Source organism: Mytilus galloprovincialis, chromosome 5 (assembly GCF_965363235.1).
Source record: "Mytilus galloprovincialis chromosome 5, xbMytGall1.hap1.1, whole genome shotgun sequence".
NCBI lineage: Eukaryota > Metazoa > Mollusca > Bivalvia > Mytilida > Mytilidae > Mytilus > Mytilus galloprovincialis.
This window is the reverse complement of record NC_134842.1, coordinates 90,633,789-90,741,392: the sequence shown is the minus strand read 5'-3', so window position 1 is coordinate 90,741,392 and position 107,604 is coordinate 90,633,789. Positions and strand designations below refer to the sequence as shown.

At 32.7% G+C, this 107,604-nt stretch overlaps 2 protein-coding genes across 2 annotated transcripts; both read right to left on the bottom strand.

The window, feature by feature from the left end:
- Positions 1-6,498: 6,498 nt before the first annotated feature.
- Positions 6,499-25,730, bottom strand: LOC143076690 (uncharacterized). The gene is made up of 7 exons (XM_076252530.1): positions 25,486-25,730; positions 22,221-22,315; positions 18,434-18,580; positions 15,342-15,511; positions 14,178-14,371; positions 12,286-12,493; positions 6,499-9,865 (listed from the first exon to the last, which is right to left on the bottom strand). Exons 2-7 carry the CDS (start codon positions 22,289-22,291, stop codon positions 7,824-7,826), a joined length of 2,832 nt encoding a protein of 943 aa, XP_076108645.1. The 5' UTR covers positions 22,292-22,315; positions 25,486-25,730; the 3' UTR covers positions 6,499-7,823.
- Positions 25,731-26,576: 846 nt separating this feature from the next.
- On the bottom strand, positions 26,577-106,458 carry LOC143074197 (uncharacterized). The gene is made up of 27 exons (XM_076249746.1): positions 106,355-106,458; positions 98,571-98,681; positions 97,158-97,287; positions 95,601-95,727; positions 93,280-93,408; positions 86,175-86,313; positions 84,958-85,065; positions 81,661-83,085; positions 80,517-80,609; positions 78,597-79,886; positions 77,344-77,442; positions 74,623-75,946; positions 73,188-73,261; positions 72,768-72,869; positions 70,770-71,714; positions 69,084-69,296; positions 68,463-68,601; positions 64,061-64,227; positions 62,055-62,377; positions 60,941-61,156; positions 59,534-59,841; positions 54,271-54,391; positions 53,613-53,798; positions 52,627-53,338; positions 48,012-48,229; positions 41,168-41,335; positions 26,577-26,828 (listed from the first exon to the last, which is right to left on the bottom strand). Exons 1-27 carry the CDS (start codon positions 106,434-106,436, stop codon positions 26,577-26,579), a joined length of 9,201 nt encoding a protein of 3,066 aa, XP_076105861.1. The 5' UTR covers positions 106,437-106,458.
- Positions 106,459-107,604: the final 1,146 nt, after the last annotated feature.

The window sequence follows — 107,604 nt, the reverse complement described above, 5'->3', positions numbered from 1 at the left end:
TTAGTCATTAAAAATGATCTGATTCAAGCTTAAATATGAAAAATCTATCAAATATGCCAAAAAACGTCACTTTTCAGATGGTTTTTGTCCAAAATGAAAGTGGCCGCATCCGTGTTCATCCTCAACCTTTTATATGTTTTGTATTATCATCAGATACAACTAATATTTCAATATTATGAATGGACACGAATGCGGCCACTTTCATTTTAGACGGAAACCGTCTAAAAATTAACCAAAATGCTAAAGTTTTGAAGATTTCAGTAGTTTAGCATGACTTAATGATGATAGTACCCGATAATTGTGCATTGTATTGTCAAAAACAGTTCATATTTATGTAGCAGAAGCATTTTACTTTCAAAAACATAGCTTAAAGATTACATTTTCACAATTTTGTAAAACTGCTATAGTTTAAGGCCAAAAAGGGGTCTTACTGAACCTACTCCTTTGCATTGCGATACGGAATGTCCTCTTTATATCACGCTTTTGAAATTTTAATCATTTTAATCTTTGATTGATGCTGACGTTATATAATACCGTTGGAAGAATATATGAAGTCATGTTTAGTGAGAATGCAGATGTTTCAAATCAAACATTTCTCCCAAAAAATTGACGTGGCGTGAACAAATATGATATACTAAATGTAAGAAGATGTGGTATGAGTGCCAATGAGAAAACCCTTCACCCAAGTCAAAATTTATAAAAAGTAAACTATTATAGGTCAAAGTACGGCCTTCAACACGGAGCATTGGCTCACACCGAACAGCAAGCTATATAAGGCTGCTTGTGATAATAAACGTTTACTAATAAAATGTGACTTTAATCAAAATGATAGAGCGCCAGTTTATTTCCCTGCTCGTTTTCCCGCATCATGCTTTCATGATAAATGTGTCTTTCCAACGACCGACTGTTTCCGTTTTCTCTGCTTTTGGCGTGTTGGCAGCGGTCAAAAGCTAATTCACAGCTCAAATAGTACAGCTCTTGGCATTCTTCGTAAAAATATAAACGGAGAACTTGTCATCTCACGAACATGCATCGTGATACCCCGTTTTAGATATGGTCAATTTTTTAAGAGAAAATTAATTAAGATATGAGGTGACAGTAGTTTACTAATGTGGAAATCTCGTAAATCGATTTAGAAGTGAAAAAATCAAGGCAACACACAAACACTGCGGGAATTGCATGTGTTCTAAAAAGAGCGAGACCTGGAGTGCGTAAACAGAGTAAGCGTCTAGAACACGCATACATCACCCGCCATGCGAATCCACACTAGAGCAAAATGTCACAATTTGGAAAATTACAGAATAGACTACTTTATTGGTATCTAAAGATCTCACGCAGTGAAAATATGTCGTTAGTGAGTCGAGACACTGACACGTCGTATCGATCAACCAATGCATGAGGTTTCCGTAAAACTTATGTAGTGTCTATTTCAATCGTCAATCTTTTAGATTAAGTTTTTGGGTACGTAGCGCATACTGGTTGATGAATTCCGTATGATATGAACATTCACTATAGTAATTTATAAACTGAGGAATGAGCAGAGGATGTGTTACTAATGAGAATTGGTAAGATGACAATTTGAAAGTTGTTATCCTCATGTTTGTCATAGAGTCTAGCATGAAGTCATCCGTCTGTGTCATCAATTAGGAAAAATTAAGATATGAAGCTGATCTTCTACTTTCGGTAATTTTTTTAATCTCATAATTACTGGGTTATATGAAATGTAATCACTCATTAAAATACGGGCTTTTGGGTGACATCATCAATATAGCTCAAAGTGGAATTAAAGAACTTTGCAAGAAGCTTTTTAGTTTAGTTTTTGAGAAGATTCTGTAACATATAAATACAAAAACAAGTCGTTCAGTAGTGATGAACTATTAGTATCCAATGGAATACCAAATTGCAGCTGAAGTATTAAACAACCATACTGAACATATATATTGTCATTTAAAGTCCACCATATAAATGATATCATCGTGGATGTATTTGTTGCGGAAATTGTGAAAATATTCACAAAGCAAGATCATTCTTGACCTAAACACAAAGCACGTGTATCTAGTAAAGTAACTTAAGACAGAGTTCAGATAAAATTAATGAAATATGTTTATTCGAGAATATATCGTTCTTTATTTGGATGTAAATGATGTTAAGGTATCCAGTATTAAAAAGTGTATTTCAATCGTTCTTTTTTAAGTAAATACCAAATGAGAGAAGGACTGATTTGTGATATTCTATTTTTGGAAGTTTAGAAATACACTATTTCTAATGAAGGCATACATCAGTTTAATATATGAGCACACAATGAATACGCTTGTAGACGATCAAATCATTTATGCATGTATAGATTTTAAAACAGTAATCCTGGATGTCATAATGGTCAAAAGTCTAAAAGAGGGACGAAAGATACATGAAGGACAGTCAAACTCATAGATATAAAATAAACTGACAACGCCATGGCTAAAAAAAACAGACAAATAATAGTACAGAAGACGCAACATAGAAAAGTAAACACTAAGCAACACGAACCCCACCAAAAACTGGGGGTGATCTCACATGCTCCGGAAGGGTAAGCAGATCCTGCTCCACATGTGACACCCGTCGTGCTGCTTATAATCTAATGGATATGTAGTGATGTTGACCTTACAATTTGGTTTATATAATTGTTTGGCCTTTAGATATCAACTGTTAGTAGATACATTGATTTATTCCAGTCTTATTTATCTCGGCCTACACGTGTTCATTGTTTCCCGTTTCCCATTTCAATTATTAAAATGTATATCAATATAAAGACATACATTCATTGTAAATTATTATAAAGAGGGTTTTCCGCCTTTACAATACACACAAGGACGTTCGTATCAAGTTTCGGTATTTCAACATGTTGTATGATACATCATACAGATTTAACGTTAAACTTTGATAACACTCATATGACTCAGTATTATTCATATATTCTTTTTATTGCAATTAATATTAAATATATTCGTATATTCATTCCTGTCAAAATGTAACTTTGTTCTTGTATAAATTCTGTAATCTTTAATCTTTTTTATGTGTTTTTTCAATTACTACAAATAAGTTTACTAAATAATATAGGTTCTATTAACATCATAAAATATAAGACTGAAAATATGCATCTACCTGCATAAAAGAGTTATTGGTTTAATATAATGTTTATACAATTCTCGAAGCAATGCATATATATATATCATAAACTTAGTCTTCTGTACAAAATTTTATCATATTTTATTCAAACATATCGTATATTCGTCATTTTTTTTTCTCTCTGTCTGTTATGATGTGAAAATATGGCAGGCAATTAATTGTCGTGTTTTGAAGCCGTGGTTTACCGAATCCATGCGTATTGCGATTACGGATTTTTACGAGGAGGGGCACGCTAAGGTCGCTTGCATACGGAAAATATGTCGATTGCTTGCTTCCAGGAAGCAAGCAATTAAAAAAAAAGTAAACGTCTTCGAAATGTGGACAAATTACAAAAAAAGAATTTTCATCAGTATAAAGAATATGTACATAAGTTTTATAATGAAAACTATCCATTTAGTTATAAAATATATATGCATTATTTTTTTTAATTTGAGGTTACATATGACTTTAAAAAATCTATTTGACATACCCCTAAATTGCGTATACTGGTTGTGCAAATGTTTACGGAAGCCAGATTTTTTATTTGTATTATCTTGATATGATATTTCATCTATAAGTTGGATCTAGATTATGTATGTAATGGCTACACACAGCTAATAATGCAGGTCTTAAGGTGCCAACGTATATCACCAGATCTCACAAAATAAATCACAAAACACGATATATTTTCTAAAATTTTAAAACTTCCGACAATTTTTTATTGAAAAGATGGAATCTGATTACTTTCCACATCAGCAAAAAGAGATACTAAAGCAGTATTCAAAGTCATCAGTCGAAAACGAGCTAGCAATGGCAGGGAACATCAAACGAAAAACCATCAAAAGAAAATAAATAACCTTTTTTGTTCAATTCTGTTATTTAAGGGGTGATAGAGGGATGGTTTGAGGTAATTTTTCATAAATTCTTTCAGGCAAAAAGATTCTTCAATTGTCCGGATATAAAATGAGACTTCCGGATATAAAATGAGACTTCAGGATATAAAATGAGACTTCAGGATATAAAATGAGACTTCAGTAGCTAAAGGGAAGTAACATATACTGAACACAAAATGTAAGGACCAATTTGTTGCAGTGGACATCTTTGATTGATGCTGATCATGGATATTATTTTGTTGGAATAGTATGACATCGACCCTGTGTTCCCTTTTTTTTAGTGAGAAGGCAGATATTATAAACTAAATAAGTTGTCCCAAAACTATCGTGAAACAACCTGGATTAAGGCTGATTGTGATGATAAAAGGTGAATAGTAAAAGGTGACTTCAATCGAAATCTGACAGCGCTAGTTTATTACCCTGCTCGTGCTTTGTTGATAATTGTGCTTTTCAAACAATTAACTGTGTTTCCGTTCTATCTGCTTAATGGCAAAAGGATTGGTTTTATGTTTTTGAAAAAATGATTACATGTTGCTACATATGTACAGTTATGTACACCTATAATTCCGCATTCTGTAGATACAGTTTACTTATATTTTGGCATTGCACAAGATAATGCGTTTCTCATGCTGTTTATGATGACTTTACACTAAATCGTTTGGATGTGTAATAGTTGAAACTTTAGTCTAGGACAACATTTTTCATTCATAAGTTATAACTGACTATGAACTAGCTGCCAGTAACAAAGAGTACTCTTTTTTTCGGTCCTTTGTGTTTTTAGTTTTAATGCCTTTTGCCGATTTTTTGGTTGTGAATTGCAACTACATTTTACAGTTTGATCTTGTTGTGCAGTTCCACATTTGTTCGAAGTTAAGGGAGGGTTGAGCACTCACAAACATATCATACCCTGCTACATTCTTGATGTGCTTGTCTTAAGTCTGAAACCTGTAGTAGGGTGGTTGTTATTGGTTCAGGTCTGTCATGTCATACATGTATTTGTTTTCGAAAATTGTTTGTTATCAATTACTGTAAGTTTTCTCGTTTGAGTTGTTTAACATTTTACATGTCGGCCCTTTTACAGCTGACTATACAGTCTGGGTATTTTTCGTTGTTGAGGGCTGTACGGTGAACTATAATTTCATACTACCACATAATTTTAACTCTTTTAAAGGTCGTACAGTGGCCTATTTGATACATGTAGCTGTCTCATTGATAGTATACTACATCTTCTTGTAGTTATATATATCCAAATAAAGTTTTCTGAAGTCACAAACAACTTCTTTCACTTTAATGTCTAGATCCACTACTAATCCAATAGTTTATTGAACAATGATAATATAATTATAAATAGAAATTGTATGCCTGTATTTTGGTTATAAAGAATGAAAGTATGGAGAAATTCCTTTTAGGGGGTGAGGGGGAATTTAAGTGTCTTTAGAAGAGGGTTCTTGAATTTATTTTCCTTCCTCATAGTGGAGACATGAGGAAAATCAGAAAAATTCCATTGTTTCTTCCAATCGCCTCCCTCCCCTCTCCCCTTCACCCAACCCACTCCCCTAATGAAAGAAGATGACCAGTCACCAAGTTCTTAAATCTTTTAATAGGTTTTGGATTTTAATATATTTTGGCCTCGAGCATCACTGAATAGACATTTCTTGCAGAAATGCGCATCTGTTGTAGAAAAAACGGTACCGTTAATGTTATTTATGACGATTTTTAACATTTGTTTTGGGGGGGGGGGGTATCTTAAATCTTTAAACCTATATTAGCTAGATAGAAAATTTAAAATTTTCTTTGGTTACATCTTCTGACATCAGACTCGGACTTCTCTTGAACTGAATTTTAATGTGCGTATTGTTATGCGTTTACTTTTCTACATTGGCTAGAGGTATAGGGGGAGGGTTGAGATCTCACAAACATGTTTAACCCCGCCGCATTTTTTGCGCCTGTCCCAAGTCAGGAGCCTCTGGCCTTTGTTAGTCTTGTATTATTTTAATTTTAGTTTCTTGTGTACAATTTACAAATTAGTATGGCGTTCATTATCACTGAACTAGTATATATTTGTTTAGGGGCCAGCTGAAGAACGCCTCTGGGTGCAGGAATTTCTCGCTACATTGAAGACCTGTTGGTGACCTTCTGCTGTTGTTTTTGCAATGGTCGGGTTGTTGTCTCTTTGGCACATTCCCCATTTCCATTCTCAATTTTAAACATGATAAGCTAGACAAGATCTGCAAATAAATTAACGTGACCGAAATTATAAGTCGTCTCCTTATTGAAGTTATTCCCTTTCAATAGCGTTTTTTTTTCCATTTCTTACTGATGGTTATTACTAAACAGTGGCCCTTGTTGAAGATGTAGGTTAGCGATATAAGCTCTTTAGAGTCTCTAGTTTCTACATGTTTTAAATATCTTAAATTATTTCAAAGGCAAAATGAATAACTTGTTGTCCATATTAATTTTTATTTAAATGCAGCTACTGTTAAACTTACACCATTTAATATTTTTATAAATCATAAAACCACATTTCAGATAGACAAAAAAAAAATAGCAATTGTTAAAAGTTTCAATTAAGCAATGCATATAAATGGTTAGCATATTAAAAAAAACAAAGCACATGATAACTTAAATGTACACATATGTATCACACAACAGTTTAAAAGTAACTAAAATTATTAATATTTATTTATAAAAAGACAAGCGATACCAACGAGACTTTCAAATTCATAAGTTGAAAATATATTGGAAACGTCATGGATAAAAAGACAGACAGACAAATAACAATATACAAAACACAAAACACAACATAGCAAACTAAAGATTAAGCAACACCCACCCAACAAAAAAAAAACATGTAACAGAATGACTTTTATATTTGCATCACAAAACTGTATAAAAGTTATTTAAAAAAAAATTTAATAAAACATTTTAATATCTGTTAAATACAAAAAATCAACCACAAGTTCCTATTCTCTTCAATAGCATGTACAATTCACTTTTTTGTATTTTGTGCAAAACGATCGTTACAAAATTGCCCAGTGATAATTTGTTACTATTTATGAAAATAAGGTAGATTGCCAATGAGAAAACTTTCCGCCAAAGTTCAAGTGAAGTGGATGTAAGCAATTATCCTAGTTCGTTCATTTGGACTTCTGAACGGTCTCTAGGTGTAATATATGGGGACCGACAGTCAATACGAAATGAAAAATTCACAACTAAATCGTAGTAGAGATATCGAATTCTGTTTACAAAATATATCGGAAATAAACTTTATCAGTACATTCGCTATTAAATTTTTAAAAATACAGGCAACTCAAACGTTTAAAATAATGGTAAACTTGGCTTTGAAACTTTTTCTGCAGATTTAATTATAGAAAAAAAAAGTTGACACGATGTTTTGAAATAGAAATTGCAAAACGTTATTTCGATAATTGTCAGCGTAATGTTTTAGTAGATTAATCATGAATAATATAAAATATACCATTACGGTAGGTACAGCAAAAAAAAAGAGATAATTTTTGACCCTACATTTTTGTTCCACGGAACTCCTGTAACTATCTTTTCTTTTGAGACAATAAAATAGGAACATATGATATTATAAATAACGTCTTACTCTTGCCGCATCTAAATCTTCCTATAGGTCCAATCGATTATTTCAATAAATTACCTATATTCCAAAATGTACAATTAGTGTGATCCTAAATATGACGTTCTGATATATATGATTTACTTTGAATTTGACCATCTAAAGCTTGTGATTAAAAAAATTATTTTTTTTAAATTATCCCACTAGTCAATCAATTTCAGACTAAGTATCAAAACGTTTGAACCGATTAGAAATAGGATATGTGAAGTTTGTTTTACTGCAGACGATGTCCCCAGTGTCGTTCCAAATGCAGTTGTCGATGAATGTGGAATACTTGTTTTACGAAACGAAGATTTTGATGTCATCTCTACTGCATTATTCAAAGTAAATCGATCTACTGTTGTTGAAGATTTGGTTGTTGCATCAACTTTCCCGGAGGAAATAGCAGGCTCTGTTTTTCTATCACTTGATGATAGTGTTGACGAGTCCACTACAATTGCGGAGGTATCAGGTTCCGGGATATTAGTTCCAGGTGAACCGGATATCGCATCAACTGAGTATGTAGAGGTATCTTGTTCTGTTGTTTTGCCAAATGATGATTTGGATGTCGTATCCACTACAACTTTAGAAGTATCATGATATGTTGTTTCATCACTTAATGAATTGGTTGTCGCATAAACCACACCTGTAGAAGTATCTTGTTCTGTCGTTTTATAATTCGACAATTTGGTGGTCATATCGAGTGCACCACTGGAACTAGTAGGCATTGTTGTTTTATCACTCACTGAGTTGTTTGGTTTGGATGTCACTGAAATAGGGGCTGAAGTTTCTGAATACGTTATTAAAGTGGTTGTAATTTTTTCACCAGATATCACATGAATATTCACGTGAACAACACCTGATAGCGATGGGATACCGTCATCTCTGCATATTATCTGAAGCTCAAACACTCCAACTGCTAATGGAATATTCAATAAAGTAACAACTCCATTATGGGGGTCTACATCAAATGAACCCTGGCTCAAACCAACAAGGTCATACGTGATTTCATTTTTATCGACATCATACGCGTGAACAGTTAGAATAGGCTTTCCTTTCGGAGTTTCTGGGGATATTGTGATCGAGTAAGACGTTTTGTTGAATTTTGGAGGATGTGTATTTTTTGGACCAAACGTTAAAAAATATTTCATTTTTGTATTTTCCGCCACACTATCATTGTTTTTTATATAGTCAAACAAATGAATAAGAAACGAGTCTAAAATGTGAGTGGTAGTCCATATGTTTTTATCAACTACTATACTGCGATTATCATCTGACCTAACATCAAGCAGAGTTTGATCAGGACTGGTGACATTATTTTTTATCCTTGCATAAAACCAATTAGACGTTTTAGTGAGTACCTCCATACAAACTAAAGTATATGTTTTCATATTAGACTTAACGAACGTGCTTGAAGATAATCCAAGTACAGTTGCAGTCATAACATTATATACATCAGATCCGTTTGCACTGTTGTAGACCTTTTCTGGTATCCCTTTATTATCAACAAAGTCATTCACCAAGAAATCGTCGAAGCCATCAGCCTGTTCGTCTCTGAAGAGTCTTACCAAATGAATAAGTTCATGGTACCATATATTTTCAAAAAGTGAAAGTTGTGGATCTCCTAATGGATTTATATTTTCAAATGTTGCACTGAAATTATAGAAAGTTCCTTGCAATGTTGACGTCAACATCCATCTAGCTGTTTTTGTTTCAAAAGATTGTATATCCCCAAAGTCCACAATAAGAGAAGGTGAAATTGGTTCGTTCCCCAAGAAACCGCCAACTATTCTAAAAGTGATCAGTAATCCTTTTTCATTTTCTATAATTTGTGGTTGCGCAGATGATATTTTTAGAGCTCGGGCAAGCCCATAGCCTGAATTCATTACCATAACTGCTAAAGTAAATGGAATTACTGGCTCTTTTTCCTCTGTCAAAGGATCATCGCCTCGTACATATTTTTCATGAAAATAATGTAGCACCAGGCTTGGGTTAGGCTTTACTGTTATTGTATCCGGTAGCAATGGAACAGAAAAGTTTGATCCCCCTACCCGATAGGACAATCTTCCACCAACATTAAACAATACATCACCATTTGGTGCTGCAATGGAGTACGGAATAATCAACCATTCTGCTGACCCCGATAAATCAACTCCTAGTCGACCGTCACCGTCTACCCCTGTCAGTCCTAATAAATCTGGGTCTCCTGAAAAGAAGATGGCTTACATAAATAACGTAGAATTCATTCATCTCCGACATTTCTGCGTAAACTAGTATTATGTTGTTATGCAAATATAGTAGATGATTTGTTCCATTGATTATTGCTTTCAGATTCGAAACACATATAGGAAGCGGCATTCAACGAATGAAAAATTAGAACTACAAAAAAGGAAAATCTGACCCTAATAATATATTGAACACACACATACAGAGTATTTAGTTATCACAGTACTATATTTAGTATTGTAAGCAGTTTGGTATTTTTATAAAACGTGTATGCGTTTTCACTGATCTCCTTCGCATCATTTTTAAGTCTTCATATCTGCTTCATTTTGAATATCAAAAGGATTTTTTATTCTTCCATGAAAGGCTTCTAGTTCTGTTTTGTTTGTTGTGATTTCAATCAAATTGTGCAATTTGCAGTTATTTTTCGAATGGTTGAAGGCAGTACAGTGACATACACCAGTTTATATCCTGGTCTGTTGGTCTTAAGTGAATTATTGTTTAATTGGTAATTGTATCACTACTGACTTTGGTTTGTATTGTTCTGTCTTTTGTTTTGTATGTTATGTGTTGTGTATTTTGGCTTTTAGCGTCAAGATGAAGGTAAGTCGAGAAAAAGCTCAGGACATGTTTTCAGCCCTATTTAAAGAAGTGTTAGCCGAACAAATACCAATAAATATTTTGTGGTCGGTGCAGATATAAGGAGTTGATATCAAGCAAAAAATGTTTAAACCCGCCGTATTTTTTTGCCTGTCCCAAGTCAGGAGCCTCTGGCCTTTTTTTAGTCTTGTATAATTTGTTTTAATTCAAGTTTACCTAGTATATGTACGAAGTTGAACAGCATGGAGGACCAAATTTCTTAAAAGTTTTGCCAAATACAGCTAACTTAAAATAATATATTTCTGAGGTAGAAAAGCCTTAGTATTTCAAAAAGTAAATAGTTTATTTGTAATTATGAACATATCAATGATAACTGGACTAAAGTTTTTTTTTTTGTGTTTTCTTTTTTGGTATTTATGAGTTTTTGAATGTTCATGTTAACATTTTTAATAAACATAGTAGCGGCGTTGTCGTGTAAATTTGCAATTTAATATTGAGCTTTTGTATTCTGCATACTTTAATAGTGATCTTCTTCCTTTTAAACGGTTTTTCAAAGGTATACATTAGCATTATCATTATAATAGTTAATGTTAATCTAATCATTCAGTCACAGTATTTAAAATATTTCAATTCTTTATGGGTGGATTTATCAGACATAAATAAAATTCAAAAATTAGAAAGCAATGAATAAGGTTGATTTATTTGATATATGACTTTTTGTGTTTCTTGTGAAATATTTGTTTGTTTTTATTGTGATTAATATTATAACACACTGTTGACTGCTATGCCCCTTTTTTTTTTTAAATTTTACCTCTTTTTTTAAATTTTACCTATTATGTCTGTTTGTTTTGTTCATGCATCGTTGTCATTATAAAGGAATTTGACACGACTGCCATACAAGTGAGAGGTTTAGCTAACTACTAAACCAGGTTCAATTCACAATTTGATACATAAGAAAATACATGTACCAAGTCAGAAATATAACAGTTGTTATCCATTCGTTTGAAGTGTTTCAGCTTTGAGAACTTACATCTAGAAATTGATAATGAAGGTTGATTGAAAACAAAATTTTACGACAAAAGAGATGATTCAGCTTCCCAATTGTCACCTTTCAACAATTTTTAAACCACGAGTTCCAAATAGTGAAGTTGAAATTATTACTTCGTAAATTTTACGGACGCAATCACGAGTTGGTTGACCGTTATGGAATATCCGTTTCACAGATAATATCGGATATGTTCCTTATGTCGTAACTACAATCCGATTCCCTTTTCACAAATGTGACCTACCGAATTCGAATATTTACCGGCTGTGTATCAATATGAACAACACGACCTGTGCCACATGTAGAGCTGGATCTGAGTATCCTTCCGGAGCACCAAAGATAATCCCCATTTGTTTTGGGTTCGTGTTGCTGTTGTATCCCTATTTGTGAAATTTTTACCTATTGTGTCTGTTTGTTTTGTTCACACATCGTTGTCAATATAATGGAATTTGATGCGACTGTCATACAAGTGAGAGGTTAAGCTAGCTTTTAAACCAGGGTTTGATCCACCATTTTCTAGAGAAGAAGATGCCTGTACAAAGTCAGGAATATGACAATTGATATCCATTGGTTTGATGTGTTTCAGCTTTATTTTTACAATTTGATTAGGATTTGTCCGTTTTGAATCTTACTCGGAGTTCAGTATATTTATGATATTACTTTTTTCATAGACTGACGTACAGGAGACTAGTATTATGGATTGAAGTTCTTTCAATACAGAATGAAAGTTGTTTCAAGAAAATATCGTTTCCTCTTACCAATAGAAAATAAACCATTAACAATTTCTCCTGATCCAGTGTTGTGCTTGATTTCAATTTCAACATGGATACTTTCAAGAGCTGAGTTTTCGCCGTTTTCGATTTCAAAACGGGCATTAAAGGCATCTCTGGTTAGTACAAGATCCTGAACAATTCTTACACGGACCTTGGCACATATTGCACCGTCCTTTTTATTGCTCCCTTCTTGCTATAAAAAATAAACACTATAAATTGTGTGTATGTAAAGCTATTTTATTGACTGACCTTCACAAGGATCTTAAAGATAACGATAGCTAGCAATGTATAAATGAGTACACCGTATTCACTATTTGACAAAAAGGGATATATTTATGATTGTGCATGAATGAAGGTCATATTAAAACGGAAGTGTGGTACTCAAAAATATATGTTTTTTAAGTTTCTATATATTTATGTTACTCAGGCCTCAGACAAGGTATATACTGTGACATTCTCGGCTTAGAGATTTATCTATATAAGTCCTAAGCCGGGAAGGTCACAGTATATACCCTATCTGAGACCTGACTTACACATATATTACGGATAACCCCCGCCTTAATGTTTTTTTCCAGTGCAGGTATGCCTATTTGTTAAACATTCCTGATGCAGCATGTATATATTATTACATGTTTATTGTTTCTATATATTTCGAATAATTCGTTTAAATGCACCTATTATATCTTGTCATTTTTTTTTCCGTTAAGAAAATGATTTCAATAATGTTATTTGGATTTCATATTTTGTGTTTGAATGTGTGTGTGGTTTTGTGTTTTAAAACACACATATTGAAAAACCCAACCTGATATGTTTGGCATAGATGAAGGATTTTGTAATTTGCTGTGAAAATAACTTTATCGTGTATGCAATAATTTTAGTAATACTTTTCGATTATATTTAAGTATTTAACGTTTGAAATGCGTGATTTTGTATTAAACATATATATATTCAACTGTTGTCTGCTCTATGGTCGGGTTGTTGTCTCTTTGACACATTCCCCATTTTCACTCTCAATTTTATTATCGACTGATACACGTAAAAAAATGTAATTATTTTCCCTCTGCGAGCCTTGAAATTCCTTTGTGTTCTGTATAGCTTTCGACTTAGTCACAAAGTAACTTGTGTTATGGTGACGGTTTTGAGGTTCCGATTCCGGATAAAAATGTCGTATATACCCCGGCAGTTTCCTGAATATATACTGAAATCTCTATGTTGTTACCCAATCACAAACTTCGACCCATTTGTGATAACTAAAATATATATATGCATGGATCACATGCAACTTAGTTTAAAAGATATCATTCATAAGAACAGCGCAACTATTGTAAAAGAAATAAAAAAAATGTGTTTATAAGAATATTGGTTTTATTCCGTTTCTTTTACTTTCTTACTGTAATTGATTTCACTTCCCTGCATATAAAGTCTTTGTATTAAACTGTAGCAATACCGGTTGCGTTGGCAGAATAATGATCTCATGCAATATGTGCATCATCCATCATGCACATTTATACTTACTATATCTATTTAAAAGTGTCCATGGCAGTATAAATTAAAGTAATACTAGTAGTATGATTACTATTCATCCATATGCATAGCTGTTTTTCTATATGTAATTTGTTTATTTGGCCTTTTTAACTCTCTTGGATTCAAACGTCCCTGATGAGTCAATTGTAGACGTCTGACGTAAATACAATATTCAATCCTGTTATCTATGATGAGTTTATTTGTAGGTGTTGTGCTACTCAATCTCAGGACTAGTATTTTTTTTCGCCATTTGTGCCCATCTTTGTAAAATCATTTCTAATATTTCTTTTGAATTATCTTATTTTTATTACAAAATGTACGTAAGATTTAAAATTAATTATAATTGTACAAACTTGTGTTTCCTTTTCAGCCAAAACATATGCATTCAAAGCATGATCAAAATCACTGAATATTGAATCGAAACCCCTGTAGGAAGCTGTTTTGGTGTCTTTGATATACTGCTGCGTCATCATACTAAGTTTAGAAAGGTTTATAACGCCTCCAATTTTGATTTCGTGGTTTAAAGTCCCATTGTACCATGCTGAAACTATAAATAGAAATGAGAAAAATAGTTTCAAAGTTTAGATAAGTTGATCCTCCACTAGAGGAGCAACATTTGATTATCCTTCAGAATCACTTGTGCACATCCGCGGAACATGTTGTTGAATAAAAAATAATTCACACCAATTTCTCTTTGGGGTCAATTTTTGCAAAAGCAGTGATGAACTAATAGTGAAAATAGTTAGAAAATAAACATTTCTATTTTTTTAATGTGTATAACCCAAATTTTTAGAGATAAACTTAAGTCATAAAAATGCTCTATTAAAGTGTATACGTTATTTTAAACATGTATGCTAAATACATTGTCGGAACACGCTCTATAAAAAGTGTATACGTTGTTTTAAACATGTCCGCTAAATACATTGTCATAGCACAGTAACACAGTAAGCTTCAACTGGTTTGTAAAGGGATTCGGATTGAAACAATGATCAGTAGGTCGATGCATTTTTAAAATAGTATTGTCTTTGGAACATCTAACAAACAATCTGCCTTAAGCTGATTCAGTATCAAGTCATTTTCTTCATATTGGATTGTTAACTGATAAACAGCCAATAATTACCTTGTCTAGATAAATATGGTAAGGAATATGACAATTATACATGCACATTCTAGTGTAAAGGCGAATAATTTCAAATAAAAAATGAATAAAAAAGAGGTTTTTCTTTATTTATTCTATCAACGCGAAATCATTGTATGGATAAAGTCGAAGCAAATATTACTAAAAATTATATGAATTTTGTTCTTCTGCGGACACGTCGGCGTAAATTCGGTAGATGAACCATTTAATGTTCGGTCATCGAAGAAAAACAGTAAAGGTCAATGTCACTTAAACAATATCTATAACAATATATAAAAAGCAAGACACCATATTACATTCATTGGTACTTTAATTCAATTTCATAAAAAGGTCTGCACATTTTTTTAAAGCAAAAAAAAAGGTACAAAAAAAAACGCACCTGTATTGTTCCATCTTTCTAAAAATCTGTCCAAGATTGGTTTTGAGATATCACTTGTTAAAGTGTTCAACACAAATGACTTTTCATCTTTTGAAAGATTAGAACCATTTTCGCTGTCATCAGAAGTAACTGTTTTAAACGCAGGATACCACTCTTTTTTTACACTAAACCTATAATATATTTAAAGAGACTATAAAATGTGTCTTTCCTAAGTCAGGAGCCTGTAATTCAGTGATTGTTTATTTTTTACGTGTTCCTGTTATCCGTTCATTATTTGGTATAAAATTAGGCCGTTAGTTTTTCTCGCTTTAATTGCTTAAAATTTGCCATCTAGCAAGGAGCGCCTGTTTGTAACAGACTATGCGGTATCGGATGTTGTAATTATTGATGGCCGTACGGTGTGTCCTTCAGTTGATAATTTCTTTGTTCTTTGGTTAGTAGTAGTGCGTTGTCGCAGTGACAATAATACCACATATTCTTATATATACATATATTTCTTTTATTCTTACACGGTTTATTCTTTTTTCTGATCATTTTGGTCGTTTGATCTCAATTCTTTATTGGTCAAAATTCGACTATGACGTCAAATTTTCTTGCTTTCCTCTGAATTTCCTACTATTACGACATGAAAAAAGACGACCAAATCTTATAGCGTCACTAATAATGAACATTTTGATTTGTAAATCATTTGAAAGAAAACAAGTTGAAAAAAATCTGGACAGTCAAATTTTAAATATTTAAAACGCTCGGCGAGCCTCGCGTTTGAAACATACAAATGTATCTGTAGAGAGGGGATACATGTCGTATCACACTCGATGCAGTGAGAGAATCTATATATATATATGAATATAAATATGTATCTTGTATAATGAAAAGTATAGGTATATATCTCCCTATTGATACGATATTCCTGTGCTTGCATTTCCTATCATGATTTTCTTGATAGAGGGTTGCTGCTCACAGGGAAGATATTAAAACAAGAGTTCCAAATGGTGAAGTTGAAATCATCCCTTCGTAAATTTTACGGACGCCATCACGAGTTGGTTGACCGTTATGGAATAACCGTTTCACAAATGATATCGGATATGTCCCTTACGTCGTAACTTCAATCCCCTTTCCTTTCATGAATGTGACTTATCACATAAGCAATACGACGGGTGCCGCATGTGGAGTAGGATCTGCTTACCCTTCCGGAGCACCTGAGATCATCCCTAGTTTTTAGTGGGGTTCGTGTTGCTTATTCTTTAGTCCTCTATGTTGTGTCATCTGTACTATTGTTTGTATGCTTGTCTTTTTCATTTATAGCCATGGCGTTGTCAGTTTATTTTAGATTTACGAGTTAGACTGTCCCTTTGGTATCTTTCGTCTCTCTTTTATAAAATGTATCCACGCTGTTCATAAAGTATGATTTACACAAGGCTAAAATTGCACTTAATATTTATATCTTATATGAATATTCACATTTTCTATCAAATGTATTTATACATCAAATTGCTCAACCATTTTCTCAATAGTTTCATATCGGTTTCACTGTTTCACAGATGTTCGATAAGACAATTAAATGCCAAAAAACAGTCATTAGAACAGCTGCTTGATATTACTGGCATTCAACAAGTAAGAAAACATATATTAATCTCGAATACTAAAGAAACCCAACCGATACGGTCCATGACTAACGCAATAAACAAATAAAACTTTAAAAGTTATTAATAACCAATTCTTCAGAGAACAATTGAAGGTCTTTCCACCTCGATAATAAGAATGAAATTTAAAAAAACGATGTTAGAAAATGTCACCCCGTGCTGATGTAATGTGGTAAATCAAACTGATATAAAAAAAAATAAGATTGATAGGTTTATACAGAAGACTTAATTGTTTTATAATGAACCAGAAAGAATTTTTAGCAGAGGTCAATATCTAGAACGTCAAATTGACCTTTGACCTTGACCTCAATTTAGAGTTCATAGGTCAGTGATCTCATATCAAAAAACCCCAGGTCAATCACTTTTATGGTTGTGGAGAAATACTGATTTCAAATACATAAGGGGAGAAAACTACTATAAGGGTTAACCAAAACACTTCGACTGAAATAGGTTGAAGTTGCGCCTTATTGTGAACAGTAATTTGGCAAACACATCATATCATTAACTGTAACAGTTTCTTTTGAATAACGATAACAAGCAAAATTCAAAATTTATAACATGACCTTGTTCTTCGACCTTGACGTCAATATGAAGGTCATAGGTCAGTGAACTCAAATCGGAAGGCCCAAGGTCAATCACTTGTATGGTTGTGGAGATATAATGATTTCAAATGCATAAGGGGAGAAAACTCCTATAAGGGTTAACCAAAACACTTCGACAGAAATAGGTGGAAGTTGCGCCTTATTGTAAACAGTAATTTGGCAAACACATCATATCATTAACTGTAACAGTTTCTTTTGAATAACGATAACAAGCAAAATTCAAAATTTAAAACATGACCTTGACCTTTGACCTTGACCTCAATTTCCTTCAAATGGACCAAGGACTGCATATGAAAGACTGTTGACCTCTACGACTTAAACGTATCAATTTATCCAACAAATCGCCTATCTTAAATTTTCAAAGGGAAATAACTCCCATAAGATGTCTTCCGATTACAAAGTCAAAATTAACCAAATCATTCTTAAGATTAAACGAACAATTTGGTGACAACAGTTTGCTAAAATCTTTTACGGTTTTAGAGATATAGCGATAACAAGAAAAAGAGGATGCGGGGAGATAGCTCCTATAAGAACAAGTGTTCGGTCACACAGGATGAGTTTTGAAACATCATTGGCCAAAAATCCATTCGATATGTTGTTAGACAAAAAAGCATTTCAGACGGCAGAAGAAAAAAAAATAATCAGAAGAAAAACAAAAGGTCTTTCCACGAAAAGTGTAAAGACCTAATAAACGACCAAATGTTATTAAAGACAAAAAAAAGATTGCTGAAATAAACTCTTTTTGATTTTTAGTTAAGGTTTGAAATAATGCAGTTGTTTGAAAAATATCTTTAAAGTTATTAACAATACATATTTACAGTTACTTGACCTTAACTGTAGAGCTTACATTTGCTCGTGTCCAAATATCTCATCCATCATTAATCTGAAATTGTTCATTGGTTTAGATGTGACAATGAAGTTGTTGACTACGTCTGAACTCACATCACGTCTTTTTCTTTTGTTACCACATTCCTTTTCCAATTCTTGTAGGCATCTGAGACAAAAAACATAATAGATATTATACTATTAGTAATTCAGAAATTAATGCGAGGTTTTTAATATTGCGAAAATGGCGACAGAGATGTAAACGCAATAATTTAAACTCGCATTTTGAAATATTTTATTTGAATTAAACAGGATTTTTCTTAAAATCTTAAAAATTAAAATCGCATTTAAGTCTAAACTGACAAAATCGCAATAAATAATGCACGCGATAATTTCTGAATTTACAGTATTGACTTTTGATGTGGTTGATGCGTTTATTTATCACCCTCAGATATAAGATATTCAGCGCAGGCAAAGGGTGAAAGTTAAATGTAATATCTAGCGTTAATAAATCATTATATCAACTGAAATCAAAGTCAACAATTGTTGTATCCTTCTCCAATTTTCAAGTATTTGCTTGAGATACTTTTAAAGCTGTTACCTGTTTTAATACTAAATATATCATCTGATTTTGCATTTGCTAATTTTCGTATTGTGAAATATTCTATAAAGTTTACTAAAAAAACAAATACACCAAAAAGAAGAAGAAAATAAAAAATACACAAAAAAAAAACAAAAAGAAAAGAAAAAATTCACAAAAAAAGCAAGAAGAATATGACCATCGATTTGAGCCGCGGTAATTATAACGTTTATTCAAAGAGGATCTTATATGCTTTTAGCCAATATGAAAACAGAAGAAATATAGTATATAATAATACAATCAAGATAGATAGACATATAGTTTAACATGTATACAAATAAACATAAAGTCAATTAGGTAGCATATTTACCTGATGATATCGGAACATCGATATTAAGTCGGATTTTAACATTGACCTGTGATTTGTTACAAACCGGTATTTTTAAAAATAAACAAACAAATGTCGAAATGTTCAGGACTTAATTAAATCTGTATTAGGGTAAGATGATGCAATCATACGATTTTTATTGCGTCTTACACTTTGAGAAGCAAATAATCTTTTACTTCTTTATTAAAAATAGAACACATCCGCGATATCGCGGGTCCGTGACTGAATTAAAGTATAGAACTATGCGTATTATCTGATAAAGTCATGCCGATTATAATTGATGCACAGTTTTCTCTGCTTTTAAAAAGCTTTCTGTTTGAACCCGTCGACCTTGAACTTATCAATTATTGGTAATATTAATTATTTGGAAAACAAAAGTGCCTGAAATGGAGTATTTTCTAATCAACAGCATTGTCCTATATTAGTTATTTGATCTTTGATTCGCTGTTTTACCATGTTTACGTCATGCCGGCTAACAAATTGAAAACTATACCTATACGCCTTAATTTAAGTCCAAATTTTTAGTATTCGTATTGTCATCTTAGAAAGTCATACTGATTAAAATACTACAATACGGAACAATGTGACAATGGTTGAATTTAGTAGTGTCAACCCTGTGGTTATGACCCATGTATATAGCAAAATCCTAAATACACCGTATGGTGGTGCGCCTGTTAGATGCGGACCGTATAGATAAGGTAATAGGTAACCGGTGAATATACTATTGGTATCGGTATCGGATTCGACCCGAAACTTGTTAATTATTGGCAATATTAATTATGTGGACTGCAAAAGGGTCTTGAGTGGTGTAATTTTTAATCAACACCAATGTCCTATATTAGCTATATATAAAGTTGAATTCTTTGATTTGCCGTTTTTACCTGATGACGGCTGACAAATTGGACCTCGTCATTTTAGTATTATAGATATTGTGTAAAAATGTTCATTATGAGCTATGAAAGTCAAGTAGCTCGAGCATTTTTCTGAGGAAGTTTTAAAAAAATTTCAAAGAAATATTTTTACAGTGGGTTAGCTTTCATAAATTAGTCTTCACTATCCTAAAAATTAACAACTTTTGGTTATATTTATAATTTAGAATCTTCATTGAAGATGGAACAAGAATGCACAGTTAATTAATTATATTGATGTGCCATTTGTATGCAAGAGTGACATTCCTTTGTATTATGTGTCGATTCGAGAAAAACATTATGCTAGTATTGTCTCCCTTTGAAATGTTCATTATTTTATAATTACGTTTGGGTTTCTGATATAATTTTGAATAATTACAAAATGTATCAATTCAATATATTTCAGTTTTTGTTATTGGTGTATCAAAAACATTGATGTACGAATATAATTTCATAAATTTGAAACGTTTAAAATGATTACATACCAATATAAAGAACCGTTCATTATTTTTGAAAAAGACTATAAATAAAAGCCGAATTATTTCTTTCCCTTTCCTGATTGAATGATTGGAAAATTAACCACAGAGAGGGAATCGCAAGCAATTATTAATTGTAGCTGAGTTAACGTTAAAACAATTTTCAACTATAAACGAATGTTACTTTATACAAATATAAGGACTTTGGTAGCTAAATCTACAAATTTTATTAGATATTATGAATTTTTATTACAATAGATTACCGTACATTGGGTTATTTTGGTTGTAGTTTTATTTTGGTCTATTTGGTGCCTCAAATAAAAGTGCCAAAATTAAACTCACGAAAATAAATCAAACACTTAATACTGAAACGCCAAAATACAGAACCTGTCGACGATATCGTAATGTTAGTAGTTTGGGGGAAAATCTTATGTTATCATATCTTCCGTATATTTCCTATAATTCTATACATAGTCAAATCTGAAAATAAATTCCGACAATATAAAATTTTTATTTAATTGTCAATTTTATGAAATTGTTAAGAAAACAAAATATGAATTTGTATTCACATATGTCATAAATATGCCAGGCTTCTGCTGACAACGTGGCTGATTAGACACCGTTGTTGGTAATTAGAATATAAAAACTCCTTGTTATCCGTTATCTTCTTTTAATTAACATGTCCTGCCAGAGGAAAAAGGATTAAAATTTAAATCCTTGATTGATAATCATTAACATGTAGTTGCAATAGAGATAATGATTAAAATTTATTTCATATGATTTTTGTAAAAGATAGGGTTTTTAAAATTACTTTCTTTAATTCAATCCTAAGAAACGGAATTATTTGCAATTTCATTCGTATCCGAATCCTTCACTTAGTTAATTTTGTCGTGTTTCTAGTTTATGGAGGTCATTTGATCAACGGGTAAATAAGGGCAAATATGAAAGAGCTTGTACACTTCTTTTGTTCCAAAAAAAACACATCGATTGGGCGAGGCACAAAAATTACACACACCAAAATAAGAATCATGCCTTTTGAGTTTAAACCGCCAAAATATCCCGACGCCAAAATTTCCCAATTTACGGTCATATGCTATATTAGGGACATGTTCTTGATTAGTAGGCGTAAAACTTGATCATGGAAGCATGATTACATTTACTTGTAAAATTATTTGTAAAAATATATTTTTGAACACTTTATAAGTTCGTGGTTCATTTTAATCCATCATTTTAATATCATTCTATATTTTGAATGTTGTACTGCTATGTTTATCAAACATATTTTATGAATCATGTATATTATTTGTAGAAACCATGTGGTAAATCATGATGTAATACTATTAGAGAACTTTTGGATAATATTTTTAAAAAATGTGATTGCAGTAGTAATGTCATATAAGCTGATATATCACTAAGCTTATTTTTTTACGAATGTGAATAATTAAATAAAAGTTTACCTTAATGCATTGTATAAGATACCACAAACACTACAGAATGGACTAACACCACAAGACATTGCCATGTCCATAATTGCGACATTTAAATCTGGTCCCTACAATTCGAGGACACACATTGCAAAACATAGAAAACATACAAGTTATTTACCAAAAAATAGTCTTTAATCCGATAAACAGATCAGCTAAAAGAATTTTTTGGCACAACATATCATTGTTTTACCACGTTTTAAATCTAACAACAGAGCTAACAGTATTTGGTATTAAAAAAATCTATTAGACGATGAATCAGTGTTTCAATGCGTAAGCTCAGATGTTGAACATATCAATAGAAGAAGGATACCAATGATATAACTAAAATCCAATTGCTCAGAGAACAATTGAAGGTCTTGCCACTCATAAAGATCTTTTTTGATATAGAACTATAAAAAGATTTAGAATATCATATTCAGCAATGATAGCTTATTGTACACTGATTCCAATAATATATGGTTTCTATACATTTTTTTATCTAGATAGCGGAGATAAATTGTTGGTAAAAAAGGCACTTCCGGTTTTATTTGATAGTTTATTTGATACTGATTCCAAAACAATATATTGTTCATTATCCTTTTATATTAAATAAGTACTTTGCCTTTACCTTATATGTATACATGATAAAGCCATGGGACCTTTTGCATTACGTTGCAAGCCACTTGACCATAGAAAGGTCAACTAGAAGTGATCTGATGTAAACCGGAAGTAGCTATTTTTGTATTCTTTAAAGTTCAGGAATATTGAACAATATGTTTTTGGAATCAGTAACAAGTAAACTATCAAATAAAATCGGAAATGACATATTTCAAACTTGAAGTAACAACTTATCTCCTTTATTTTGAAAAATGTATAGAAACCAGGCATGGGGTAATGAATGGTAATGAATTATATTTTCCAGGTAATTGCTTGTAATGTGTAATGCAGCAACTTTTTCTCTACATGTAATTGTAAATTTATACATTTTTTAGCAAAACGTTGTGTAATTTTATGCATTACATTGCACAACATTGCATTACATGCATTCCTTTTTTCAAATACTAAACATGATATTTGAAAATTCTACTGTAAAAGTGTTCCATTGTTTTCAAAAGATCAATGTTTACCTTGTTTTGATTAGATATCAGATAATTGAACATTGTCATAAAACACTAATTTGTCTGTTTTACAATTATTCTTTTCACCATTTTGACACTTGGTCTTAGATTAAGCTCTATGTTTATTATATAATTAGGAAAGAAATTCTTAGTAAACATTTTATTGAAATAATAAAAAAAAAAAAAAAAATGTATAGACGGGTTATGTTCTGCTCATATATTTTATGATGGTATGATACTAAACCCCTAACTGGAGGGATTGTGATTAACTATGATGAAGACATAATCTTTCAATCAGTTTTATTGAGGTCTTGAGCTGGCATGTCAGTAACTGATAGAAAACTTTTGTTAATTTATGTATCATTGTCATTTTGCTTAGTTTCTTTTATTTAATTGTAGTATTAAACCATTTTTTTTTTTTAGACGTTTCGGCCTTTGGCCTTTGGTTTCTTCATTTTTCTTCTGAATTTCATGGCAGACAATTGTCTTTTGTTACCTGTTCTGACATCGGACTTGGACTTCTTTAAAACTGAGATTTACTGTGCGTATTGCTGTGTGTTTCTTTATTCTACATTGGCTAGAGGCATAGGGGAGGGTTTAGATCTCACAAAACATGTTTTACCCCGCCGCGTTTTTGCGTCTGTCCCGAGCCAGGAGCCGCTGGCTTTTGTTAGTCTTGTATGTTTGTTTTTTTTATTCTAGTTCATTCATATGATTTGGAGCTTAGTACGACTTCCATTTTCCCTGAACTTGTACACATTTTTTTAGGGACCAGCTAAGGCCCACCTCCGGGTGCAGGATTTTCTCGCTGCTTTGAAGACCAATTGGTGGCCTTCGGCTGTTATCGGCACTTTGGTCGGGTTGTTGTCTCTTTGACATATTTCCATGTCCATTTTCAATTTTATTATAAAAGTAAAGTTAACATTAAGTTAGAATAAATATCAAACTTCATCTCTGTAATTTTCTTTTAGAGAAAACGCAGAGATGTATATCTTAAAACATTAAAACCAACGATAGAAGAACAATCAATTTTGATAGGTTTTCGTGAAACAGTCGGGTAGTCAGAAATGTCATTTGAAAGTTCAGGCCTGAAGGAATAAGTTACCTTTCGAAACCCTTAACGTGGAATCTTTGGAAACCATTATAATGTAAAATGTAATAGTCGTATTAAATAGACTTTTTACATGTCTACCAAAATTCAATACAGTTACTTAATATGCTCGAATCTTTTGTGACTTCATGTTGTTTTTCAAAATGTTTTATTTTTCTTTCCACTCGGTAAAATTATTTACAAAATGTAATGTGGAATTCAATGCATTTACTGTGCAAAAGTAATTGTAATTTAATGCATTACTTCGATAAATGCATGTAATTGTAATTGTTATTAAATACATTGTCAAAGTAATTGTAATATAATGCATTACATTGCAATGTAATTCGCTCCTGGTAGAAACCATATTATTTGGAATCAGTGTACAATAAGCTATCATTTGACGCTGGATATGATATTTCAAACTGATTTTTTATATTCTATATCAAAAGTGATCTTTATGGGTTGAAAGACCTTAATTTTTAGTGCATTTCGTTTATTTAATGTTTGTACCACCAACAGTCTTGTATATCCTGTGCCATAAAACAGTTTTTCAATTTAGAAATTTCACATTCGGTCAAGTTTTAAGAGTAGAATATTCAATAATCTGTTGATGTCTTAAGGTGAGAAGTGAGTCAATTATTAATCCGCTATTACGTGATAACATATTTTACACAAGAATATTAGATTTTAGCCTAATGTGGCACAAAACTTACCAATTCGGAACACCTGTGACCACCCCTGATTTAAGTTGGATTCATGTTGGTTATACTTTTTTTATGTTTTTTGTTGTATACTTTTGTTGTATCTTTAGTGTTGTTTGCCAAGGCGTTGTAAGTTTATTAAGCTTGTGAGTTTGTATGCCCGTTTGGCATTTTTCGCTTCTCTCTTTCCAATCGTCATCAGTCATTTAAGCATATATATATATATATCAAATTACAGATTTTCGAAGAAAAGTATTTTGACAGTATGCTAAAAATACAGGCATATGTATTGAATATGTATTAAAAGTGTTCAGAAACTATAAACTATAAACTATAATCCTTACCGTTGAGTTTGATAACTTGATAAGCTTTTCAACTTTAACAAAACAGCCTATTGCTGGGAAAATATCCTGAAGTGCACAACTCACAATCGTCGACGCTGCTAAGTTTCCTTCTGATGCGACACATCCCACTATTGGAATATGAACTAAAATGCACTTCTTCAAGAGAGCAGCAAGGCAATCACATGGTACTGGAGTGGTAGGACGATAAAAAATCAGCACCCCGGACCCGCTTCCTGATGAATCACCTACATTTTGTACATCTGTGAGCAAAAAGACACATAATAATTTATCAATAGAATTAAAGAGATAAAATATAGCACAAGACATATAATAATGGATCAATACAATTACATAAATAAAATGTAGCACAATCAACTTAGTATGTGCACTTTAGATGCAACAATAGTTTGCTGATGTTCTTATATTATGAATCCATTTAGATACGACAACCAAGTATATTTATGCATCGGAAACCCAATTTTGTGTTACAAAAAGAAGACTACACCATAGAATTTAAAGATACGATATGAGAAGATACAATGTATTTCTAATAGTTTGATTTAAGATGAGAAAACCAAACAATGAACTCGCTTTCTTCATGTTCTTGCTAGACATTACACTTAGTAAATTCACAATACATTCTAACATAATTAGAATTACCTTTTCTGATGTATCCCTCTATTTATCTGAGTTACCTTCCCTTCTCTCTTATTGCAAAGTTGCAAAAACAATTTGAGATTTGTAACCTTGTGGTACAATTTCAGAGAGATCCCTACACTTATATACAAGTTTGTTTTTTTTTTTGCCCCTTTTTGGCACTTTATTCCTTAAAACTGTTGGTACCTAAACCCCCAAAATAATCCCAACCTTCCATTTGTTGTATTGGACCTTCTTGTTAAATGTCATAGCGATTCATTTACTTAAAATAAAGTTCGAAACTTGCTGCATTTATACAAAAACACATATATAGATGAAATGATATTTAATTAGCGAACCGATAAAGTCCCGCTCATTCATTTAGGAACTTAAAGTAAATATGATAACCATGGCATATCCTGACAATAAAAACATGATTACCAAAAGGACCACTTTCACCAAATAAAATATATATTTTCAAAATGACTGAAATATTCAAAGGAGCTCTTACAACCAGTATTTCCTCCTCCACAACTTCCTGTAAGAATGACACTTGCGCTATTAGAACGTGTTCCTCCGCAATCATAGTCATATACTATCAGCAATATACTGCAACTACCATGTCGTGTGTTCCTTGATTTAAGAGTAATCTTGACTGGTATAATAATAGATGAGTTGGCTGCGAGATCCCCGATTACATCGACAGTCTGAAATAATTTCGTATGTTCATTGTTATACCGTAGAGTATTGTAAAATTTAAAGATATTTAATATAATACCATAGTCATGATAGTGGGATACCATATAATATCCCACTATAATACCATAGTCATGATAGTGGGAACATAAAATTTATAAGCAAAAAGTAAACAATGTAATAAATGTAAAATTCTCCGAGCACCATATTAATGAAACATAGGATATAATTATTTGTACAATGTTGTCAGCAAATTTTCAAACAATGAAAGCGATCGAGTTGATTCTACTGGAGCGGCATTGCCACTAATGCTCGAGTTTCAAAAATAAGAGCCCTTGAGGAATGTTTTAGCAAATTGCTGGGTAAACCATTATAGTGTGCAAACTACAAAAAATTATTTTCCCATAGCGTATGTTCTGTATATATATATATATATATGTCAACACGATTTAATAACAACATTTTCGTATTATAACATCTTATATCAGTACCGTTGTGCAAATCTTTAGACTGATATATATATTTATCATATACTTAGCATTAATATGATAGCTTTCGCATATGTGTAATGGGCGGAAGTGCACAAGCCATATCTTCCCACCCGGTCTGATAACCCATATCAAGTGCCTCTCGTGCAAAAAACCCATATCAGTGCCTCTCGTGCAAGTTACTTCCGGTGTTTCCGGTATCGGTTGTTTACTTTTCCATTGTGACGTCAGATGTTTTTTAAGACGACGTCAAAATTTACGGGAACTTTTGTGGGGATAGTTTAATACTAGCTAACAAATGCCATTGACAATTATGAATCATTTTATAGTAAAACAAACATGGAGTAGTAATGATCGTAAAACTCTTCCAAATTTTCAATGTTTCAAAATTCTATAGGAAATGTTACCATAAATATATAAGGAGTTAATAATGCTGTTGTTGGACAACTATAGTATATTTGATTCATAATTTTAATTTTCTTTATAAAGTGTTTGACTGTTTTAGTTATTGCATTAGTTTATTTGCCTTACATAAAACTATTGTCGGAAGTATATGATAAAGCGATTAATACATGGCCTTTTCCATATCAGCCTGGGTATCATCCCTCGACCCATATCAGCACCTCGACTGCGTCTCGGGCTGATATGGGGGTCTCGGGATGATACCCAGGCTGATATGGAAAAGGCCATGTATTAATCTCTATATATATTTAAGGAAATCTGATATGATTGCCAATGTTTCAACTATCCATCTAAGTTCAATGGAAGTGAACGTAACAATATTTTGGGCAACCAAACGGCATTTAACCACGAAAACAACCACATAAGGACATAGTTGGTTATAACAAATATCGAAATAAAATATGAACCAATTCAATAAAGAAAACTACTACAGTCAAACTGCCTGACCAATATATTCATCTATGACATATTTTGGTATAAAGGTTTTAGTATATTCATGAAAACGAAATCCCTGTCTTGATAATGCATGTGTTATCAATAACATTCGCTGATAAAACTCTACAACGTAAGTACAGACACATAATGGAGTCAAAGGTACACCATCGTCAAAAAAGGAAACATTAACAATAAGAAACGAAAAATCTTCTATTTTTTCGTAAATTTTAGTAAATACTAGTAGTTTTAAATGTGTAATTAAAATTTCAAATCTATAACAGAATATTTATTGCTGTCAGTATAAAATGTATATACAAATGATTCCTTTGAGTAAATGTCAGCATTAAAACAATAATGGATCATGATTTATTAAAGAAAAGTTTAAGAATCTTCATGGTTAATGTCAGTGTATTTAAATTCCTTAGACAGATCTTTACCGAGTTTGGCCATACAATGATTCACAACAATACAAGAATCATACTATTTGAGTGGGACACATATTATGAATAATAGATTGATTATTTTTTTATTGAATGAGGTCATGAAAAAACAAGACATTATTGTAACAGAATGCCTAACAAAATTCCCAAAACATATAGTCATTCCTAAGGCGGCCGGACATTGGGCAAAGTCCATTCAAATTGGGTTGGTCAAGTAAAGGAGTATGTATTAGTGAACACCACTGGGGACGGACTATATACATCATTCAATTCGTCGTGACATGACGAACAAGAATATATGTGGTTTAAGGATGGGGACTTTACCATAAACATTACATTTAAACTATTTAAATGACAAGAAGTTGGGATAGCCCCTCGTGTTTTACCCTGTTAATCATTTAAATCATCTTAGAACGACAATCTAGAATATAAGTATTTTGGACGGAGGGGGTCTGCAACACTAACAATATATCAGAACTTTCTCAAATAGCAGGGATCACATGAATGGCCCTGGTATCATTTAAGTCGTCGTCACATGAAGAATAGAAAAATATATGGTTTACACAGCTACTTTTGCATAGGTACTATTTCTGTACTTAAAGTCTGTAGTACTTGAAATTTACTTGTAATATTTAGGACTATTTCTTTACTTTAAAATTATTGTAATATTTAGGTACTTGTATTTTCCAGTACTTGATTTGTACTCAAAATATTTGTACAAAAATGATACCAACAATGATCAAAGTATTCCATGTTTGAACATCATAACTTCATGAGATTTGAAAAAAAACAAACATTCAAAATGCTGCAAATGTAACGTTGCACCCAAAAATCTGTAGAACTTAAATTTCAAGTACAAATCAAGTACTGTAAAATACAGGTACTTAAATATTACAATTATTTGTAAGTAACACAATAGTACTGAATATTAAAAGTAAATTTCCAGTACTACAGATTTGTGGTACATAAATAGTACATAAATAGTACCTATGCAAAAGTAGCTGTGTAAGGTTTGGGAACTCTAATAAATACAAGATATATTAACATTGGTTTAGGGTGAAAATTCACCCTTACAAGATATTTGAACGTTCTCAAATAACGGGTTTCAGGATGACTAATCCTTTTTAGCTCACCTGGCCCGAAGGGCCAAGTGAGCTTTTCTCATCACTTTGCGTCCGTCGTCCGTCGTCGTCGTCCGTCGTTAGCTTTTACAAAAATCTTCTCCTCTGAAACTTCTGGGCCAAACTAAACCAAACTTGGCCACAATCATCATTGGGGTATTTAGTTTTAAAAAAATGGTGGCATGAGCCGGCCAACCAACCAAGATGGCCGCCATGGCTAAAAATAGAACATAGGGGTAAAATGTAGATTTTGGCTTATAACTCTGAAACCAAAGCATTTAGAGCCAAACTGACAGGGTGAAATTGTTTATCAGGTAAAGATCTATCTGCCCTGAAATTTTCAGACGAATCGGACAACTGGTTATTGGGTTACTACCCCTGAGTTGGCAATTTTAAGGAAATTATACCGATTTTTGGCTATTATCTTGAATATTATTATAGATAGAGATAAAAGAGGGACAAAAGATACCAAAGGGACAGTCAAACTCATAAATCTAAAACAAACCGACAACGCCATGGCTAAAAACAAAAAGACAAACAAACAACAGCACACACGACACAACATAGAAAAATAAAGAATAAACAACACGAACCCCACCAAAAAACTAGGGGTGATCTCAGGTGCTCCGGAAGGGTAAGCAGATCCTGCTCCACATGCGGCACCCGTCGTGTTGCTTATGTGATTACAAATCCGGTAAATAGTCTAATTCGGTAGGTCACATTCAGGAAAGGGAAGGGGATTGTAGTTACGACGTAAGGAACATATCCGATATCATTTGTGATGCGGTTATTCCATAACGGTCAACCAACTCGTGATGGCGTCCGTAAAATTTACGAAGGGATGATTTCAACTTCACCATTTGGAACTCTTGGTTTAATAGCTTCCTTGTGAGCAGCAACCCTCTATCAAGAAAATCATGATAGGAAATGCAAGCACGGGAATATCGTATCAATTGGGAGATATATCCCGTATGCTGGTGCTGCTGGAATGTTGCTACTTAGAAATGGAAAGTTCACAATTGGAAAGCTGAAATCATCTCTTTTGTCGTAAAGTTTTGTTTTCAACCGACCCTCATTGTCAATTTCTAGATGTAAGTCAAGATATGAGGCCGACTTAACTGTATCTGTAGTATCCTTTATCTCTATCTCGATTGGATAGATGCGTTCCACATAGTCACCAAATTTTGAATTATTTAGTGAAAGAACATCATCTATATAGCGAAAAGTAGAGTTAAGGGATAATGCTAGCTTCTTATATTTCTTCCTAAGAAGTTCCTGCATGAAGTCAGCCTCATAATAGTAAAGAAACAATACAGCAAGTAGAGGGGCACAGTTTGTTCCCATTGGAATGTCGACAGTCTGTTGAAAAACACGTCCTCCGAACGTAACAAATATGTTGTCAATCAAGAAATCCAGCATCTTGATAGTATCAGTTTCAGAGAATTTTTTGTTCGAATCAGAGTGATCCTTTACAAAGTAGGATTTATCCCTCCCTAAGACAAGATACTTGTATCTACGTTGGCCATTCTTTTTTACGAAGCAAAGCAATACCAACTCTTTCAATTTGTCTTTTAGTTTGGAATGTGGAATACTAGTGTACAGATAAACTGTAAACAGCAATAATGTTCAGCAAAGTAAGATCTACAAGTAAGGTAATATGACTAATATGATCAGTTGACCTCTTAAGGAGTTATAGCCCTTTATAGTCATTTTTTACCAATTTAAAATAGAAAATTGGAATCTTTTACAAAAATCTTCTTCTCTGAAACTACTGGGCCAAATATAACCAAACTTGGCCACAATCATCATGGGGGTATTTAGTTTAAAAAATGTATGGCGTGACCTGGCCAACCAACCAAGATGGCCGCCATGGCTAAAAATGGAACATAGGGGTAAAATGTAGATTTTGGCTTATAACTCTGAAACCAAAGCATTTAGAGCCAAACTGACAGGGGTGAAATTGTTTATCAGGTAAAGATCTATCTGCCCTGAAATTTTCAGACGAATCGGACAACTGGTTATTGGGTTACTACCCCTGAGTTGGCAATTTTAAGGAAATTATACCGATTTTTGGCTATTATCTTGAATATTATTATAGATAGAGATAAAAGAGGGACAACAGATACCAAAGGGACAGTCAAACTCATAAATCTAAAACAAACCGACAACGCCATGGCTAAAAACAAAAAGACAAACAAACAACAGCACACACGACACAACATAGAAAAATAAAGAATAAACAACACGAACCCCACCAAAAAACTAGGGGTGATCTCAGGTGCTCCGGAAGGGTAAGCAGATCCTGCTGCACATGCGGCACCCGTCGTGTTGCTTATGTGATTACAAATCCGGTAAATAGTCTAATTCGGTAGGTCACATTCAGGAAAGGGAAGGGGATTGTAGTTACGACGTAAGGAACATATCCGATATCATTTGTGATGCGGTTATTCCATAACGGTCAACCAACTCGTGATGGCGTCCGTAAAATTTACGAAGGGATGATTTCAACTTCACCATTTGGAACTCTTGGTTTAATAGCTTCCTTGTGAGCAGCAACCCTCTATCAAGAAAATCATGATAGGAAATGCAAGCACGGGAATATCGTATCAATTGGGAGATATATACCCCGTATGCTGGTGCTGCTGGAATGTTGCTACTTAGAAATGGAAAGTTCACAATTGGAAAGCTGAAATCATCTCTTTTGTCGTAAAGTTTTGTTTTCAACCGACCCTCATTGTCAATTTCTAGATGTAAGTCAAGATATGAGGCCGACTTAACTGTATCTGTAGTATCCTTTATCTCTATCTCGATTGGATAGATGCGTTCCACATAGTCACCAAATTTTGAATTATTTAGTGAAAGAACATCATCTATATAGCGAAAAGTAGAGTTAAGGGATAATGCTAGCTTCTTATATTTCTTCCTAAGAAGTTCCTGCATGAAGTCAGCCTCATAATAGTAAAGAAACAATACAGCAAGTAGAGGGGCACAGTTTGTTCCCATTGGAATGTCGACAGTCTGTTGAAAAACACGTCCTCCGAACGTAACAAATATGTTGTCAATCAAGAAATCCAGCATCTTGATAGTATCAGTTTCAGAGAATTTTTTGTTCGAATCAGAGTGATCCTTTACAAAGTAGGATTTATCCCTCCCTAAGACAAGATACTTGTATCTACGTTGGCCATTCTTTTTTACGAAGCAAAGCAATACCAACTCTTTCAATTTGTCTTTTAGTTTGGAATGTGGAATACTAGTGTACAGATAAACTGTAAACAGCAATAATGTTCAGCAAAGTAAGATCTACAAGTAAGGTAATATGACTAATATGATCAGTTGACCTCTTAAGGAGTTATAGCCCTTTATAGTCATTTTTTACCAATTTAAAATAGAAAATTGGAATCTTTTACAAAAATCTTCTTCTCTGAAACTACTGGGCCAAATATAACCAAACTTGGCCACAATCATCATGGGGGTATTTAGTTTAAAAAATGTATGGCGTGACCTGGCCAACCAACCAAGATGGCCGCCATGGCTAAAAATGGAACATAGGGGTAAAATGTAGATTTTGGCTTATAACTCTGAAACCAAAGCATTTAGAGCCAAACTGACAGGGGTGAAATTGTTTATCAGGTAAAGATCTATCTGCCCTGAAATTTTCAGACGAATCGGACAACTGGTTATTGGGTTACTACCCCTGAGTTGGCAATTTTAAGGAAATTATACCGATTTTTGGCTATTATCTTGAATATTATTATAGATAGAGATAAAAGAGGGACAACAGATACCAAAGGGACAGTCAAACTCATAAATCTAAAACAAACCGACAACGCCATGGCTAAAAACAAAAAGACAAACAAACAACAGCACACACGACACAACATAGAAAAATAAAGAATAAACAACACGAACCCCACCAAAAAACTAGGGGTGATCTCAGGTGCTCCGGAAGGGTAAGCAGATCCTGCTGCACATGCGGCACCCGTCGTGTTGCTTATGTGATTACAAATCCGGTAAATAGTCTAATTCGGTAGGTCACATTCAGGAAAGGGAAGGGGATTGTAGTTACGACGTAAGGAACATATCCGATATCATTTGTGATGCGGTTATTCCATAACGGTCAACCAACTCGTGATGGCGTCCGTAAAATTTACGAAGGGATGATTTCAACTTCACCATTTGGAACTCTTGGTTTAATAGCTTCCTTGTGAGCAGCAACCCTCTATCAAGAAAATCATGATAGGAAATGCAAGCACGGGAATATCGTATCAATTGGGAGATATATACCCCGTATGCTGGTGCTGCTGGAATGTTGCTACTTAGAAATGGAAAGTTCACAATTGGAAAGCTGAAATCATCTCTTTTGTCGTAAAGTTTTGTTTTCAACCGACCCTCATTGTCAATTTCTAGATGTAAGTCAAGATATGAGGCCGACTTAACTGTATCTGTAGTATCCTTTATCTCTATCTCGATTGGATAGATGCGTTCCACATAGTCACCAAATTTTGAATTATTTAGTGAAAGAACATCATCTATATAGCGAAAAGTAGAGTTAAGGGATAATGCTAGCTTCTTATATTTCTTCCTAAGAAGTTCCTGCATGAAGTCAGCCTCATAATAGTAAAGAAACAATACAGCAAGTAGAGGGGCACAGTTTGTTCCCATTGGAATGTCGACAGTCTGTTGAAAAACACGTCCTCCGAACGTAACAAATATGTTGTCAATCAAGAAATCCAGCATCTTGATAGTATCAGTTTCAGAGAATTTTTTGTTCGAATCAGAGTGATCCTTTACAAAGTAGGATTTATCCCTCCCTAAGACAAGATACTTGTATCTACGTTGGCCATTCTTTTTTACGAAGCAAAGCAATACCAACTCTTTCAATTTGTCTTTTAGTTTGGAATGTGGAATACTAGTGTACAGATAAACTGTAAACAGCAATAATGTTCAGCAAAGTAAGATCTACAAGTAAGGTAATATGACTAATATGATCAGTTGACCTCTTAAGGAGTTATAGCCCTTTATAGTCATTTTTTACCAATTTAAAATAGAAAATTGGAATCTTTTACAAAAATCTTCTTCTCTGAAACTACTGGGCCAAATATAACCAAACTTGGCCACAATCATCATGGGGGTATTTAGTTTAAAAAATGTATGGCGTGACCTGGCCAACCAACCAAGATGGCCGCCATGGCTAAAAATGGAACATAGGGGTAAAATGTAGATTTTGGCTTATAACTCTGAAACCAAAGCATTTAGAGCCAAACTGACAGGGGTGAAATTGTTTATCAGGTAAAGATCTATCTGCCCTGAAATTTTCAGACGAATCGGACAACTGGTTATTGGGTTACTACCCCTGAGTTGGCAATTTTAAGGAAATTATACCGATTTTTGGCTATTATCTTGAATATTATTATAGATAGAGATAAAAGAGGGACAACAGATACCAAAGGGACAGTCAAACTCATAAATCTAAAACAAACCGACAACGCCATGGCTAAAAACAAAAAGACAAACAAACAACAGCACACACGACACAACATAGAAAAATAAAGAATAAACAACACGAACCCCACCAAAAAACTAGGGGTGATCTCAGGTGCTCCGGAAGGGTAAGCAGATCCTGCTGCACATGCGGCACCCGTCGTGTTGCTTATGTGATTACAAATCCGGTAAATAGTCTAATTCGGTAGGTCACATTCAGGAAAGGGAAGGGGATTGTAGTTACGACGTAAGGAACATATCCGATATCATTTGTGATGCGGTTATTCCATAACGGTCAACCAACTCGTGATGGCGTCCGTAAAATTTACGAAGGGATGATTTCAACTTCACCATTTGGAACTCTTGGTTTAATAGCTTCCTTGTGAGCAGCAACCCTCTATCAAGAAAATCATGATAGGAAATGCAAGCACGGGAATATCGTATCAATTGGGAGATATATACCCCGTATGCTGGTGCTGCTGGAATGTTGCTACTTAGAAATGGAAAGTTCACAATTGGAAAGCTGAAATCATCTCTTTTGTCGTAAAGTTTTGTTTTCAACCGACCCTCATTGTCAATTTCTAGATGTAAGTCAAGATATGAGGCCGACTTAACTGTATCTGTAGTATCCTTTATCTCTATCTCGATTGGATAGATGCGTTCCACATAGTCACCAAATTTTGAATTATTTAGTGAAAGAACATCATCTATATAGCGAAAAGTAGAGTTAAGGGATAATGCTAGCTTCTTATATTTCTTCCTAAGAAGTTCCTGCATGAAGTCAGCCTCATAATAGTAAAGAAACAATACAGCAAGTAGAGGGGCACAGTTTGTTCCCATTGGAATGTCGACAGTCTGTTGAAAAACACGTCCTCCGAACGTAACAAATATGTTGTCAATCAAGAAATCCAGCATCTTGATAGTATCAGTTTCAGAGAATTTTTTGTTCGAATCAGAGTGATCCTTTACAAAGTAGGATTTATCCCTCCCTAAGACAAGATACTTGTATCTACGTTGGCCATTCTTTTTTACGAAGCAAAGCAATACCAACTCTTTCAATTTGTCTTTTAGTTTGGAATGTGGAATACTAGTGTACAGATAAACTGTAAACAGCAATAATGTTCAGCAAAGTAAGATCTACAAGTAAGGTAATATGACTAATATGATCAGTTGACCTCTTAAGGAGTTATAGCCCTTTATAGTCATTTTTTACCAATTTAAAATAGAAAATTGGAATCTTTTACAAAAATCTTCTTCTCTGAAACTACTGGGCCAAATATAACCAAACTTGGCCACAATCATCATGGGGGTATTTAGTTTAAAAAATGTATGGCGTGACCTGGCCAACCAACCAAGATGGCCGCCATGGCTAAAAATGGAACATAGGGGTAAAATGTAGATTTTGGCTTATAACTCTGAAACCAAAGCATTTAGAGCCAAACTGACAGGGGTGAAATTGTTTATCAGGTAAAGATCTATCTGCCCTGAAATTTTCAGACGAATCGGACAACTGGTTATTGGGTTACTACCCCTGAGTTGGCAATTTTAAGGAAATTATACCGATTTTTGGCTATTATCTTGAATATTATTATAGATAGAGATAAAAGAGGGACAACAGATACCAAAGGGACAGTCAAACTCATAAATCTAAAACAAACCGACAACGCCATGGCTAAAAACAAAAAGACAAACAAACAACAGCACACACGACACAACATAGAAAAATAAAGAATAAACAACACGAACCCCACCAAAAAACTAGGGGTGATCTCAGGTGCTCCGGAAGGGTAAGCAGATCCTGCTCCACATGCGGCACCCGTCGTGTTGCTTATGTGATTACAAATCCGGTAAATAGTCTAATTCGGTAGGTCACATTCAGGAAAGGGAAGGGGATTGTAGTTACGACGTAAGGAACATATCCGATATCATTTGTGATGCGGTTATTCCATAACGGTCAACCAACTCGTGATGGCGTCCGTAAAATTTACGAAGGGATGATTTCAACTTCACCATTTGGAACTCTTGGTTTAATAGCTTCCTTGTGAGCAGCAACCCTCTATCAAGAAAATCATGATAGGAAATGCAAGCACGGGAATATCGTATCAATTGGGAGATATATACCCCGTATGCTGGTGCTGCTGGAATGTTGCTACTTAGAAATGGAAAGTTCACAATTGGAAAGCTGGAATCATCTCTTTTGTCGTAAAGTTTTGTTTTCAACCGACCCTCATTGTCAATTTCTAGATGTAAGTCAAGATATGAGGCCGACTTAACTGTATCTGTAGTATCCTTTATCTCTATCTCGATTGGATAGATGCGTTCCACATAGTCACCAAATTTTGAATTATTTAGTGAAAGAACATCATCTATATAGCGAAAAGTAGAGTTAAGGGATAATGCTAGCTTCTTATATTTCTTCCTAAGAAGTTCCTGCATGAAGTCAGCCTCATAATAGTAAAGAAACAATACAGCAAGTAGAGGGGCACAGTTTGTTCCCATTGGAATGTCGACAGTCTGTTGAAAAACACGTCCTCCGAACGTAACAAATATGTTGTCAATCAAGAAATCCAGCATCTTGATAGTATCAGTTTCAGAGAATTTTTTGTTCGAATCAGAGTGATCCTTTACAAAGTAGGATTTATCCCTCCCTAAGACAAGATACTTGTATCTACGTTGGCCATTCTTTTTTACGAAGCAAAGCAATACCAACTCTTTCAATTTGTCTTTTAGTTTGGAATGTGGAATACTAGTGTACAGATAAACTGTAAACAGCAATAATGTTCAGCAAAGTAAGATCTACAAGTAAGGTAATATGACTAATATGATCAGTTGACCTCTTAAGGAGTTATAGCCCTTTATAGTCATTTTTTACCAATTTAAAATAGAAAATTGGAATCTTTTACAAAAATCTTCTTCTCTGAAACTACTGGGCCAAATATAACCAAACTTGGCCACAATCATCATGGGGGTATTTAGTTTAAAAAATGTATGGCGTGACCTGGCCAACCAACCAAGATGGCCGCCATGGCTAAAAATGGAACATAGGGGTAAAATGTAGATTTTGGCTTATAACTCTGAAACCAAAGCATTTAGAGCCAAACTGACAGGGGTGAAATTGTTTATCAGGTAAAGATCTATCTGCCCTGAAATTTTCAGACGAATCGGACAACTGGTTATTGGGTTACTACCCCTGAGTTGGCAATTTTAAGGAAATTATACCGATTTTTGGCTATTATCTTGAATATTATTATAGATAGAGATAAAAGAGGGACAACAGATACCAAAGGGACAGTCAAACTCATAAATCTAAAACAAACCGACAACGCCATGGCTAAAAACAAAAAGACAAACAAACAACAGCACACACGACACAACATAGAAAAATAAAGAATAAACAACACGAACCCCACCAAAAAACTAGGGGTGATCTCAGGTGCTCCGGAAGGGTAAGCAGATCCTGCTCCACATGCGGCACCCGTCGTGTTGCTTATGTGATTACAAATCCGGTAAATAGTCTAATTCGGTAGGTCACATTCAGGAAAGGGAAGGGGATTGTAGTTACGACGTAAGGAACATATCCGATATCATTTGTGATGCGGTTATTCCATAACGGTCAACCAACTCGTGATGGCGTCCGTAAAATTTACGAAGGGATGATTTCAACTTCACCATTTGGAACTCTTGGTTTAATAGCTTCCTTGTGAGCAGCAACCCTCTATCAAGAAAATCATGATAGGAAATGCAAGCACGGGAATATCGTATCAATTGGGAGATATATACCCCGTATGCTGGTGCTGCTGGAATGTTGCTACTTAGAAATGGAAAGTTCACAATTGGAAAGCTGAAATCATCTCTTTTGTCGTAAAGTTTTGTTTTCAACCGACCCTCATTGTCAATTTCTAGATGTAAGTCAAGATATGAGGCCGACTTAACTGTATCTGTAGTATCCTTTATCTCTATCTCGATTGGATAGATGCGTTCCACATAGTCACCAAATTTTGAATTATTTAGTGAAAGAACATCATCTATATAGCGAAAAGTAGAGTTAAGGGATAATGCTAGCTTCTTATATTTCTTCCTAAGAAGTTCCTGCATGAAGTCAGCCTCATAATAGTAAAGAAACAATACAGCAAGTAGAGGGGCACAGTTTGTTCCCATTGGAATGTCGACAGTCTGTTGAAAAACACGTCCTCCGAACGTAACAAATATGTTGTCAATCAAGAAATCCAGCATCTTGATAGTATCAGTTTCAGAGAATTTTTTGTTCGAATCAGAGTGATCCTTTACAAAGTAGGATTTATCCCTCCCTAAGACAAGATACTTGTATCTACGTTGGCCATTCTTTTTTACGAAGCAAAGCAATACCAACTCTTTCAATTTGTCTTTTAGTTTGGAATGTGGAATACTAGTGTACAGATAAACTGTAAACAGCAATAATGTTCAGCAAAGTAAGATCTACAAGTAAGGTAATATGACTAATATGATCAGTTGACCTCTTAAGGAGTTATAGCCCTTTATAGTCATTTTTTACCAATTTAAAATAGAAAATTGGAATCTTTTACAAAAATCTTCTTCTCTGAAACTACTGGGCCAAATATAACCAAACTTGGCCACAATCATCATGGGGGTATTTAGTTTAAAAAATGTATGGCGTGACCTGGCCAACCAACCAAGATGGCCGCCATGGCTAAAAATGGAACATAGGGGTAAAATGTAGATTTTGGCTTATAACTCTGAAACCAAAGCATTTACAGCAAATCTGACATGGGGTGAAATTGTTTATCAGGTCAAAAAAATCTATCTGCCCTGAAATTTTCAGATGAATTGGACAACTGGTAGTTGGGTTGCTGCCCCTAATTTGTAATTATTACAGAAATTTTGTCGTTTTTTTGGTTATTATCTTGAATACTATTATAGATAGAGATTAACTGTGAACAGCAATAATGTTTAGCAAAGTAAGATCTACAAATAAGGTAATATGACTAAAATGGTCAGTTGACCCGTTAAGGAGTTATTATCTTTTATAGTCATTTTTTACCAACTTAAAAAAAAAGGAATCTTTTACAAAAATCTTCTCTGAAACTACTGGGCCAAATTTATCCAAACTTGGCCACAATCATCATTGGGGTATCTAGTTTAAAAAAATGATTCCGGTAATCTGGTTAACCAACCAAGATGGCCGCCATCGCTAAAAATAAAACATAGGGGTAAAATGTAGATTTTGACTTATAACTCTGAAACCAAAGCATTTAGAACAAATCTGATATGGGGTAAAATTGTTTATCAGGTCAAAATCTATCTGCCTTGAAATTTTCAGATGAATTGGACAACTGGTTGTTGGGTTGCTGACACCCAAACCCCCACCCTCACCCCCCCCCCCCCCCCCCCAATTGGTAATTTTTAAAGAAATTTTCCCGTTTTTGGTTATTATCTTGAATACTATTATAGATAGAGATAAACTGTAAACAGCAACAATGTTCAGCAAAGTAAGATCTACAAATAAGTCAACATGACCAAAATGATCAGTTGACCCCTTAAGGAGTTATTTTCCTCTGTAACTAAAGGGCCAAGTTTATTATAGATAGAGAAAGTTGTAAGTAGCAAGAATGTTCAGTAAAGTAAGATCTACAAACATATCACCATCATCAAAACACAGTTTTGTCATGGATCCATATATCTGTGTCCTTTGTTTAAAACATGTATGCACATAGACCAAGGTGAGCGACACAGGCTCTTAAGAACCTCTAGTTTATTATTTGTTTCTATATAAGAAAAACTAAATAACTAGAAACTCGAGCTGCTGACGAATAAATCCAGACTGAAATTTATTTGTTCCGAAAGGCTTATTTTTTTCATTTGACACAGTCGGTATGGTCGGCATCCGCTCATGGCAAGATGTGTGTATTATATTTATCATATTTACCGATTGAAATTTCAATGTAGGATGTCCTGTAGGTAGGGAAAACCGAAGGTTATCAGCTCGGATGAGGCCATGATTAGTTATAGTAAAGTCCACACTTTCTCGTTCTTCTGTCTCAAAAGTCACTGTGTCTAACTTGTTTGGTTCTATTGTAACCACAGGCATTGGGACCTTTAAATCAAACAAGCAACATATAAATATTTGTAATGTTAAGAAATGTAAAAATGATAGCTTTTTAAAGACCATTGAATTGGTTTATTTGTGCCTATTCTTTGATACTTCTAAAATGAAGAGCTGGTTGTGCTTTGTTAACATCAACGTGACATTGTCCCTGATGTATTAATAGCTATATACAACAGGTTTATACATATATATATATATATATATATATATATATATATATATATATATATATATATATATATATATATATATATATATATATATATATATATATATATATATATATATATATATATATATATATATATATATATATATATATATATATATATATATATATATATATCCCAAGTCAAGAGCCTGTAATTCAGTGGTTGTCGTTTGTTTATACGTTACATATTTGTTTTTCGTTCATTTTTTTACATAAATAAGGCCGTTAGTTTTCTCGTTTGAATTGCTTTACATTGTCTTATCGAGGCCTAGTATATCTGACTATGCGGTATGGGCTTTGCTCATTGTTGAAGGCCGTACGGTGACCTATAGTTGTTAATGTCTGTGTCATTTTGGTTTTTTGTGGATAGTTGTCTCATTGGCAATCATACCACATCTTCTTTTTTATATATACATCTATTGATGATATAGTTTGTCCCCTTCTTCTAATCCCGCATATATTGTTACCGATGCATTAATACAATGTAGAATTTAGTACTGCAATTCATATTCTATTGCATATAAAAAAACAAATCAATAGTCAATGCTCGTTTACAATTCATAACAAATATTTCATATTATGAAGAATTTACAAACCAAATCCTTTCCATTTTAATTTATACCTTACCTTATTAATTTTTTATGTAGTTTTATTACTTTTGAAATATTATTGAATCAGTATAAAAAAAAAAATTGTGTCTTAACTTAATTTAACTGCTAAGAAAAGTATGAATTAAATAAGAAAATGAACACGTTGAGGATGAAAATCCATTAAACACAAAGATAAAATCTCAAAAAAATAAACAATGCCGTTATGCATGTAACAGAATGCTGTTATGGCATCTTGGCAGCCAGTTTCTATAAGTATTTACTCCGTAATAAAAGAATTCATTTTGTATAAAAACAAACATTAAAACATATCCGATATAAGTGTATTCATTTTTTAAATAGTTAAAACGATGTTTTGACATTTTCAAATGTATACGATTAAGAATCGATACTTTGAGTGCTACCTACAAAACCATTATTAAGACATTAAAACAGTTGCTTAGTACCGAAATTTAAGAAAATCATGCAAAGTTTGATACAAGCAAGGGATTTGCCATAGAAGTTCGTTAGGAAGTTCTTTATCATATTAGAGGGGTAGCCAACATGTTTTCCATTTTTTTCACGGCGGCCATCTTGAATTCAAAATTGACATCATTTTGCTCAATCGTGGAGATTGAAAAACTGTCCTAATCATTTTCAACGCTATATATGTCATGAAAACTATTTGAAATACAATAAAATGATATGAAAATATGTCAAACAGACAACAATTGTAAAAAAAAAAACACCACTTCCGGTTTGGGTCGAAAAAGGTCGTACACTCGAGTGAAATAATAGTCGTATAAATATACGATAAAAATGTCCGTTTAATATATCGGTAATTATGTTACCCAATCACCAGGACTATGTAGATGTTGATCACGTATGACTTCCTGTCCCTATACATGGCCACCTTGGTTTGTAGCTCGTTTGGTATGCTCAAGCAGTGCAGTTCTAGTGGATGGAATGGTGTCATACTGTCTTTGTTTGCGTGCAAGTCTGGATTCGTTGATTTCAAATGTTGTTGTAGTTCTGTCGTACATAACCACAACAAATGCCTATGTCAACTCCATATCAGCGTCACTGACCAATACAGGTTTCTTACTTAATCGTTCATAAACTCTGTTCGAGCGTCACTGATGAGTCTTTTGTAGACGAAACGCACGTCTGGCGTATATATAAAATTAAGTCATGGTATCTTTGATGAGTTTATTTATATCATTAAATATTTCCCACGTCTGCCATGCCGATTTCATCCCCTTTCCACGAAAAGCGGAGACCGTGTCACATCCAGTAAAAGCATGAAAAAATGGCAAAGCTTCTGATTTAGGACCAAGAGCATGATTAATTTCGTGAATCGGCAGCCATCTCAGGTCTTTTCCCTTTCCAAAGGCAACCCATAGTTTTTCTACTTGAAGTGTTTTGAAAAGAGACACCGCCAAAACCACTACATCAGTGTCTGAGTGAAGACTTACACCCTTTTTCAGCTGCACTTTTGATATGAACAAATATCATTCTGTCTGCTTCTTCGTGATTACACGGACTGAGATCATCATGGTCATCATCAGAATTTGTCATAACAATTTCGCCTTTTGTTACAAAATAATTTTGTCAGATTGAATCGAGCAAAATTTGTCGGCAAGGAAATAAAACAATTCCGTTTTGATTTCGTCCACTCGAAGGAAGCTTGACCAAGCTTTCGGAGTCTTACTGGTGCCGACAACTGTCCTCCTGGATCCAGTACCCCTCGCTTTACGTGTTTGTGCTTTTAGACTGTTTTCTATGTAAATATCATAGATAACACCTACTCTGGTATGTTTTGAAGTAGGGTGGATAATGTACGGCAAAATCACATCTGTTGCGTATTCATCAAAAGTGTATGTTCCACGCGGTGGTCTTGAATTAACCATAGCCGCACCATCAACAACTACCATGTCTGTCTGAGGTTCTTCTCTTGGTAAATCTCCCTTAGCTACTAGGATTTCCATTGGCTGTGATTTGACCCCAATATTGATTTTTCCACATTGAGATAAAGATGGAGGAAATTTCTGATTTTCGTGGCTGAAAAACTCTTCCAAGTCGCATTGTCTGCTTTGAGAGGATATGAAAAGGCTTGAAAACAAACTGCAATCTTCTCGGGCGAGGTCAAGCTTGCTTTTTGTTTCACATGAACTTTTCTTTGGTTGGCGACTTAACAACAGAAACTTATTTTTCTTGATAGGCTCATAGATGCTTGCCGTGTTCTGTATTCTGTTTCTGAAGTCAGCATACTGATTGCATCCAATTTGTTTAGTTTGTGACAGTTTCCCTGTGCCTGCTTGTACAATATCGTTACTGTCTGATCTCTGTAAATATCTTCAGAATCCTCAAGAAATGGATTTCCATAATCATTCATGACAGTCTTAAGACTTCTAAATTTGTCAATGAAATCTTTTTGCATAGACATAGAATTGCTATGATTTATATCATCTGTGTTATATCTTCTAGACGAATATTCCTCGAATTGGCTTATAAGTCTACTGATTTCTGGCCTGGCTACCATCGTCGCAAAGCGGCGGGAACCTCAACGTATTTAACCACTCATACTCATTTTGCAAACTCATGAATAGATAACCGTGGTTAAGTATATTAGTAATATCATCAGGCAGAATGAGAGGTTCTGGTTTTGTTTTAAGATATGCAGGTTTCATATTCATATAAGCAGCAGGTAGTTCAGGTACCTTTTTAGATATTTGTAGATGTATAGGTAATATTAACTCATCCCTTTGAACGCCGATATTATCTTTCATTTGATGTTGAAAAATAGAGATTCCGGTCCCATGAAAAGATGATTTTGATGTTGTTGAGCTTGGGTTGTGATCTATGTTGTCGACTGCAGCTGTGGTAAACACTTTGCCCTTTTTATAAAACGAGCATACCACACCTTCATTTAAATTACTTTCAACAACAGCTTCACCAAGTTCAGTTGATATTTCCAGTACCCGATCGTAAGAGATACATAACCCATGTTGAAATAATGCATCTATTAGCTGTCTTTTCCTGGTTTTCGCAAAGAGTAACAGTCCAAGATACACACAAAATGGTGTCTCATGATCAGCTGAATGTATTTGTTCTACAGTCACCTTTTGCCTGTTTGGGTGATAATTAAACATTAAAGGTTGGGTCAGAGCTAAGTCAGACTTTGTAGAAACGTTGTCTAACTGGGATTCTATATCAGGTCCATGTTTTATCATTTTCACCATATGTAACAATGGAGGGGGTATGCTATCATCGATATCTTCAGAGACCAAGGATCCAGAAAATGTTGTTTTCGTTGAAGCTAATTGGCAGCGAATCATTTCGGTCATTATAAGCAAACGCTATAGCTGATCCTATATCTTTTTCAAACATCAAAAGTATATCTCTGCCCTTTGTGTGTGCTTCTAATTCTGGCATCTTTTGCAATAGCTTGTCTTTGAGTCGAGTAGAATGTACCTGTGCAGAAGAAGAACCAAGCTGTACCAATCTTTCCTCGTACAGGTTTGCCAGGTCTGCTAATCGAAACACAACCGACTCTTCAGAGTTTCTTTGAGTTTCAAAAATGTATGTGACGAGCTCAGCTAATGCAGTTTCTTTCATTATAGTTTCCTCCTGTGTGCAACTGCTTTCGATCTCTGTTTGTCTCTTCGTTGATCTCTCTCAGTAATATACAGCTGCGAAACAAGACGGGTGATCTCTTGTGCTATAACATCACCACGACTCAGCTTTGCCAACAGTTGTTTATCCTGAAGAGCTGTTGCACAATCCACTAGTCGTTGGTTTAGTTCCATTGTCATTGCCTCTCTTAAGAGAGATAAAGGTGACTCTTTATCACAAATGAAACATATATGCACATTTCAACTGGATTTTGTTGTTGATCTTTAGAACGAGGAGTACAACTAAAAGGTTAAGGAGACGTACAATCACTAGGACTTCCAGATGGTATCGGTGACATATTGCGTTTCTGGGCTCTTTCAAGTTTAGTATCATTGAAGCTAATTTTTATCCTACACAAATTATGGTACTTGACATTTTCTTTTTTCATTGTGCTTTCAATACCCTCTCCGTGGTTTAATCGCCGAATATCAAGAGGGATAGGGAGGGTATTTTATTCATGGACAAGAGGGATATTTTTGCCTAACATTGTATATCCTTCGTCTGACGATTTCAGTAGGTCTGTTGTGACCTTCTGCCACAAACAACATTTTGTCCAATCAGTTTCCCAACTATCTGCTGAAGAAGCTGATAATGCGAATTATTTTCGCCATTTCAAAACCTAAGTTACTATTATATAAACAAAAGTAATCAACAATGAACTTATAGAACAATAACGCAAATATTATCTGAGCAATAAATAAACAGCAAACAAGAACCGAGTGAAACTAATCAACTAGTAGAGAAGTGCACGTAGAGTGTGTGTCTGTAACATGAATAAATTTACGCAACATAGAGAAACATCACAGGAAAAATTCTAGAAATTGTATAAAAATCAAGATTAATTTCTAATTATGTTATTAGATGTATTTACAAGTTAGTAATAGGGATAGAATTCCTTCAAATCAATATCCGATCAGAATTGCATATAAAACTTCGTAACTAAAAATATGAACAGTGAATAGACAAGTACCGAGCCACGTCTTATAACAATGAGAACACACACTCTCAAAAAGGTTAACTAGAATAAAATTACGCCCTCTATTGGCCTATAACCTATAGAACCTAATTTAGCAATCGAAGATTAGTAGTAGATTTGTGTAATATAACGACTGACATTATTCGGGTTATAAAACAGTCATATTCGGGATATTAATTAAACCAGGCGTGGGTTATCGACCGAGATTTGACCGAAAGTGATACTTTATCTTATGTAACAATGATTTACTCCATTTTGTAACATTTTGGATAACAATACAAGTTAAATGGGCCATACATATGATGTTTTTTTCCTGTGAAGACGTCATTTCGAAAATCAAAGATGGCCGCCATGATCGGATGATTTTTTTTCGTGGCTACCCCCCTAATATGATTACATAGGCCTAAAGGCATGTTCTTACAAAGTTTCATGCTTGTATCACCATTTGCATGATTTATGTGGTAAGCTGCTTAACTATAACCGATTCGGACTCACCTTTTATTTAAGTTTATCTATCTTGTCATGTAGAACATATTCCATTTCATTTTATTTTCTTGATATACTACGGTGTTTGGGTATTTTGAAAGATAATATTGAGATATAAGGTCAACTGTCTTATGTGACGAATGAACATAACATCCTCAGTACATGCAGTAGGTAATATAGTTTCATTATTATTTTAAGATGCCATTTTTCCTTTACTTGGATGTTCTTGAGTTATAAAAGTTTAACGACGAACACAAACTTTACCCAATAGGATTCCTTTTAAAAAATCCCATCTTCCTACTACTCTATGCATACACATCATTTTAACATCATTGCGCAACAGACATGATAGTCACACACTCTGTAGAAAAACATGGGTTAAGTGTATTCGAATATTAGAAAAGATTTATATGTATCAACTGATTATAAATTTATATTGCAAATTTAATTATTCGGCTACAGATTGTTTTTAAATTGACCGAGGTCACCAGGTTACTTTTCATCAATTTTGATAGTCGGTTTTGAACATTTCTAAATGTCACAGGTAAATTTAGACGAGATGGTATGTCATTTGGTCTCCATCCTAACTCTACAAGGTGACAAGCTTGATTTGACTATAAGAAGACACACTTATACATGTTGTTTAGTCGATATTATGTTTTTATTTAATTTATTGTGTGCTTTTAAAGGAATAAAGATTAAAATCAGATTTGTATTATATAAACTTACAAATGTTTCAAAGGTGGAATCCAGTGTAATTTTATATTTGTCCTCTACAGTAGTAGGTGTAACTGTCCACGTATATGTGACAGCTGTTCTTTGTAGGAATATATCTCGAACTGTTGTATAGGATGTAGCAATGATTATAGCAGAGTAGGTAGAATGACCTTCAGCTTTGGCGTAAACAGTGTACTTGTCCTCGTATATGTTTTCAAATAATACAGCCCCTATGAATAAAAAGAAAATCACATATCTTCAAAACAGACAACTCTTTAAATACTTATAATAGTTCGCTCCAAAAAATCAGCTTGTTGAATTTAAATGCAGAATTGTTTATCGTACTAGGAAAACAACACTTGGACATTATCATGATTATCACTTTTTAATGTTTTGTTCTGTCGTTTCTTAATACGAAAAGTATCTAAATATTCCAATTAAAATAGTTACCAATGTAAGAATTTATTCCGAATCGAACAAAGTTCAATGCAAGAGAACAGCATGGTTAGTTACAAAAAACAAAAACAAATAAAAAATCATTTTAAAACAATATTTTGCCTATTTCCAGTTTATGGAAAGTTCCAGTCTGTTATGTGAAGTTCAAAATTGTACAACATTTATCTAATAGGCAAATTAGCTCAACAGAGTTTACAAAATACCTTTTATTTCATCGTTGTTAATATAATAGAATTTGACGCGACTGTCATACCAGTGAGAGGTGTATGTCAATAACCGGGTCAATAATCGAAAACTTTTTTATACACAGGCCTAGTCTAATAACAAAACTGATTAAAGTCAGACATGTGCAAAACATCTTTTCAAATTGTATTTATAATCTTGATCTTTACTGGACTATAGTTCATACCACTTAAAAATGTTACACTTTAACAGAATAATCTCATCATCATGATCATAGATACAAGAATTAAAAATTTTGTAAGCCAGACCGCGTTTTGTCTACATGAAACTCATCAGTGACCCTCGAAGCAAAACAGTTAATCAGGACTCGAAAATCGGAACAGTTTTGTAAAATTATTTAATTCAAAGGTTATTTATTCCTCGGAAAGAAAGTCTTTTGTTCTTTAAAAAAATAAACGATAACAAAACTTTACTACTGACATTTTGATCAAAGTAATGATAATTCATCGTGCTGACTAACCAGCTGGTGATACTTTAAAAGAAAAAGACTATTATTACTCCATAAAATTAGGAGACAGTTTAAATCAGAGATGGATGTGTAAACATTCCTAAGGCCCCTCTTTTTGTGAAACTCAGAAGTTGTGCGTAAACCAAAACTCTCTTGTAGTGATATCCGAAATGTTTCTCATTTTAATAAAATACTGAGAGCTTAACCTTTTGTATATATGTGGAAAGTAGAAGATTATAGAATAAACTAGTAAAAACAATGGATCTAGTAAATTGACTTTAAATTATTAAATTTTCAAAACTTATAGTGTTAAAAGGGAGACGGATGCGCAGAAATTTTTGGAGTATTCAAATTTACGGGGAAAAAATATTTTACTTCGTACGCCTACAGTTTATCCACAATTGATCAAATGTCTTAGCTTAACGATATGCACTAAGCTATAGAAGAAACGTTATTTAATATTGAAAGATGTGGTATGTTGCCAATAAGATTACTCTCCATCCAAGTAACAATTTATAAAAGTAAACGAACGCTACCGCCTAAACGAAATCAATTAAGAAACTTTACCCAAGAAATGAATTTAGACATCAAATGATGATGACAATTAAAAGAAATTGTAAACATTGATCGTCTGTTGAATTCCTCGGTGACAAAAAAAATCCTGCATGATAAGTTATATACATATACTAGTCAACAAAAGAAACGATACACGACTTTGAAATAAAATTTATCAAAAAGTATTAAATATAAAACAAAATGAGATACACAATTTGAAAAAGCTTTCAATTGCAATGTATGCACATGTGTTAATGAAAATCAAAACTTGTCGGAAAGTATCTAAATTCCGTGTAAACGATTATAGGCTGCAAATTAGTTTTGCGGAAAGTTGAAGAAAAATCGACACGTAATTTTCTAAGTACTAAATGAGATTTGAAATTTGTTTAAAACTATTCAATATGCTTATCAAGTTGTATTGCATGTTGTAACTAATGGGTTAAAATATTGTTTTTTCAATTTTTTGGGGAAAAAAGTTTTTTTTTAAATCTCAAAAAATGCACAAAAAAAAATCATTTTTGTCTCAAATCAATGCTTTAGATATGAAAACAACACACAGTAAATTTTGAACCTTTCGGATTAGTTTTAAAATTGTGACCGCTTTTTGAATATCTCTTTACACATACTGTCTATGGTAAATCAGTTGATAATGTATACATTTTAACGATTTCTCGTGGGGCCCAACTTTGCTTAACAAATAAACGAAGAAACTGTTTGATTTTTAAAAACAATTTGATGGCAAACATTGTCTTTACCTTTAAATGAGGGGTTGGCATCATTAGTTGGAACTTCTGTTTTTCAAATTGTCGTTTTATGTAAATTTTGTAAATAAAAAAAAAAATCGCCAAAAAAAGTCACGAAAGCAAAAACATATTTTTTTTAAACGGATTTATATTTCCATAATGATTAAGTATTACTACTTTCAATAATGGTCCTATAAACGGAAAACTTTATCTTTAATTTGAAAAAAAGTCTTGTATCGTTTCTTTTGTTGACTAGTATATATAGTACTTGTATTTTTGTAAATATATTTTGAATGCTACGATGCAAATCATTTCTTTCCATTCATTTCTTTCCATTTCCATTTGTAAGTATTCAACTTAAATAAAGCATATCACTTTACACAAGCTAGGTTGATAGCATATCCTCTAATTAATAGGGTAGCGCCGAAGATTTAATTTGTATACATTATTAATTGTTTAACTTTTATAACCTGTCTGTGCGTGTGTGCACCAGATTAACGTGACCTTACAAACCAAAAAAGGTCTTACGTTTAGCCATACATGGTAAATGAACCTAAGCTTTGCATGTGGAGAAATATTTTTTTAATTTGAAAATTGATTCCTACATGTTATCGACAAACTTCAATAAAAAGATATTCGTATTTTTATGCCAATCCCATAATCAAAGTACTGTCTATCTACTGTGCTGCTGATTACCTCAAGTTATGTTAGTCCAACACCAAAGGTATAGAACCAACTGTAGTTATGAATCAAAGGAAACAATTTGCCTTAGAATTCACCTATCCACAATTAATGTCTCGTCATTGACGCTGGCGCCCATAATATTTAAAAATCCAAATAATATTATGCAACCGTTGAAGAGCTGATCAAACAAAACCACAAATATAGCAAAATCCGGACAAGAAATTAAACCTTTAATTAAATGTGATTTCAAATATTTAAAACAATTTGAAATATTCTAAAAAAATCAGTATAAAGTTGCAAATAGAAATGGGGAACATATCAAAGAGACAACAACCAGAACAAAGAGCAGACAACACCCGACGGCCACCAATTGGTCTTCAATGCAGCGAATCGAGGTGATCCTCACCTGGTTCCTAGATAAAATTGTGTACTAGTTTTGTGAAAATGGACGTCACACTTAATGAACTACAATTAAGAAAACGTACAAACCTTACAAAATCTAGAGGCTCCTGATTTGGAACAGACGCAAACATGCTTCAGGGTTACCTATGTTTTGTGAGATTTCAACCCTTTCCCTATTCCTCTAGCCAATGTAAAATAACGAAATGCATAGCAATCACACAGCAAAACTCAATTTTATAGAAAAATGAGAGTCCGATATTAGAATAGGTAACAAAAGAAAATGACAATGACACATAAATGTGTTTATTTCTGTTGCAAAGAGCCTATAAGTGAATCAATATTAATACCAAAATAGCAATCCTCAATAACTTGACAACAGTATCGTAACTATATCCTTCCGAATAAGTCTGTTTAAAAGTTTGGTTAGCTTTTTAGGTGAATGCCGACATGCTTGTGCCTTTTAAAGAATATTACCTAATTTTAATATTGAATGTATAATACCTAAACGTATAAGATGTTTGCATGTCGATTTTTATATTTACAAATGATGTCCCTTGTACCGATGATAAAATTTAGTAAATGTTTTGACTAGTTTGTGATAACGAAAACCTTTGTGTAATTATTTTTCAGTATAACAGAGTTTTATTATGTTGAAATATAATATGCAAGTATAAGTGATATATAGAAATATCTGAGAACGTCTATCGTGTGTTTTAAGCTGACTTGCTAATTTGCCCGAGGAAATAGTATGATAAACTAGTATTACGGATTCGGTCTGCTGCTACAGTTCGTGTTGTTTATTCCTTAGTTTTCTATGTTGTGTCATGTGTTCTATTGTTTTTCTGTTTGTCTTTTTCATTTTTAGCCATGGCGTTGTCAGTTTGTTTTAGATTTATGAGTTTGACTGTCCCTTTGGTATCTTTCGTCCCTCTTTTCTTTCCTTTGTCACCAATGCGTCAGTAAACATGGTAAAAAAACTAATCAAAGATACCAGGATTGACATTTGTATTTGCGCTAGACATGCGTTTTGTCTTGAGAGACTCATCAATGAAACAAAGTATACAAAATGCAACTATAGCCGAGTAAAGTTAAATACCTGTATCATTGTAAGTTAATCTTGTTTCTGAGTACCCTCGTCTTGGATTTACCAATTTAACTTCTGCACCTATAACTAATGGTGATCCCGTCGCAAAATAAGTATACTCGTCTTTGATTTCAAAAGTTAAATTGAGTCGTCGCTCTGAAGTAATTGTAATAGCGTATGGTAAAATAAACGTCGTCAGATTAGTATTTACAGCTATAGTTCCCCGTAGTTCCCCTAAAGGAGTATTCGATTCAACAGTGACGGCGAGAGACATGATTGCTTCACTTAGAGCTGGAATAGTCAAACTATCTCTCAATTGTTCGTTGGCATAATTCAAAATTTCTCCTTTTCTTGATAATGACAACAAACTTATTTTTGATTCATTTGGTATATGAATATTCACATCTCTTGCTTGAATATCACCGATATTTTTTATGGTTATATCTAAAATGTTTTGGGTACCACGGATGATGTTGTCCTTAACAGCATTTGGTTCGAAAACAAGTATCGGCTTTTTGATCGATAAATCAACATTAATTTGAAGCCTTTCGTATGTTCTATCCGTTGTTGAAAACACAATATAAAATGTTTTCAACATTGGTTTTACATCTTTCATTTGGAAACCAAAACTAACCATTTCGTCCGAATTGAGATCCGTCATGAAGAAAGCTTCTTCCGTTTTATCTTCAGATTTAAAAACATGAACGTTTTCAATACCATAAACCTGTAATGATAATAGGATGTTCAAAAACTAAAGCCTCCTAAGAGCTTGAGTAGTTCATCTTGAAATATATTGCAATTAGCTGAACTAGTGTGATGTGCATCTTTTGCAACATTAAACAACAGTGCAAGAAGATCGACAGCTACGTGTTGCCTTGCCGCAGTATGAATTTCACAATATATTATCAATGAGAGGTTAAAATAAAACTTGTAACACAACACTTGTATCATTTTAATTGAAGCAACTTGTTAGCATATAGATTTAAAACTTTTATTACCTTTGATGATATGTTAATGATAGGATAACCTCCAATATTTTTTAGAGTTGATACGTTTGTAAAAACAGCTTGGCTTCCGTCTATGTAACTTTTCAAACTGACAAAATTCGGCTCGCATCGCATGCCTAGTATTACCCATGTTAATGTGTTTCCTGAACTTTGCTCAAAACCTGGATGATATGCTTCCTTTATAAAGAGAGTAAGATTTTTTTTATCAAATATACCAAATTGTAGAATATAAGCAGTATGAAGGTTTATAGAATAATAATACGATAAGACCATAATGAGAGTAGTTAGATAAACACTGGCAAGCTATCGATTGGTCAATATTTTATTAACATCCAGTGACAAATGTGTCTACATATTCTACATGTTCGGGACAAGAAAAAAATATATTTTATTGAAGATTCGCTAAGGTTCGGTCGAGAACAATTTTATCTATGATTTACATATAAAAAAACGAAAACAATTAGTTATAAATGACATGCGTTTGAAGCGTTTTTCCTGGAAGAACATTCATCAGGAATGCTAAAAGTCAAATATTAATATTTTCCAACTACAAATGAACTACAAGAATGTTGACTTTTTCAGCCCTACCATATTAAAACAACGATTATAAAAAAAACGTTGAAATAACATTAAATTCATCAAGGCGTACCACTCTAAATGTTCCTGCATCATCTGGTCTTGGATAATACGTTGTCCTGAATGATGTTGAGTTATTTTTATCATTTGTTGTTGTTAAGACCCGTGTTGTACCTGTTAACGTACTATTGATTCTAAAATAAAATCAATTAAAGATATACCATATGCAAAATTGAGTATTTCAGATTTTACTATCGTTGTAAATACACAAGCTTATAAAACTATGTTTTGTAGTCATTTTGATCATCAGTTGTGCTCGAACAAAATAGTTGAAAGTTCAAATCTAATTCAAACTTGAAGACCATTAAAACTTAAAAGTTCAAAAATATTTCCCCTCAAATCTATACATGAACATAGAATAGGTTGTAAACAATTCAACATTTCCAATCAGTATATACCAGGCTGACAATTTTTCCAGGCATACATGTCGTCTGCAAATAAAGGCAACAGTGTATACCGCTGTTCAAAACTCGTAAATCTATGGACAAAAAACAAAATTGGGGTAACAAACTAAAACTGAGGGAAACACATTAAATATAAGAGGAGAACAACGACACAATACCCACTTGAACAGTGAAGTTGGTAGGATGTTCTGAAAATTTATTTTATGTTCTAGTGTTTGAGTTTAAAGACTTTTCAATACAATTGTATGGCAACATGAATTTAACTGGTTTGGGGTTTCCCCCTTCTCAACTATTTTAGTGCTGATATGATTACCAGGAAACTTCATTAAATAAAATCCGTGTTAATGAACTAAGAAATAATATAAGTGTAAGCATCTTTTAGCCAAATTAGACATTGTTAGATGATTTGGAAATATTTTTCGTCAAATTAGGTCAATAAGCTTCTATTGTATCCATTAACCAATGATTTCCAACGTAACAATATCCTTTATTGCATATTTGCTGTAACAATTTACTAAGTTTACAACTTTAACTTAGTGTCCCTCACTTTAGCCTACCACTATTTGGTAAGGTATTATTTCTTCATAATATTAGTATGCATAACATAATTTATTTTACAAAATATATTTGATAAATTATTGAGAATTCTCATAGATATTTTGTTTCTTTTCCTGGTTTTTTTTCATAGTACTTATTTTTTCGGAATCATCTCCGTTATCGGTATGATCCGTGTTTCCAATAATATTGGACACAGTTTTGTTTTTCACATGTGCGTTATCGGGTATAGTTTTGATGTGTTTCGCCTTAATGTAATTGTTATCCACTGGATTTCACGTATGTGACTATATATGTTGAGTATTTAAATTTTGTTTAGTTATCTACTGATCTTTTTTGTTTCTCAATGTATATATATGTAATGCACAAGTAATAAAAGTTTAACATTTTAAGTTAGCACACTCATCCGAGATGATACATTATTTTTGCACAATAATTAATAAACGTACGGATACATTTCTACCGTAACAATTCTTTTTATCTTTTATACATACACATTTTAAAATCTAAAAATACAGTATAATTCACAACCATGGCTGAACATGCTTACAAACATTGGACATGCATGGTTGAATTGAATCATAAATATATCCATATTTGCCTTGTGTACAAGAAACAATTTTGTACACAATGTTTTGTGCTTCATACAAAGATTAGTCCTGATTCAATTGAATCTTTGCAATGTATCTATTTGTTTTAAGAATTATCTTATTATTTGTTTTGTTATTAAAATTGTTTATTTCAATAATTTCTGAAATTTCTTTCTGGAAAATTTTAAAAATGTTTTTTTTTTTTTTTTTGTCTTCTTTCCTGAGACAAAATGTGCTTTGTATATTGAGAAGGATATTATAGTTAATATGTAATTAATATCAAAGTATGCTGTATCTTCAATTGTGTACCCTGTTACTAAATTTTCAAGGCTTATAATGTCTTTTTCAATACCAAGAGATTTCATTAATTTTATTACTATTTTTAGAAAGTGATTTTTATATGAGCAATTGACAAACAAAATGGTCATATTCTTCCTTTTTTTTTACAATGCTTACATAAGTTGTCCTCAGTAATTTCCCACTTTTTTAAAAGCTCATTACTTGGCAGTATATAGTGTATAAGTTTCCATCTAGATATGTTCAATCTCTTATCAGTGAGATATTGAAAGATGAAAACAAAAGTATTTTTCATTTTAGAATTTAAATGTTTCTCAAATATTTGTTCCCACATAAGAAAACCATTTGGTTTATCACAACTACCTTTCAGTGTGAATATTTTAAAGAGTTCTTTTGTGCTCATAAAGAGAGTAATTGTCCTGTGCATAATTTTTAAGTCATTTATAACTTTAACTTTAGTTTTCAATGTATCTTCAATGCAAAGAATTGTTTTCCTATCAATTGGTTTTGCTTTTTTTAACGTATATATTTGCCTTGTCCAATTTTGTTTATATTTAAGTTTAGGTAAGATGATGGTGTCAGAGATATTGCCCTGTTCATCAATTACATCATTTATATTAATAATGTCACTTGTTATCCAATCTTCAAAATTTAAACATTTTCCATTAAACCGGATATTATCGTTTCCCCACAAAACTTGTTTTCTAATTTCAAGAAATTTTTGGGGATATTTTGTGTTACCTCCCATAACACTTATCCAATCTTTAATTAGTTGTTTATAGAAGTCAGGTAAATATTGTAACTTAATTTTATCAATTTCGTTAATATTCTTTAAATTCATTTAAATACAAGAAGATTTTTTCCTAATTTGTTGAAGTAAAATTTGGGAATAATTGTCCAGTTATCATTTTTATTTTCACTTTATTTAAGAATCCAGTTGATATGCAGTGATTTTATATCAGCATCAATGTCTGTCATCTTAAGTCCACCTTCCAAGAAATCATTTGAAAGTGTTGATCTTTTTACTCTATCTCTTTTGCCTTTCCAAATAAAATTGTATATTAAAGTTTTACAGTCTTGCAACATTTCTTTAGGAATAATAGTGTGTGCGGCAACATATGAAAGGTTTGGCAGAACTAATGATTTGATGACAACTATTTTTCCTATGTTAGTAAGATTTCTTTTACTCCAATCAGATATTATTTTTTTCCTTTTTAACAGTTGTTTTTCAAAGTTAAGTTTTTGACATTCTTGTTTATTGTAACCAAAGTAAATTCGAAGGCTTTTAAAAGGTGAAGTACACCAATTTATTTTTTCAAATTTTTCCCGACTGTGTTTTAATCGACCAAGCAATATCCCTTCAGTTTTTTTGGGTTTTTTTTTGTTCAATTTCAAACCTGAGAGAGTACCAAATATTTCTATTAAATTAATTGCTAGAGCTTCATCTTTTTTTTTTTATTTAAGAAATAGAGTAGTATCGTAAGCTCATTGGCAGATAAATTAATTGCTAGAGTTGCATCTTTTTTTTATTGAAGAAATAGAGTAGTATCGTCAGCTAATCGGCAGATTTTGAGGGTATTACTCTGACCGTCTAATTTTATTTCTAGTTCTTTTAAGTTTGATTTTCCCATAACTTCTACAGCTAGTACAAATAGTGACGATGATAACAAACATCCTTGTCGGATCCCCCGAGATTCTCTAAAACGGGAGGAAACCGACCCATTATTAATTATGCATCCTTTAATATCAGAGTACATTGTCTGAACCCACCTTATAAAATTATTTTTAAATCCAAGTTTTAAACATGAATACCCATTCTAATGAGTCGAATGCTTTTGTAAAATCAAGAAATAAAATTGCCCCATCAATTTTGAAAGTTTTAGAATAGTCTATGACATCTTGTACTTGTCGAATGTTGAAAACAATATACCTATTTTTGACATATCCTTTTTGGTCAGTATGTATAATCTTAGGTAGCAGGGTTTTTTCATCTTTGTGCTAAGACATTAGTAATTAATTTAGCATCATAGTTTAAAAGGGTAATAGGTCTATTATTGTCTAGTGAAAAGGAATCATTTATTTTTATAAATCAGAGATATTAAACCAACTTTCTGAGTGTAAGATAGTTCTCTTTTTTCATAGCAGTAATTAAAAGTGGAGACTATAAAAGATTGAAGTTCATCCCAAACTGTTCTGTAAAATTCCACATTCATTCCGTCAAGCCCGGGCGTTTTATGAAGTTTCATTTTAAAATTGCATCAATACATTCATCACCAGTTTTTCCCCTTCAAAAGAATCACTTTCACAATCATTTAATTCTTATATTCCTTGAGAGAATCTAAATACTTTCAGTTGCTTCTATTTCACAGTTTTTTTTTTTAGAATATTACTTTTTATAATAATTTGCTTCTAATTTTAATATTTTGTCTTGATGTCTTGTAACTTGACCTTTATCATCATATAATTGGGTTATTGTTTTTCTACTCTGTCTAGATTTTTCCATCCCTAGAAAATATGCTGAAGTTTTATCTCCTTGTTCAACCCATTTTACCCGTGCTCTTATTTGATTCCTTTTTATTTTTTCGTTACAGAGTTTTCCTATTTTTTTTTTCTATATTATCTATTTCTTTTTATAATATGTTATTTTTTTTTATCATTGCATGTGTCTATAATATTATTTAATTCTGTTAAAAAATTTTCCAACTTGCTGATTAATTTTTTTTTTTTCCTTAGCTTTTGTTTTGCAATAGCTTATTGTCTGTTCCCTAACCAATGACTATCATTTTTTGTTTTTAGAATTGAGCGTTCATTATGAAGGTTAACCCATCGAAACACATATGAAAAAAAAATTGTTTTAGTGTAATTTGTATTTATACCCACTAGGTTAATACAGGTACTGGTGAACTGTTGGTATAATAAGCTCCTTAATATAATAATCCTTCGATGTTGACATGATTTATAACTTTTAAAACATGCCCTTTCGCTTATTGAGAAATAATTCAATAAGTTAGGGTTCCAGGTTTCATTTATATTTTTAATTCCGTCTTAAAGCAGGTAGCTCTTTGTTCTTATATCATGTTCCAAACTTTGGTGTTTTTATGTTAGAGCATTATCCATGCATGAAAGGAAAACCAAGAAACGCACTTATGACGAATATGTTATTCTTACAAAGTATTATACATGTTATAATGATACTCGATAACTGAACATTATCAGAGACGAAATTCATTTCATATAGAGTCCGAATCAAATAAAAATCATTTATCAAAACATATGTAACACCAGCCTTTCATCAATAAGAAATGGTATCAATCCCCAGTGAACAATAACCCCGGTTTGTCTGTGATGTTTATTTTTGCTCAGTCTTTTACTCTTCTATGTTATCTAAATATATTGTCATGTCAATAATAAGTTTTTAAATTGAACTCACATAAGTTTGATTGGGACGATCCTCGGTGCAATAAAATCACTGAATGCAACCTTTCCAAAAATTTCTATTTGTTTTGGTCTAGGTAGAATTCCATTTGGATCTAGAGTTACCAGGTTAACAGAATACGAAACAGGTACAGTTATCGTCAATTCAATACTATGTTTACCGACAACATTTGTTGCTTCTACGATGACTGAATAAGCTATTAGTCTTCCTATAACATTTGACCACAACAGTCGTCCAGTTCGTTCATCTATTATCATATTTCCTGGATGATCTATGAGTGACCATGTTACAGGTATACTTCCCTTGGAAAACAAATTATAAGACAATAAAATAGTTACCTTATCTTCGACATGAATGGGCCTTATCAACCATTTGAATGAGATTTTACGAATGTGACCTACCGAATTAGGCTATTCATAATTGTAATAACATACGCAACAAGACGGGTGTAACATGTGGAGCAGGATCTTTGTCTTTAGCCATTAGTTTTAAACGCTGTGTCTTCTGTACTATTATTTGTCTGTTTGTCTTTTTCAGTTTTATCCATGGCGTTGTCAATTTATTTTCAATTTATGAGTTTGACTCTCGCTCTGGTATCTTCTGTCCCTCTTTTTCAGACAAAAAAAGGATACCTTTTGTACAAATTAAATAATAATGTGGAGAATTTTGCAAGTCTGTTAGAATAAAAAAAAAACAGCAACAATGTAAAAAATGCGTTCCCTACTCATTTGTTGACCGAAAATATTTATTACTATATATGTTGCACGAATTGATGGTACTTTCGCAACAATTTAAGGTTTATCCTGTAATCTATCTTATGAATACAAAATTACAATTTTATGTTATTACCTCTAACCAAAATATGCCCACTGTTTGACTTAATTTTAGAAAGACAGTTTATACGTTCTGTAGATTTATCATGTACATAAATATATAAAAATTATATTGCTTAATCTTTATTCAATTTACCAGTCTTTTGTTCCTGAACCTTGATAGTAGTATGTCTCAATGACATTTGTCGTTTCTTAGAGAATAAGGTATTTATTGTAGCCACATGTCAATCTAGGATATTTAAAGGTTCATGGCACTTTTGTTGAACACTGTATGTCGTTTTTTACTGTCATTTGGTACTTGTTTTCATCGAGGTTAATGCTTAAATAACATATACTCAACAACCAAGTTAATACACATGTATACCAGTAAAAGTATAAGTATTATGAATAAGGTTCAGGAAACAGACATTTATAAGCTATAATAAGAAGGAAAATTCAAAATAGACAACAGTAGTTTACCAATGTTCAAATATCATACATATTTAAAAAAGAGAATTAAAAGAAGTGAAAAAATAGCGGAATACAAAAACAAAACAAAGACCTAATTTGATCTACTCAGACTTCATACCTGTGATAACTGCAGTTTGAAGTCGTACATAACCGATTCGTTTATGGTTTGTTGTGGAGGCTTAATAATAACAGGAGTTAGTAGTTCAATCGTACAATTTTCACCTGTCCAGGGAAGGTTGCAAGAACAACCTCCAAACAAACACTGACCATGAGGAGGCGATGCATCTCGTCCACATGAGCTTGGTGGACACGTTGCAAAATATAAATATTTAACCTATAAAAAATATAAGAATTCTAATACATAACAACATAACATTTGCCTTGCATATTAACATGACTTCAGTATATCTATCATGTTACGCTTATGTATAAAATGAACGTGGCATATAATCAAATGAGTTATTAAAATATATATTAAAAGAATATATGTAAAACAACACGTTTAATTATTTATTGCGTCCGAAGCGCTTTTCTGGATTTACCTTCATCAGCAACGCTCAAAGCCAAACATTTGAAATCCGAAGTTGTGTAAGTACCCAAAATCGTTGAAGAGCTATATGTTGCAAGTAATATTTAATTAATGAATAATGTAGTCAGTATAATTTTGTATAATGTTTGCTAGAGTTTGCATTCTGTAAGAATGTACTCTATGGATATTTACTCCATCCACATTCGGTCGCGCTAAACATGAATTTTAACAATTATTGTAACATTTGACCATGCTCATTCAATTAGATCCCTTTTTCTATGATCATTACTACAAATTATTTGTTAACAAAACGTTAATTTTTTTAAATACTAATGTTTTTCTACCTCAGGAATATATTACCTTAGCTATGTTTGGCACACTTTCTAGGGACATTCTAGCACTAAATTCCTTTCAACTTTGTACATAATTTGGTCTTTTTAACTTTTTTTATTTGAGCGTCACGGATGAGTCTTGTGAAGACCAAACGTGCGTCTAGCGCTAATACAAAATTTCAATCCTGGTATGTATGATGAGTTTATTTTTTTTTGGTCATTATTTCTTTGTGGTTTATGTCTAATATATATTTAGTTTTCGTATGTTTAGATTTGAACGTTCGTAATGAAATCTATATAAACATAAACGTTGGGTACAGTTTTCTTTAAAAAAAAATTAAAGTGTAAATTAAATGCTTGAATAAAATCACCTTATTGTTGCTGAACTCTATCCCATCCGGAGAAATTTCAATACTAACAATCCCATCTGCTTGTCTGGGAGCAGAACAGACCACGTGATTCCAGGCAACCCATACACCGTTCACAACGTCTGTTTCAAACTTACATTTATAAGTATCTGTCTGTGGAAAATTGTGACCCCAGACATGTACGTCATTTCCTCCTTTGTCAAGGCCCTGATTTGGTATAACGTTCAAAACTGTCAGCAAAGGTAGACAATCTGGACCATAGAACGTTTCACTGCAAATATCACACAGATTTCCAGTCCACTGTGCTCCAAAACAATCACAAGTCCCTGTATACATAAGTAAGGAATGCTCATTTATCTATCACATATTAAGAAAGTGATATATCAAGATGCTTGATTACTTGATTGACAACATATTTGTAACGTTCGGAGGACGTGTTTTTCAACAGACTGTCGGCATCCCAATGGGAACAAACTGTGCCCCTCTACTTGCCGACTTGTTTCTTTATTATTATGAAGCTGTCTTCATGCAGGAACTTCTTAGGAAGAAAGATAAGAAGTTAGCAATATCCTTTAACTCTACTTTCCGCTATATAGATGACGTTCTTTCACTAAACAATTCAAAATTTGGTGACTATGTGGAACGCATCTATCCCATCGAATTGGAGATAAAGGATACTACAGATACAGTTAAGTCGGCTTCATATCTTGACTTACATCTAGAAATTGACAATGAGGGTCGATTGAAAACTAAACTTTACGACAAAAGAGATGATTTCAGCTTTCCAATTGTGAACTTTCCATTTCTAAGTAGCAACATTCCAGCAGCACCTGCATACGGGGTATATATCTCCCAATTGACACGATATTCCCGTGCTTGCATTTCCTATCATGATTTTCTTGATAGAGGGTTACTGCTCACAAGGAAGTTATTAAACCAAGAGTTCCAAATGGTGAAGTTGAAATCATCCCTTCGTAAATTTTACGGACGCCATCACGAGTTGGTTGACCGTTATGGAATAACCGTTTCACAAATGATATCGGATATGTTCCTTACGTCGTAACTACAATCCCCTTCCCTTTCATGAATGTGACCTACCGAATTAGACTATTTACCGGATTTGTAATCACATAAGCAACACGACGGGTGCCACATGTGGAGCAGGATCTGCTTACCCTTCCGGAGCACCTGAGATCACCCCTAGTTTTTGGTGGGGTTCGTGTTGTTTATTCTTTAGTTTTCTATGTTGTGTCATGTGTGCTGTTGTTTTTCTGTTTGTCTTTTTCATTTTTAGCCATGGCGTTGTCAGTTTCTTTTAGATTTATGAGTTTGACTGTCCCTTTGGTATCTTTCGTCCCTCTTTTATGCATGAACTGTTTCAAATACACTCTAAATCAAATTTATAGTATCTGTCTGTACACATACATGTGATTGCCTCCGCTGGCAAACCCTTGATATGGTATAACATTTAAAACTGTCAGCAAGTGTACACAGTTTAGACCATTGTACTTGTTACTTCAAATATCAAAAAGACCTCCTGTCCACTGCGCCCCTACGCTCCATACCATTCACAGATTCTTATCTATACAATTGAAAACTAATATGAAAGTTGTTTTATAAATGCACTTAACAAACGTACAGTTATGTGTACACTTATCTCAACATTATATGATCATGGGAAAAACTATTACCGTACAAGTGAATAGTATGCAAGTTGTTTATCTTAAATTAAAAAACAGACTGTTCTTATGATTTTAAAAATACTAAATTTATGACTTTTAAATCATATCGATGATAGACACATGTAGTGTTGCTTTTACAATAATACGTGCATATTAATGTTCTGGCCTAATATCTTCTTTAATTATGCATACAAAAAAGTAGAGTCACAAAAATACTGAACTCCGAGGAAAAATCAATACGGAAAGTCCCTAATCAAATGGCAAATCAAATGATAAAACACATAAAAAATTAACTGAATAAATCTTTTGATGTTATAAAACAAATACCTGTATTAAGATTACACTCCCCATTCTGACAGTTTGGACATGGTTCACAGCGGGTGCCCCAATGTGATGGTATACACAAACTGCAGTTTTCACCAGTGAAAGTAGGAGCACATGTACAAATATCAGGTCGAATACAGAAACCATGATCACTACAGTTGTTGACGTTACTGAAATGCATATTTAATATTTATCAGTATGAGGTTTTTTTATGTAATTTGATTGATTTTGGGTCATCGGGAGGTCGAGTTGAGTAAATAGTTCATTAATATTTCATCTTGCCAACACTTATGTTGTGATATGCGTTCAACTCAAATCATCATTGACTAAAATTGCAATTTTGGTGCAAATATGTGTGGGTGTCTTCATGCGCTCTGACTTATAACATTATTTTGTACTGTGATGTCGTTCGTGGAAAATGTTGGTTGTAATTCTGCAAGGTTACGTAATGTAACGCCTTTTATATTATTAATTTGTGGGTTTCTTTATGCTGAGTGTTCTTTCGTATGTTTTTGCTGTATTCCTGTCACGTAGTGATTTCATTTTAGCGATGTTGTTTTACATTGCCATTAAAGCATTATTTTTTCCTTAAATATCCTATACCAAGTCAGGATTATGGCAGTTTTTATCAAACAGTTTGTTTCTATTCATGTTGGTGTTTGTAACTGTTGCACGTCAGTGTCTCTGATGTTGCGGTGATTTCCTCTGAAAGTTGATTCGTTTCCTTCCGTTTTAGTTTGTAACCCGAATTTGGTTTCTCTCAACCGATTTATGACTATCGAAAATCAGTATAATATTGCTGCCTTTATTTATCCGACAATAAAAAAAAACATTACGCAAAAAATTCTTTAATGCAACAAATAAAGCATGGCTGTCTAAATCGACCTCTTCCCAAATTTAGTAGGACTCGTGGTCAACAGTTTGGAGTAAGTTTTATGGTACTAATTGCAAAAATATATATACGAAATGATTATATGGATATAACTACAATAGAAATGAATCCTTCGTCCGTTTAATTTCAGTCATCTGCGATAACGCATTGAAAGAGCAATCGGGCAGCTGGAATCAATCAGAATTGAAAGAGTAATTATAGTGAAAAAATTCGCTTTTAGCAACCAGTCAGTATTGTTTAATTAAGCTAAGAAACATTCATGATGACTTATTCAATTGCAAGTAATAATTTGAACTTATTGAATTCGTATTTTTTGTGAATTTCAATTAAACCTCTTAACTCGAGATGAATAACGCACGCATGGTGCGAGTTCTGTTATTAAAGGGAAATTATGTTAGCATTGAAAGTTAAACTAAGGTGATCACAAAAATGTCCTTATGAAGGTAAAAACAATGATGAACATATATTTTTAATCTATTATATACAATTAAACAATTGCACGATTCCGTTTCTATTTATATCTATATTTATATCGTTTATATGACAATTGAATTGGAGGTTTGGTGAGGCTTACTCGATATGTGATTAGATAACGTCAAGACTAAAATACACACGAAATGAAGCTGCGTATTATCGAGACCGTGCCTTATACATTGTTTATTTTAGACTATTTATCATTCGGATTAATGTTTTACATGGTTTTAAATCAAATATAAAAATTTGTATCAATCGGTCAACATGAATATGTCAGCCAGGGTCCCTTCAATGTAACTAATGACGTCAATGGTAACGTCGGAAGGCCAAGCTTAAAATACAAAACAGTTATCTCATAAATTAAATTTCCTGATGCTCATGTAAAAATGATTCTCAAAAGTGTGAACGTAGCAAATCCTCCTTTTGTAATTCACTTCTGTATTTCCCGGGTTATGGGATGATACGTATGGTAATTATATATACATGTTCCGTATTATTTGCTGTTTTCTTCAATCTTCATCGGTTTTGAAGATCTATGATCTTTGTATGTTCTATTCCATATATTGTAAAGTAAAGTGTTTGGATACTGTCTTTCTAATAATTTTAAGTTTGTTTTATCATTTTCTTTTCATTTTAATACTAGAGACAATAAAACAAATTCCTCACCCCTTTGTCAAGTGCTATGGTGTGTTTTGTCAAACTCTACTACATGCTAGGTCGTGGTTTTGTTTTTACACACGCTATAGTTTGCACTTTGTAAATACAGCTATTTCTCAAACCACGCCTCTTTTTGGGGAGATTTAGAATGTTCATAGAAAATTAATTTTGTTTACATACTGGTTCCCAGTTATGTTCTCTGTGTTCCATCTCATAGAGACATAACTTGGGAATTTTACCAGTAAATATACATGTACATAGTGTTTAAATTAAAATCTGTGGTAAACCTTCATTCGAAGTAGGGGTAGTTAAGAAAATAAGCGTTAGTTTAAACTCTGAAAAGTTCTGGGCATATAAACGTTGAAACTATGCCGCACAGCCCTATATCTTGACCTTTGAAAAAAGTTATAGTGCATATGAACTTTTAATTCTAGGATAAGATATTTTTCAAAACTTCATAGTAAAAGTTGTACAGTTTTAGCCGTAAAAGAAGTTATTATGGGAAATTGCATTGTCAATATTTACAGAAATGCAACCTATAGATAAAATGAGGATTGCAATAGATACCAATCCGAAGCATCGTGAAGTTCTTGCTCAGGATTTCCAAAATTGAAGCAAAAATAATTCTAATCGAGCCCTGCCAACACCTTGACCAACACGGATTGAGTCTTGGTCTCAATATGATTAACAAAACAGTTGTAAAAGAACACGAAAAAAATCTTCTTGGATCACAAAGACATTTAAGACCTCCCATCGATACTACTACTGCTAGCTTTACCACCTTTACTTTTGTGAGTGGAGATCCACTACCTATCAAACCAAGGAGAGGCTCAACCCTTGGACAAGAAATGAGTTTCGTCATAGAATGATGCTAATCAAAGCTTTGAATCATGATCTGAAACCGTGGTTCTTGCGTCTAAAATGGAATTGTTTCCTTTGACAGAGCTGACATTTTTGTAGGTAGCCTACTTTACAAAGGACACTTAAGCTATGTCTAAGGGAATGCATGGACATAAAACATCACGAAATATTCGAACCAGAATATTTGAATGTATATAAAGGCATTCAAAAACTGCAAATGCGATGGATACAAACAATGAGTTTGACCTAAATCAAAATGAGTTACAAGGAAGAGCATCGTTCCGCACATGTACAAAAAAAGATAAGTTGGTAACAAAATGAAATCCGCGGTTTTTTCTCACACTTTGGTCAGATTCTAGTAAGATCCATGTGTTACATCGACAGCGGGGAGTGCATACTATTAATATTGATGGGGTTTTTTTAATTTTCCAAACAACTTCAAATTTCAACTCGATGTTTCGAGCATCGGCAGTAAATGACGAAGCCAAGATTAGCTTGGGCTAACTATCCTGATTCGTTATTGATGTTCCCTTTCGATAAAAAAAAAAGTTCAAACAAGCAAGAAGAAACTCAACATCAATCTTTTATCATTGATATGAGTTTATTTACAACCACTGGGTCGATGCCACTGCTGGTGGAGATTTATTTCCCCGATGGTATCACCAGCCCAGTAGTCAGCTATTTTGTGCTGATATGAATTATCATTGATATGGTTATATTTATAAATTAACTGTTTACAAAATTTCGTATTTTTTTACATATACTAATAAAGCTTTGCTACCTCAGGCATAGATTACCTGAGCTGGACTTGGCAAAACTTTTAGGAATTTTGGTCCTCAATGCTCTTTTACTTCGTACTTTATTTGGCCTTTTTAACTTTATTGGATCCGAGCGTCACTGATGAATCATTTGTAGACAAAACGCGCGTCTGGCGAATACACAAAATTTATTCCTGGTATCTATCATGAGTTTATTATCAACAGCTATTTCCACATGAGTCAGTGCAATTATATAGCCGTTCCACAGGATACATACCATAGTTAGTTGTCTAGATGGATCATAGAAGCCTTTCAAAAAACAAGAGTAACAATCTAGACACATCCATGTCTTATCACTAATGTGTGCAAAAGTCAACGTCACGCCTGAATCTAAACGATGTCCATTCGTGTCCACATTTTTTTGAATTTTAGGTCATCAATATTCATATTGCTCTTCAACTTTGTACTTCTTTGACTTTCTATTTTTATCTGAGCGTCACTGATGAGTTATGTGTATACGAACTGTGTCTTGTGTTTCAAATTATCAGCCTGGTACCTTTGATAACTATCAACAGAAACAAATTAAATTGTTAACTTTTATAGACTCGGAACTATTTAATCTATGGTCAGTCTCATTATAGTATAGCAAGTATCATATTCTATTTGTAAATCAGATGCACTTGCTTTAATCTATTTTCCCCAAATTTTTACATATGATGCAATTATTAGATTATTTTGTATTTGATATATCAGAATCACAAACCTGCATAATGCATAAATACACTGATGTCCACTCCAACCACTTTTACATTGGCACATGTTCGATCCAATGCATAATCCATTCCCATAGCAGTTATGGACTCCTGAACAATCATAACCTAAACACTTTTCACCGGCCCAACCTTAAAATGATAAATTTCAAACATGTATATCGAATAAATAAAAGATTATCCGAAACGGTATGATTTTAAAAACTATACCAAAACATTTAAAAAAAAACGGATGACCATGGCTGTAGACGTTTTTATTCAATGTCTAATAAATCATTGCTTAAGAAAAATCAATAGTATGCCAACTGATTGTTCCTCAAAATGTTTCAGAAACAGATGCATCAACAGAATGTCGTATAAATATTTACGTTTCCTCTCTCGGCAAATATTATATATACTGTACTCGTTCGGAAGCCAATTTGACCGTCTCGAGAGTAGTTGTATCTTTTCACAGTCAATCAAGTGGGAAAATATAGTGTGTTATGAACGAGTTGCAATCAGATGTTTAATCACTATATAATTACATTTTGATTCTAGCACATTTTATTTTATATTAAAAATGGTATATTCATTCATCGGAGAATATCATTTACAATATGTTTTAATCTACTTACCAGAAAAACATCTACATTTATTTGGACTGACACATTCACCATTGTAGCTGCAGTTATCGACACCAGAACAATCAATGTTTCTGTCAGTCAAAATCGAAGTTATATTAACCAGTAACAAAGTACTATCACGATGAAAATCAAATATTCTCGCGTATGCTATATCGGTATTGGCATTTCCCCACCAGTTGTTAGAAGCGTTTACAGATGATGTTCCTACAACAGTAAATATTTATATACATGGTTAGATTACCATTGAATAGAAACTTATGTTTGCCTCATTTACCATTGTGATAGCTTAGCTCTTATTAAGTATGGTACAGGAAGTGTGAACATTTACCAGAACGAACTGGTGAATGGCTTATCGCTAGTTTGTGGTTCACATTATAAACATACGATGTTCAACATCGCTGATGAAATATTCCTGTCTTGCAAACAAATAAATGAACTACATATATTATCACATTCATCTTTATCTATATTGGGATCGTATGCTAATAATAAAACTTCAGAGGTTAAATCAATGTGATTAGTTGTATCCACTGCTAAAAGAGGGACGAAAGATACCAAAGGGACAGTCAAACTCATAAATCTAAAACAAACTGACAACGCCATGGCTAAAAATGAAAAAGACAAACAGACAAACAATAGTACACATGACACAACATAGAAAACTAAAGAATAAACAACACGAACCCCACCAAAAAACTAGGGGTGATCTCAGGTGCTCCGGAAGGGTAAGCAGATCCTGCTCCACATGTGGCACCCGTCTAAAATATCTAAATATTCATCAAATGTTGATACCTTATCCGAAATTGATGTATTAAGTCTTCATTTCTGTTTTTTATTTAGATATACTTTTTACAAAGCATTTGTAAGACCTTGAGTCATATAGATGGACATTAATTTTGCAGACAATTTTGCTTTAATGTCACATCTTAATTTATAAACTAAGGATAATTTGCATTTAGAATTTGTTTTGACTACTTATCATGGCCATTTTTGAAATATTGATTTACAAAAAAATGGATAAAACATGTTATAGATTCTGTTTTTCTTGCGTTTTTTCTGTTGTTTTTACTAGTACATGTGTTAATATGTGAAGGTTGACAAACTCGCATACAAATGGTATTTTTATCTAGTATTTAGCACAAAACAATTAAGTGTACACTAGAAACAAAACATTGTGATTGTAATAGCTGGAAGAGACTGATTCTGACTTTTTCCTTATATTTAGCATTGGCCTTTTTTTGGGGTCTCAAATCGTAAGAAACGATATTAAAGATTTGTTTCAATTTTGGTAATGACCAATAATAAGCCATTGCGTCTTCTAAGGGAATATCAGTGTGTGATAGATATATCAAAAATGTTTACCCTTTATCGTAGGAAAAATGCCAAGGTGTTTGACTATCTGACAAAAATTCCTATTAATTTTTTTCAAAATATTCATTAGAATTGAACAGTCATTTGCGATTTATATGATTTATGTCCATACCACATAGACCAGGTCAGCATTGTTAAGATTATGATATGGAAAGATATATTTATATCTACATATACTTTAAGTTTAACTATTTAGTAGTCCATTCGATATTTCTTTTAAATTTTATGGCTACCTGTTTATTACCTTTACTTGTGCACACCTGTATTCTAACATTTTTGTCTTTTGCATCTTTCATTTTAACATACCTTTCATTTTTACATATATATCATACGGTGACATTGGATTGTCAAATATGTTGTGGGAAAAATTAAAGTATTTTGAGTCTAACGTGACTGTTCCAACAGTAGTTTCTGTGGTTAAAAACTGGTTATAATAGAAAACACCTTTGAAAATTCCAGTAGTTTCACTTGAAACCAGATCAACAATGCAGTCACTAACCAAATGTCTGAATATATTAGTAGATATGTTGAACATTCGTTCCTTAAATTCTTTGTTTCCCTTTGCATATGCTTCAAGATAACATTTTCCAAGACCTTCACAACTGCAATATTCAACTGTATTGTCATGAAAAGTCATGCTTGCGTTGTTCCATGTCTTCATATTTATGTGACAAGTATTATAAAAAGTATTAAAACCTATATCAAGATGACCAATGTACTTGCTCGATTTATATGCCGTATAAGCAATCGACAAGGCATTGTTTGTTATGTTTGAAAATATATTATACATTATATTAACTCTATTTATCGTCCATTGACTCTGAATTAAAAATTCCAAACCGTTTGAAGAATTTGTAATCCGACAACTGTCAATGGTAATGTTACCAGACTTTGACCAATCTCCTCTGAATCGGACATTAACGGCTGTTGAACATTCAGTAATATTGCTGGATTTGATATTTAAGTCTCCAAAATATTCATCCATCTTTATACAGGTAGAAGCATTTGTGATATTTACATTGTAAACATTTATTATTCCATTTTCTGTAAAGAGTATTCCACTTTTCATACAGTTTCTTATATTGGTCCCTTCAAAATCATAGGTATTAACAATTGAATTATCCGGTTTGACTGTCAAACAAGACGTTCTTGAATTGGATATTTGACTTCGTTTCATTTCGAACTTGTTAGAAATTGCTGTAAAACCGTTCATTGTGTGTGCTATGTGAACATTGTTAAAGGTGGAATATTCTACAAAAAAGTATATGTCAAAACATTTATTATTTTCATACAAAATCATGTACACTATCAATAAAATTGCAATTATAAAAGTTATAACAAAATTATATGATCAATTAAAAGCAGTGTAATCAAACAGTGGTTGTTGTTTGTTGATACGGCTGTTGTCTGCTCTATGGTCGGGTTGTTGTCTCGGGTGTAAGTATGATCCTTGTTGAAGGCCGTACGTTTTACACATTGTGACATGGATTTGAATTTGTCTCATTGACACTTATACGACATCTTTCTATTTCTTTTTTTTTAGAAAGTAAACTGAAAACAAAAATTAATTTAAAAGTAACAAAAGAACTGACACACAATCCTTGTATATGATATCGGATATGTTCCTATTGTCGCAATTACAATCCTGTATCCTTCTCACGATTGTGACCTACCGATTTAGATTACTGGTATTAACCGAGTTTGTTATAACATGTGCAACAAGACGGGTGCCACATGTGGATCAGGATTTGCTCAACCTTCTAGCGCCCTGAGATCACCCAACGTTTATGATGGGGTTCTTGTTGCTCAGTCTTCACTTTGCAACGTTGTGTATTGTGTACTTATGTATTTCTTTTTTATTTTTTATATTTAACTATGACATTGTCAGTTCTTTGTCTGTGAGTTTGAATGTGCTTCTGGTATCTTTCGGCTCTATTTTATATTTAGAATTAGACATACTCAATTGGTTACTTTTTTTCAGAACTGTTCTATCACGATAATAAATTACTATGTTATATGTAGATAAATAGACCCTAAACAGAATCAACTTTTTCCTACTTTACAAAAATATTCTCTATTGACTAAATGTACCGAATGGTTCAAATTTATCTAATTATATAAAAAAAAATGTAAACTTCAAATCCTTATCAAAAACTGTACTTTGTATGAACAACTTATTAGCCGAATAAATTGTATATACCTTGTAAAAAGTTATAGAAAATTGAAAGGCAAACCTAGTAATTTAAATAAGAATAAAATGTCATTAAGAATTCTTCAAGTATATTGATAAATGTATTTACTCACCATTGCTAGTAGATTTTAACACGATTCCATTCCAAAACACAGCATCATTAATAGAGGTCAAGGTTGTAAATTCACTGATTCCCGTAGATATCTTCAATACTCCTAAATATATAGTTTCTATTTTGAAATGAATCGCAATATTTCATCTACATCTCTTTTATGCATACATCTTTATAAGCATACATCTCCCGTAAAAATGATAGAACAAAGATAAAACATTTAATTTCATGGAAAATTATAAACTGGACAGCAATTACAAGAACAATACATCAACTACATTATGTTAATTGCAATCCGATTTTGTTTTTAAATAATCCAGTGCTCCGGTAGAGCAGACATGTCTCAATGCATATTTTATAACTGCTCCGAATAATTCTGATAAGAGTCAAATTTACATAAAACGTATATATCATTACATACCTTGAATATATATGCCTCTGCTTTCTTTGAAACGCAGGACTGCACCAGCTGGTATTGTCAAAACATGACCCGGTCTAAAGTATAAAATAACGGTACATATTCCAAATAATCGATTATAAATAACATAGTGACTGTTACATGATAATATTAGAGATCAATAATTCAAGTTTGTAGCTTTAAAGGTACCTTTCACATGTTTCATGCAATTTATGTGTTTTAAAGGTTTTTTTTCTTTCTAAAACGAATGAAGATAATAGCGCAATCAAAATCCATGACAACATAAAAGGCAAATTACATTACAGAAAAGATTGCTCAATTTCCATCAAAACTGGCTGTATTTCAGTGATGTATGTTGCATCAGTGAAAAGTTGTGTAACGTATTATAAAGTACACAATTGATGAAATGTTTACGATTACGTATCATACATTAGCGGATTTGTGTTTGTCTTTGGTCTAACCAACTGTCATACTTGCGCAAATTTGAAATAGAAACATGTTTTAATTTTAAAAGCAGTGACACGATTGTGCATGACAGATACATCACCTTAATTGGAAAATAAAACTAAGCTCACCAAAAAACACAGCACTAGCCAATCATCATCTTATCAAAACAAAATTGAGTGTAAATTTGGATAATTCGGGAGCGTAGAAAGTTCTTGTTACATATAGAAACTCGCAATCGTTTAACAGGACAATACATATCTGTTAATATCATAATCGAAGAATAAGGGATTGCATTCTGGACTTAAATCAACTCTGATTTGAATGTATTGGCGAATTTAGAATGGACATTTGCAAACGAAATGATGTAGTAATGCGTATCAATCACAAAATAGTTGTATACTTTTGAAAATAGATCTCTATGTGATCGTAACTTGAAAATATAAAGATATTGAATGATTGCCAATAAGACAATTTTAAACCATAGACCAAATGAAGTAAACGTAGAAGTGTGCAATGATAGATCGCCCGACAGTCTTCTACATTTATGAGCGTACCAAATAAAAAGCTATAAAAGGCCCCGAAAAGGTACAATAATTCAAAGGAAAATTCAACAGCCTGTTTTATTTATAAAACGATAAACGCAATTCAAAATGGTATATTTGAACAAACAACCGCTGAGTTGAAATATCCTGCATGGATTGTGACAGGCACATGCAGAATGTATCGGGATGAAAAATGTTAGCAGACGCCCAACTATATCCCTTACCTGGGATTGTGGTATTACAGCGCAATAAGAATAATTGCAAATGATTTACTTCTGTCAACAGATTGATATAAAGCATTAAAACAACTAAGAAAACACTAAATATACATATCACTTAGCTGAGATTTATTGCAATTACTATAAGCTAGTTAAGGACCAATAAAAACTTATAAAAAAGGAAAGGAAAATAGATGTACATATGTGTATAATAATTATATCTATGTATACCTTACAAACAAAGCTCTTGATATAATAATGGGTTCGGCGATCATTGGAATGGTGAAATTTGTGGTAATTTCTCCGCCAAATGTTCCTTGCATATCAAAGTTGTTTTGCGTTGAGGAAACTAATTGCTTCCTATTGTCATCAGTATAAAACGGAATATAATTGACAAAACTTTTATCCATGTCTCTTTCGAATCCGCAAACTATCTCTACAATTTCCGTTACCACCGTTTTACCCCAGTAATTAAAAGTAGCATTTATTTCAAATGACTCTCGGAATGTTGGTGCTCTTAAAACGCATACATCTGAATTTAAGTTCTTTAGATGATTATTGGTTACTGTTACTGGCTGAAAGCTGTTAAGGTCAATCAATGTTTCAGTTGCCCAGTCGCCAAAGATAGAATTGTTCTGTATTGCAATTGTCCCGATGGAATGACGTACATGTCCTGTAAAAAGTATAGTTGTTTTTGCGACATTCCCATCAAACGTGTTCTTCTCAAATGTAACATCACCAACGTCCTGGAATTGAAACTCCAAAAGAGCACCGTATGTGTTCGAATTGTTCACAAACAAATTTCGGACAATGTTAACGAAAGCCATGTTTTCGTACCAGGAATTGAAATATATGCCTATCGTCTTATTCCCGTTAATAAATGTATTATTTTCAACCTGAAGCATGCAGTCACCAAAGTTAGCATAACCGAACTTAATGTGTATTCCATCATTGATATTATCCTTAAAAACCGTGTTTAATATTTTAACTTGAAACTTGGAATTGCCATTTCTTTCAAGATATACATATGATATTCTGTAAAACGAATATATTGAAAATCGACGGTAAGTATGGTCTGAAATAATACAAGAATCTACCACAAATTCTTCTGTGAAGTATTCTTTAATTGCATATTTTACATTTCGGGATATGTTTGACGAGCTTATAGTAACTCTTCCTCCAAACTCTTGGTGAACATAAATTCCAGATTCAGTGTTCCCTTCAACTTTACATTGAGAAATTACAACACTTGCGTTCGCTTTGATAACAATACCATATATCTTATTTTCACTAGCAGTACATTTGTTTACCTTAAATACCGTTTCGTTCATTTGATATCCCTCTGTTACAATTTCAATTCCGCTTTTCATATTATTTGAAGCGTTTAGCTCAGATATGGTCACTTCCGATATATTGTTGTTGACATAAAGGGTAAATCCGTTTGAAGTTGAATATACAGATGTTACATTGTGGATGTATGTGTTCATACTACTTATATGAATGCCCGATGTAGTGTTTGTTACAGCTAAGTATTCCAACTTTGATTTAAAGTTACCTATTTTAAAGAACAATAATTATTGTAGTATTAATCATTACCTATAACATAATTCGTAAATGCCGCAAATGATTGAATAAAAAAGGGAAACCACAATATAACATACATTTTTCATGTCATCAGGTAAAATAATTTTTGTATGCCATCGATAATTGTAAGTATCGCTGAATTCCTCCAAGTACACATAAGAAGGATTTGTTTAATAAAAAGTGAACTCCAAAATTAAAACGAATTGCATATGCTAAGCTACACAAAAATGTTTCTAAAATTTAAAAGTCATTCTTACATTACAAAACCATTCATATTTGATCATTCAATGTTTGCGAAACATCCATGCCAACTTTTTCAATTAAAAACTAAGAGTTTTCATGATGTCCTTTACAATACACGTATTTTTAGATAAATGCAAAGGTAGTACACCGGTGTTCAAAAGTCATAAATAGCTTTAAAAAAATTATAAAACCGGGTTACAAGGTAAAACCGGGTTACAAGGTAAAACCGAGGGAAATATATCAACTATAGAAAAAAAAACAAAAGAATAACATGAACATAAGTGTGCAAGAAAAACGAACGCCAACAATCATAGAAACGAACTGTTCGATGAACAGTATTGCTGTTTACAGTTTATCTTTATCTACAATAATATTTAAGATAATATTAAAAAACGGCAAAATGTTCTTAAAATTACCAATTCAGGGGCAGCAACCCAACTACGGGTTGTCCGATTCATTTGAAAAATTCAGGACAGATAGATCTTGACCTGATAAACAAATTTTACCTCCATGTCAGATTTGCTCTAAATGCCTTGGTTTCAGAGATATAAGCCAAAATCTACATTTAACCCCTATGTTTTATTTTTAGCTATAGCTGCCATCTTGGTTGATTGGGCGGGTCAACGGACACATTTTCTAAACTATAAACCCAAAATAATGATTGTGGCTAAGTTTGGTTAAATTTTGCCCATTAGTTTAAAAGGAGAAGATTTTTGTAAAAGTTAACGACGACGACGACGACGGACGCCATCGATGAGAAAATCTCACTATGATGAAAATAGCTCACATGGCCCTTTGGGCGTGGTGAGCTAACAATACACTGGAAACTCACGCAAGAACATTCATCACAGTGAAACGCACAAACAAATACTATAATAGTCGACACAACATGTAAACCGCAGAACAACGACGAACATATTCGATCAACGACAGACACAATAGGCTATATCACACATAGACGCGCTAACATAACTTACATGCCATCTCGAACTTTATACAATTATGTTCCCAGTACCCAATCAAACAAATGTCATGACAATGATGGTATTGAAAAATAGATATAAAATGTTGGATGTGCAAAGTACCGAAACACGTCGTATAGCAATGCAAATTAAAACTGTTTACCTCTGTTTGATTTTATATCTAGTCCTCTCCATGGTTTTTCGCTTGCATCTGGTTTCATCTGAATCAACTCATCTGTCGATCCCAAAACATTAAACATTCCTAAATAAAAACAGATTATAACAACCAGGAGCCTTAATTCGAGTTGTTGTATATAGTTTCTGTGTCGTAGTTGCTATGATGCACAGCCTAATATAGGTAAGGGGAATACTGTTTTCTAGTTTATGCGTGTGTGTCTCCGTGTGTTCCTCGGTTCTGTATCGAGTTTAGATGATTGATTGATTGATTTAGTTTGAGAAGAAGCCTTGGCTACATTAACTTGAAACGTAGATGCAAAATAGCTGGTGTCGGTCCTATTTAATAGGTTTTTAACACAGGAAGGTGATACTTCGAAATACAGTCTCTTCTTAAAGGTTTTTGTAAAGGCAGTTTACTTAGAAGTCGCATTTAATTGAAATTCGATACACATGTTGTTAGAGAAACATATCAACCTTACAAAACAAATAACGATTTGGACCACAAGTTTAAGGATCACTGCACGTGTACTTCAGAACATTATAGAGTTTCTAAAAAGTAAATAATATTGAAGATATTGACAAACTTATATTCATGCTTACAATTCATCTATAATTTCTAAATATTCAGTTTTTCGTGCCTAATCCTTAGTTTTTATGTGAATACTTCGAAGCCAGTTGTCGTTTTTTCTTTAGCAATCTCATCTGCTTCAGATGATGAACACTAGACGTTAGGCAACCAACAATCAATCAATAAATCGGTTAATTAATTTATTTACCCATTTTGTATCATTCGAGATTGTGATTTTGTCATTTGTTAAAGTACTTTCTGTTTTAAGTTTCCTTGGAGCTCGATGTCGTTTTTATTGTTTTGACATTGGACTTTTCCCTTACTTTATTTGGTAAACTAACGTTTAGAGTTCAAATGTGTATACCGATAAGAAATCGAAAAAAAAAATGATTTGAGATTTTGTTTAGACATCACTCATGTGAAGCCGCAGATTTTTGGTAAACTGACGTCTTTTAAGCGTTAGAAATACATGGCAAACGACTCAAGAAGGGTATGCATTCTCTGTGTCTTTATCGTAATGCATCACCAAATAAGACTACTCAATGAAGATGTTTTGAGACAAATCTTTTTGTTGTTTGAAGCTCAGCTTTCCTGTAGTGCTATTTATAAAAATAAAATAGAATTAAAGTATTATAGAATACCGTTTTATCAGACCACATATGAATACTCACCGTAGACCGTTATGCCGACATCTTCCTTAAACAGCAGTACAACACCAGCTTCTAAACTTAAAACAGCATTCTCGTTTACAACAATATTAGAAACTACAATATATGGACTGCCACCTTTAGTTATGGTAATATTCTCCCTCAAAATTCCACCAATATCACCAGAAGAACTTATAAATGCTGCTTCTTCGTTTTGAATATCTGAATAATTTTTGGATCCTAGATATGGCCTGAAGGTTACTTTAAATACTGTGTTATCGTAGCTGTTATCATAGACTCGTTTTTCGATACCATTTACGTCAGTTGTACCCCAGTAATTTTGAGACGCATTTAATGCCATTCCCGTGTAACTACGTGTGTCTCTTTCGACTTTTAAATTGTATGCAGCATCTTTGTTTTCAAAGAAATTTTGAAATATATTAATATACGGTGAGGTAAAAGACAAAACAATGCCTTTGTTGTTTTCAAATACATTCTGTGTCATGGTGATGGTCGAATTACCAGAACGAGGCTGTAACAGCTTCACGATCCCATCTGCTGTATTATTAGAGAATACATTTTGAGATATTGATAAACTCTTGAAATCAAACTCTGTTATTGCAAGCTTTATACATGCACCATTATTAACGAAATAGTTGTTCTGTATCACTATGTCTTTCAATTGACCATGTGTTTCAATTGCTGTGGAAGCTATGTTTTCAAATTTATTGTTAGTTAAGTTCAATCCAACATTAAAATCTTGTTTATTTTCCTGTTTGTCACAGAATGATACAAACAATCCTGTATCACTGTTTTCATATGTATTTAGTATTCCTTCTAAATCTACTGACATGGCTTTGCAATTGAAAATTGTTTTGCCACCATTTTCTACAGAAAACGTCGATGACATCAATCTGCTTTGTATATGGCTTGAGTAAGTGTTTATTTCAAAAAGGTTTTCGCTTGATGTTGTGAACATTGAGTTTTTTGCATTTATATAAATAGTAGTCACATTAGTTTTGGAGACCATCTCGCTTAAACTTAATAATTTTCCCGTTGAACTGTACAGTGCAGTATTCTCAAAGTTTATATATAACGTTTCCGTTTTGTTGATTTCGATATTTGCCACGATGTTATTTGTACTGATAATACTGTCTTTAAGATTCAATTCAAGGTTCCCTATAAAATTGATTGCCGTGATAAATCCGTCAGTCTGAACTACCGAAACGTTTGAAACGTCAATTTGTGAAGCTCCATTGTGAACAAACAAGGTGATATCACAGTCTTTCATTAAGATGTTGGACAGCTTTAATTCTAGATATAATGAGGAATATATGTTCAATTTAGTCATGTTAAAGCTGAATCGGTGTGCAAGACTTATGTTTTAACGTATTCATGTTTTTAGTTATAGGTTTTAGTTTCTTTTTAATGAAATTGTATTAATTAAATGTTTGTCGATCCAAGTAATTCAATATCGGGGCTTACTCCTTTGTAGACGAAACGCGCGTCTGGCGTATATACAAAATTTAGTCCTGGTATCTATGATGAGTTTATTTTGTACTACATGTTAATTTTAGATTTTACAGTTTATGTTATCCAAGAAAAAAATCCGCTACCTTTAAAATTGGTCATGTTGTAATCTTCATTTACTGCTCTTTGACACTTATGACCTTGATACTGAATAACAAAAGGTCAGAATGTGGCATTGTATCAAGTTATTTTCTGTTGGGTTCCAACTCCTTACATCTTTTTTTTACTTATATTTTGGCACTTTTTGTTAATACTTGCTTATATTTGTACCCCCTCCCCCAACACCTAACATATTAATTCTATAATCTACCTTGCGAAAGGTTTTTCATTATATTTTTTTTTAAATAGAGAAAATAATTATTCTATCATGAATTTTGGCTGACAAGTTTATTTTTACTTGTAAGTATATCAAACCTTCCTTAAAAAGATGTATTCCGTTCCATCGCTGCTCCACATTTTGTGCTTGCAAAATTGTTCGATTCAAGGTTTCACCTAAGCGAAGATTTCCTAAAAAGATACTAGTATATTCAAATAGAAACTTTCATATCGGTAAAATAGATCCTTGTTGACCTATTATAACTGTTGTATCTTAATTCAAATGTAACATATCGGTTTAACTGAAACAATCCGTGTCAAATTAAAATTCATGTGTGAAGTATGGAGAAAGACATGTCCATTTTCGACTGAAATAAGATGCAACTTTAAAATTGTTTCAAACCACTGTTTGCCTTCCATTATTTGATGCGGCTTGTTTTTAATTTCACTGCTTTTTCTTTATCCTCTGTTAAATTTTCCCTTTTTTATATTTTATATTCATTATGTAAGTTGAAAGTGCTTAGTTCTCCCTATTGTAACTAAGTTGTGACTTGATTCCGATTCCTTTTATGCTCCAAGTAATCATTTGCTTTTGACAGGCCGTACAGTTTTTATCTAGTGTAACCGAAATTTCTTCCAGGCTTTTAAAAGTCGAAATATTAGGGATTGACATTAATCTTTCTAAAACCACGCCGCAAAAGCTTTCAATAACTAACTGCAATTATTATATTGCTTGTATAGTATACCAATTGATAATCATAATAACAGTGGTGATTGAAAAGGGTTTCAATCAATAATCAGGTATTTTAAGTTTTGTTTCAAGATCGTTCAAGGAACTGAGGTGTTTAACAAAACATCCTCCACGTAACTGAGGTGTTTTGCGAAACCGTCAATGTTTAAATAAAATGCATTTAAATTTATTTTTTCATTATACTTTGATCCGTCTTACGTTTTATTTTGGTCCTCAATGCTCTTCAACTTTGTACTTTATTTGGCCCTTTTTAATTGTTTTTTTTTAGGGATTCGAGCTTCACTGGTGAGTCTTTTGTAGACGAAACGCGCGTCTGGCGTAAATACAAAATTTAATCCTGGTATCTATGATGAGCTTATTTTTAACTTTGTTGTTAGTAACATCTTACAAATCTTGAAATTCTGCTCGGAATCAATTTCTTTTTAGGCAAATTAAATCAACAAACATCACAAACAACAACCATATTTCTATACTTAATAAGCCATAACATACCTAATACAATAATGCCTCTTTTGGCCGTGAAATTAAAAGTGATACCAAACAGGTGAACCTCTGCTGAATAATCAATGACGACTGTGCGATTGACAATGACGGTATCCGACTCAAATGTAGGCAGATTACTGGGTGATTTTATAACTCCACCTATTACATATGCATTAAAATCGGTATCAAACGTGATATGAAAATCATCAACTGTTGGGATATGTTGCACAGACGTCATCGATGGATCAAGGAACACGTAATCTGTACGAACCCGCGCTTTAAAAGAGTCGAGGAAAACATCACAAATGCACGCTTTCACTAACGATATACTGTCAGTTCCCCAATAGTTGTAATCTGCGTTGATCGACTTTATCTTGCTATATTCTTCGCCGACTCTTACTATACAATAAGTTACCGCATTGTTATTGAAACTGTTATTCTTAATCTGATGAGATAATCCGTCAACAAGGTCAACCAAGTTATTTACCGAACAATTTGAAATTATATTCTCCACAAAGTGTAATCTTGTATTTGAAATATACAGGACGGCCATTTGTTCACCATAAATATTTTCAAAGATATTATTTATCATATTCACCTGTACCGACGAATCCTGTCCAGAGTTTATTCCAAACCCACCGCGCAAATCGTCAAATGTATTATTAACGATTTCAAACACTCCTATTACACGGTTAGCTCCGATTGAGACAGCATATCTCTCATAATACGAATGCTTTCGAATCGTATTATTTGTCAATAAGACATTCATCATAACAGGTTTATCATCATGATTAGTAAAGGAAAAAACTATCTGAAATCGTTTATTATGTATCATATGATTATGACGTAGACTATTGCTTAAATTACCGTGGCAATAATAACATATGTATTTGTATTCTACACCATTGTATGCATTTTCTTCAAAATTGGAATAAGAGATATCGAACACTGTTGTCGGTTCATAATAATATTGATATAAGTATAAGCCAGTTTCTCCATTTCTAGAAAAACTTGAATTTTCTATAACAAGTATGTGTTTTTGATATGTACAAGAAGATAAAAGACCGCTTTTATAATTATCATTTAATTTAGAATTATACAGGTGTAATACTGTGTCACTGGATGACTCGTCATTCCAATTTTCGATGACCAAACCGTGCTTGCTGTTGAAACTAAATTCCGACTGATCTATATAAATATAAGGTAGTTGCGCTGTACCGTGTAATCGGATGCCGTATTCGTTACGAAAACTTCTCGTGTGCAATATCGTAAATGTCGAATCAGATATTTTGTGTTTACTTGTGGTTCCCCCAGATAGCTGTATTCCTGTATCACAAGAATATATGTTACAGTGACCTAAATATATTCCGATACTGTCACCTTGGATACCAATGGTCGCCTGTCGAACGACTGTATACCACAAACTAATGTTGCCTAAAATACAAAGTTTCAATTAGAGAGCATATAATTGTTGTTATTTAAATTCATGATACCATTCCATTGCCATGTGTTGTGTGTGCAATATGATTTGTGGATGCTTAACGCAACTGTTATTATCATTCTACTTTTTCATGGCGCGTGCCGGGTTTGTTTTGATGGAGGAAGCCGGAATGGTATCTACCTGAATTGTACATTTGTAAATATAAATCATTCAATCTCAATATCAGCCAAATCTTTGTTGTATACCCCTGCTCTGAGCTTCTATCCGTTTGTCCGTCTGTCCCTCTTGATGTCTTAGTTTTTAGTCAAGTTGAAATCCAATCAACTAAGATTCTTTAATTTGCGGATTTTATATTATAGAAAGGTTGGGCTTCAAAAGTCTACATAGTTATTGACTTTATTTAGACAATACGCCCTTTTAAAACATTGAACGTTGCACAAATAATAGATGGATAAAAGTAAAAATATTCTTAAAACACTGCAAAACAATTCATTCTTATAAGAATGGCGAGGAGCTTGTGTCATTACGTGAGTTAAAATGGACTATGGTACAGCAAACATCGAAATTCGCCTCACAAATTATTATCGCGCAATATAAATCTGTCCTTTAAAAATCTGATATGTCTGTTTACCTTTAATATCACGTGTGTTTACATTCTTTAATCACGGTTTTTCCTTCATACTTGCACTGTGCGTTTGCCGAAGGTATAGCTAGAGATGGCGTAGTTAAGGCAAATTGGTGTGTTAGGAGCCAATAATTTTATATCGGTTCATATGATAAATGAAGTTTCTGTTAATTTAAAGGATTTTCTTTCAAAAGAGATTAACGTTCACGGTAATACTGCGCCATTCAAGGATATAACATATGTGCATTCCTTTTTTTATTTTTTTTTAATTTGTAGTTTTATATGACGTTAAACAAAGTTTGTCTGTATAAATTTAACAATAAAATTTCCAGATACAATATATATATAGCCAGGAGAGTGCCCACTTCAATTTCATGTAATGGTGCATTAGCTACGAGATAATAATATGACTTTTGTTCTTTATTTACTGAATGTGAAATAGTTAAACATATTAAATAATCAATCTCTTTTAACAGTCAGTTTGATACAGTTTTATTAAATAAGCTTACAAACATAGCCGATGAATTTTCACTTGCAAGTGAACCGTATTTACTTGACCTTCAATGTCACTATATAGCCAAAAGTTAAACCAAAAAATTAAAAAAAAAAGAATTGATTAGATGGAAATTGAAATTTAAGATGACTAATTCAATCCACACAAGCTTATACTTATACACGTACAAACGATGATTATGATATTTTTAACCTATAAAATGAAATCAAACATATCTAGGAAAGCCCTATTACACGTGTTAGCGATCTATTTATATATACATATATAATTGTTTGTATCGGATTAAATGAATGCCGAAATTTTTCTGAGGTCACATTTATCGTAAATTATACGGCGTCCATACTGAAATACACATGACATGCAGCTTCGTATTATAAAATGTATGCATCATAAATTGTTTATTTTTAATATTAGACGTTTTGTTATTTAGAATACGTTTTAGTATGTTAAAAATCAAACATGAAAATTTGAGTCTAATGGCTGAATATGAATTCATCAGCCAATGGCCCTTTAAAATATGGTGCTTTTTAATTACATAATTAAAAAAAAACACTTTATACTTTCTTGTGCGCCCGACCCACTTTTCGGAAACGCTCAAACCTAAACATTTGGAAGCTAGGGATGTGTTTACACATAGAAAGCGATACCTAATAATTACTTAAAACTTTTCAAAAAATAGTCAAATAAAAGGAACATAAATGCTATACTTGATTGTTATGGAATTACCTCCAGGTTGGTGGAAAATGCCTTTCCACTGCCTTTTCTTTGATAATACAGGAAAAGAGGATGTAAAAATGGTTTCAACAGCTTCTAACCCATTCACTCTTAGTGTACCTTTTGAATAAAAATTGAATGAATACATGATATGCTAACTAAAATAAAATACTTTGTTCATGATTTAAAATGAGTCGTTTTTTGAAGCAGTGATCTGCCTGTCTAACCTTCTAAAGCCTTTCGGATTACCCTCGTTTTTTTATGGATGTGCGGTTCTAAGTCTTACGCGTTTTAATATTGTGTTTGGAATACCGTATTTGTACTTTAGTGTTGTCAGTTGTCAGTTTTTAAATTTCGAGTTTTAAATGCCGCTTTCACTACTACGCCTCATTCAATTATTTTTTTCAGATGAGACTGACATTTTGTAAAAATTGTTTTCGATTCGTGCGTCCATTGCATATTAAATTGCATTTAAAGCCAAAATTATAAAAACGGTGTTGTCGCATCGTGTTTTACAATAATTTAAAAAGAAAGGCAACACGAGAAACGATCAAAAGACAAACATCAGTATACAAATATTCAAATATCAAAACAAGACAAGGTTCTCTTTAGCAAAGTATTGCATTAAATTTTAACTGTATAGTTTATTGTAGTTATACATAAAATAAAAAGGTCAACAATTGTGTTCTAAAAATGATCTTTTTTATAAGCAATAATTTGAAATAAAAAAAATATCTTCACGATAGACCAGTATAGGCTCTAAATTGAAGGTCGTTCGGTAACCTGTCGTTTGTTTATTTCTGTGTCATTTTGTCTCTTGTGAAGCGTTGTCCCGTTGGCAATCGTATCCCGTCTGCCTTTTTATATCTTAAATATTTTTTTGTAATAATAGCTAAAGGAGAACATAAGTTGCAACCTACGTATACTATCAAAAGGTTCTGTAACCTGAGTGGTTTACATTGACAACTAAGCTTTGTACGAGGTAGATGTCTATTCCTTCGTCGACAATAATTTCCAAAAATTATATAACAGCACATTTGAATCGAACAATCTCCGTATTTTTGCCCAAGTTAGTCTAAAAAGGATACTAATATTACCGATCCTGACAACAGTTGAACAAATGATTTAAAAATCACAGCATAATATACAGACTTCTCTTTCAATGTGTTGACAAAAAAAAACCATCAAAAATATAATACAATTGTGTAATAAAGTTATTATATAAATACCATAAACGTCAATGCCAGCGTCTGATGACGTGAAGATGACAGACACTCCTGCCTGTATTGTCAATGTTGCCAAAGGTCTTATACTAATATGTCGATCTATTATAACTGGACTTTGACTAGGAATCCAAACTGTGTCTGACTACAACAGAGAGATAAAAACAACTTATCGTCCTTCCCTACGCCTATGTCACCCTGCTCTGTCGCTCAGTAATTCTCGTATCAAGAGTTCAAAACGAGACCAGGCATTATCATCGACGTCACAATGTGAGAGGAGAAGTTATCAGCGACGTCACAATGCGAGAGAAGACGTTATCAAGCTTGCTTTCGTCAAGCGTAAAACTGTCTTAGGGAGAGGAAAAAAAGACCATTATTAGAACGATAAACAGATAATCGAGTTTTCTACGTATAGATATCGTAAAATATCAGCCGCTCGACACAATGTGAAACTTTTTAGCTCGTTCGCTACGCTCACTCGTCAAAAAGGTTCACATTGTGGCTCGCGGCTGATATTTTAGGATATCAATGTGTAGAAAACCCAATAATCTATACATATTGATAAGATTTAATATCACGTGATATCATCACGAGTTACCTAAATTCAGTGTAATAATTCAGGAGTTTATGGTTTATCTTATCATTATATTTTATTGAATGGGTTAACGCAAGCTTAATCGAATACTCATGAGTTGTTAAGAGTGGTGTGTTGGTGGCCTTTTTGCCATTTAAGTTTTACTCCATTTGTGTCGTTGCTTAAGGGATTTTTGAATGATATGTTTTTACGCTACGTCTTTTGTTTAAACGGCAGTCATATCATCGTCTACTTGATAATAGATAAATCAGGTCGATTCTAATCTATCAATTTCTTGTGTTTTATTACATGTACTTGTAATATGTTGCACAAAATAAACAACATACGCGTATACCACACACCCTGTCAAAGCATGTGCAAGTACCAATTTTACTGCACAAGATGCGCGTTTCAATATTTGATGTCTCTTAAGTGATGCTCGATCATGTATATATAAAAATCGAAGATTGTACACAAATGTTTTAGATCTGATCAAACCAAAAAGGTCAAATAAACTCATCATAGATACCAGGATTAAAATTTTAAATGTACGCCAGACGCGCGTTTCGTCTACAAAAGACTCATCAGTGATGCTCGGATCAAAACATTTTTAAAAAGCCAAATAGAGTACGAAGTTGAAGAGCATTGAGGACTAAAATTCCTAAAAGTTTTGCAAAATACAACTAAGGTAATCTATTCCTGAGGTATAAAAGCCTTAGTTTTCTCAAAAATTCAAAGTTTTGTTAACAGTTAAATTATAATTATAAATATATCAATGATTACTCAAGTCAACACAGAAGTGCTGACTACTGGGCTGGTGATACCCTCGAGGAAATAAATCTCCACCAGCAGTGGCATCGACCCAATGGTTACAAATAAACTCATCATAGATACCAGGACAAAAAAGATAACAGTAACATCAATTAGCTCTGGCTACTTTTAATGTGTTGGACAAAATTCATTTCGAACAGTCTGTAGATCTTAACTTCTGAGCATTTAAGCATTCACGGGCGCAAATAGTGCGGCATATTTTTTTAAACACTGTATGTTAAATTGTTAACAAATTTAAAGAAGAGATTTGGATTTCACATGAAGTGAATTTATGCAACAATTTGTCATCGTATTGTCTGCAACACTAAATACAAAACATATATATTACTCATAATCAAGTCATAAAACAAGAGTTGCATACTGTCTCTTCACATATATACCAGGCATAATTAGACTTTTTTTTATTACAACCAATGTATACAATATACAACAAACAAGTTACATTTTTACATCAACTGCAAATTCTATTTTCTAGTCTTTTCACATGGATATAGGAAGATGTGGTATGAGTGCCAATGAGACAACTCTCCATCCAAATAACCATTTAAAAAAGTTAACCTTTATAGGTCAAGGTACGGCCTTCAACACGGAACCTTGTCTCACAACGAACAGCAAGCTATGAAGGGCCACTAAAATTAGTAATGTAAAACCGTTCAAACGGGAAAATCAACGGTCTAATCTATATAAAAACAAGAAACTGTTTACACCACTGGGTCGATATCACTGCTGGTGGACGTTTCGTCCCCGAGGGTATCACCAACCCAGTAGTCAGCACTTCGGTGCTGACATGAATATCAATTATATGGTAAATTTTATAATTTTCCTGTTACAAAACTTTTTTTCGAAAAACTAAGGATTTTCTTATCCCAGGAATTAGGATTACCTAAGCCGTATTTGAAATTTTGGATCCTTTATGGTCTTCAACTTTTATTTGTTTTGCTTTATAACTATTTTGATCTGAGCGTCACGGATGGATCTTATGTAGAAACGCGCGTCTCGCGTACTAAATTATAATCCTGGTACCTTTGATAACTATTAGAACATGTGCAAACATTTGCAGCGGTATTAAACGTTTTAACGGTACATGTACCAAACCTTCTCCCTTTTCTGAAACAATAGTATAACATCACAATATAGAAAAACACACTATAAAATATCAATTGGAAGGCTTAACTCAATCCAAAAACGCAAATTAACACACAATGAACAAGTAAATTTGATCTTCGATACCTGAATGCAGATTCATAGACTAGTTAATAAAATTTATAAGGCATAACTAATAAGGTCAAAAGTAAAATAAACAGGTTTAAACAAAGTTGAAGTAAGATACCACTGTGAAATATTAAACAATTTATAGACAATCATCAGTTTTGAAAAAAGCTGTGTCATATCCTACACAGGTATATGAAAATAATTTTGTCATTACGTATACTTGATCGTCTGTGTGAATAAAATCTTTCGTTTAGGAATACCAAGAAATTTCTTTAATATCAATAAAACTAATATAACAATTGGTACATGTACAGGTGAAAGAACCGTATTTAAGGAGAAATGAAATAATTTTGATGTTCATAGTACGAACAAATGAAAATTGGTAGTAATTATAAATAATCAAAGCTGGTATATAGACAAGATTCATACTAACATAAAATAACAAAACGCATTACAAACAGTATCAACAGATCAAATTAACAAGGGAGTACGATTTGAGAGTACTTGCAGTTACTGATAGCTAGTTAAAAGCCAAAACAATTATAATACAAAATCATGTTTAGATAACTAGTAATCAAATTTTACAACCAAAAAAACAAAACTCCTGGTTTGTCTTTTGATATTGACTCTGATCTTCTTTTTCGTCTGCTATAAATTTCCAAAAATATAAATGCTATACTTTGGTTAAAAAAAAGTAGGTTAAAATCGTTGATGCTCAGTAAGCACAGTCGATATTTAAATAAACAAGATATATTTGACAAAGTAAAATAAAAAACAAATATAAAAGGGGGAAAAATCAGGAATAAAATGACCGAAAACTGACCTTACTGATTTTTAGGACTTTATCTGAATTTGCATAACCGTTTAAAATTAGACTAGATTTATAAATAGTATAATGCAATAGATAGTTCATCAAGGTCGCACTGTAGTACTACCTGATTAATAAGAGAATTTTTAGAAATTTTATATTTTTAATACTGCCAAAAATGCAACATACATGGTTAACCGAGTACTTTCATAATACTATTCAGAAATGAATTTGAGTATGTGTCATGACCGTTTACTTCTTTTTTTTTTTTTTTTTTGCTATCTATATAACCCTAGGGACACTAGTGATTTATGTCTTTTATCTGGCAGTGAATATACAATTCTCAAAATTTAAAATTGATTTTCACCTGTATGTAAAATTATTTCATATTTTCTAAACCTCATTCCTCAGTTTCGGGAAGTATGTTCAGTTAATACTTTATTTTTCCCCAATCACACTGTTCAGATTCATTAACTTAAGTTTGGTACACAAAAATGATAAATATATATTCCGGAATGCAAATACTATTGTGTCATCTCAACGTTGTTGCGTGCACTTCAATATGTATCAAATAAAAAGATTGTCAATGCGAATCACCCACCTATGACCAAATGACGTATCGTGTGTTCAATTTATTTTTGTATGGAAATTACAAAGCCTTGTTTCTTTTTTTTCATGACCCATTTAAAAGAATCTGAGGTTTGAAAAATATGAAGGTGTTTGAACTAAAGTAAAATAATTTAATACAATAATCGATTATTTGTTTTATATTACTGTTTGTTCAATATCAATATACCATCAAGCTTTAAAAGTGCATAACAAATAAAGTTATTTGGTTTTAAACATTCTGTTAACCCCAAGTATGTGTATTTAAAGGACTTCGAAGTTTTCAACTGTTGAAAGATTGCAATCTATTTTTGACGTTTGAAAAATGATTAACTAAAAATAAACTCATCACAGAAATGTGATTTATTTTAGTGCAATATTTGCCCATTAAAAAAATGGTAGATAAAAAACAGGTTTTAAATCTATTTGAAGTATCAAAATTTTATTTGCGTTTTGCAAGTACTCTATGGATAATTCTTCGGATTGTTCAACACAATGTATCACTGACAACTTATTACCAAAACAAATAGTAATTGCTTTACATTATTTTCTTACCATGTACCATACCTTACTCTTTTTAAAACGAAATATGTTCTCCTTTACTTTTATTGTACACACATTCCTCATAGTTTATACGTCGACGAAAAAAATATCTCATAATAGTTGATAAATAAAAAAAATCACACCATGCGTCCATGTCTACATCAGGAACACTCAAAGCCGAGTATTCGAAAGCAGATGTTTACAAGAACCGAATCAATTTAGGACCTTTATGACAAAAAAAACTTAAAATAACTACATACATCTAAGATAATTATTTTCGTAAAACAAATACTAGTCCTTTCTTGCTGCAATCTTATATGACCATGCCATTACCATAAACTGTTATGACAATAGAAAATAAAACTAAAGGCTCTAAAGATCCTGTGTCGCTCACCTCGTCTATGGGAATATCAAACAAAACACACTTACCAACGTTGTAGATTAGAATAGGATATGGCATAAATCTAGGTTTTGTTGATCTTGTATTACTGATCTTTTAGTCTGTTTAGTTTCTTTGACTTATTAATAGATCATTTTTGTGATTTATAGTGTTTATCTATCATAATAGGGCATAACAGAAAAAAAATGTTTCTCTCTAATATCATATTTTTCATGATAAACGGCAAATAGGAATCTATGATAATTTTAAATAATAATAACCAGAAAATGTAAAATTTCCTTAAAATTACCAATTCTGAGACAGCAACCCATAAACAGATTGTCTGATCGATCTGAAAATTTTAGGGCAGAAAAGTCTTGACCTGATGAACATTTTCATACCTGGTCAACTTGCTATAAATGCTTTAGTTTCAGAGCCAAAAAATGCATTATACTCCCATGTTCTATTTTTCGCCATGGCGACCATTGTCGCTGATTAGCGGCATCATCGGATATATGTGTTAAACAAGATACCCTAAAGCTGATTGAGGCCAAGTTTGGTTCTATTTGGTCAAGTAGTTTTAGAGAAAAAGATTTTTGTAAAAACTTACAAAATTAACGAAAAGGTGTGAAAAGCTGAACAATTTTGTTGTATACAGTTTATTTCTATCCATTACAATATTCAAGATAATAACAAAAAAACAGTCAAATTTTCCTAAAATTGCCAATTTAAGGGCAGCAACCCAACAACGAGTTGTCTGATGCATCAGAAAATACCAGGGCAGATAGATCTTGTTCTGATGATAATTTTTTTCTGAGCTATAAGCCAAAAACTGCATTTTACCCCTATGGTCTATTTTAAGGCATGGCTACCGTCTTAGTTGATGGGCGGGTCATAGAATACATTTTTAAACTAGACACCCTAAAGATGATTTAGGCCAAGTTTGGTTTCATTTGGTGTAGTAGTTTCAGAGGAGAAGTTTTTGTTGGGCCAGGTGAGATAAAAAAAAAAAAGAAGGTAGTAAAAAGGAGAAATTTCAGAGATGCAAAACTTCATAAATACTTGAAGAGGTTTATCATAAATGGGGCCTAAAATAAAAAAATATAATCTACTTGAATTTTGACGGAAGCAGTTCGAACCTTTTTCCTTTTTTCTTATATTTAATCAATTTATTAAGGGAAAGAATTAAATTGTCAATTAAAATTTCGTGTTTAAACTATGCGTTTACAAAAACGATTCTATTTAAAAGTCAAAAGGAGACAGGACTTCAAATATCGCTTTACAACCCCTTTTTCCACTTTTCTCAATAGAAAGTAAACAACTTTTTATCATTGCATGTTTTTCATTTTTATTGCGAACTTTCTTAAACGCTGAATTTTCCTTTAATCAAGTGTTATCATATTGCACATACACAAATGGGAGGGTTTTTTTTATCAAATTTATACTAATTCGATATTTCAGAATCTAGAGGACTACGAATTATTCCAAGTCAGGAATATGACAGTTCTTGTCCATTCGTTTTTGATGCGTTTTGTTATTTGATTTTGTCATGTGATTATGGACTTTCCGAATTGATTTTCCTCTAAGTTCAGTATTTTTGTGATTTTACTTTTTTCTTTCCATTATTCGCTGTCCTGATTCTGCTAGAAAATTGTTCAAACTATTTTGGTAGAATGTCTCAGCATGATTTCTATATGTTAGCTTATTATGAGATAAATATGTACTTTGTTATAATTATCTATTTGCATGCTGCATTGATGGCTTCCTTTTGCAGTTCGTCTGTCAGGTATCCCGAATATTTTATCACTTATAACCTCATAACATATACATAATTATATATAAATAGTCCAACCAAACAATGCAATAGTAATTTATATATATATAGATAACAACACAACTCTTAAATCCAATTTACAGATTACCTGCTTTTGATAGTGTACATCGGATCTTTCGAAATAAACTAAAGATGTAAGACGTAAGGTTAGCTTAGATAATTAGTTTGATAAAATGAATGTTTGCATGTTTTCTAACATGTCTAAGATATCAGAATTTCTTCATTTCTTCATCACGTTTTTAAAACATAAGAATTCTGGATGATTTAACACATTTTTCTTTTGTATCTGCCGAATCTGATTTTAATTTAAATGAAATAGTTTACCTCGATATTAGTGTCTACGATTGTTAGAATATCGTTGGATGCCACATCATTACGTTTACATCCATAAAGTTCCACGCGCATTGACGGACGCCAGTTGTATCTAATAGGGTTAAACACTATAAATCGAGTCTGTAATAAAGAGATAAACATAATGTATATCAAAATGTGACAAACAAAGCATCTCTTATGCAACACGACGGGTCCCACATGTGGAGCAGGATCTGCTTACCCTTCCGGAGCAACTGATATCACTCCCAGTTTTTGGTGGGGTTCGTGTTGCTTAGTCGTTAGTTTTCTATGTTGTGTCTTCTGTACTATTATTTGTCTGTTTGGTGTTTTTTTTTCATTTTTAGCCACATGGCATTGTCAGTTTATTTTCTGTCTTTGAGTTTGATTCTTCCTCTGGTATTTTTCGTCCCTCTTTTATGATAAGTTTTTTCTCACAGTTGTATGGAGTTATTCAACGCTGATTGTTAAGAAAAAAGCAAATTGTCAATCATCCATAAGAAAGTCCATTTTTCCTTTTATCACATTTGTTCATTTTCCTTTTTTAGACGATGACGTTCTGTTGACCTTTCAAACAATGTGTACTTTTCCCCAATTCTTTCGTTGTGCCAGTTAATATAGTAACTGTTATGTTAAAATTCTCATATAATTGATAAAGTAATTTCCAGAGATTTCGCTACTACAGGTTAGTTTATTGTATTACCAAATTATTGCAGGTATACAGGGATTTGTGAGGAAATTTTGGTTTGTTACAAACAGGATATAGCAGTTTAATCTTAAAGTTATTGAGAGGCCGTTAATTTAAAATGCCTGTACCAAGTCAGGAATATGACAGTTTTTGTCCATTCGTTTTTGATGCGTTTTGTTATTTGATTTTGCCATGTGATTATGGACTTTCCCAATTGATCTTCCTCTAAGTTCAGTATTTTTGTGATTTTACTTTTTAGATACGATTCGTGTAATTTCATTGGTCCTTCTAATAAACTTAATTGTAATTAATTGAATATTGAAGAAGGCTGTATGGTTTTTTTATTTTTTTTTTAAATCCTAAAAAATAATGGTTTTGTCTTAAATAAAACTAGGCGTTACTTAAAATATACTGCTACAAAATTATAAAAATTAATGGTCCTACATTATTTTGTTACAATGTGTTTTTAACATTACTAATTAATAACGTCTTTATCCTATGTAGTTGATATGTATTAGTTTTGGTTCATTTCTTATGTCGAAACATCATAAAGTTGTACGTTTAAAACAACAAGTCACAAAATTCTTTTTCGATTCCGATTGATTGTTGAATTTATGAATGATTTCTGCCAGTCTACAGATTTACATTAATAGTTTTCGTTCATGTTGACGGTCCGATTTGAAGATGAATATCTTTAGACATGAAATAATTCGTAACTGATAAATTACGATCATTTTTATATCTCACAACTTTTCAGAACAAAGGACAGACGAGACTTTCAATGTAAAACCACCAAATCATTGCAAATATAAGAAAAGAAAGTAGAAGCCTGAAACCTAAACAAGGAACCTCATGAATCACACAAACTCTTTTAAAACAAAACTATATGTGATGTTTGGTGATCCTCGAGATTAAGCAGATCATATATAGTAGTCAGCACTTTTTTGTGCTGACATGAATTATCATTGATATGGTTATATTTATAAATTACCTGTTTCCAAAATTTTGAATTTTTGAAATACTAAGGCTTTTCTACCTCAGACATAGACTAACTTAGCTGCATTTGGCAAAACTTTAAGAAATGTTGGTCCTCAATGCTCTTCAGCTTCGTACTTTCTTTGGCCTTTTTAACGTTTTGGATTCGAGCGTCACTGATGAGTCTTTTGTAGACGAAACGCGCGTCTGGGGTATATACAAAATTTAATCCTGGTATCTATAATGAGTTTATTTACAACCACTGGGTCGATGCCACTGCTGGTAGAGATATATTTCCCCGAGGGTATCACCAGCCCAGTAGTCAGCACTTTTTTGTGCTGACATGAATTATCATTGATATGGTTATATTTAAAAATTACCTGTTTCCAAAATTTTGAACTTTTGAAATACTAAGGCTTTTCTACCTCAGGTAAAGATTAACTTAGCTGTATTTGGCAAACTTTTAGGAATTTTGGTCCTCAATACTCTTCAACTTCGTACTTTATTTGGCCTTTTTAACTTTTTGGATTCGAGCGTCACTGATGAGTCTTTTGTAGACGAAACGAGCGTCTTGCGTATATATAAAAGTTAGTCCTGGTATCTATGATGAGTTTATCTACCTTGTTATTTCAATCAAATAATAAAACTTAACCTTTATCGTTGGATTGAACTGAATAGTGGTTAGTGTGTCCTGTCTGTTAAATGTTTCACCAAGAATTTCTTCTGACAAGTATGTATTGTATGCAGTCCATGTTAATCCATCTTTGCTGTGCAATATTCTAAAGGAAAATGGTAACAAATCATTTATATGCTTGATATTAATTATAACCGCATAAGTAATATTCTTGTACAAATATATAGGGTATAGGTCCCTCTTTACAGAAGGAATAACTATATATATAGAGATACCGAAATAGTATACACATATTTATTAACAACTATAAGCCCAAGGATGTGTATAGTTTGAGAAGTGACTTTCTCTGGGTAGCATCGCTATTTTCATTGATAAGATATTTAGTGCACGATGTATATTAAAAAGTAAACTCACAAAAATACTGAACTCCAGGGAAAATTCAATCGGAATGTCCCTAATTAATAACATGGCAAAATTAAATGACAAAACACATCAAACGAATGGACAACAACTGTCATATTCCTGACATGTTATTATATGCTGCATTCAATTACCTGAAAACAATTATAATCTTGAACAAACCAAATGATTTTAAAATTTTTTGAAATTATAAATTTTCAACAAACTTAGCAGCAACATAATAACATCACCTGCATAAGGGATATACAGATCCATAATCCATCTGTTTTCAAAAGGTTACAACTTCTTCTTAGACTTCATAAAATATTACCTGCGTCTGAGCATAAAGTTGATGAACCAGGGCTATGTATCTTTTTCTTTTCCTTTGTATACTTGTATCCCCTTTACTATTTAGTCTTCTTTTGGTAATATACTTTTGGCATGGCTCGGTATTTATACATGTCGGCATAGTTATTGTAGCACTGTGTTATATGGTAATATTTGTATTGCTTATGTTCTTTGTCTAAAGCGTGTCTGTATGCCATTTTGTTTTTCTTAGTTGAAATTGTAATTCGTTTTCAAAATGTTTAAAATGATAACATAATGTTGACTGATGTATCTTATTATATCTGTTTGTTTTGTTCACACATTATTGGCAATGTAATGGTATTCTATGCGACTGTCATACAATCGAGATCCTTAGCTATAAAACCAGGTTAAATCCATCATTTTCTACATAACGAAATGCCTGTTTCATTCGTTTGATGTGTTTAAGCTTTTCAGTTTTGCATTTTTTAAGGTACTTTCTTATTGTAATTTTCCATGGAGTGCGGAAGTTTTGTTATTTGATTTTGCAGTGATATCGGGAGATTACGATGTACCGGGGGGACATCTTATGCTACTAATGATTATTAGTCGATTTATTCATGTATGTGTATAAAGCTTACTACACCTTTCAATGTCGATAACAATTTCTGTCTCTCTCCATTAATTGAAAAGATGACTACAGAAAAAAATTCCTACAATCGTGTTTATTATAACAGAGCCACTTGTCGGTATCCTGATTGAGTTATAATACATAAAAGTTTGTGCATTGTACCATGACTACTTGTCTATCCTGACTAGGTTAGAACACCTAAAAAGCTGGTGTAGTGTCTGTATCCTAAGTTATAATACCTGAAAGATTGTGTATGGTACCAATACCACCTGCTAATATCCTTATTTGTTATGCTTGTTATTTCCCATAGTCCTTCTAAATCAATCTTCAGATACTGAAAGGAATCATAAACACTAGCGGCCCAACCTCCTGTAAATAAAAAATGCATACATGTACATGTGTATGAATATTGGAGATTGGTATGAGATATACTCAAATGAGACATTCAAGCACGGTCTCTGACATTTCTTTGGATCAAACAACCCAAATATCTTGACTAAAGTATCACAGTATTTTTCTCAGGATCCCTAATTTCGGCGCTCAGTAAACTTTTAGGAATGTAAGAAACCAATTAATGCATAGCATTAGACCGATCCTTAAAATTCGGGCAGAGCCCGGTGAATAGAAATCGACCATGTTATCTGTTCCGAATCGTTAAAATTTACAGACAAAAAGGGAAATTATATAATATTGTTATGAAGAGGTTCGGAAGGTTTAAATTATACCGCGAAGATAGTGTACGCCCAAATATTTCCCCATAAACAATGATTTCATTTTTTCTAGTTCCTTAAAGAGATACAGCGTATGTTCGGGTTACACTCACCTCTATCAAATGATGCTCTGTTCATTAGGCTGACTTCAAACAAAAGCTTATTATGAATATTAAAAAGAAGCTATAATTATCCTTTAATTTCACTTTCCGCTGTACAGATTATGTCCTCTCACTAATTTTTTTTAAGTTTGGTGACTATGTTGAACGCATCTATCCGATCAAACTCAAAACAAAGAACACAGCAGATACAGTATTAAAGTTTGCTACATGTCTTGACTATAACGTCTTTAAATGGACAAATTCAATGAGGAACGGTGAATACAAACTTAACGACAAAAGAGAAGATTTTAGCTTCCTAATTGTGGACTTTCCATTTCGTTGTGCCATCATTTTTTCAGCGCCTGTATATAGAGCATACACCTCCTAGTTGTTATGATATTCCAGGGCACGCATTTCCTATCATGATTTCATTGATACATGATTGCTGCCCACAAGCTACTATTAAAACAAGAGTTCCAAGGGAGTGAAATTGCGATCATTCTATCGACAATTAAACGGAAGCCATCTCGAGTTGGTTGATCGTTGTTGAATTTTATGTACATATTGTCGTTACCACAATCTATAGTTGGTCTTTGCATTTGACATACAGAATTAGACTTATTGACATGTTTGTTCTAACATGAAAAACAGGACGGATGACATGTGGAGCAGGATCTACATACTCTTCGAAGAACCTGAGATCACCCCCGGTTTTATGTGTTAGTTACCCTTACATTGGTGTTGCTCAGTCATAAGCTTTCTATCTTGTTTTTTGTTTACTTTGTGTTTGGTAACACTGACCTTCATCGAAAGTTGCACCTGTTACGTTAGTTACATTTACCTTCATCAAATTTTGCAGAGCTTGCATTGAAATCCATACTGTATATAGATGATGCAGTAAACTGGTCATCTCTCAGATCAAAGGTCAACGACTCGTTACATGTACTTGCATCTGAAAATTATATTGCATTTTTTAAATATGCATGATATATAAGGCATGAATAGATAATTCAGCTGATCTTTAATAATCCATCTTTATGCCTTATACTAGTACATCATGTACTGTGTGATGACGCTTCGAGGAATGGTAACACCCGACCATCGAAAGCTCTATCATTTTTGGGTTGATATTTAGACGAATTATATTATACAGAATGTGTTTTCAGTCTTGTATCACCATAAATGGTGATTCCATGGATACAATCTATCGTAGAGTTGTTACTGGTTCAGCCGTACTTATAGATGGATATATAAAAGTCTAAATTAAAACAACGTTATAAATATATATGTCGTGTACAAGTTGCAATTTTGTACAGGTTATAACGTGTACAAAAATATTGTACATGTTATAATTTGTACAATGCTAAAATACAAGTTATAACATGTACAAAAGTGCCTCATACATGTTATGGTAATATTGTACTTAAAGCGAGAAAATCACTATGTGATCCGTGTAAACTCATCGAACCTTTAAACAAACTTATAAGTAAGGGTTATCGTACCAATATTGTAATTCGATCTCTGAATATAGTTTACATTGGCACTAATATCGATTTTGTCATTAGCGAATTAAAACATGATAACTAAATTGTATCTTAAATTCTTTGAAGCGGGATGTATAGAGACACAGACACGTAACTTTGTATCTCTATAGAAGTCGCTCCTCACTATTCTTCTACCTGTCGATACATTTATTTTTGGCATTGCACAAGTCATGTCTTCTCTGACTGTTCATGACGTTAAAATACTAAATCCCTGGGATGTGTTTTAGTAGATTTTAATCTCTGATGCATGATTTTTTATTTTTAATTGTTTTTGGCTTTTAACTAGCTGTCAGTAACTGCGAGTACTCTCAAATCGTATTTTCTTGTTAATTCGACCTGTTGATACTGTTTATTATGCTTTTTTGTTATTTTATATTTATATGGATCTTGTCTATATACCAGCTTTGATTATTTGGAATATTCTAATTTTCACTCACTTCGTCTTACTACATTTGTATAAACTTCAAGATTTTACCTGTATTTTTAAAACCGAGTAAATATTTTCGAAGGGCTAAATATTTCGCAGTGGTATCTTGCCATGGCTTTGTTTGGACTTGTTTGTTTGCTTTTTGGCCTTGATTGTTTGTCCCTAATATTTTATTAACTGTGCATTTGCATTCAGATATCGCAGATCAAATTTATTCGTTTATAGTGTATTAATTTACGTTTTGTGATTGATTTAGCCTGCCAATTGATATTGTACCGTGTGTTTTTCTATGTTGTGATGTTATGCTATTGTTTCAGAAACAGGGAGAAGATTTGGATCCATTAAAACGTTTAATCCCGCTGCAAATGTTTGAACCTGTCCTAAGTCAGGAATCTGATGTACAGTAGTTGTCGTTGGTTTATGAAATTCATACGTGTTTCTCGTTTCTCGTTTTATTTATATAGATTAGACCGTTAGTTTCCCGTTTGACTGGTTTTACACTAGTAATTTTGGGGCCCTTAATAGCTTGTTGTTCGATGTGAGCCAAGGCTCCGTGTTGAAGGCCGTACATTGACCTATAATGGTTTACTTTTTTTTAAATTGTTATTTGGATGGAGAGTTGTCTCATTGGCACTCACACCACATCTTCCTATATCTATATAACATGTACAAAATATTGCTCAAGAAAGGTTTTAACCTGTACAAAATTTGAAAATAATAACAAAGCAGAAATACACATGCATAATTGAAATTGATCGAAAAATAAAGAACAATAATCAAAAGCAAAAGTAAGTACAATATTTACAGCATGCATAAAATACATCATTTTCGTAAATTTAGAACCATTTTTTTTTTACTTGTTGCTACATGGCAGAGGCATGTGACAGCATGAGTTGCATACCACTTTGATTCTTCTACATTTATACATAACAGACTTACAATTGCCTTTCTTACACTGACAATGCACTAAACCTTGCCCGCCACTCAAAGCACTCAATGATAACTTTACTCTGTCACATCACTCATTGGGACTTCAGACACATTTGTAGTTGCATTTGCACAAAATTTAACTTGGTTATTACTATAGTATTCCTTTTTTTGTACAACTTATTAGCCGACATGTTTATTCACATTCATCACCACGACTTTAACGTTTCTCTCATCGGCAGGACCCCTATCATGGGACAGAATAGGAATGATAACGTTATCACCTTGATAGAGAACAGTTAATCTAGTTTTTGAGTTTTTTGTCAAGGCATCAGTTTGTACTTGCTGGTCACAATGGACCCTATTGGTATCTATGATGAATTAATTTGCGTGCATGCTTGGTGTCAATATTTGACACTTCAGACAAACCCTCACTAGTATTGACAACAGAAATATCACCACCAGAAGGCGCCCTGTTACGAGAAGGTATACCAGCAAATGTCTCGCTGAAACTTGCTTGATCAGCCATGCTACATGTAGCATCACTTAATTCAATTACAAAAATGTTCCATTGTTTCTGTTCCTAACTCAATGGTTTGTACATTGTTTTCTGCTGAATCATGACCATTTAATTCATCAGTTTCAGTGTTTGTGTCAGTAATCATGTCCGTCTCTGACATTGTTTTGTCAGTTTCAATTTCAGTGCCGATATTTTGTGTTGTCTTGGTAAAAGGGTCTTCAGTATTAGCAGTATAATTCGATACAGAACTTGCTTCAAATATTGCTTCTAAGTCTCCTTCTAGTTGAATACCAGGTGAGAATCCCTGATAATGTTTATTGACTACATGTGGATTTAAAAAAAGCCTTTAATGTATTAAGTAATTATGAAAACTATTTATCTGGTCATTAACTTATCAAAAAGGTATCACACTAACATGAATTGACAATAAAAAACAAATGATGAAAATATTATTTAGGTTAATGTCAAATGTTGTAATGATAGAAACATATTTTTATTGTCAAATTTGAACAAATTAAAACCATTTTAAAGAAATATTTTGTACATATTATAACATGTATGAGGTACTTGTGTACATGTTATAACTTGTATTTTAGCATTGTACAATTTATAACATGTAATATTAAAAATATTGTAAAATATTTTTGTACATGTTATAACCTGTACAAAATTGCAACTTGTACACGACATATATACATATAAGAAATTGTTTTTCTTGGCGGTATTTACCAGAATAAATATAACAATCAATAAGTTCTGCAAACTTAATGATGAAACTTTTAGCATGTATTTTGTTTATTATACATCAATGATTAAAAAACAACTACTAGTACTTGTAAATTAATACTAAACGTATTATTTAAAGTTTAGTATTAAAATTTCCGTAATAAGATTGTTGTCAATACTCATCTGTGTTAAACCATTAATTCATTTACATTTTTTTTTATATATATCGCAAGCTTCAAGTAATCAAAGTACATAAATAGGTAAAAGAAATATAGATTTCTTATAATCAATTTATAAAATAAAGAAGAGTGCACACCCTTAAATGTCTCGCCTTCTTCACTAACCATTGATATTAAGTTGATAGTCCTAAATATAAAACTTTACTACAACTGTTACATAAACTTAACATGATCCAAAAAAATGAGGTCATTCAAAGTCATATTAACCAAACGAGAAATACATGTACACCTTACAATCTTAATCATTCAATACACTAAAGATATAAACTGTTCCTTATATTTTTCTAAAAAAACGGACTTTACCAAGAAAATTAAACATTGGCCAATGAATCATGAAAATGAGGTAATGGTCAGATGAATCATGCCAAGCAGAAATGTACAGATCACAATCCTTCCATACATTAAATATAGTTGACCTATCGCTTATAGTTTAAGGAAAACAGACCAAAACACACAAACTTAAACTGAGCAATGAACTGTGAAAATAAGGTCAAGGTCAAACTAAACCTGCGAGACTAACATGTTCATCATAACATATTTCCATACACCAAATATAGTTGACCTATTGCATATAGTGTTGGGGGAAAAGTTCAAACTCAAAAACTTAACTTTGACCACTAAACCATGAAAATGAGGTCAAAGTAAGATGACACCTGACAGTTGGGCATTTACACCTTAGGGAGCTACCATTTGATTTTTATGGGGGGGCTAGGATGAAATTTGAAAAAAATAGGCAGGACAGGAGTTTTGAGTAAAAAAAAAGGCAGGATGAGAAACTTGTTAAAAAAAAGGCAGGATGACAATTTGTGTAAAAAAAGTCAGGATAAACTAGTAAAAAAAAAGGCAGGACCGAATAGAGTAAAAAATAAAAAGGCAGGACAGAGATTACAACTAAAAAAAAAAGCAGGACAAAATTTTTCATCCTAGCCCCCCCATAAAAATCAAATGGTAGCTCCCTTACAATAATTCCATACACAAAAATATAGTAGACCTATTGCATACAGTATACGAAAAACAATCCAAAACGCAAATTTTAACTATAATTACTGACCCATAAAAGGTCAAGGTCAGATGACACCTGTCAGTTGGACATGTGCACCTTACAATCCTTCCATATACCAAATAAACTAGACATATTGCTTATAGTAGCTGAGATATGAACTTTACCACCAAAACTTTACCTTGTTCACTGATCCCTGAAATGAGGTCGCGGTTAAGTGAAAGCTGTCTGACGGGGATGAGGACATTGCAAGGTATGCACATACCAAATAGTTACCATATTACTCATAACGAAAAAATAATTAACATTACAAAAATATTAACTATTTTTCAAGTAGTCACTGAACCATGAAAATGAGGTCAATGACAATGGACATGTGACAGACGGAAACTTCTTAACATAAGACATCTATATACAAATTATAAAGCATACAGGCCTTCCACCTTCTAAAATCTGAAGTTTTTTTAACGAGTTAGTTAACGCCGCCGGATCACTATTCCTATGTTGAGCTTTTATTTCTACGACTTAAGTCACAGACTCGAAAAAAAAATGCAAATAATGATTTCCAATGCCATAATGCTCATTTCCACAAGAGACTAAATCACGTACATGTAGATGTGTCATAGATAGCCATTTAACAATGAGGAGAACCTATATAGCTAAAAGTCTGATTTGTGGCATTCACGATCAAAATAACGATTTTCGTGATTTTTAAAAATCGATTTGGATAAATAAAATAATTAAACCAAAACGTTTCTTTTTTAACAATAATCAAAGACTTTCGGGAAAACAGCTTATGCATTAGATTGTATCATCTGACACACAAGAGATTAAGTTTCAAATTTGTAAAATTTATTGTATGTGACAATGATGACTAGATTAAAAATGTGTTTTTCTTTACATGGAGTGATTCACAATGAAATATGCACGTGTCTCCTTTAGTGGTTCTTAAAAAAATGCTGCACTTTCGGTACTTTAAAACACCGTGTTTTTGACAGACAAACTTCTTTTCTCTGCATTGTTTTTTGATTGAAATGAATTCTTCCATCAATTTTGAAATTGAATTGAATCCTATTTTATTCACGATCTGATCTTTTACAGAACTAAATCTTTCACGATCACCACCTCGGTATACCGAAAGACATCCGTGCAATTGTGTATTTCATGATCGGAATGTTATGTTAAAAATATAAACAAAATATTTGTTTACTAGTATCTTATAGTCATTCATAACAAATAAGGTGGTTAGTTGGAAGTTTAAATGCAATACATATTTGTATATGACAAAGTGTTCGAAACAAAAGAAAAGTATAAATAACAAAGAAACGATATAAAGTTCAATACCAACTTGTGCTCAAACTAATTGGCAATTCTTTTATTTTGAAAGGTTGCCAGATTTTTTAAAAATGAAATAAATTTGCGTTTGCATAATCGCCATTGACAAACAAAACTACACATATATTTCATAATAATTCGCTTTAAGTACCAGTTTGGTTAAATCTTGCAAGAATTTTTTTTTTTAAACATCGCTAATATATCATTGTCTTAATAATTTGACCTAATTTTTTGGTACGTATGTATGCAACCTTTAGCCTGACCCTACTTGGAAAATGGATTAACATGACTGTGCTAAGCCAGTTTAATGATTTAAAAGTGAAACTATGGAAGGTATCAGCTGTAAGACCCGTACATAATTTATTTTAATGGTATTGTTTTTTTTATCGACAATCTCCATAAGTGTTTTATGCTGTGGTGGTACTCAACGACAAAAAATAGTCGAAAACTGTTTTAGCGCTCATCATTCAAATAAGCCAATGTTTTCATTTCAGATCTCACTTCCCTTTTATATCTCAATCACGGGAACCATGTTATTAAAGAACATCTATTAGATGTATGTTTCATTATAATGCGTTATTCTGATTGGCTACCTGCAATCTCGCGTTATTCCTAAATCAACTTCATTTCACAATAAAAAAATTATCATTCATGGTGACACGAGGTCCCACAAAAAAATGCACAGGTAAATTAAATAAAACTTGATAAACATCGTGTTTTCATGATCCTAGCTAAAAAAAAAAAAATATAAGACCTTAGTATTGAATGATACTTTTTGTAACTTCAAAGGGTTGTAAAAGTGTTGACGCGCTTCATACAAAATGTACTTCAGTCAACGCTTTTACACCCCAATGAAGTTACAAAAAGCAGCATTCAATTCCTAAATAATTAAACGAATATATTACAGGAAATTCACATAAAATATTTTACTTATAAGGAAGATGTAGTATGATTGCCAATGATTCAACTATTCACAAGAGACCAAATGACAAGGAAATTAACAACTATGGGTCACCGTACGGTCTTCAATAATGAGCAAAGCCCATACCACATAGTCAACTATAAAAGGTACACAAAAATGTATACTATATCTTACAAACACACAAGAAAGAATATACCGTAGAAAAGTATGCTTTCAGAAAATACGACACAGTATTGTCATGATATTACAATTAGAATATAAAACTATAAAACTATATGAATTCTAGAAATATAAGAAAAATGACATCAACTGTGAAATCAATAGCACCAAAATTTTATTGTCACTTATAGTCATTTGATCTCCGAGGATATGATCCAATTTCATATTATCTGGTTGAATTACAAAGCAAACTTTACATTATATAATGAATTTATATTTCAGTCGGCGACAGTTCAGTACTTAAGTAACTGTTTTGTTATTAAGATACATTGTTCTGATAACATAGTTATAATCTTGTACTTTAACATTGATACGTATACGTTTAGCTTTTTTTATTACAGGCATTTTCTAATGTATAAAATAGTGGATTAAACCTGGTTTTAGAGCTAGCTTAACCTTTCATTTGAATGACAGTCGCATAAAATTCCATTATAATAATATTGACAACGATATGTGCACAAAAACAATTAGACATAATAGGTAAAAATGTCAAAAATGGGAACTTTGTGTAATAACCTTAATCACTATAAAAATAAACTTACATCTGACAAAGAAGCACAAAAAGGGCATATACACAAAGCAAATAAGCAAAACTGAAAGACAAGACTACAAATATTTATTATGGCACAATAACACAATGACGGGATTTATTCCATATTGGTAATATTTTAGTAGGTTTCTATATATGAATTGGATTTTGAATAAAAAAGCATATTCACCTGAGAAAGTGATAAACAACAACAACATATATCTTATAATGACTTACTGATATCTGCTATGTGTACCAACAGTAGAAATATCAAACTGTAAATCATTTTAATTCCGCATAAATTCATAGCACAAACCATTCTGTGCTACACACATGCAAACACTCTTTTCATTCTATCGATATGCAGTTAAATTTTACAATGGCAAGTTAACCAGTAATAAATTACCGTAGAAAATTAAAATCGGTGTCAAGGAAAAAGTATATTTAATAGTGTGTCATGTCAACTCAAAATATAATAGTTACGTAATCGAAAACACTCGACTGTTTGTTGATTTAGGATATATATGGACTAAATAATATAAATCATATGTGCTTTGATGTCTTTCGAGATCAATTCAATGCTAAACTTGAGATAAAAAAAAATATTAACAAGCTAAGATTAATTACAATTGACAGGACAGGATTTGCCGTATCCTTACTATAGCACTGATTAAATTTCAAATGTCTATTTAGATTTAAATCAACATTTTTTTCAACTTGATTATTGCTAGATACGTTCATATTTGATCTTAGCAATTATATGGTAGTGGTGAAATGCGTGTTTAACGTCCAGTGTCATGTATTTCAACTCTGAGCAACCTAATGGAAAATGATTAATCAGACTGATGCTTGCTTAACGTCCAGTGGGAAATATTTCAACTCTGAGAAACATAACGGAAGATGATTAATCAAATTGATGCTTGCTTAACGTCCAGTGGTAAATATTTCAACTCTGAGCAACCTCGTGGAAGATGATTGATCAAATTGATGCTTGCTTAACGTCCAGTGGGAAATATTTCAGCTCTGAGCAACCTAACGGAAGATGATTGATCAAATTGATGCTTGCTTAACGTCCAGTGGGAAATATTTCAACTCTGAGCAACTTTATCGTAGGTGAATGATTGATTATTGAATGCCTTATGTTCAGTAGCAAATATCTAAACCAGCAATCCTATCACAGTGGAAAGATTAATTGATTACTACTTGTTGAACGGTCCTGTCATAAATATTTCAATTTAGAGTAATTCTACGATAGGAGAACGATTGATTGATTGATAGTTGATTACTTAACATTTAGTAGTATATATGTCAACTCTGCAATCGTATTGTTGTGGAAAGATTGCTTGATTACTGCTTGCATGACGTCCAGTTGTATATATTTCAATTCTGAACAGTCCTATTGAATGTAATTTATTTAATTGTTTCCTGCTTTACGTCCATTGGTAAATACTTCAACTCTGAGCAATTCTATGGTAGGGAACGGATTG

Coding starts and splice junctions, on each gene's coding strand:
- LOC143076690 (XM_076252530.1), bottom strand. CDS start 22,291: ATGGACATGGCAATGTCTTGTGGTGTTAGTCCATTCTGTAGTGTTTGT. Junction 12,494..14,177: donor TGGCTGAAAAGGAAACACAA/GTTTGTACAATT, acceptor TATTTTTTATAG/CAAGAAGGGAGCAATAAAAA. Junction 9,866..12,285: donor TAATGGTTTATTTTCTATTG/GTAAGAGGAAAC, acceptor TCTTCTTTTCAG/GAGACCCAGATTTATTAGGA.
- LOC143074197 (XM_076249746.1), bottom strand. CDS start 106,436: ATGGTTTGTGCTATGAATTTATGCGGAATTAAAATGATTTACAGTTTG. Junction 62,378..64,060: donor GGAGTGTAATCTTAATACAG/GTATTTGTTTTA, acceptor TTATGTATACAG/GGACTTGTGATTGTTTTGGA. Junction 59,842..60,940: donor TCAAACTGCAGTTATCACAG/GTATGAAGTCTG, acceptor TTGTTTTCCAAG/GGAAGTATACCTGTAACATG.